A 103,130-nucleotide genomic window follows, 5' to 3' on the forward strand; every position below is an offset into this window, starting at 1 on the left:
CATTGCTAGCTGCCCCAGATAGAGAAAACAATGAGCCCTGAGCCAGCACAAGAAATGGCTCTATCAAGCACTATTCTGTAGATTGCTTTTGTGCCAACATTGGACTAGTGTCCTCGGTCCTGGCCTGGCATTGATGGAAAAGGAAGTTACAATCACACCCATCACCACTCTATTTCACTATTACAGCTCGGGGACATCTTGCTTTTTAAAATCAGGGCAGACACCCGATTGTCTCTGAGCTTCTCATCCCTAAATCCACTGAACCTCTGCTCTCCATTCAGTGGCGTAACCAGATATGGGTGCATGGGACCCCAGTCCTGGGCACTGATTTAGAGGGAGCACCAGAAGGGTGCGAGGAAGGAAGAACTTAGCACCCCCTCTCCCCCTAGAGCCCCCCAAATTCCTAGACATGCTTCTGCCTCCGTTTCACAACCATACCGATTCACAACCTCAGGCTTTCAAGACTCAGGAATCAGGCCCCAAAAATCAGCATACTGTATTCAAAATTAAATCATGAGATTTTAATATGCGTTGGCTTTCTTTTCTTTGCTATCTGAGCTGTTACAGTTGTCATGCTTGTCCTTGGCACCACAACAGTGACTTTTTGCACGAGGAAGCAGATTCCCACGATTCCAGGAGTTGGGGATTCAAGACCAACACCAAATATCCCCCAAACAATAAAAATCAAGACAGCGGGCAACACCGTTACCTTCTCACCTCTTTGCAGTTCCAGGTGACAGCTACAGCAATGGTTTGCAGGGAGAAATAAGTCAGGGATTCATTTCATGCATGTTTAGCCTCCGTTGACATAATTTAGCAGCTGTAAACACAGGGAAGGGGGTTGAAACATGTGAGCAGCTCTCCACACTCCCAAAGTAGCAGGGACTGCAGTCTGAGAACCATTCTTCCTGAAAAATACCTGGCCTGATTCTTTTATTCCAGCCCTGAAGAGAGCATTGAACACTCCTTTTTCTCCAAATAGGTTCACAGAGGAAGGCTAGATGGAAAAAAAAATGTGCAAAAAACCCAACAAATGGGGACAGAAAAGGTAAATTTATTTAACAAACTAGTATGGCGCACACTTCGATATTCTGCCCTTCAAAAAACAGTGTATTATAATAGTAAAGATACTACAGTGTTCCCTGTTATAAAAATATAATACACTATAGCATGTCCTTCTGTTAAATAAACAGTGTTTCACATTGCAATGTTCCTCTCTTATTTAAATAAAAATCCTTCTGAATCAGACATTATGCCACTCTTATTAAAACAGGCTATGTGGAATGGCTTTGTGGCCCTGAATGTTTTAAGCGACTGTAACGTTGCTAGATGGCTGTGCTGGCACCTTTTCTCATGAGGGACCATGGGCCATAGTCTGTCTCCTGTCACATATGGACTCTTCAGTCATTTGGAAAATCCCACTGGATGCCTCTCTGCAATCCAGCAGTTTGAATGCCTCCAAAGTGCTGGTCCTTTGCTCAGAAAAGACCCCCATTGGTTTCATGATCTGAGTGATGGATAGTGAAACCAATGTGCCTCTGAACAAGGATCATTTAGATTACAGCTGTGGCCCTGCTAAACTTGAACGGCCCCTGTATGCGTTACCCCGATGATACGCTCATGAACAGTCTGAAACCCACACGCGGCATACGCTGGGAACGGTGGCCCCGAGTCCCAGGAGAGGCCACAAGCCCCATTACAAACAGAACACAATCAGCATGTGAGTCACTGAGCAGAAACTTTTCACATCGCTGCTTCTTGTCATGTCCACGCGGCTGTCAACAAAACCTTAATTTAATTGTGCAGACAAGCAAGGGGTGGAAAACAACAGTTTCAGCAAATCAACGTAATTTGCAGGGAAATTGGTGAGTTACTGGCAGGAAATGTAATGAGGAAGGAAGCGTCTTGGTGCGAGTTTAACTTCTTGCTTCTGCGGCTGCTCCGTCTCTTGGGTCAGAGGGGCATGGCTCCGGGAATGCAGATGGTGGCAGCGGCATTGGCGGGCACAGAGGCTTGACACCCCTTGCCATGCCTCCCTTTCCTGTGGAGGGAGCTTCCTCCCAGCAGCGCCCGCTTCTCAGGAGATACTTCCCACTAAAGATTCGTCTCAAAGTTGCGAGGCCTCATGTATCCCACATGCCCACTTTGGGAAGCCCTCCCAGCACTGCCGGTGCCATGGGATGTCCATTCCTCATCCAGCACCAGCTGCTGGGACTCCTCCTGCCCCTTCTGGCTTGGTCATGCCTCTTGTCCTGACTGCAGGATGCTGGGTCTTTCATGCCTCTCCAGCAATGCCAGCTCCACGCTCTGCACTCACAGCAGCGCCCCACGGGAACACCCCAGCCCTTCGGCAGTGGCGAACCTGACAGCTGTGCCTGGGAACTCCTATTGCTGCAGTGGCGTCTAGCTGGAGGATGAGACTTTCTGGTGCTGACGCTGACGTCTTCATCTGGTTGGGGAAGAGAAAAAAGAAGAAAAAAAACCTACACGCAAGCATTTTATACAGTTTCTGTGCAGTTAAAGCGAGAAGCTGTGTCCCCAGAGGCCAAAGCAGAGGGCTGAAACAGATTAGTTCCTTCCGAGAGATTTTTTTTTTGTTTTTTGGTGGTGTCTCAGTTGACGTTCCACCTCATTAGCAGGCATTGCATCGCAGTGCCTTCTGCCATCCGCTTCCTGCGCGGGGAAGGCATGCGTCTTCCCCCCGCCCCCCTTCTCTCTTCTGCCCCTCCCCAGCTCAGCGCCTGGCCCTTCGTGCAGAAGTTTTGCCACAGTGCAGCGTGGGCAGGCAGAGACCCAACTCCTCTCTCAACAGACATCCTGCCCCTTTCAACTCAGCAAAAGCAATTCAAATGTAAAGAAGTACTGCAGCAAGGGGGGCAGATAAAGGAGACTCAGGCATTGGCACCTCGACGTGCTTCCTCCAAGCCACATTCCCGTCCCGTGGCTCTAAGCAGATTTCCCACCGCATTTGCCCTTGGATGGCAGTGGCATGGGCTGCTGTTGCTCAGTGTAGGAAGGACTGTACCAGGCTGAAGGCACAGAAAAGCCCTGCTTTCGGTCCCAAACACACATAGTTGTTCTACTAACCGCCCCCTTCGGTATCCTTAAAAAGCAGCCACGGAGGATTCTCAACCTCCGCACGCAGAGCAGCATTGGGCATGCTCCTCACCTCCCCTCGCTACCACCAAGGGACCTCTCCAATGGACGTGTGGCAGGTCAGGTGTGAAGTGCATCAAGCCAGCTCTGTTTATTCCTAGCTGGTAGCCAGGGGATGTCAGGAGTTGAGCACTGGTGCATTAACTGTGTGCGTTGAGGGCAGCATGTGTTTGAAGAGTTGGGGCTATGCATGGATATGAATTAATGTTTCCACAGATGCATTAACATGAACATTTCTGGGTCCTCGGATCTCAGCCCTTCTGCTTTGTATGAGGTTCGTTTCAGTTTCTGCACGAATGTTTCTTTGCTTTTTAATACAGTATATAGAAAGGGATATTCCTGGAATGATTACGGGCAAGATGAGCTGATCCAAGAGGCCCTGTGCCAACACTGTGACCTGAGAGCAAAAGCGGACATACAACCCCAGCGTTGCTAATCCTAGTCTCACCCCTTGCCCTTGTTTAAAAATACAGGCTCTTTTTCTTTTGATGACTGATTGGTGAGTCCTTACAGGGCGCTCGTTTCATATTTTTCTATCTAGAAACTCACTCATAATGAATGCAGAAATTCTCCTCTAGTGACCTGACTCCAGGATCAGAGGCTTTATAGAAAACACCAGCTAGCTCAAGACTGCTCATAAACATCCCAACAGCTGGCCAACCTGCCAGCTGGATGGGCTCCTCTCCCAAGTGACAATTGGGATGGTATCCCTTTCCAAATATTTGTTGAAAGTCACTTAGACTAGATGGGCACCTTAGGGGTAAAGGTCACATTTAGAGGTGGCCTAAAACTCTACTAAACCTCAGGGGATCCAGGTGACATCAGGGGGTTCATTTCAGCACATTACAGAGATAAGGAACAGCTGAGCAGTTTGTTTCTGAGTTTCCCACAGTTCATAGACATTAGGGCTAGAAGGGACCTCGCGAGATCATTGAGTCCAGCCCCCCGTTGAAGGGGTAGGAAGTCAGCTGGGGTCAAAGGATCCCAGCAAGGTAAATGTCCAAATGTTTCTTGAAAGTGTCCAGAGTAGATGCTTGCACCCCTCTGCGGGGAGTCTGTCCAGGCCATGGGGGCTCGGACAGTAAAGAAGTTCTTCCTTATGTCCAGCCTGAAACGGTTTTGGAGGAGTTTGTGACCGTTTGACTTTGTCATCCCTTGGGGCGCTCTGGTGAGCAGGCATTCCCCCAGATCCTGATGCACCCCTTATATACTTACAGGTAGCCACCAGGTCCCCCCTGAGCCTGCGCTTCTCCAGGCTGAAGAGTCCCCTGGCTCTCTGCCTCTCTTCACAAGGCCTGTTCTCCTGCCCTCTGAGCGTGCACATGGCTCTCTCAAGCTTCTCCACGTCCTTCTTGAATTGTGGAGCCCGGATCCGAGGAGAAGAGGGTCACCCCGGAACAGATCTAAAATCCAGAGCTGAATTGAGGATCTTCCCATCTTTGGGTTTGACTCTCTCTTGTGGGAAAGAATGGTCCAAAAACACTCATTTCTCTTGGGACTCCTCTGCTAATGAACTGAAAGGACAAAGCAGCACAGGCTAGAGCAAGTCACTGGAAACCTTTAAATGTTAAGGGAAGAACACAAACAAAAAAATAATCCCAGAAGGTCAGGGCATTAACCCCCCACAGCAAGCAGATCGGAAAGGCTTGCAGCCCGCACTGGAAACAGCATGCCAATGGGAAGGGGAGGAGGGGGTGGTAGCTGCCAGAGCCACGATGCCACAACTGGGTTTTATTTATTTATTAAGGAGATTTCTTTTCTTCTATAAGCAGGTCAGCCCAATTAAACCTGACAGCTTGTTTACAGCAGGCTCCTACCCGATGGCAGCTTCTGGAGAGGCTGCATTCAACAAGACAGCGCGTGAGAGGGACTAGGGCAGCCAGAGTGACCTGGAAGAGGTAGCAGCACGTGATTGAAGAGAGGGTTCAGACAGTGCTCCCACTGCCAACCTGGACCTCTCCTCCAGGGCAAGGAGGGGAGCTCAGGAACAGGCACGATCCTGGTGCCAAACCCGACAGAAGCAGTGTTGCATGGGTCCACTGAGTCCAGCAGCCAGCACCGTGTGCTGCAACGCAACACCAGCTTGATGTGAAGTGGTCAGCTCATGAGAGACCGGAGAAGCAAGTGTATCTTATATGGTGTGAGAAGGCCAGATGCTTCCCCATGGCAAGCTCAAAGGGCCTGTGCTTTGGGCCCGTCCCCAGAAAACAAGCTCAAGGTATCTGGGCTTCCCCCTAAACAGCCATCAACAAACGCCTCCCTCCGTCTAACCAATTCCTCCAAACCACTCTGATGCGCTGCATGTTGAGTTGCTCTGAGAGTGCCTTCGCTCCCATCCCACGCGACCACCCGCTCTAGCCACGGTGGAGCTTGAAAGCAGGAGGCTGCCTGAGAGCAGATTACTTCCAAAGGACAAAGGTGCGGAGGCAGAAGAGAGATCAGCCATTTGCCAGTGCCAGCAATTTTCTGATGGAATCTCAAAAAACCCCTTTGGCCTCTTCCTAATCCCCACCCCCCCATCTCTTCTACAGGCGAAGCAAGTATTCACAAGATGAGGTGCAAAATTCCTCTTCGACTTCAAACACATGTCTCCTGGCCAGTTACCCCCCGATTCCTGGCATATCCCACTGGAAAGCTCTTAAAACAACCAGCTGGCAAGAGGCAGTACAAAGCTCTGGTTTCCCCTGCATTCACGCCTCCAGATTACAACATCTCTCGTTGGCAGAGGAAACAAGGGGGGAAAAGCAGCCTGTTTTCCAAAGGGAGCCTGACAATATCAGAGAGACTTTGAAAGCACTGTGCTTGCCTGTTTGCAAACAGAAAGGGGGAAGGAGGGCGAGAATAAAGTTCACATTCCTCCAAAGGGATCTCATGTCATTACAGACATCATCCCGTCTCTGCCTGGATGGAAGAGATTATTAAAAATGTCTCCCTCAGATCTATGTGCAGTAAATAATGTGAGCAGTTTTTAATGAACTCTGAATCCAGAGCTGCCATAATGCTGGTGTTGGTCTCATAAAAACTCCTGCTGAGATGATTTCATAGACATTTGGGCTGGAAGGGACCTCAGAAGACCATCGAGTCCAGCCCCCTGCCCCAGGGGCAGGAAGACAGCAGGGGTCAAAGGATCCCAGCAAGATAAGCATCCAAACATTTCTTAAAGGAGTCCAGAGTAGGTGCTTGCACCACCTCTGGCGACAGTCCGTTCCAGGCCTTGGGGGCTCGGACAGTAAAGAAGTTCTTCCTTATGTCCAGTCTGAAACGGTCTTGGAGGAGTTTGTAACCATTTGATCTTGTCGTCCCTTGGGGTGCTCTGGTGAACAGGCGTTCCCCCAGATCCTGGTGAGCACCCCTTATATACTTATAGGTGGCCACTAGGTCACCCCTGAGCCTGTGCTTCTTCAGGCTGAAGAGTCCCATGGCTCTCCGCCTCTCATCCTAAGGCCTGTTTTCCTGACCTCTGAGCATGTGCGTGGCTCTCCTCTGCACTCTATCAAGCTTCTCCACATCTTTTTTAAATTGTGGAGCCGACTTGGATGCAGTACTCCAGCTGCGGCCTCACCAAGGCCGAGTACAGTGGGAGGATGACATCCTGGGATTTGCTTGAGAAGCATCTATGGATGCAAGCCAGAGTTTTGCTCACTTTACCTGTTGCGACGTCGCATTGGTAGCTCATATTCATCTTGTGATCAACCATGACCCCCAAGCCCCTTTCGGCTGCGGTGCTAGCAAGCGTAGCACTGCCAAGCCTATAAGCATGCAGTGGGTTTTTCTTCCCAAGGTGGAGTACCTTGCATTTTTCGGAGTTGAATGCCATCAAGTTTTCGTCCGCCCATGTTCTGAGCCTGTCAAGGTCAGCCTGGATCACCAACTTGTCCTCAGGTATGGACACTTTACCCTGAAGTTTGGTGTCATCGGCAAACTTGGCCAGTCCGCTTCTGATACCAATATCCACATCATTAATGAAGATGTTAAAGAGTACAGGCCCAAGGACAGAGCCTTGGGGGACCCCACTGGTCGCAGCACACCACAATGATTGACTTCCATCAACTACCACTCTCTGGGTCCGACCTGGGTCTGAGCCAACTCCCCAGCCAGTGAACTGTGACATAGCCGAGTTGCACTGTGTCCCCTTTGGGATAGTTTGATCACGCAGAGACTCAGGCACTGAGCTGTGGCTGCACTGCCAGCTTCACTGCCAGCTTCCTCTGCTTCATCCTGCCCCCTCTGAGGTCTGTGGCACATTGGGTGTCAGATCAGCTTCATCTCTTATTATTTTCAGTTGAAACAGCTGACCAGTGGTGAAAATTTGGGGTTTCTGCTTCATATTCTCCTTCACAAGACAGGTCTGTTTTCCATGTAAAATAACTTTCCATTGGAACACCTAAGATCCAAAATCTGAAGAAAATTTAATCTGAAAATGCCACCGAGGAGCATCACAGGGATGGAAGGCCCAGTGCCTTGTGCTGCCATTCTCCTCTAGGATGGCCACTCTCAACCAGAGTGCCACACCACCCTAGGGTGCCTTGAGATCCTTTCAAGAGTGCCACGGGGTACCATACAGTGTTAGCATGGATAGTGGTGCAAATATGATGCATAGGAGAAACCCAGAGATTTCAAATAGGAATCTATAGTGTTAAAAGCATTCTCACCTGCTGGGATCTGAGTTCTCTGCAACAGAAAAATTGCTCTATTATTTTGTCTCAGTCAAAAAACAAGAGCTGGCATTTTCCAAGGGGGACCTTGAGTCTACCGAGGCTGAGAACCACTGCTCTAGGAGCTGGCTCCCCAGCTGAACAACATCCTCCATGAAGCACTGCAGCAGCTCAGCAAGATGCCAGGTGGCTTGCAGCAGACGTAGTGCGCTCAGGAAGCCCAGCTCAGAGTGAAACCAGAGGGCAGAAAATCCCTGAACCCTGCTTCCCATGAAGCGGCATACCTATGTTTCTGAATGTAAGCTCTTCAGCAGTCTGCAATGCTCCATCAAAAGTGCTTCGTTTTCAGCATTGCAAACATTTCCTAAGCGAAGCACTAGGACCCGACTTCATTACCGCCCCCAGAGCACTGGCAATCAAGAAGCAAAAGCTCTCTGAAATGACTGCATTGCTTGGACCATGGCATAGAGCCTGGCAAACTAAAACACCAAGGGACAACCTCCATGTCACCTCCCCTGTGCCGCCCTGTTCCAAGTGACTCGAACAGAAACAGAACTGATTAGCCCTGCTGGAGTGCAGCAAGGCCCCCAGCTCAGGGTATGGTCCAGCTTACCTAACACAGCTGCTTTGTGTTGCCATAATGATTTATTGCACCAAATTCCTGCTTCATTTCCCACTCCCAATATAACCCTAGACTGTAGCGTCTCTGCATCATCTCTTGCATACACCACGTACCTGCATGACTATACATGTAGCCTTAGCACCTGCTTAAAAAGGCTAAATAAGAGACAGGAGGTTTCCAACCAGGATGCAGTAAGGTTCAAAGTCAAGGTTAGTTTTTGGTTCCAGGGTCTGTCAGAGCCAGGAGGGTGAAACCAGTCCCATCCCAATTATAATAGAGCAAATTAGATCAGGCATACCTCTTCTTAACAAGAGTTGGGAACCATCTAGTAGAGCAGTGAGCAACTAGATAAGCTGCAGCCTGGTGCTTAAGTCACATGGGACTGCTTCGGCCAATCAGAAAGGAAAATAAATCAGCAAATGTCATGCACACTCATCTGTCACTCTGCAAAGAGCCAAAATCTGTCTGGTGATGGCACACAGGAGGCAGCAAGAGTATGTCTGTGTACATGCACACTCAAGGAAAAGAGTTAGCAAACCCCAAGTTCTACTGCAGGGTCAAAGGTCCTCCCAGGGGCAGATAGGGCTAGGTTGGTTCAGGCCACCTTTGACTCCCCTGCCCAAATTACCAGCCCCCAATTAGAGCTGGGACATGGTGGGGGTGGAGGCAACCTTTGGCACCCATCTACATCATCCACATTCATACCTTGCAAAGCTACCACAGCACTAGTATTTACCTGGATGCAAACGCTCCAGGTTCTCATTGCATTCATGCTTCAGCAGCTATGTCCCATCAGCCATGTCCAATCAGCAACCTTGCCTGCACTGCATATTAAGTCATGTATTTTACAAGCAATCCAGTCATGGAAAAATACCACATCAGAATGGGTAGCTGTGCTGAAGGGTAACATTTTCAAACTGGCTTAGCTCCTAAGTCACTCGGGGGCTTTTCAGAAATGTTACCTGGTGTTGCTATAGGAACCCAAATAGTTTACTTGTCTGACTTCTTCGCAACCTGAAGTGAACATTAACGCTGGGATCTGCCCTTGATTTGTTGCTTTCTGAAGCGAGAGAAGAGGGAAAAGAGAGAAAAATAGCTGGGTAAGCAGAGGTAGAGATGCACAAATGGATTTTGAATGTAGCTTCCTACACCTGAATTTCCACTGCTTTCTAGGCATGCAAAAATCCCCCCCGGGGCAGGAAGGAGATGGGACGCAGGGGCCACGAGACAACTGCTAAGGTGACACGCTTCAAAAGCACCAACCTATGCAGGTTTGAAAACTAATGTGCAATTGCTCCTATAGCTTTGCTTTATCCCTCTGGACCTCCCTGAGTTCCATCTGCACAGGACATCAGCCACTTCTCAATCAGGCATAACGTTACTGGGGTTGGTGATCTCACACCTTTGGCTGATGACAATGCAGCCAAATACAGGCCAGTTCCCTAGATCAATGATTCTCAACTGGGTGCCTTGAGATCCTTTCAAGGGTTATGCAGGATGCCCCACGGGCCAGGTACAGACATTACACTTTTAAGTGATCAGAAACCAGTCTATACCCGTAACAGAAGTTCAGCACACAGTCAGGTTTAAAAAATAGCAAAATCCCATCTTAGATTTTCCCCCCGCACCAAAGGGCAAATGCGTGTTCTGTTCATTACCGACCTAAACTACGCCACTTACAGAAAACCGCTTAACTTAGATCACTTCCACCTCGTGCTTTGTGAATGTCTGTATCTAGCCCCAATGGTAGCACTGTTAGGTGTGCAAACACGACTGTGAGATAAACCCAGAGATTTCAAATAGGAATCTTTATATGAAAAACTATCTGACCTGCTGTAGTCTTCCTGAGTTTCTGCAACAGAAGAATTGCTCTATTATTTTTCTGTAGTCAAAAAACAAGTGAAAACTAAAAGCTGGCATTTGCCAAGAGGTGTCTTGAGTCTGAAACAGCGTGGAACCACTGCCCTAGATTCATTTACCCGTTTTGAAGGGCCCTGTGTTCCTGCCCTGATGCTTCTCCTGTCCTTAAATTGGGTCTCCGAGTACGTTGTCAGCCACAGCCCCATGAAGCTTGGTGTTCAGCTGATTTGAAGAACCTGTTCCTACAGTCCCTGTCTACGTAAAACACCAGTCGTCTCTCGTGGGCGACTGACAGTCACAATCAAAGGGAAACCCCATGTTCTGGGCAGGCTGCTTTGCACAGCCCTGGGCCTGGCGCCTCCACGTGGTGCCCTGTCAGCACGTGGGCAGATGCCCGTGACTTGAAACGTGCATCCCCCCCTCACCACTACACCCTATATGCCCCATGCTTTCCTGCTTCAGATCCCCTTCCCCAATACTCCTGATGCTGCCCTGTGCACCTCAGACCCCCCACCCACCACTGCTGCCCTCCATGCCTGTCTCATACCCACCCACCCCCCATTGCCCCAGCTACCCCACCAACCAGGCTACAGCACGATCCTTCCCGGCAGCCCCGTGATCCCGCCCAACACCCTTGCTTCCCATCGCGTGCCATCAGTAAACCTTTCCTCCCTTCTCCTGGTTTACAGAACAGCATCACTGAGGGGTAGTTGCTGTTTGAAGCTGGCATGCTGGGTTTTAATGAGCTGCCCAACATCCTGGGAGGGGAAGGAGGAGGGGTTGTGACCAATTACCTGATTCTTGACCAAACAGTAACAAAACCAGGGTGGAAGAGCAGTACAAATGCCAGCGGGTGGTAGCCCCAGTAGAAATACTTTGCAGGACTCCCTTCCTTTTACCCAAGGATGCTGGAGCACTTTGCAGCAGGAGTTAATTAGGGCTCCTGGCCCCTGCAAGGCAGCAGCTTTGTCAGCACTCCTCTGGAAACAAACACCAGGTAACATCTTACCCTGCTTTGCTGCTGGGAAAACTGGGGTAGGGAGGGCCTGGCTTTCACAGGTGCTGAGGATAGCACAACTGAAGGCAGTGGCTGCTTCAGGGGCTTAGTACCTCTGTAAAGTGCTCTCCAAAGCCTAAACTCTGCAGAGGATTTAAGCAAGAAAATGAGACCACAGACTAACAAAAGAAGTGCTGGGTAGAGCCGGGGAAGTCATAAATAAGCTATTGCGGTGCTTAGTCACTAGAGGGTGCCCCCTGAGCTCCTTAGAGCAGAGGTTCCCAGACTCTTTCTTATTGCATACCCCCTTCCAGATTAACCAACTGCCCGGGTGCCCCCACCAGCACGTTTTATATATTTTAACCCCTTAAATGTCAATTATAATGAAAATTAAATCTGCCATTACACAATTTCTCCCATGTACCCTCATTGAGATGTCTTGTGTCCCCCCAGGGGTACATATACCATGGTTTGGAAACCTTTGCCTTAGAGCCTTATTCTACAAAGCTTCATGCCTCACACTCCCTCATCTGCTGTCCCATCTTGATGCAACCAGTCCAAGAGCTGGAGCCTCCACCCCTGATCGTATGGTTAATTACCCACAGCATAACGATTTGCAGTTGAAGCTTGTCTCGCTTCCACCTCTTGGATCACACTCTATCTCTGCCTGCTGGATGACATAGCCCTCCCCTATCATCAGGCACAGTTTTGCCACCTCAGCACTGCCTAGCAGCTCTTTCAGGCTTCCTGGTGGCTTTGAAGCTTCCTGTCTGCTAGAGATTCCTCCAGCTGGCCCCTATCTAGCTGCATCCTTCCATGGTAGCCCTCCTCCCACAGCAGGGAGGCCAGATAACACACCAAGACCAACAGCTGGGCTTACCAGATGCAGGTAGCTCAACTTCTGCTGCAGTCTTCATCCATCACTGTCCCAGCAGTCACTGCCTCCACTCACCAGCACCACCCCCTCCCCAGTCCCACAGGCCTGGCTGCCTCCTTGTAGCCAGGCTTGCCTCTGGTGAGCTAACTGGGACTCTGAGACTGGCACTATCATGCCAAGAGACAGCAAGGCTCACAGAGCCAGGGTCTCAGACCACTGAAGCTGTATCAAATCCAGGCTGCTTTATAGCGGGCCTGATTCTGCTGTCCTAAGGGTAGGTCTGCACTGCTCCGGTGGTGTCAGAGCGCCACACCAAGACATGCCAGGCCCACTCTACAAACCTGCATCCTGCAGTGGAAGTGGCATTGCCACCCTAGTGTGGCGCTGCGTGTCCTCAGCTGCGCAGCCGAGAGGCCTCACGGGGCCTTGCTCATGGCACAGGCTCAGCATGGCATTCCTGGCACCATACCAGAGCAGTACAGATATACCCTCAGAGACCAGCAGACACAGGGTTTAACCAGGGGCAGAAACCACAGCCTTGAACCACAGCCAGATGCATGGTCTGTCCTGCACTGGTAGCAAGAGGGACCTTGAGCTCTCTGCCCCCGTGCGTGCCCAGAGCAGCAGCAGGTCACCTTATGGACTCTGAAAAACTGATGCACACAATTAAACTCTGCACCACACAGGGCCTGTAGCCCACTGGAGTTGGACGCTGATGACACCCTCCACCTCCTCTCATAGTGATGGGTGGATCAGGGCAGCACTTCTCAGCCCTGAGACAAAGGCAAAATCTTTTACCTTTAATCTCATAGGAGGACAGAAACGTCTGTCAGTGCTAAGCCTCTGTGACGGAGTCGCCTGTATGTTTCAAGAGGGTGACAGAACACTTGACCTTGGAGACGTGGGAGAAGGGCGCAAGAGATTTCCCTTGCTTCAGTGTATGTCTTCCATGCCACGCAATGCCCATCCTTGCCTTTCACGACCTCCCATAGGGAGCTGAACCCCAACGGCTGGGGAAGGGAGTGGAGAGTCAGGACTCTTGGGTTGTCATCCTGCCCCCTGCAGTGAAGTCCTGGGGAGGTGACACGCTCTGTGCCTCAGCTTTCCTGTGTGTAATTTGGGGGCAATATCCCAAATTTGGGGGAAGGTTGCAAAACAGCAGCAGATAAAAGGAGCTGCCGTATTATACCTTATTGCTGGATTCCACGGCACATGGACTCTTCAAGCCTGACTCTACGGTAGATATGAGAACGGACTCCCCAGGCCATGGCCACGGGGACATCATCAGACCTCACTGGACAGGGCTCTTGGGGCAATCGTGGCATGGACGGATGAGGGCTAGAATCAACTCAGAAGACAGGGTGGGGAGAGAAGAGCAGGGGCTGGTTGTGACTGCGTCAGCGGTGCTGAGAACAATCCAGGAGGTGGCTTGTGTACATGAGGCCTTTATTGCAGGCTCCTCTGTCCTGTCCAGGTACAGATACCATGACCGTCTACATAGTCTTTCCTATTTTCTTCCATGTTTGCCAGGGTGCAGAGGAGGCTGAGGGGGGAGGGAGGGTGACATCTTACAGCAGCAGCAGCTTGCGCAGCTCCTGGGTGGAGGTGACAGGCAGAGAGCAGGCAAAGTTTTCACAGAGATATGCAGTGGCTTTTCCATCTTTCTTTTCCAGAGAGGAGAGGAAGGGCAAATGGCAGTACAGGAACCCGGTGCTGTCTCCGTCCGCCAGCATCAGCGCCTGGGATACAGAGGGAGAGAGGGGGAGAAGGTCAGAGAAGCAGAGGCACGGAGAAAGCAGGGGCAGCTTTCAGAGCCTGCCTCATTGAGAACAGCCCTTTGGATGCATCTCCCTCCTCTCTCCTGCAGCTACCGCAGAGACGCCAGGTGCTCTAGGCCACCCACTGCTGCTGGAAGGACACAGCTCACTGGGGGCCCTTCCTCTCCTTTTCCTGCATCCTCTACCCCTGGCATCTCCTTCCCAACATGGCTTCCTCCCTCTTCATCCTCTTTTCCTCCAGCCCTCCCAATGGGCACTTCTACCATAAGGCCCAGACACCCTGGATTGCCCCTCTTAGCAGTGAAAAGGGCTGTAGCCCTCCTGACCACAGCAAGTGCAGGTCATACAGCCTTCACTGGTCCCAGTCCCCTGCTCACAAATGTTGTCATTGTGGGTTCCATCCTGGAAAGCACTGGGCCCCACATCACACTCAGACCAGGATCAAACTCTTGCTGTGGTGGAGCCCCGCAGGACAGAAATCCAGCGACAGGCTCCCCGTCAGACAGGCTTCTTTGCACAGGAGGTCGCACAAGCCTGTCCTATTCCTTTTGTATCGGAAGCAGACACCCGGGCAGCCCTGACCATCATGATACCTGGTTACCCAGCAGTTGCGCTGCAATTCTCAGCCCTGCTGGCAACATCCCAGCAGCCTGCTACCTTACTTCTCTTAAGGGCGCTCAGGCTGCATTCCTCACCTGCACACCAGGCCAGCTTCCTGAACACGAGTTAAGAGCTGAGGACCCAACCAACCCAGGAGACCCCTCTGCCCCGCTCAGTCAGACAGCTGCAAAATTCTGAAAGGGGCCATTTCCTGACCACAGCTCAGGCCAAGAAACCAATGTCCTGAAAACAGCTGGAGTACCAGCTCCGTCTCTACAGACAGGGAGATCCTCCAGCCAACCAGACACAGGGACAAAGCAAGAGTGGACAAGGCAACACCGAGACTGTTAAGCAGCCTATCCACTTGCCACTGGTGGGTCGTGGTTCACACGGCACCTGGCGACTCTCCAAGCCCCAATGCTGACCAAGCGCATCCCCTCCTGCATGCTCCCCTGGAGCTTGTGTGCAGCCAGAAGCCCTGTGCTCTGGATGGGGTATGATGACAGGGGAGTCAAATGGGGCTCACTTTCCCAAGCCAGACTCCAGCAACACCAGTATGCTCTGCCCAGCCAGCACCCAGCTCCCAGCCTGGTCAGTATTACAGGCAGCGGTGTTGTCTGCTCCCTGCCTGGAGCTGTAACTCCACCTGCTGTCCATGTGCTTTACCGAGCTCCCTGCCAGGTCTGCTCAGCCATTCCTCTTCTCAGCCTCCTGCCCGCAGCCGAATCTCACTGCCCACACATCCCCCCAGCCCCAAGGTCAGTCCAACAACTCCACCTCATCCTAAAGCCTCCCTCACATCCCCTCTTGTGCCCTTCTGACCCCACAGTGGCTTTGTGCTGCATCTCTCTGAGCACTCCTTCCACCACCCCATCCCCTGCCCTGCTGCTCCCACCCTCCCCTGGCTAGCCCCAGCCCATCCTGCCCATCCAGACAGGTGTCCGATCCTCCGATCGCCACCCTCATGTAAATGCAGTTAAACCTGAAAGACCATTTCCGTGATGGGAGGGAGCAACAAAGGCTCAGAGCTTCAACTGCAAAGTGCCTGAGTTGCCCCCTGTTAGAAACACTTAGCAGGGGAGAGCAACAAAGAAATGTGGTGCTAATTAATTTTTTAATCAACAGACTGGTTGTTATTAGCTTCTCCAGGGCCAGGGCATTAATGATGAAAGCACTGGGTGGAGCACAGCAGCGAAAACCCGGATCCATTCAGCTTTTGTTTGGATCAGGAAGCAGAATCTCAATGGCCTTAGTTTGAAGGGCGAGATGCAAGAAGACAAGTGAAATGTATGGGGTCGTGCCAGGGATGTTCGGCTGGCTGGAGCGGTCCTGTCATCACTGATCGCACGGGAAGAGGAGAGGGAAACAGGAGGGAAGGAGCAGGGGAAGGAGAGAGGAGCTGAAGTTGATGAGTGTCGCCTTGTCCGTCAAAAAGGATGACAAGGGAGCAAGTGCGAAGCGTGCGTAGTCGGGGAGGTAACAGAGCAGGGAGGAAGCCAGCATGTCCCCCACACAGTGACAGGCCAGAGCTCCCCATCAGCCATCTGGGGATGAGCTGGCAGCCAGAGCCCATTCCCAAGGTCTTCATGTCAGCTCAAGTAGGAAGGATAAAGGGCAGTCTGGGAAACACCGCTGCCCTCCCCAAGCCAGCATCAGCAGAGGATGCTCAGCACCCCTCCCCAGCACGCAGCATGCCCTTGCTTCCCAGTCCACAGCTTACACATGCAAGCAGGAGCAAGAGACATGCTGCAGCCAGGGGCTGAGGCCATTTCTCCATCCCTGCTCCACGCGCACATGCACGGCCTCACTCAGCACTGACACACTGCACAGATCGCACCACTGCCCCTGAGTGCGCACACATGCACACTGTATGGATTGCACCAATGCCTGAATGCACACACACAGGCTGCACAGATCACACCACCTGAATGCGAACACACACACATACACACACAGAACCCAAATCACACCAATACCCCTGAATGCACACACAGGCGCACACATTGCACAGATCACACGAACACCCCTAAGCGCGCGCACACACACACTTGCCAACACTGCACATCTCCCACCCAAACACAGCGACCACCACACACGGACACCAAGTGTGTGCACACCCAGCACATCCTGCCCCACAGCCACCACAGCACAGCCCCCTGCCCTCTTCCCCAAGCATGTACAGACTCAGCAGCACCGCACACTTCTTGTCCTGCAACAACGCTGCTGCACAAGTCACCCCACAAGCTGCATTTACACTTGATGCACATCAGCTCCCAGCCTCTCCCACCACCCAACATACATCCCCTCGCACCCCAGAGCCAGGTGCAAAACCCACCTGCTGAGACACATGATGCAGCCCAGCTGCACCGTGTCCCTGTCATTGCACCTGCCTCCAGGCCCAGGTGATGCCTCCCAAATGCCACGGCCTGCCAGTACCCCTCACTGAGAGGCCTCAGCCTCCTCATCTGGACCCAGCTAGCTCTCCTACTACTGCCTGCTCTCTGACACAGCTACCAAGCCCCATGCGCCTTCCTTCGGCCTCTCCCAACACCACCCCCAGCCAGTGCACAGCCCCAGCCCCTCGTTTTTGGGGGAGGCTTCCTCTTCACACAGCAGCCACTGCTGCCCTTTCACAACCCCTCCCTAACCCAGGCCTCTCTCCCATTGCTCTGCTCCCATCTAGGCCATAGGGGTGGGGAGCCTCCCTCAGACCCAGCTGGAAGCCACCTGCACCCTCCCCTGGCTGCCCGGGTCACCTCCCATGCCTCTGCTCCCTCCTCTGCCACCCCCTCTCTCACCGGCTTTGTCTGGAATTAATTCTAGGAGTGATTAATTACCAATTCACAGCCAGTCTGAAATTCATTATTCATTTTCTTGCAGCCTCCCAAAGGTGCTCTTGCTGGGGCCAGGATAAAGAAGAGCCGGCACACTAGCTCTGTGGCTGAGGAGATAATGGAGCCCTTCCTAATTACCCTAAAGACCATTAGCAGGCCAGGGAAGTAACCCTGGAGCAGGCTCAGGCCCATGCCGCGTTCAGAGTGACACAGGTGCCGCGGTCAGGCCTGCCTCCCTCTGCCCCTGGCACCAGGTCCCCAGTCCACCACCCCCTCGCTGGCACCGAATAGCAGGGAGCTCAGGATGTGTTAACACCTCCTCATTCTCAGAGGACCAGTGGGATGCGGAGGGCAAGCCCTCATTTTGGCACTCAGCAAGAGCTGCCAAGCCCTGCCCACTGTGACAGCCAGAGATCTCAAGGTCTGCCTTCAACAGCACCACCAAAAACCCCATGTCCATGCCCTCCTTCCCTGCTGCGTGGAGGGGAGAGCCAGGGCAATAGCAGCAGTGATGCAGATGCTCTATCTGAGCATGTCAAAGCATGCTACAGCAGTGGGTAACAGGTAACTGAGGTCTGGGGGTCAGTGATGGAGGCAGAGAGAGGGGAAGGGACTTGCCCACAGTCACAACGCAATCAGCAGTAAGGTCAAGAGGTCTCCAACCATCAGAGAGACCACCACTAGGCTTCATTTTACAACTCCCCAGTGCTGCAGCTGATTTGGCAGAGACATGGAGGCAATGCTGGACCCCAGCAGCACAGCACCAGGGAGCACCCTGCTACCCAGTTTTTATGCAGCAGTGCCACCCTTCAGATGAGGCAGATGGGTGGGCTTGGCCCTCCCGGTGCTTACAAACCCCGCCACACTTCACCAGTGACTGCACACACTCATGGAATTTAAGCAACCGTTACAATCACGTGGACGAGAGAAGTTACCCTGCATCAAACCCAACAAGCTCAAGGCAGAAAGAGCTGGTTGCAGAAAGAGTCCCCACTGCCAAGACTCTGCATTCAACCACATCCTTTGGCAAACTGCTATACTGGCTAACTATCCTCACCCCAGCTTTGCAGTTCAAGCAACGAGGAGTTGGCTTTCCTGCCTCTGTGAAAATTCCAACACAGGTCACTGATTCATAGAAAACGAGGGTTGGAAGGGACCTCAGGAGGTCACATCTAGTCCAACCCCCTGCTCAAAGCAGGACTGTCCCCAACTAGATCATCACAGTCAGGGTTTTGTTAAGCCGGGTCTTAAAAATCTCCAAGGATGGAGATTGCACCACCTCTCTAGGTCAACGGTTCCCAACCTTTTAAGACCGTGGACAAGCAAACCACAGACCAGAAGTGACCGCGGACCAGCGTACTGCAGACCAGCAGCCAACCCTTTTTTATAAGGAGTACTCAGTATAAAAAAAAGGGTTTGCTGCCGGTCCGCAGTACGCCGGTCACTTCCAGACTTCCAGTCTGGTAGCCAACCCTCCTGTGGAACAGCAGCCAACCCTTCGCGGCCCGAGGGTTGGGAACCTCTGCTCTAGGTCACCTGTTCCAATGCTTCACCACCCTCCTAGTATCCAACTTAAACCTCCCTTGCTGCAACTTGAGCTCGTTGCTCCTTGTTCTGTCATCTGCCACCACTGCGAACGGTCCAGCTCCACAGACCAGGTATAGCTCACCTCTGTCCCTAGTGGTGATCTCCATTTTCTTGTTCCAAACTGCTGGTGAGAGCAGCTGTGCAACGGATGCTGCGTTGCACCCTTTGAAGGGGGAGGCATGACTCTTCAATATATGGCTGTTCCATCACTTAGCAAAGTGGAAGTTAATGTTTTGAGCCAAAAGACTGTAGATAAAGGGAGGATGCTATCACTATTAACGCAAAGCTGATTAGCAGGCACATAGCCTGAAATACTGTCATATAACACGATCGGCCTGAGTTCCCAGGACCCTTGCTATCACAGCCCTCTGCAATGAAGGGTTTAAATGGGTATCATCCACAGAGGCTCCTAATGACTCCGTTCTTCCATTTTCATGGATCAGCAGCCACCCCTTGCCATGGGTTCCCCTGATGCTGGCACAGGACAAATTCGCCGGCTCCCTTGACCTCGATGCTTCTCATTACAGAAAGAATTTTACTGCAATGTTTGTGAGGGATTAATTACCGGAACGACTCAGTTCATCGTGCCCCAGCAGATGGGCCTAGCCCCCAGCTTCTCGCCAGCTGTGGGTGGGTGAGGTGTTGGGAGATGTGCTGACGTTTCTCCAGCTCCGCCGCTGCATTCCAGCACGAGGGACTCGGGGCTGCTCTGCCTCTGGCTTTTTCGTGGGATTAAGAGAAACAATAAACAAGAGGGTTGAGAGGAAGACACTGCGATGACCCACCATTTATTCCTTCCGGCAGTGGCTCTGAGGTGCAATTGTGGTGGAGACGCAGATGGGGCTTATGCTGCCATCAGACTCCTGGGCAGGGACCAGGCCATGTGGGGGTCATGGCACCTGCTCCCATTCTTGACACTGAGCAGCATAGCTGGAAGGCATTTGAGTTCATCCCTCCTCCCTCGTGCATGAAGAAACCTCTCAAAACAGGAAGAAGAGAAAAGAGCCAATTAATCACTAGCGACAAGGCTAATCAGGAAAAAATATACATCTTAGCCAGGCTTGAGAGAAAGAATTGCTGCCGTATGTAGTCAGGGAGTCCTGAAAGGGTGGGGGCACCAGAGCCAGCCGTGCTATCAACCCCAGTCACACTGGGTCCTCGTGAGCTAGACGTGGCCTGGAGGAAGCTACCTTGCAACTTAGTACTCAGCCCTCCAGCCTGCTCGCTGCGGGAGCCTAGACGTCCCACGCTGGCTCCGGACACACTAGCTTGCAGGCCAGAAGCAGAGTAGCCACCGTGGCCAAGGGACTGCAATCTGGCTAATAAGGGTGCTGAGAAGCTGCCCTCTGCCAGACAGCAAGTCCTTCTGCAAATGAGCTCTCTCCTCCCTGGAGGAACACGAATAGAGCCCGCTTCTCCCTGCTTTACCCCTCAGACACATGTACAAAGCAGAGGTGCCTTGGTAGTGTTTGCACAGGGCAAAGGCAGAGAAACACCAAGTCCACTAGTGGCCGCAGCCTGAGTTTCCTTGACAGCTTGTGGCCAGCTTCATACTCCAATTACCCACTCCACTCCAGAAGCCTTTCACTGTCAAGCCACCCAGTGAACCCAGTCCAGACTGGTCATGAGTGTAAATTGTGGGAAACAAATTGATGGTCTCAATCCAGGCCTTTGGGCCATGGAGACTGAATGACTGGTACAGCTCATCCTTCGAGGTGGGTGTCTCCAGGTCAGAGCAGAGGCATTGTGCAGGACTGCACGGGGAGCTTGTACATCTGCTGCTGAGCCATTTCAGGGGATGACTAGAGGACACTGGTCTGTAGGGTGGTGATGCTGGCTCCACCAGCAGCAAGAGTGATGTGGAGCAGGGGTCCTTATGGGTCTCGACTTCCCTGTCTTGGCCCTACCATCTCCGTCGCAGCAGGCAAAGTGCTGCCTCTCTCCGCCTGTGCTGGGAATTGCTGCACACAGCTCAGCTGCTCTCAACACCATTTTGCAGCGATGTGACAAAAGAGTATGGCATCAGGTAACCCTTGGCACAACAATCCTGGCAGTGCCTGTGCTCAGTAGCTCCGTCTGGGCTCCATCTCCTTGTTGGCCTCAATTATGACAGATGGGTGCAGAAGAGACAGGATCTCTCACCCCAAGCTTTGTCGACAACAGAGAAAAGCAGCTGCCACCATGTTGGATGAGGGTCTCCGTCACCTAGTCCGCTGTAGATAGGCTAAGCAGTGCACAGTACCACTGATTACAGATGCCGGCACAGGGAGAGTCCCCAGTGGACCCAAACCTGTGACACTCGAGGACATGTTTAGAGCCAACTTACTCAAAGAGAATGGGAGCTGGAAAGAGGGGGCACTGACCCTCTCAGAACCATTATTCCTTGAGCCACTGTCCACATGGATCCCACCGTAGGTAAACACTGGGTACCGGTGTCTGTCAGGGCCAAACAGCCAACTTTCACACTCCCAAATCAGTGCAATTCCCTCATAGTTCAAAGGCCAGGTCTGCTTAGGACTCCACAAAATGAGGATGGAAAGCAGGTCATGGGATCTACCTGGATACAACATCTACAACCACCACAGTTAATGTAGGGTCGATAACAATCTGGCAAGCAAGCCCTCTAGATTGCGGGAGGGGTATCAGCTGCATAGAGGCTGAAGCACCCTGACAGCTGCCCAAAGCAGGGCTCCCAGAGCATTAGCAGGGTGATGCTGAGGTCTCCAGCTGCAGCAGGTTCTCTGAGCAGGGGTAGGCATGCATCACCCCTGTCAGAGGGGAGAAGACTGACAGCAACTACACTGGTGGAGAATGATACTGCTGTCAGGTATCCTAGCCCAACTAAAGGATAGCCCAGAACTGCAGCACTGAGCCAAGAGTCTTCAGGAACAGACCAGCATTGGAGACAGGCTGTGATGGGCCACCCGTATTGAGAGCCTTCCCCATCTGGAGGAGTAATGTTCGCTCATGGGGACCTTCCTGCTTGGTACAAGCACTCGTGTTTCCAGGACTGGTAAGGAGCAGCCCTTGTCCGTGGGCCTCCAATCAGCCCCCAGCCATGCCATCAAGCCCAGCAACTGCTGACCCAGATGCATTGCTTGACCTTGATCTTGCACTAACAAATCTGGGATGATCAGTACCTTCATGGACATTTAGGACAGGTCTATCAACCAGAATGGCCTCAGCTGGTACACAGAATGGCCCGGTCCCACCCAGCTTTGGCAATCACCATGGGCACTCGCAGGGTGACATATGGGCTTTCATTCCACGGAAGAAGGAAAGCAGCTGGCTGTGACGCTGAGGGAAAGCAGCTGGCTGTGACAGACTAAGGGGATGGGATGATGGCATATGAGAGAGCAATGAAATCTGGTAAGTTTAGGAAGCACCATGATGGCAAGGAGGTGTGAAGCATCCCACCCCACTGTACAGGGTATTGTGTAGGGGGTGTTCCCAACATGGATTTTTTTTAAATGCTGTGTTTCAACAAGAAAAGGTTGGATGACGGCCATTCTTCAAGGAAACCAGTTAATACCAGGTGTGAAGGCTCAAGAATGAGTAGCCAGTTGGACACTGGCCAGGTCTGACATGCTACCGTTCCACAGTAATGAGAGAAGCGTGGCGCTGGTGACTGATGTGTAATGACTAGAGATGGCATATCATTTCTTCCTGAACTAAAAGTTCTGGCCAACAACCACCAGGTGAAAGATGTTCAACTTTTCTCCAACAAAAAAACAGCTGTAACTGCCCTCCACAATTGCTGTCTCACCACAGTCACAACCTACAATCCTCCTTGCAAAGACGCCAAAACAGGGCTTCTTCTGGTGGCTTCCAAGGAGCTCACCTTTCCGTATTCCACCAACGCCAGCACATCCTTCCAGGCTCGGATATGAGACTCATCCAGTGAAACCGGCCCTCTTCTTCCCTGCTCAGTACCCTGAGCAAGGCAAAACCAAGGTGGAACAACAGTTCCCTCACCTGCAGCACTGGAGCGAACGTCTTTAGCATTTGGGCTTTCTGCTTCCAAAGCTCCTTGTTGCACTTGGGAAGAAATTGAATTAAACAGTGAAAAGGAATTTAATTTCCATGCTGTTTGATTTGCTTGCACTCCCGGTCGGCCTGCCGCCTGCGTCCTCTCCCAGGACCTGCTCAGGTGGGGAAGAACAAAGACTGCCACAGCTGCTGGAAAGGGAGTCATTTATTAGCAGTGGCACTGGAAGACTCGGCTCCCTGCTGCCAACGCAGTACGTTCCACTCCTGAAACTGGGTCACTGGCTTTCATTCAAAGGGAAGGAGCAAGGAACGAAGCTGGAAGAGAAACGGGCCCTGCACATGGAACGGAGACCAGCGCAAGGCCACATCAGGGCTAAGGTGCCAAGGAGACGGTGCCGGAGCTGAACCAGAGACAGCAGGATCTGACGCACCAAGAGCCAGGTTCATTTAATCACCCTTCCCTGTGCCACCTGCTCTTCCTGAGTCCAAAGGGGCTGCAGCCCCAAGGAAGGCAGGAGCTTGGGTTGCCTCCACACCCCCCATGGGTGGCAGCCCAGCTTGCCACCGAATCCATGCACTCCCCAGCCATGCTGAGCTGTGCCCTATTCCCAAACAGCCCTGCTGAGCTGCACTGGACCCCATGAGCACCCAGCCTGCTGTTGCTTCCCCCTCCCACCCTAGAGGCCTCTTCCCTGCTGCAGACTCAAGCACAATCCAGGGCAAACTTCCCCTGGGAAAGCATCTGAGCTGCCAAGGTTAGAGACAGGGCTCTGAAAGTACCAGGTTACAGGGTGGGGGATGGGACCACTGCACAGACAGACAGAGGCTGTTATATGCTGCAAAAAGGGCACAAGACATGATCAGGCTGCTACAGACAGAGCCCAGGGCTTCGGCTGCAGGGGAGAGTGACTGGGCAGCAAAGCCAATAATATGGGTAAGGCTGGAGGGAGAAGGGGGAGATCACAGGCAAGGATGGACACTACCAAACCTATCACAGAGAGAGGGGGCTGCTGAGTGCCTTGCCAAGCACAGAACCCACACAGGCACGGAGATTCTCCATTTGCTTTCAGAGGGCTGGGACGTGGGCAGTGTCTGGTCTCACTGAAGAAGAACTGGGCTCTCACCAGCTTGCAGAAGACCAAGGCTCTTATGGAGAAAAGGAGCATCTTGTAATGGGCCATAAGTGCCCTGAAAGCTCCCTGGCATTAGCAGACAGGTGTGCACAATTCCCTGGCACTAGCAGGCAGGTGTGCACCATTCCCTGGCACTAGCAGGCAGTTGTGCACAGCTCATGACCCACTGTGTAGCTGGGCATATGTCTCCATGGCACTAACACCCCGGTGTGCCACTCACAGGCCACTGTGCAATGAAGCATGTGAATCCTGGCACAGGGACTCTGCTGCTGTCAGAGATGAGTCTGCTCCACATGTTCCCAGCCATGGGACTCTTCCTTTTCTCCTCCCCACCTCCCACCCAGCCTCCTTCTCCCTGATGCATTCCCACATCAGCAGGCTGTCAATCTGCAGGGCAGGGCCACTGCCTGTTGAATGTGACAGGCATCTCAGGCACCAGCTGTCGTGCTGCTCACAGGGATTTCTGCCTCTTCCGCAGCACAGTGACAGCTCCTTCCCCCACCGCAGCACGGCGGCCCCAGCCTGGGTCCTTCCCCATGCTGGTGCTCAGCGCTCCTTCCCAGCCAGGGCCAGGCCGGGCAACACGGCACTAATCATGAGTGATGAGCAGAGAGGGAGGGGAGCCGTGGAGACAGAAAAATCTGTTCTCACCCCCCCTGAAGGAGCGACTGCCAACACGATCGCACCCAACTGAAAGGAACAGCCATGCTCCGGGGACTGGCTTAACATTTGCAGGGACTGCAGCAAGCAGCCTTGTGAGTGACAAACCGTCCTGACTGAGGGGACCATGCTGCAGGCAGGTGACTGCTCCAGGCCCCAAAACACAGAAGGTATGGGGTTGGGGGGCAGGGAGGCACCATCGGGAACATGGGGCCAGCACTGGGCTTGTGGAAACTTAGGAACTGGTGAGCAGGTTCATGGGACTTGGTTCTGGGAGGGTCTGGAGCACTAGAGCAAAGCTGCGGGTGTCTGAGGCTCTGGATCAGACCCTGGCTCCTCCTTTCCCCTGGAGAGGGACTAAGAGGAGTCAACATACAACTCCTGGGTGAGCGCTGAAGCTCTCGCCTGGAGGATGTGTGGGTGGGTGCTAAGAAGATGCTACATTTCCAGGCAGAAGCTGAGTCGATCGTGGTAACCTAGATACATGTGCAATTTGGTGCCGCCAGCCGGGCCGGGGACGTTCCGCCTGGAATAAGCGTTTCTCTTGAGGCTGCGGCGCTGGGAGCAACAGGCCCAGCCTGGGAGCCCTTGGTAAACGCACATGCTCTGCGCTCATGGCTGCTGCACCAATTAGCTTCCGGGGGATGGGCTGACAGAACGAGCCTCCGTGCCATTTCTTTGCATCAGGGAGACGCCCTGGGAGAAGGCTATGCAACTCCTCCTCACTAGTAGGGGAACAAGGCCCAGCAGCTGGAAGGAGCATTGGGGAAGCAGGACACATTGAACAGTGAGGCTGGGCTGGGAGACAAGGAGTAAGGGGGATGTGTCTGGGCACCATGGGTGGGGGGCAGCAAGGTCTGCAGGAGGATCATGTTGACCCTACCTTGTTTGGAGAGAAGATGGAGTGGATGCAGCGCAGCAGCTCTTTAGTGTCGTCTCCTTCTGGGTCCCCGCAGATAACGACCTGCCCGGAGAGAACCAGTTGCAGAGGGGGACATAAAAATTGAGTCTGCATGTACATTAGGCCAACCCCCTGCTAGGGTAAATAAAGCGTAACCCCACCAGCTCCTATTTACTCCCATTTATTTGCTCAAAGAACTGCAACTTGCTGCACAGGGACCAACACAAACCACTGGGGACTCGCTGCCTCCCACCCTGTGGGTATGCAGCCACCTCTGGGGTGAAACACAGCGGCTGTTCAATCAGCATTGGCCAGTCTATGGACACATTTAGGGCTAGAGGTGGATCAGCAGGGGGACTTGGATCCCTGAACAGGACTCAGAGCTGGAATCTCACCAGGAGACAAGGGCTAATGCGCTGAGCGCACTGGGCCTTCCTAGGCACAGAAGGTAGAGCCAGGGTTTCAGGTCAGACATCCTCTTTGCTCTCGGAGAGAAGAGCACCACCTCCTGCAGGACGGCACCTCATGCTGGGTGCAGGCCTAGTCCTGCTCAAGGCAAGGCAGGGTCTCCTCTCCAGAAGTCTTCATCTGTCTGAATTAAAGGTGAGTGCCTCAGGGGCGGAGGATAGTGAAAGATGGTTGGTGGCCAGAGGCAAAGCCCGGTCCCTGCCCCACTGTGTCCCACAGAAGTGCCCCCAGCATCGAGACTAACCCCCAAGGCTGGGAGATGGACTGAATTCCTGCTGCAGCAAAGACACAAAGCAAGCATGTGCACGGCAGTAACTGCAGGACAGAGGGGGGCTCTGCTTCTCCAACCCAACAGCAACAGGGTTGAGGAGTGAGAGGCAGGAACAGGCAATCTATATAAACGGAGAGCAGAAGGGAGGCAGAGCCCTAGCCTGACATCTCCTGGGAGAGCAGCTCTGTCCCCTTCTCCCCTCTCCTGTGTGCTGCTGTCATGCGTCAGCCTAGGAAGTACCATGCTGTACCCAGGACGACGCACATCAGAAAAGCGATGGCTTCTGCTGCCCCTGCTCCCAGAGGGGAGGACACTCACTGACCTGTGAGTCTGCAGCCCCAGGTTATTATTCTAAGCAGTCAGAGGAGGCTGAGCAGGGACACAGGGGACGCAGACAGAAGGGGAGTGGGTCACCACCCAGTGACCTCCCACACGCATTTAAGAGCACATTAGCTCTGTGTGTGGCTTGCTTGACACTGAGGGGCTTCCTGCAAGCCGGGCCTGCGGCACGACATGAGTGTGTCAGTGCTCAGCACCTGGCTCCGCCATCTGGATCATCACAGAGAGCCATACCCAGCCCTCTGCAGCCCTAAGGGCCTTCTCGGTGCTCCCCGACTAACCTGTCTGCACTGCAGCTCGTCAGGGGAGAACTGGAGAGGCAGACAGCAGGGAGCACAAGAGAGACCATGGTAGAGAGAGGCAGACCTAGGGCATCAGAGCCCAGCTCCACCCCCCGCCCCAAGAGGAGAGAGGAGGTCTGCATGGAGGGTGCTGTCGATTAGCAACCTTTGCCACTATTACACATTTCTGGTCATCTCCAACAGACACAGCTGGACAGACTACGAGTCAACCAGACATGGCCCATCCAGTCCACTCTCCTGTCCTGAGCTGTGGCCAGATCCGGCTGTTTCAGAGGACGGTGTCAGGAGGTAGTTCTGAGCCAGCCTGCCCCAGGGACAGCAGCCTCCTCTCCCTCTGTCAGAGGGTGGCACAGGCCATGAGGCTGGAGAGAGGGGAGGATGCCCACATGGCATACACCTTCATGGGACTGTGAGGAACTGCAGAGTGAAGAGAAGCTCCGGGGATGGCAATCTGCCTCTCAACACTGCACGCAGCTGGCTCAGGGCACAAGGGGCTCTCCCTTCCCTCAGACGTCAGCCAGCCAGCGGTGGGCTAGAGACAGGACAGACAGGGATGTCCACATGGCCCTCTCTGTCAGGGTGACAGGAAGGGCTCATTCCTCAATGATGCAAAGTGGAAGAGAGGACGTGCATTTTGTGCCCGGCGTACGCTCCCGCGTAGCAGGACTGCCAAGTTTGATTCCTACCTCCCTCACTAATCTGTTGTGACCCAACCGCTCCATGCCTCAGCATCCCCTGCTGCAAAGAGGGCTGACAGGCCCTCCCCAGGGAGCTGCAGGGTTTAAATGTCTGGCTGTGTTGAGCTCTGCAGGGCATGGATGGAAGGCACAAAGTACTAACAGTGACTGTAGCTCTGGGGACACTTTGCAGTTATCCGTCCTCCCAAGCCCGCACTGTGTGGCCAGGCCCTGGAACAGCCTGTGATGGGGCAGTTGCTCTGGTTCTGCTGTGCACCCCTCCCATGTCCACAACAAGGCAGTGCTCAGTCCCTCTGCCCTGAGCTGTCACCACCCATCATGACAGAGCTCTGTGGTCAAAGCTGTGATGTCTTAGTCCCTGCCACGTTATATATATTACAAAACTGACTGGTAAATTGTGCAATGTAGTCCAGCCGCACATGCAAAGTAATTATCACCGTATAAAAAATGCAAAATCATCTATAAAAAGAACCAACCAGCTACAGAGTTAGGGGTTGAAGACATGTAATAACTTTATAACTGGTTTCTATCCAGCTTTAATTTCAATGTGCGGCAGGGCCCAGAGAGACCACTGGGAAAACAGGAGGCAGGACCGCCTCACTTGGAGCTGCTGTGACCTGGATTTGATCCCGAAGCCAGATCAGGACAACGGTGACAGGCACAGAGTCACCACCCCCCCGGTCCCTACACCAGCTCCCGAGAACCAGGTCTGCCCCAGCTTCTTCCTTCCCAGATATGTATGCCAATGCTAACACATGCATACAGAGCAGCCCACGTGCCTGCCCCCACGCAAACACACGCAGCACGCTGGCCTGAGCCCTACCTGTTTCAGGGTGCGGTGAAAGGCTGCAGTGGCTCGAGCCATCTCTGGCAGAGCCACAGGGATCTTCAGCAGCCTCTCTGAAAAGGCTGCCAGGATCTGTCCAGCTTTCTCCACCCAGTCCATATGGCCGGAGTAACAGGCTGCCCTGAGCAGGTTAGTGACAGCGACGGAGTTGGCATTGGGCTCTGCCCCATCTTGGTCTGTGGGGAAATGACAGCCCATCAGCCATCCCGCCCAGTACCACAGGGGCAGCACTGACCCAGGGGCTCAGCAGCATGTCACCCATGCAGCCTGTCCATGTGTGACACCAAGGCCTGGCTTCACTAATACCGTGACCCACCCAGAGACTACTACCGAAGCTGCAGCCCCAAGGCCTGTCTAACTGGCATGAGGCTGCCCCAGCAGCTGTCGAGTTAGCATCCCATTGTGCCATGCTGGAGACCAAGGCTGACATTTCAAGATGTGGCTCTTGCTCTCTAGGCTGGGTAGAGGATGACCATAACAGCCAAGGTGTTGTACTGGGGTACATACCACATCCCAGCTACCTTGGGTCAGTCAGGCCAGTCACCTCCCAGGGCAGCTGGGTGGGCACTGCTGCGAACACAGCACCCCCATCTTTGCTTAAAGCACAGAACAACTGAGCCCGGGACAATCGAGGCCCAGGTTCTCATCGGCGCTACACACAAGCAGAGCTTAGGGGGGCACTGAGAGAGACTTTTGGGGCCAATACCGATATCCAATTTTTAAGCCCTGGCTCCAGCCCACAGCTGCAGCCCGCCTGGGGGGCACACACCCTCCCCGTGCCCTCCTGGGGTGCGTACAGATGCGGGAGCCGCCCCCCCCTCCTGACAAACCGTGGGTCCGTCCTGCGCCCTGCCCCACCCTGACAGCGCCTACCTCTGCCCCCTCCCTTGCCACAGGGCAGGGTGGGTTGATCTGCCCGGCACCTCCCCCCCACGCCTCTTCCTCCCCCCTCCCCTTTCACCACAATGGACTAACAAGCTGGAGGCAGCTCTCCACGCTGCCAGCTGTGCTCCTCACTGCCTGAGTGCTGTGCTGCAGCTGCACGCATGCAAGGGCATTTGTTGGCAAAATTATCAGCCCCATTGGGCCAATTTCCGATACAGCCAATTTTCTTTATACCTGTACTGATCTGACATCAGACCGACGTATTGGTGCATTTCTAGTAGAGCTGGGCCTGACATCACATTAAAGACTCCATTAAAGGCTCTTGGGAGCCCATCCCATCTCTGCAGCACACTTACCATCCTTCAAGCGGAGGAGCAGTGAGGAGTCTCCAGCCTCACTGGAGAAATAGGCAAAGCCTTTGTTGTCCCAGAAGAGCTCATCCTGCTTGTGCTGGAGCTGCACGGCCCATTCCAGCCAGCTCGGGTTCAGCGAGGCCTCATACAGGTCAAAGAGGGCCTGGATCACAAAGACATAATCCTCCAGGAAGCCCTGGATGGGCACGGTGCTACAGAGATAACAGGGAAGGACCGTGGAGCTGCCATGCTGGAAAAAACCAGCAGCTCAGGGAGCCAGCCAGACCCACTCCCATGGGGGGCCTAGTTGGCAAACACTCAGCCTCTTCTCCCTCCACTGCTTTATGCCTGAAGGGCAATGGGCCCAGGCCTCAGCTGATGTCAGGGACTGCACTGGAGCTCGGTCAGCTTAAACCTGGTGAGAACCCAGTAATGGGGGGTTCTAACCTGACACCGAGTCTCTCCTCAGACATGCAGCTCCCAACTAAAGTACCCCCCAAGGGGCTTGTAAAGTAACAGACTAAAGTAGGTACAGAAGGCTTGATCCTGCTTTCTAGGCACCCACACCTCCCACTGAGTCAGAGACAAAGGAGGAAGCCCCACATCTTTTTGAGTCAGATCATGAGTCTCCAAAGTGCTAAGAAGGGCGAACGGCATCAGAGCGGCCATCCAGCATCCTATGCCCACCCATGTACCTGTGCCTGGCACAAACAGCTGGCAACAACCTTGCTAGCAGCATTCCCTTATTGGAAGGAAGCAATACCCGCCCTCCCTGGCCCTGCCTGATAGCAGCTGGGCTCCACCAGGCACATAATAGGACATCCAAGCTGTGGTAAGTGGCTCACCAGGCAAATAGCCCTGTGGAAATTGCCTTAATCCCTGTTGACACAAGCCTAATTTATGTTTGCCCAAGGGAGAAGAGTGGCTAGGAAGGAGCAGGGCAGAGAGGAAGCACCAGAGCCTGGGGCTGCTGGCTCCTGTTGTCACAGCCTTGACTGTGTTTACTCCAAAGGCTGAAGAGACTCCCGTTGCCAGGGTGCGGCACGGCACAGGGCTGTACAGCTAGTTCCCTGGGTGCCTGCAGGGAGGACAAGTGCCCTCTGTCCCTGCATTTGTGTACGCTCAGCTGATACGTGCATGCTTCATGAGTGTGCACACGGCCTGTGCTTGTGTGCGTGTGTGTTCAGCCATTCACAGTGGGGCACTGATCTGGGCACTCCAAGCCCTGGCTGCTCACAGAGACATCAAAGGTGCTAGCCAAGATCAAAGACAGCCCCGCAGTAAAGCAAAGGCCTGAGTTTCCCTGCTGGAAAGCTTTTCATCAGGAGGGGGAAGCTGCAGTGGGGGTCAGCTGTCTGTGCCACCCCTAGATCTCAGGACTGTCAGCTCCATTTGGCAGACTGGGAACTTGTGGCTCAGGCTGGGAAGCATCATGGGGCCCAAAACACAGGCTGTATCCACTGGTGCATGCTGCCAGTGCTTTCCCCATGCCTGCTTGTGCTAAGGGTGTGCTCAGAAGCTGCTTGGAGCCAGCGCGCTGGGGCTTCCCTATGGGCAGCAACTGGAGCACGGCTGCGACAGAAAGTGCTTTGGTAACGATCCTGGCCAGGCACACCAATGCCCCCACCACAGGCACGAGCAGCAGATCCTGCACTGGGTCCCTGGCATCACTTAGCAGCAGGCAGGAGTAGGAAGCACCTCAGGAGGATTTGTCCTCAATTCCCCCAAGCTCTGGCAGAGCCCTTCCCCCCTGAGCTGAACTAATCTATCCCCAGCCACATGCACAAGAGACAGGCCTGCATGTACAGAAGCTGCCGCTACCTCCAGCCCCAAGGAGCAGGGGAATTTATAGTCTCCCACCAGCCAGGCCAACTCCCTCCATTTACTACCCAGGCCAGGGTATCAGTGGAGAAGGGGCCCCTGTGGCTTGGGGTCTGCTCCTCCCCAAACTGACACAGCAGCAGCGTCCTACTTCAGTGCCAGCCTCCCGTTCTGGCAGTGGTAGAGGCAGCCAGAGGGGTGCTGGGCACAGACCACAAAAAGCAGTGTCTTTGGCTTGTTGGTGGGTACGTGACAGACTCAAAAAGGAATCCCCATACAGTGCGCTCAGCTCAGCAGGAAGGCTGAGGGCAGCAGGCAGGGAGAGGGTGTTGAATGGAGTCAGGATGGTGAGAAGCCAGCAAGACACATTTCCACTCACTGCAAGCACCTCAGCAGTCCCGCCTGACTGAGGGCACCCCCAGCTGCTCATCTTAGCACAGACTGAGGAACCTAATCCTGAGAATTATCTAGGTTCTGGTGCCACAGAGACAGAGGCCTCCAAAATACAGCAGGACACATCATACAGACTGAGCAGGCAGATGGAGAACTGCCTTAGCTCTGGGGACAAGCAGCAGCTCTGTCATTGCCCAAACGAACCTAAGTATCTGCTCCAAGCCCTGCCTGTCAGGCCCTGAACTGAGAGGGTGCCAGGGCAGATCCCCTCCTTGCCCCATCCATTCCTTATCCCCCCTGCCCTCCAGAGGCCTGCTGGGATGCAGATACCACCGCCTCTTGAGCCAGGGTGTCCCCTACCCTGGCTGCACACCCACCTCTGCTCTATTATGTTGTCTTTGCCCCGGTAGCAGCTGCGAAGGAGGCGCCCAGTGCTGGCATCAAACAAGTGGCTTCGCAGGAAGTCAGCAGCACGCATGGCCCGGCTGACGTACTCCTCCTTGCCAAGGATGGCCCCGCTCTGAGCAAAGCCCGAGATCATCAGCCCTGTGTAGTGAAGAGACACAGAAGCAGAGACTTGCTCAGGCCTAGGGTCAGGGGCCATTCTCTGATCAGAAAGCTTGGTTCACTCTCTACCTACTTCACATGACAGTTATCATCCACAACCTTCCTGCCAGGCTGATGGTGGGACGGGGTCTCATTTACTGTCTCCTGCAATCAGCTTAAGCTACACTATAAGCTGCTTCTCCTTGCAGCGACAGGGGCTGGAAAAAGGCTCCAAAATGCTGGTTATACCCAGAGGGAGAACGGGCTCTCTGCAAAGGCTCTCCCACAGCTACAGCGCACCACAACTGCCCCTCAGACTCAGCTCCCGGACAGTCTTGGCCAGGAGACCCTGTTTTACGTGGAGGGAACTGCAGCTGAGACACTGAGGTTATCAGCTTGTATGGGATGCCTGGACACATACTAGAGGCAGCCCTTAAGCTCCGCCACCCTATGCCACCCTACTGCATCAGTGCTGGCCACTGGCTGATCCTAGCCTGGGACTTGAACCCACGACCTTGCGGTGCTGCTCTGCATGGATGCTTGCTTTTACGGTTCCCGTGCAGTAAGGAGCCTCTAAGGATGTGGCACTGAAAACACGGGTAAGGTTCTGCTGCCCCCTGCCGGACGAGGGAGGGGACAGGCCCAGGGTGGTCCAACCAGCCTGGCTTTGCTCAGCAAAGACCCTGCTCTTCTCCCAGCCGCACCATGGGCAGGGGGAGAGTCGCACTGGGAATGAAGAGGACCCCTGGGCCTGACCTGCAGGGGAACGGTCTGCCAGGTGCCTTCCCAGGAGGGAAGACTCCCCTCAGCCATGCTCCCTGGGGGCCCCCCGCCAGACCCAGGGACCTGGAAAAGAGAGGTCGGAGCCCTCATGGCACCAGCAGCCCACCCAACCAGGAGCAGAAGGGGTTGGGGGTAGACCCTGGGCAGCAGGAGGAAGGTGCAATGGAAACCAGGGGCTGTGCTAAGGGAAAGGCAGAAAATGAGTCTGGGGTTACCTCCTGCTTGCTGTGGGGCTGCCCCGAAGGGGAATCCCATGTGCCAAACCCCCCCAGTAGGGCAAAGGAACAAGCAGCCACCCTCCCTGTCCAGAGTCCCCCATCTCGGTATGCCCAGGGGGCTGCCAGCTGCCCTCCAACACCCTCTGCAGCCTCCTATGACAGGTACGGAGGAGCCAGCAGGCAGCCCCATGCAGAGAATCAAAAGCACTGGAATTAGACTGCACTGCTCCCTGCTGGCGATGAACCCAGGCCCTCTGTACCTCCCCTCTGGCCCATTTTTCACTACCTAGTGGCTGGGGCAATTAATAACAGCAGCCTTCCAATTACCAGTCTCTCCACAGACCTCAGTGCTTCCTAGGATGGGCTGCCCCCTCCCAGGCACACACTGCAGCAGAGCTAGATTAAAGTAGGGGCAGGCAGGTCCCAGGACAGGGACCCTGCTCTTGGAATCATGTGATAAAAGGCTGAATCCCAACTCCCACTTAAGACTTCTGTATATTCTCAGGCCTCACCCTGGCAGAGGAAAGCTTGACAAGGCCACTCAAGTGTAACAGATGCTGCCTGAGTCTGCAGAAAGCCTGCAACAGTTGGAGGTGGAAGATCCCAGCCCATGTCCAGCAGGGGGTAGAACCACAGCACAGGTCACTGCAGGGCAATGGAAGCCCTGTGTCATGGTGGCAAAAGTCACTGAGCCACAGGGAGGATGAAGAGGCCCTGTCTCACCGTTCCAGGATGCCAGCATCTTGGAGTCCAGATGGGGCCGTGGTCGCTGGGTGCGGACCTCTGACAGCCGCTCCCGGCTCTTGGCCAGCATGGCCTTCAGATGGTCCAGCTCCAGACCGAACCTGGCTGCTGTCAGCTCCAGGGAATATTGCACAATCAGGATGTTCTTGCCTTTCAGCTCATTGTATGGGTCCTGCAATGAGAGCCCAGCTACATCATGGCAGTGCCGGGGACATGTGCGCTGGTGCATCCAGACACCTAACTTGCTCACTGAAGCCTCGGGGACCCCTGAGAGCCACAACCTGACCCCACCTGCCTTGCCTAAGCTGGGGCATCCTCTGAGGATCTCTAGCTATGCAGTTCCCTCCTGGGACCTACTCAGTCCCACCTCACTCCCTCCCATAACCCCGCTGCAGCACTCCCCTCCAGGCTGCTGTATGTCTGACTACCAAAATCCCCCCCGTGGCACCTCCTAGCACCTGGGACAACTGGCTTTTGAATCTTCCCCTCCACTACATCCACTAGTGAGGTCCAGAGTCCAGTGTCCCCCGCAACCCTTCCTTTCCCGAAGCCTCAGGCCAGCGCCCCCAACTCACCTTCATGGGGCTTACATTCCCGCCCTCCTTCACCCCATAGTGATGCATGAAGATGTCTGCCAGCGTCTTCCTGTCTGAGTCCCCCTCCAAAGGGTCCGGAAGGAGGGCCCGGATTTCCTCTGCCGTCCACACGCAGAAAGCCCCTTCCTGCTTCACTTTGGACTTGGCTGTGGGATAGGAATCCGCGTCCTCTGCACTGTAGAACCCTCCGGCCTGAAACGCCACAGCAGCCCCATGAACAGAGCCCACACAGGGCAGAAATGGCAACGCTCCCCACCCCCAGATGCTCTGTGCTCACTAATAATGAATCAGCTAGCCAGCAAGAGGTGCTGCCAGGATAAAAAAGAGGGACATATGCAGGAGCTACAGAAAAACCTCCACTCCAGGCACTGCAGGAGAGACAAGGCCTGGGGAAATCTGTCCAGCCACCAGGGGTAGTGTGGGGATGAGACAGAAGGACAGCACAGGCTAAATCACTGATCCATCCAAGCCAGTAGAGGCAGAGGATACCCAGCACCTGGGTTTGAGCCCAAAGCAGTCTGCTTCAGGGAGGGCAGAGGATCTGACCATCCTTGGGGCAGTAAGCATTACCCCTGGCAAGCCAGAGTGCCAGCAGCATGAGACTGGGAGGAGAGAGACAAAGACCCCTGAGCTTAGGTGCTGACTTACCCTGTCACTCAAATCCCGGGAAACATAGAGCAGGATGTCGGCGGCAACATCTGCAAAGAATTCATCGCCAGAAATCTGCATGAGACAAGGAGCATTTTATTTCCAGATCACAAGAAAGGGGTCAGGGTAAGGGGCTCTGCCATGCTAACTCAGAGCTGAGGAGCAGAGGAGCCAGGAAAGAGGGCTCCAGGACATCAAACCCACAATGGGATTGGAGGGACCTAGTGTTGGGGGAATCTGCTGGCTTCCATGAGTTAGTCAAGTTTTATGCCAAGGTCCCCGAGAGCAGAGTACAGTCCACAGAACTCATCTCCTTTGAAAGCATTGCTCTTCCTTGCATTTGAAACCTCAAAGTAGCAGCAACTGCTCCCCAGGGCCCTTCCTGCCTCCCAGAGGAGTATCTCAAAGAGACTCAGGCTGGCATACAGAGGAGCCTGACTGTTACTTTTACTTATGCTCTCGTGTAACTAGGAGTTAGACAACGTCCCCTCATTGCTGTGACAATGAAGTCCCATCCTCATTGCTGCAAACTCTGTCCTCTATGAGCATTTCACCAGTAAGAAGTCAGCTTTTGCCTCCCCACACCTCCGCCCAAGAGTTTCTGCATGAGACATGGACCTGAAATCAGGCTCCACATGAAAGCGGCGTCTGTCGCAGCGTCTGCCTCAGTGGCAGACGACAGCTGGCAAGCCTCCCAAAGAGCTTGCTCAGGCTTGTCCCCTCACCTCAGAAAACACACACGCTGCAGACTCGACTGTCAGGAAAGAGGCCCTGCTCACCAAGATCAGGCTTCTGCTCATCGGCCAGTTCTTTGGAACCCTGTCTCAAAGCCCTATATAATTGCTCGGGGAAAGAGCTACGTTGGCCATACCTGAAATGCCTTGGCATATGCTGCTGCCAGCTGCCCCTGGTCGTACAGCATCTTCTCAAAGTGAGGAACGTGCCACCTCTGGTCAGTGGAGTAGCGGTGGAATCCCTGCAGAGAAAGAAAGGAAACACGAGTCTCCAATTCAGCCCTGGGTCACTGAGCTGTCCTAGTGATTTTGTCTTTGGAGCTAGCTTGTCAAAGGAGAGTGCTTCAAGACACCTAAGCATGGTCCTCCCAAGAAACTGCATCGCTGAGGACCATCTGACACCCCATGCCTCTTACCTGGGCAATGTGATCATGAATCCCACCATAGGCCATCATCTTGAGGGTGTGCAGAGCCATCTGCAAGGCCCGTGCACCATCAGGAGAGGTCCGGTGCAGGGCCCAGTATGTGAAGAGGAAGTTCAAATTGACTGGAATACAACAAAGGCAAGTACTTGGGGTCAGGTCTGTGCCCAGTGATGATCCCTGCTCTTGGGACGTCTCTGTTAGAAGGTATCGGGCTGACCTGGTGTGGGGAACTTGGGAAACTCTGAAAAGCCGCCATATTCCTCGTCGTACGACTCGGACAGCTGCTGGAAGCATCGGGTCATCACCTCAGATGAAGGTGGGGGCGACTCCTTGCCCCTGATGCCAACCTCAGCCCTTGTGAGCAGTGCATCTGTGATCCTCTGGCTGCTCTCCAAAAGGGCCTCTTGGTTTCGCTTCCACTAGGCGGAAGAGCAGGGAAGAGGTCAGTCCTGCCCCACCTACTGCTCTTGGCCTCCCTGTGCTCTTCATGACCCTGGATCTACCAAAGGCCTCCTTCCCCATACAAATTCTCTTCTGTCCTTCAGACCTTCCAGAGCTCTGAGCCTATTCCTTTATGCTGGCCCCACAGCAGGTGAACTCTCTCACTACCCGGCCTCAACATCCTGCATTTAACTCACTTGCCCCCTCAACCCAGCCCAAATGTCCCCATTTCCCGAGTCCCCAAATCCGCCTCTGCCCAGTAGCCCTCCCAACCCAACAGCCGGTGTTAATACCGACAGCCCATCTGACTTCCCTGCCCTGGATCTCTGCTCTGTTTCCAATGAGAACCCCAAAACCTACCATTGAAGCTCAAACAGAAAACTACACACCTGATCAACAATTCGCAGCAGCACAGTCTTAAAGCCGACTCGGTAAATTCCATCTTCAGGGGGAAAATACGTCCCGCCTACAAAGGGTTTGAGATCGGGAGTCAGCCACACGCTCATCGGCCAGCCCCCTCCACTGCTGGTTGCCTGAAAGAGAAGTCAGAGATGAGCTATCATCTCTACCGCCCCAGGAGACCCTGTGTGTCCACCTGTGCCTGGAAGAGTGGTTCTCCACAGCTTCTTATCCACCGCACCCCCCTTTTCTCATCATCACCCTCCTTACCTGCACGAAGGTCATGTAGACTTTATCCACATCGGGCCGCTCCTCCCGATCCACTTTTATGCAGACAAAGTTCTCATTGAGAATCCGGCCAATCTCCTTGTTCTTGAAGGACTCCTCCTCCATCACGTGGCACCAGTGGCAGGTGGAATAGCCGACTGAAAATACATACTGCCAATTAAAGAAAAGCTCCCGGCTGAACTGAAGCACAAACGATGAGAGCTGTTAGACTGTGGAATATTGTCCCAAGGGGACTGATGGGGTCTCCACCAGGCTGGCCATCTGCAGAGCAGACAGTAGGAAACAAGCCTACATCAGAGAATTGAGGCCAACTTGTTATTTGAATTGCTAACTCCTGTCTCAACGACTCTGGTAACCAAGACAGAGCCCAACTTTGACTGGAGTCCATTCAAAACTGCCTGATCACAGAGTCTTCAGGCACAAGGTCCTCAAGGCAATCTTCTCCCAGAAGTCAGACTGCCCTTCAGGTACCAGCCTCAGACAAGGCAGCAGGGCTTACGGCATGATTTACACATGTATGCACAGGAAAGCAAAGTGCATTTGCCTCTCATTACCTGACAGAAAGATCAGTTTGTTTTCTTTTTTGGCTTTATCAAAGGCCTCCTGGCCCCACGGGTACCTAGGGAGAAAAGAAAGGGGGGGGGAAAAAAAAGCTTAGGCCATTAGGGCATCACATGGGGTCAGGGCATGGTCTAGGACAAGCAGTCGAGCAGCTGTCACTAATCAAGATCTATTTAGTAGGGCCTTGCAAAATTTCGCCAAGTGTTTCATTTCAAAGCTGTTTTGACGCGTTTCGAGCTCGAAACAGCAAAATCAAAATGAAACAAAAAGCTTCGAAACAAAACGGAGGCACTCGAAACGTTTCAAAAGTTTCAAAATGTTTCGAGTTTTGAAGTATCCTGGTGGCAAGAGGCTGGGGAGAGCCCGGGCTGCGCTCTGAGCAGCTCCACAGCCCCACAGAGCTCAGCCCGGCGCCGGGAGGCACAGCGCAGCCTTGACTCTCCCCATCTCCCGCTGCCAGGCTGAGCTCCATGGGGCTGCGGAGCTCCTCGGAGCACAGTCCCAGCTCTCCCCTGCCTCTTGCCACCCGGCCAGATGACAGGAGGCTGCCACTGCTGCCTGGGGCCAGCGGAAGCATCAGTCTTCCCTGGAGCACTGGTCCCAGGTGGCAGCGGCAGCCTTGTGTCATCCGGCACAGATCTGGGGGCCTGCACTCCCGGGAGGAGTCCAGTACAGCCCCACAGCCCTCCTGGGGGTGCGGACCCCAGATGTGTGCACCACGTGACAAGAGGCTGCCACTGCTGCCTGCAACCAGTGGCAGCATCAGTCTTCCCCGGTACTGGACGCGTGCTGTGCCCAGCGCCAGTCCCAGGTGGCAACAGCAGCCTCCTGTCATCCGCCGCAGATCCAGGGGCCTGCACCCCCGGAAGGAGTCCGGCACAGCCCCGCAGCTCTCCCGGGGGTGCGGGCCCCAGATCTGCGCCGGACGACAGGAGGCTGCCACTGCCGGCAAGCGTCACAAGTTTTGCGTTTTGACATTTAAGATGCAGTTTCTGAGAAACCTCTGCACCCATCTCCTTGAAACTTGGCAGGTTTCATGCCCTCAGGTTTCATCCAAATCAGGCAAAAATGACAAAGTTTTAGGCATTTTCATGATTATAGCCTATGGGCGAAACGTCAAAATGCGCTGAAACCGTTTCGACGAAACGGAACAGGACAGTGCTTTGAAATGAAACAAAACAAAACACTGTCCCCTTCAAAATGGCAAAACGGACACCAAAACAAAACGAGGTTTCGCACAGCCCTACTATTTAGAGGTCTGGGTGGCTGGCAGCGCATGGTCACCACCTGAAGCCTCTGGTCAATAAGCACAGCAGACAAAAAGACATGGGAAATCTCTGTCCCGAGAGAGGCAGAAACAGGGCAGGGTGGCCACTTGTAGACTAACTTGTTCAGAAATGCATGAGCTTTCCTGGGCAAACCTACTTCTTCAGATGCAATGAAAGGACTTGCAGAGCCCAGCGCTACCAGACAGAAAGCGTGAGACATTTAGCCTCTAACAGTTTTTCAGCTGTCACTGCTCAACACCCCACCCTCAACCATCCTACCCAGCTCCGCTGCAGGTAAAGCAAAAGGGACCGTTGTCTCTCACCAATCCACGGGGTTGTGGGCATGCTGAAGGAGGTAGGGAGACTTTTCGTTAATCAGACGGTTGGTATAACGAGGACTGCTGAGCCGGCGACCCTTCCCTCCACTGGCCATGGCTACGCCCCCTCTCAGGAACACAGTCCTGCAAGGAGAAACGCAGGTTAATTGATATCAATTCGCTTCATAGGTCCCAGGAGCAGAGTAAGGGGGCTGCAGACACCTGGAGTGGCGATGCACACGCTAGTACTCCATCAAGGCCCCGCTCTGGGCTGGGGGCCCAGATGTGCCTGTTTCTGTAATGCCCCTGGCTCCTCTCGCTGCAAGACCCAAGCTCCGGTCGCCAACAGAGAAGCTGAGCTCTAGGTTACCACGGGGGCCTTGGTGTGACTTATCGCTGCCTGCAGGTCTTGGGCATGAGACTCCTTGAAGAAAGGGCCACAATGGGCCACATTGTGATGCGGGAGCCGTGTCACAGCTCAGCTGGGGGCAGTCAACAGCCTGGCAACAGGGCAGGATGGGCAGTGCCCTTCCCACCGGTCCACCCCGCAAAATATGTCTTGCTCAATGGACGTAGGCCCCTGCCCCTCATAGCCCACAGCCCCCTGAGCCCACGCCACAACCTCCCCTGAAACGCACCATCATTTGGGGCTCTTTTCCCACCCACCTGCCCCCAGGCCCGCATGCCCAGCGCTACCCATCTCTACAGCCGCAGCAGCAGGGCTTTAACACGCTCGTCCTCACAACAGACCCCGGGGGCTGTTGGAGGAACCGGCTCCCCTGTCACACACCTACCCCCGTCACATGGTGGGGAAACTAAGGCAGGGCTGAGCTAAGGGACTGCACTGATGCCAGGCCGGACTCTCACCCTTGCTGACCCCGACATCCCCAACCAGCCAGGCAGCATTTGCACTCTTGACACCACCTTCCCGCAGCGGGGTCGTATCCCACTGCCTCTAGGCCAAACTTTTCTCACCAGGACCCCGTGTCCTCAGCCCAACCCCTCGCTCCCAAGCCACAGCCCCCCACGCGCGACCCCATCCGCTGATGCCGTGACCATGTCGGGGGTCGCGCCCCACGGTTTGGGAACGGCAGCGCTAGGCCAACAGCTCTCAACTTGCTCAGCCGCGCCTGCACAAGGCCAGCGCTGAGCTTCCCTCGGCTCTGCTGTCACCACAGACCCCCGGGAAGTTTTCTAGCCAGAGAGACCCGGCGCCGGCCGGCCTCCAGCCCAGGAGGAGGAGAAGGAGACAGGGAAGCGGGGGGGGCAGGAGGGAGCCGGGCCCCCCGGTCTGGGGACCAGAGCAGGAGGAGGCCCGTCGCCGAGGGGCGGCCCAGCGCTGCCGGCTCCGGATCGCGGCCTGGCCTTGGCCGTACCTGCGGGGCGCGGGGCGCGGCGCTGCCGGGGCCGGGGCCGGGGCCGGGCCAGGCAGGCGGCGGCAGCGGCGGAGCAGCCTGAGCGGCGCAGCCAGCATGGCCGCGGGAGCGCCCGGGGCGGGGCGGGGCGGGGCCAGGCACTGCTGGGGCGGGCTCGGGGCGGAGTCACTCCGGATCGGGGCGGCCATCGTTCTAAACCCGGAGTCACTCCGGATCGGGGTCGCCGGGTCGGGTGATGTAGCTCTAGCCTTAGGATGACTCTAGATTGGGATGAGAGTCCCCCGATTGGCGTGGCTGTGGCTCTGGTTCTGGTGTGACTCCGGATCGAGGTCCCCAGGCTGGGCTGCCTATGGCTCTAACCCTGGGGTGACTCCGGATCAGGACCGGAGTCCCCCGATTGGCGTGGCTGTGGCTCTGGTCTCCGCATGACTCCGGATCGGGGTCCCCAGGCTGGGCTGTCACTGGCTCTAACCCCGGGGTGACTCCGGATCAGGATTGGAGTCCCCCGATTGGCGTGGCTGTGGCTCTGGTCCCCGCATGAGTCTGGATTGGGGTCCGCAGGCCGGGCTGGCCATGGTTTGACTCCGGATCAGATCAGAATCAGGGTCCCAGATTGGCGTGGCTGTGGCCCAGGAGTGACTCCGGATCAGGCCCCCTAGGCTGGCACTTCCTAAGTAGCTGGTTGCTCGCCGGCCCCTTAAGACCTTCATGCGATCCCCTCTGGCCGGGCGCCAGGCCCAGGCGGCCCCTGCCAGGGAAGGGAGAAGCAAAGCTGGGGGCCGGGGCGATCTGTGGGTGCTGTTTGCGTGGGTGAAAAAGGTGTTGCCTGGAGGATCCTGCTGGGGTAAGGCCAGCGCCTGGGCAGGCAAACGCAGCCCCTGTCCCCAAGGAGCCACTCTGCCTCCTCCCGGGAGCCGTCCCATTGCCATCCAGGGGCACCCGCTCCTGTGAGCAAGGCATTGCAGCCCCAGGCGCTCCCTCAGGCAAGTGCATCAGCCAGCCTTTAGCCTCCAGGCCTTCTCCGTTCCCAGTGTCGTGCCTTTGGCAATACAGGCAGCCTGGGCTCCTGAGAAACTCCCCCTCGGTGTCTGTTGGCATCTTCAGGCACTCCGGTCCCTTTGAAAAGCTGCTTTTCACTCCCTGGGATGTAGTTGTTAAATGGGGATCATGCTGCTGATTCCCCCCTGCCCTAAACTGCTTTGAAATCGTGGCACGAACAGCACTACATCGCAAGCAGAGAGTATTATCTCTTCGTCCTCGGGGGCCTGCGGAGCAGGAGACCGTCTCTGCGGGTAGTTAGCTACCGAGAGCAGGACCGCGAGGAACCAGCAGTGAACTTTGTGCCTGTGTTTGTCACAGCCTCCGCCATCCGAGGGATGCGTTTGCCCCTGGATGTTTATAATGGATGGCAACATGAATTATGCACGGGCATCCAGAGAGCAGACTCAGGCGTCTGCATGTCTTCCCTGGCTGCAGTAACTTGGTGTTTCAGCCACGGCAACAGACTATATTTTATTAATGAAAGCATCTAGTGCATGGGAGATGATGACAACACCCAGAGCACAGCCATGGCACAGAGCCCCCAGCAACCCACGTCGGGTCACACACCAGCTCTGCCCACCTAGTGCGTGCAGGGTCAGGGGGCTCGCTTGTCAGAGCTCCTAGTACAACGGGACTCAATGCTCTTGTGCCTTTTCTTTTCCTTGGGCCTTGGTCTTTTCCAGGCTCGTTTCACAGTCACCTTAATATGCAGTTAACTTCCCAGCATTGACCGGGTTGTAGGTATCCTTCACATCCAGCCCTTGGAGCACACCAAAGAAGAGAAGGACTCTACCGCATTAACCTCTACCTGCGTCTTGTTAGCTCTTGATCATCGATTTCCTATTTATGCAGCTGAAAGAAGACAAAGACACCTGATCAAGCAAAACGCTGTCCTTTTACCGGCATTTATTAATGGAACAGTGGGAGGCAAAGCACATTTTTGCTGAGGGGGTTGATTCCTTGCTGCAGTGGGCTGGTTTTGATTTTGTGGTTGGTGTTTTTTTTTCCCTTTGCTTGCTGTCTACGCATTTGTTTGCTGCAGGGCATGAGGACAGTCTTAAATATTTGTTGTCAGGACAGGAGATGAGCACTGCTGCTTGGTGCTTGCCAGGTGAATTATCCTCTCCTGCACCCCTGAGTCAGCACCTTAGCGAGCTAATTTAATTCCCAAATATTTGGAGGCTGAAGATCACGAGGTGCCTGCTGGGCCCAGGGTGCAGGGAGCCTGACTAAAGCTCTTCTGCTGAATCCAGGAGAAGGGTATCTATTGTGTTCCCACTTGCCTCTAATAGGTGTATTTTTGAGGGGGTGGAGGGTGGAGAGCACTTGCAGGATGCACTTGTGCAGGAGGAAACATTCATTTAATGCTGGGGTTTGCAACCTCTGGCCGGTGGGCCAGATCCAGCTTGTGAAGCCAGTTTATCCAACCCGCAGAGTCGGTGGACTTTGATGTTTCAGTGGCAGGGGGCTTCAGCAATGTTCCAGCAGTGGCGGAGCATGGCCCACTTTGCACCCGAGCTGTGTTGTCTCAGCTTCAGTTTGTTATATGGGTATCAACCACTGACCTCATGAAAGCGGATTTCAGGTCTGCAGAGGGAGCCTATGGGGAACTAGCCTCACTTCATTTTGGGGCTTAGCAGAATGATTACTGAAAGTTGGACTCTAAACCCGCGTCCCGCGGATGTCTCCATTCAAGACAGCTTCCCTCTTGCTCCTCCGTCCGACTCGGGCCTGAGAGGAGAATCCTGGCTTCCCGCACTGCTTGCCGGGCTCTCACCACCCCCTCTTTTCCATCCCGGAGCGGGAAGCAGGGCTGACCTGGAGGAACCTGCTCTGTTCTCTTCCACGACGCAGCACCGTCCCAGCCCGCATGGGTTAGCCTGGAAGCTAGTCGCAAAATGGCATCAAGAGGGGATGCCCTCTTCTCGCCATGTTAGCAATGCAGGAGCTGGCAAGGGAGCCTGGCTTCCTTCTGAAGCCTTCAGCATCAGGCACTATTAGAGATGAGGCAATGGCCTGGGTGGCACATTAGTTTGCCCCACATTTATTCTTCTCCCACCATTAGGTCAGATGAGAGACAGGGGAATTTGCAGTGCAGTGCGTGGTGGCTGAGATGGAAGAAAGATCCTGAGAAGATGATGGAGGTTCCTCTCTCCACTTCTGAAGATCCTTGACAGCCATCTGTGCTCCTGAGAGACAGCACTGAAGGTATGGCTCACAGGGGAACAGGGCAAGGGTGTACAATCCCCAGTTGCACAGTCCATTCCAGGTTATATGCCTGTGTAGGTAGTATCTACACCCAGTGGGGGCTGCTCCAACTGAGAGCAGCTCCATGTGCACTGTCCTGGAGCCCAGGATCACTGTAGAAGAGGCTTCTGCTGGCCACCACCCCTGGCTATAAGGGAGGCCGGGTAGAGTCACTAAGAATTGGCCCTGCAGTGTCCCAGCTGTTGCAACAGCCCTACAGCCTCTCCGTATGGCTAGAGCAATGCGCAAGGTTTGGAGTAACAACCAGAATCAGCCCCTTTCTGTTACTCCTGTTTGATTTAATACATTTAGTGAAACTCAGCTCCTGGAGGACTGGGAAAATTCATGTTATGGGGAGGAGGACCACATGGGATCTCATGTTTTCCATCTAGCTGGCATTAACCAGCAGCTCATGACACTGAGTCTCGTGTGCCCCTCCAGCAAGCTGCCCAGAGAGGCCTTTCATGGCCAGTTTCCACAAGTACTTCCCAGCTGAATGCAGAGATGCCTGGGGAAGGGAATCTAGGTAGACCATCAGCAAGCCAAAGGCATCAGTTTTGTTTCTTATTCCATAGGAACAACTGAGCTGACGGGCCCATATCCCCCACACAGACAAACCACAAACTATCTCCAAGAGATGCAATGGGAATGGAGCCAGACGAGTACAAATGGCATCAATTCACCCCGAGAGAAGCCGGGACTGACGTCTCCACTGCCTGATCCATGTGAAGAGGAACTGCAGGCCAGCAGCCAGAGGGATGCGCCTGGCCATGGGTGTGCAAGAGTCCTGCTCCATCAGAAACAATCCCCATCTGCCAGAGCTCGAGGCAGGGAGGCAGCAAGTTCCCAGCTCCTGCCTTTAAAGAAATAGGCCCCATTTCTTCCAGAAGCAGCAGCTTAGCCTGGCTGTTAAACTGGAAAGGGCTCAAATTCCTTCTCTGCTGTGTTACCCAAATGGCCTTCCAGCAGCCCTGGACATGAAAGGAAACTCCCAGAGCCTGGAGGGCACTTACTCCTGTGCAACACCACTGCCAAAGCAAAGCAGTGGCTTCTTAAGCTCACTTCCCTCTGGTGGAAAAGGTGACCCAAGATGCAAGGCAAGGCTGGAGACACGGTAGCTATATGGCTTGGTAGAGAGGTGGGGTCCAGAGCCCACCACTGCTGGGAAGAGGCTGAGGGGCAGAAGACAGTGAAGGACATTGATATGGAAGCAAGGCCCCCTTACAAGTTAGGGTGGAATGAAAGGTTAAGCCTAGAGCGATGTCCTTGGAAGGAAGAAGGTCCCACACCAAGAGCTGCTAGAATATTTTATTGTTTACAGTCAGTTCATGTTTTCCTACGGTCTGGGAGAGCCACCGCTCTCGGGGGCAGTGGAGCTGGGGCTGCTGCTGCTGCTTTAGAGAAGTGTTTGAACATATGCACTAAAGTGATGCCAACTGTACAGCACAACTCCCTTCACCCCGCTCCCTCCCCTGCCATGTGACATCTCCCAAGCTACCACCTCCCTGATAGGCACTGGCATGGAGGCTATATAGTCAGCACAGCTGGCACTTGGAGCTTAACCCAAGCAATCTCCTAGATTTGGGGGCTTCCGTGGGTTAATGACTGCCTGCAAATGCAGGGAAGGGGACTTCATGGCCCAGAAAGCCCTATCCAGTCCTGTATTCATCTCCCAGGCACATAATCCCAGCCCTCTGCATGCATAGCCCACACAGTACAGCAGTCCTGGCAGGAGAGCATCAAGTGGTCGAAACTGGGATCCAGCAGCTGGAGAAGCCATACAGGCCTGTCAGGGCTGTGCAAGCAGGGAGTTTCAAGGGAGAGGGTCAGGCTGAAAGGATATGCACCAAGGCTAGGGTATGTATAGTGTATAGGGAGCATCTGCAAAAGGTCAGGAGTGGAGGTCAGTCCCCAGGAGAATAGCACAGGAGACAGCAGCAGAGGAGAGTGGTTCCCAGAACCAGCACCCAAGCCGAGTAACAGTTAGGGGACAGCAGGCTTCCCAAGATTGGCACCCAAATACGGGGGTGGGGAGGCAGAGGAAGAGGGTCTCAAACCTTAGCATTCAAGTGGAAGCACATGTGGGTGGCCGCGGCCAGGGAAGAGAATTTCTGGGTGCAGTAACCAGAGAAGCACCCGGTGACTCTGGCAAAGGCAAGGGGCTCAGAGGATTTCTCTCCATCCCTGGGAACATCCCAAACTGCGGTCACCCAGCCCCTACTCCATGCAAGCTTTGTGGCTGCAAGCCTCAACAGGGGATTGCACCTTCTGTGCGATTACACAAGGATTCCTCCTTGCCACTGGAGGACCCCAGGATGATCTCTAAGAGACCTGTGGAGACTGGGCATCTGTGAAAAGGCTTCACACTGGGCTGTGGACTCACAGAAAGCACTGGAGCACAGAGGGCCCTGGATAATTGCAGCCCTTTCTTTGGGCCCTGCCATCAACTTGGTGCCCACCACAGCAAGGCCAGCTGATGACGAGCATCCTTGTTGCCGTCAGAGGCAGATCTAGTCATCTGTTGCCCACCATGCTGGAACGGGCTCATCTCTAGCACTTCAAGCAAGGATATTCATGCTAACTGTCTGTCTGTGACCCAGGCAGGTGCTGGAATAGGAGTTGCAGATGAGAGGTTTCTTCCATCACAGCTAATGAGCCAGTGCCCTGAAGGCCTTTGCATGAGGAAACGCTGGGATTTCTGTATAAACAGCTGGGGAAGGGGCGAGAGAGACTACACGTAACACGGATCCAGAGGCTTCAGAGGAAAGGGTTCCTCCCTCCCTGTGAGGTGGGGAGAGAGGTAGAGCCAGTCAGTGGCAATAAAGGCTGGGGCAAGTTACTGGGTAGCTCTGGAAAAGGCCCTGCTCCGGCCTGCGGGAAGGCACTCATGGAGGCGGGGAGGGTCACTGCTGATGGGATGCTGCTGAGCGGAAGAGGAAGCGAAGCACTGTATGTCATGGAGTTCATGGTCATTCCCATGGCCACGCCTGGCACCGGGGAGCTGGTCCGCATCTGATTGAGGGTCGGCTTGGCCTGGTCACCGACGCTGAATGGGTTCGTGGGAGAAGGCGCACTGAGACCTGTCGGGAGAAAAAGCACAACATTGTCAGGGATGCAGCCTACTGGACAGGGGGATGGGAGTGAGGGCCAAGGTCAACATTGGCCTCTGGCCTCTCAGAACAGGTCTGTTGAATTCAGCTGCTAAGCCTATAGTTCCCTAACATTCAAGGTTGCATTTCCTCCCAGGGACTCTGACAGAAGGCTGCAACATTTAGCTTTAGGCATAACACGAGAGATGAAGCCAAACCCTGGGAAAAGTTTCAGACTGACCTTCAAGCTCCCTGGCCAGGGTCAGGTCTTGAATTTGGGTTTGTCTTTCCCTATGGAGCTAAGATCAAGGGAAATGCAGGGGCTTGAGTGCCTGTGGGTGTCACCCGTTCTCAGCACGTCATGGGAAGAACGCCTTCAAGGGCCTGCACACCACTCTTCTGCATCACCTCCTCAGGGTGGACCTCCCACCTTTCTCCATACGCCGCCCACCACAACCCTCAGGACCTGTAGACCATCTCTCTCAGCAGTTTCCAGCATGGCTCTCCCTCCCCCGTCCTCCCCGCCCTCCCACTCCAAAGCCTACCTGACAAAAATGGGTTACGGGTCTTGGAGGTCTGGGGGGCCGTGACCAATGAGTCCAAATTGACCAGGGAGGAGGCGGCAGGGTCAAGGAAGGACTCGGGCGTTTTACAGTCTTTCCTGGAGTCGGCAAGGGAGTCTGCAAGGCTGGTGAGATCAAAACTCTTGGCTCCGTCCTGCTTGGTCATCAGAACTGGGTCACCAAAGGGGTCCAAGTCTAGAACAAGCACGTGAGACTTAATGGCATGATAGAGAAGGGACAGTGTGTTTCTAAGGAACTGCAGGCTGGAGCCCGGCCTGCTGTATGGCAGAGGGGCAGAGTTACACAGAACAATGCAAACCCAGGAAGGGGAATAGGCCAGGGTCCGAGAAGCATTGCCCCCTCTGCGGATGTCTGCATGGAAAAATCACAGTGCAAGCACCAATGCTTCCCTTCTGTCTGCAACAACCTTTGACACACGGTGCCAGAAGCCAGGGGCAGAAGCAATGGTCATGGCAGCATCAGTAGAGAGAGGAGCTGCCTTCTCTCTCTACCAGAGTCAGAACCGTGGCTTTCCCCATCTCACCCCAGACAGCTGTAGCTAATAGAAAGCTGCAGCTGGCTGAGACTGCCTTAGCCCACGTGCAAACCCTCCAGCTACATGTCGAACACAGGGCAGGGGGTTACACTGCCATTGGCAAGTGTGACTGGAGTGCGTGTGTGGACACCAAGCTAGCTTTGATCTCACCAGCCAGGTTCCAGCCACGATGAAGATGGGACAACATGGACTTGGCTGCAGGGTAGCTACTTGAAATCCTGGGGGATGGGGGTGGCCTAGAGTGAAGCCTGGGCCACCATGTCTTCAGTCAGTACCTGAGCTGGCTAAATAAAAGCTAGCCCCACTGCTGAGTGTAGATGGGCTGGCAGAGAGGTGAACTGCCAACTGCTGCCACAGCAGCACACTGTGCAGTCTGTAGGCAAACACCATGGCAGCCAAGCAAAAAATACAACATGATGCAAAACCTCTGGCTTATCATAGGCTGTCCCTCTCTTGCAGAGGGTGGCAGATGAATTTCCCTGCTGTCCCATGCAGCCCTAAGCATACCTCTGCTCCAGCCCTCCATCTGCTGCCCTCTCTTACCCACAGGGCTGGTGGATCTGCGAGATGATGGGGCCTGTGAATTCTCTTGCTCTGGCTGCTCTGTTGGCTCCATTGGGTTTGCAAACAAGTCAAAAGCATCACCACCTGAAGCTGAGAGGAAGAAGGAAGACACGGGGGCTCAACAAGGGGAGTGAGAGGAAGGCAGGAGGCGGAGAAGGTACGGAGATCAGAGAAGGGGGGGGGCATCAGTTGGAAAAAGGGACAAAGAAAGAAGCGAGACGGGTTGAGAGGGGGAGTTGGGGATAAGGAGAACGCAGAACAGCAGAAGGAGAGAGAGAAAGAGAAATGAAATCAGTCGGCGAGACCTGACGATAACAGGACCTTCAGGGCTAAAGCAGACAGTGAATCAATGAGCCGTCACTGGAGGACATCAATGGCCAACACACCAGTGAGCAAGGCAGGGAGGCTCTGTACACCAGGACAGCACATGCCCTGCTCCCTCACCTACCTGCTGCATCCCCCTGACTCTTAGTGCCTCAGGGGTGACAAGAAGGGGTGTTCAGACCCATTCCAGCTCTGTAGGGAGAAGCACACCCACACACTGCCGGAAACCACATAAGACCAGCAAAGTCCTCCATGCAGCCTGAACTACCACCCTGTTACCCAAATCCCTCTAGGAAGAAAAGAATCACTTTTGCTATTACTTCAGTTGTAAGCCCTTTGGAAGAGAAACCATCCTTTTGCTCTGTGTTTGTACAGCCTCTCCCACAGCAGGGTCCTGGTCCTCGCCTGAGGCTCACGGACAGGAAAGACATACAAATCATAAACAACCACAGTGTTTCCTAGTGCTCAGACCCTGATCTCCTTCATACTGCCCCACGTCCAGCATAACTCCGCTGGGAGTTCAGGCCAGCAGACTCCACTCGATCCAGCCCTTTGCAAGCAGCTGATTTTATTTCAATGGCTGCAAATGTAGACAGCAGTAATTAAGAGAAACCTGGATCCCAAAGAGAGACAAGAGTTGCCGAGAGTTTTTAGGATGCCAGGAGGAGGCTTTGAACAAAACCGGCTTCTCTTACCGGCCTTGGGAGGGGTCTCAACAGCACTTCTCCAGGGGTCGGCAGCAGAGGGTGGGGGCGGGGATGCTTTCACCCAGGGGTCTGCAGAAGAGAAACTTGAAGACAGGGGCGTCTTCCCCCAAGGATCGGAGGAGGAGACAACAGGGGGCAGGTCCCAAGGCGCTGCCAAGGCTTGGTTGGTAGATGCTGTCTGGCTTAGGGGGTCGCTGGAAGCCACAGGGATGGGAGCCCAGGGGTCAGCAGAAGGGGCCCAAGAGGTTGATGCTGACTCCACATTTGACTTCAGATCTGAAAGACACATGGGAAGATGTAGGACTCTGGAACTGGCAGAGAGGAGGGAAAAGACTGACCCACAGTGGGAGGCACAAAGGGGAAAGGATGAAGATGGGGGTGAAGGAAGAAGCCACAGGAATGGGAAACTGGAGAAGAAAAGCACCAGGCAGACTGAAGGCACCAGGCAGGAAGAACATGAAAACAAGCAGGGGTTTATTTAACACTTGCCACCCTTCTGCCTTCAGTTCCTCTTTCCGCTTATAAGCTGCCGTGAGGATGGAGGGAGGGGAGGATAAAGGGCACGGGCAGGTGGGGAGAGAAAGCGAGCAATGTTCTTACTGTTAGGATCCCAAGAGCTGGACAAGGACAGTGCTGGAGGAGGAGAGAAAGTGCCACCATTGTCCCAAGCATTAGCAGACTGAGAGTTGTCCCCACCTGGAATATCCCACGGGTCAGCAGAAGCACGGGTTGAAGTGGCCGGCGCTGGGCCAAAAATGTCTGCCAGCTCCAAAATAGAGGACTAGAAATGCAAGGAGGAGAAAGGAAGGGGTTACAATGTGGGGAATCCAAAGAAGCTAGACACGATACCAGCCACAGAGCTCCTGGGGCTACAGAAGCTGGCCTGCTCTCACCACACTACCCCACGGTGCATCGGGCTCAGATGGACCTTTGTCATTTCTCAGCTAACCCCGGGCCTCACCCTGCACTTCCCACAGAGAAGCAGCTCAAGCTGCATCGTTAGCAGGGAATGCCCTGCTCTAGCTCTTCTCTCAAGAGAGACGTCCTTTCAAAGAGAGTCCAGCTCTGGGTTGGGTGAATGCAGCGCTCATTAGAGAGGCGGAGTGACCTCGAGAAAAACTGCAGTCCTCTGCTTACGCCTGGAACAAATGCAGAAGAGCCCACGACAGTGCAGCCAGGCCTGACGGGCTGTTCAAGGAGCCAAAAGCTCCTTCTCTTTCCTTGTCCAGGCTGTCATGGAGATGCACAGCCATCTAGATCACTTCTGATCACAACCGGTCTAGGCTCCATTTGAGCCCATGCCCAAGAGAGGAAACGATCTGCAGCCCATTATAGATTCCCCCAACCCCCGGCCCCTCGCTACCACTTTTTACCTGACTGGTTTTCAGCTTATCCTCTTCTTCCTCCTCCTCTACACCCGGCTGGGTCTCTTCCAGGGTCTTCTGTAGCAGCGAGTTCTCTCCTTGCCAGGCCCTCACTTCCTGCAGTCAAAATGGACAATGCATTATTCAGTATGTCTGGGATGTAATGAGTAAAGACGAGAGAGAATCAGATACGCGCTGCCTAGCTGTAGAGAGACCGAGGGTAGGGGCCACCGTGTGCCAAAGTGTTAGCCAGCAGCTTTGTTTTCCACTGTGTTTGAGCATTTCAGGATAGATCCGCCATTAGGAATATTGATTGAGCAGGCTTAAGAGCTGTGAAGGTAAAGTCTACAGCCAGGCAGGTAGCAGAAGCAGAAGCGCTGGAATACAACACGTCCCCACAAAGACACCAAGCGAGGCAGAAAGTAGCGTGGTTGTTTCAATGCTCCAAAGCCCCAGGTCAAACCTCATGAAGTGGAAATTCAAGAAGAGGTAAGTGCCCTTTGGGCAGCCAGGCGCAGGTACCTTCTCGTGCTCCACCTTGCTCAGGGTGAGCGCTATCTGCAACTGCATTTCTTCCTCTGTGGCGGAGGCTGGAGGAACTGGCTTCTGCCAATGAAGGAAATCTAAGTGAAATTCCTGCTCTGATCCCAGGTCTCTGTACCCGTTGACAAATGAACCCCTTCCTTGCAACCAGCTTTCCTTCACAATCACCTGTCAGTTCAGACAGCAAGTCGTCTTTTTATCTAAACATTTTTCCTCCTCTGTTGCTATCCATTCTTCCATCTAGCTAGTCATCCATCTTTCTTACTGCCTTATTCTTTCCTCCATCTATCATCCGTGTGCTAATACCTTTCAAGCTTTTCACCGATCTTCCTTCAGGAGCCTACCAATGTTTTTCTTCCTTCAATCCCTCCACCCACCAGCCAGCCATCCTCTCCTTTGCTCATCTGCTCAGCTGTCTCTCTAGCAATGTGCCCACTTTGCCACAGCTGAAACTTCTTGTCTGAAGAACAGACACCTTGAAATTACCCATCTGAGTCCTGGCATGGCTGGCTTAGCTCTTCCCTTTTCTAAGACACGAATGTGCAGCTTATGAAGCAGTCTCTGGGTTGAGGCTCTAACCAACACCCTTTTGCATTGCTTGAATATTCAAGGTTCATGCTCATCTTATTGCCCTAGGTCAAAAGATTTTTCTCCTTCCACCCTTATAACCAGGGGCTTGTAATTAAATAGGTTGCTGCAGTCCACCTGGGAGGTGGCTTCCCTTCAATGACGGGGCATAGAGACCCCTCAAACTGAAAGTTGCTATTGCTTGAGGAAGATGTCGAGCATTCGTTATGACTGACATGTATGCACCTTGCCTCTGCAGGTGCATTTGGGGCTTACATCCCCTTTTGTGTTGTGCAGATGGTGGATGGTTTTTGTTTAGACATTTTACTGCCTGGCTTTGATGAGTTTATCAAGAGCATCCCTCCCCAAGGCTAAACGCTCTGCTTTTAACGTCAGCAGATGTCCCTGCTCCTTTATTCCAACGAGGTTATCTCAAAGCAGGTTTTCCTATCCGTGCTGAAGGACAAAGCACAACAGATCCCTGCACTTTCTATCTGAGAGTCTCAGAGAGCTTTATAGGCATTACACAGTTAATCCTCATAATACCCTTGCGGTGATGGTATTATCCCCATTCTTCAAATGGTTGAACTGATAGATGAAGCACAGATCTCTTGATACATAAGTGGCAGAGCAAGGAAGAGAACCCCAATCTCCTTATTTCCCATCATCGATTTTGCAAGGCCACCCACATTTTTCTCTCAAGTGCTGCTGAAAAATAAGACGATTGCGCTTTGTGACCAACTCCATCCATCCTTCCATCTCTTCACTAAATGCTAAAACACCAGAGACTCCACGTTTGTCCAACAGGCCACAGAGATAACCCCAGTGAAATGCTGCTACGCCTTCCATTTGACAAGGCTGAGATCTTGTCTTTGATACCAAATTGGGATGCTCTCTATTATGGGTCAGCAGAGACAGAACCAGATTGTAGTTTAACCACATCCCCGTGTGCTGATGGCTTGGCCTGGTCTAGGACACAGTTTGGTCCCTTCTGTACTAGTACTAGTTAGGACTACGGTTGCCAGGGATAGAGATGGTCATGCTGAGACCCCAATGGCATCTTTTCCCAAGACCTGATGGCAGTGAAAGGTGACTATTTCTGTGAAGGCTTGGAGCCCAGATAGCTTCAAGTGGGGTTCTTGCTTGTTCCTCCAGCACTAGTCAGAGGATCTTCTCCGGCAAGGTTGAGAAGCTATAAATGGCTATATTCCCAGGACAAAATTGGAATGCGCTTTTTATAGGTTCTCATATAGCTTTTGGGAAGGGAAGGGTGGGAAACAGAAGCTATTCTGATTGCTCCTTAAACTGTAGCCATAATAGCAGACTCTGCAACTGCATGCCTTCCTACCAGTGAGACAAGTCTGGTGGCTCAAAGCCAACATGGCCCCAAGGACAATCTTGGGTCTGAAGGGGGTGGCTAGAAGGTGGAGTTTGAGAGACATTTCACTCAAACTTTGGGTTAAATCCAGAAGCCTCTGGGATAGAAATGCCCCACCTCTGAAAGTGTCACCCAAGGGGCACTTGGCTTTGTTCTCTACTTGTGTCACCAGTGTCCTTAGAGGTAGGAGTGCCAGTTGGAGCTAATCTCAAATTGCATGCGTTGAAACATACCATCTCCATTTGGAAAGGGAGAAGCAGATCGCCTGATAGGAGACTTGCAGAGGGGCGGGGGTGGGGAGGGAATGTACATAAATGACGCACTGTGGGCAGGGACTCTGGGACTGACCAACACAATCAATACAACAGAAAGATGGAGAAGACAAATTAGGTCATTTGGTGCCCCCACCCTCCCCTCTGCTTGCCCTGGCCAAAGCAGAATTGCTTTCTGCAGTGTTTTCCAGAGCTTTGCATAGCATAGTTTTAAATAATCCACAGGGATTTGAACACAGTCAAGTAAAATAAAGACGGGGATCACATGCACACACCAGCACAACAGTAACCCAAGCGCAGTTGGTGTCGCAAAGGCACAGACAAGTTCTCTAGGACAGGAGCCATCCCTGTGCAGAGAACCCACTTTCCCCCGGGGCACAGCTTGTCCAGGGTATCTGCCAGAGAAACAGCAGAAACTTTCTGGGTACAGCCGCTCCAAACCTTAACACGTAAAGCAATCACAGCAGAGGAACTTGCTCGGGAAAGATAACAGGCAGCTCTGAAATCCTTGGCAAGACCACCCTTTAGGTTTAATCAAGTCAGATTTCACCCAGTGGATTTGAAGCGGAGGGATTACATAGGACCTGTTGGAGCCTGTTGTAAGTCCTGAACCTGTATCCTCTTACTTTCTTTGAAAGCACCTGATGACTTGGGGAAAACAACTATTTCAGGGCACCCACAGAGCAGAAAGGCTTTAGAGGGATGGCTTCTGTCTTGCCAAAAGCGTTTACTACTGATTTAAGAGGCACAGAATAGTGCATGCCACGGCACAAGGAGGTGGGCTCACTTGAGCGCACCGTGTACAAACGGTGCATCGGCAGCACCATACATCCTCATCACTCCAAGACTTGCTGACTCACAGCATCTGCGGGGAGCAGCCAGGAAGAAAATGCTCCTGCACATGTTAATGCGGTGACTGATAGAGGTCAGGAATCTTTTGTGGGCCTGACCCACCCAACCCCAAAGGAGAGAGACAGCAAACACTACCTTTTCAGCTTCCTCTCGACTCATAGCCAGTGCAAGCTGTAACTGCAGCTCCTCCTCTCCAGTGGTCTGGGGTCTTGCCTGCTCCAGGTCGGAGGTGAATTGAGGGGATGAGGAAGAGGCTGAGATACCAAAGAGGAAGAGTTCAGATGGAAGAACCAGGAGGAAAGCCTGAGTCCCCGGAGTTGGGATATTTCTAGGTGTGAATCAGCAATGACCAGCCCTCCTCCCCCTCCGCAGTGGACTTCTCCCTCTCCCAACGTTACCACCACCCAGCTCAGGCTAAAGGCTATTGAGGCTGAGAAACTGCTTGGGAAGCTGCTGGTCTCATCGGTGATGTTGTAAAGGACACAGAGAAGGAGTCTGCCTTTAAAGAGTGGGCGCTTGAGGCCTGTCCATCTGAGGAGAAGGGCATGGGGTCTGGGCTCAGGATACAGGTGGGATAATTATTACTCGGTTCATCAGGTGCAGACCGTGCATTGCGACAAGACACCAAACATCATGGTAAAGGCCTTCAAGTAGTGGCAATGAGGCAGGCAGCTATGCCTACGAGGCAGGTGGGAGCGAGGCAGGGCTGTACTGGGGGCTAACGTCCCCAGAAAGGTGGAAAAGCATCCTCTATATAAAGATATATAAGGCAGGTCATTGGAGGTGACCTCTGATGATCCCTGGAAACACAGTGGCTTTCACAGAGGTCACAGGGCAAAATTGAAGCAGGGTGGAGTCACAGCCTTAGTTGTTATCCTCAAAGTGCCACCTACATTACACCAGCTCCACGTGATAATGGCACTGAGGGCAAACCCTACCTGATGGCATTAAAACAGACAGGAAACCATATTCAATTCATCATCAGATCAATGGAAATGTGGCTAAGAGGGAACCATAACATATGTGAGCCACTGGCCTAAGACAGCTATGTTCTGGGCCAAGACTGGGTCTCAAGAGATACAAAGGTGACCCCCAGTATTTCTTTTGAACCTCAGACCCCAAAGCCCTGTGGTCAGAAGCACCCATGCCCTCCATACCAGAAGAAGAAATGCCCGCTTATGCTCCGCACCACTGCAGTACTTACAGTTAAAGGATGATGGAGACCCCCTGGACCTCCCATAGTCCTCTCCGTACTGGGATGTCCGCCGGCCATAGGAGAGCTGGTGGCTGCTGCTGCTGCTGATGCCCATGCCTTCGACAGACATGCGCTCTTTGGTTTTCAGGGCATGAGCCCGTTCCTGCTTCAGCCTCTCCTCGTCCTTCAGTAGAGCCATGACCTGTTTGACTTTCTCCCGGACATTTATGCCCTGGTCTTTGCCGTCCCGGTCTATGTACTGGAAGTCTTTTAGAGTCTGAATGGTAAAGAGGTTCTCCCGGCATTGATGGGCCACCTTCTCCGATCCGGTTTTGATGAGGTAGTCCAGAAGGGTCAACGCTTTGTACACATGGCGCCAGTTCTTGCCGCTATCATTCAGCCGTCTCCAGATCATGCCCATGACCTCGGCGAAAGCCACGGTGTTGAAGGTCAGGTCGGCAATCTCAGACATCAGGGAGCTGGGTGGACCCCAGGGATCATTGGAGGTCGCCTCACGCACCTTGATTTCTGCCTCCGAATAATTGTGCACAATGTTTTTGACCTGCCGACGCAAGGCGGAGGTAGTCATGGCTGAATCCTGGGGAAAGTCCACAGCTCACAGTAAGAAAGGAAAGACTGGGGAATACACAGCTGGGCTCCCAACCAGAGTCACAATGCCAGCTTCACCAGCGGAGGGGCTCTTGTTCCATAGGTTTTACATTGATCTGGAAGAAAGCGGTAGACACCAAATGTTACATGCAACCTGCAATGATCAAAAGATGCCCAAGTGCCGCTTCCAAACCACGCCTGTTGTTCTCTGACTGCATCTTTAAGACGTATGTATCATCAAGACCCATTAAACGCAATTTGAAAGGTGACACTCCCCTGTTACTCTGCTCCTTCCCAAACCTGAAAGGAAAAATATTATAGAAAAATTCAAGCTCAAACTTCCCCTTCTCTCTGGTTTGAAGTTGGAACCAGATCCCAGGAAGAGCCTGAAATACCACAAGGGAGTCAATCCTCATGGTATTTCCTGCCAGCAACAAAGATTGCCACATTTCTAACTCTGTTCCACAAGCATGGAAAAGCATCCCAACCCCCTGGAGGGCTTGACCCCCTTTTTTGGGAGGGTGGGAGGGCGGGAAAGCCTCATGAGAGAGAATGTAGGATATGCCAAGCCATCTTCCCCTCAAGCTCATGCATTTCATAGCCCCCTTATCCTTTACAGCAGAGGTTCCCAAACTTTTTCTTATTGTGTACCCCCTTCCAGATTTACCAGCTTGCCCGCATACCCCTACCAGCATACCTTTTATATTTTAACCCCTTAAATGCCAGTTATTATAATGAACATTGAATTTGCCATTACACAATTTCACCTGTGTACCCCCTAGAGATGTCTTGCATACCCCCAGGGGTGCACGTACCAACGTTTGGGAACCCCTGCTCTACAGCATAGAAGGATCTGGCACTCACATGTGGCTGTGAAATAGGTTTGGTGCCTTTAGCCCAGGTATGGACTAGGCCCTGGCCACTGAGTACCTCTCCATCTCCCCAGGGGCAGCAGAGGTGGGGGCTTTCTGGTACGGGCTGCCTGAGCCTCTCCTACTTACCCTGTGGCCGTAATACCCAGCACATTACATTGCCAAAGCCCTTTACAAACATTAACTAAATTAATCCACAGCAAGCCCCTGCAAGGCAGGGAAGCATTGTTAGGCGCATGTTACAGGACGGAGAACCGAGACGCAGGGGTGAAGTGACGCACGGAGAGCTGGCACTGCAGAGCCAAGACTCGCACGCGCTTGCTTCTGCTGCCTGGGCTCCATCCAACCGACCATATAGTCTCACGCTGTCACTGGGACTATCTGGTAGGTAACCAGAAGGGCCCGGTTTCTTGAGCTGTCAGCCCAGCACCTTTCAAAGGCACTCAGCTCACTAAAGAAACATGCAATGCCTCTGTTATATTGCTGCCAGTATCCCTACTGGGGTCAGGGGCAGGTGGGGGGGGAATTCATTTGATACAAAGCAGAGGTAAGTACGTTTAAAACCAACAAAAGAAAGTTCTTTTTCACACCGCATGTGGAACCCACTGCCAGGTTAACCAGATTCAAAAAGGGATTGGACACATTCTTGGAGGAAAAGGGCATCAGTAGCTATAAAATATAAAATAAAAGGAAGTTGGGGGAACAGCCTGCAAACTTCCTAGACCTGGGGTCAGCAATGTTTTTGGGCAGAGTGACAAAAACACCCACAACCTTGACTTGTAAGATGCTGGTGTGCCAGGGGCAGGTGGCAGGGGAGCTGCGAGGGGCCCGATCCTTATTGTGGCAGCACAGCCCCTGCCCCTTCCCTGCCATCTGCCCTGAGGTGCGTGTGCCAAGCAAAATGCCTTTGCATGCCATGCTCTGGCCCCCATGCCAGGGGTTGCCTGTATCTGTCCTAGACTTTAAATGCTGGAGGCTACAAGTGAGAGATGAACAGGGGGAAAACCCTGGTCATATCCTGTTCGTTCTCCTTTTCAGCATCTGCTCTCTGTCCCCGTGTGATGCAGGAGACTGGGCAAGATGGATCTATGGGCTGACCCAGTAAATGGCAGTCCTTCCGTTCTTATGAGGCAGGGTGGGGTGCCGAAAGTTAAGAACGTCTTGCTTCAAAACTTCTTGCACAAGGATAAACTATCACATACACACACCATCCGTGGCGGGCAGAGTGCAGCTAAATTGTCCTGCAGGATCCCACAGATACGGCTTGCCAAAGTAGAGAGAAACCTTCAACCCTGTCACAGGGGCAGTAAAATCCCTACGGCGAACCAGATCACGCTGTGACAAGCCACCATGTGGCAAAGGCTCCCCCTGCCCCATACTCACGGACGTTGCAAACAAAAGACCCGGCGTGCTAGAAACCAGCTTCCAAATCTGCACTGGTGATAGGAAGAGCGGTGTCCAAAATTCAATCCCAAGGTTACTCCAGGGTCCTCTTGTGCCCACACCAGGCCTCTCTTCCTAAACTCCCCCCTTTTCATGTCTACTTCCTTTGCTTCCCCATCCAGCCGCTGTACTCTGGGAAATCACCATGTTTGAGATACTGACCCAAGGGGGAAATCCAGACCCAACTTGCGAGGATGGAGACCCAGAGCCACACTGAAGGCAAAGGGGTGGTGAGTTTGCACTCCACACCCCACAGATGGCACGATGGTTTCAGCTTCCGGGCTTTGCATCCTTAAAAGTAACTGCAGGGAGGTGGCCCTCCCTATGCTCTGCTTGCTACATCAGGTTTCATCCCTCACCTCCCAAAGTGACTCAGAAACAACCTCCGCTTACAAACCTCATTTTCTTCATGACTGAATCGGGGCTGAACGCACACTTGCATGAACACGCCCATGAAACACGTGTGGCTCCCGTCACACACCATCCAAACCAGCAAAACCAGTCGTGTGCCGTCATTGCTTGGACACACCTCCAGTGTGCACAGGCCCTTCGCTTGTCAGGACGTGGCTTTGGCCCTTCTTGTGGCCTTGGCCATTCTCCATGGCTCTTGCTGAAGGAAAGGCCACATCACTCCCCAACCACTGTGGGAAGTCAGAGGGGGAGAAGTCTGGAAAGACGGTACTCTCAAGGCCAAAGAAGTTTCTTTAAAGAAGCTTCCTTGTATTGATTTCCTTTCGTGATGCAGCCCATTTACTGGCTTTAGATCTGAGTGGAACTACATGCCAGTAAAATGACTGCAATCAGGGATAGCAGTGCTGGGGGGCGGGGAGGGTTTTGGCGGGGGGTTAGAGCATTTATTCCTCGCTGCTTAAAAGCAAGGACTTTGCTTTATCAATACCCTTCAGGGCTCAGATCAGCAGTCTCCTCTCCGAGAGCTACAAGGTCATTGATAAAGTTCCACCTTCGAAAAGGTGCCACCGTCCCTGCTGCAAACAGCAGCCTGGCGTGGATTAACTTCTCCCTCTGCTCAGGACATTGTTTTCTAGCTCTCAGCGGGTTCCCTCGGGGAAGAAAGCCCCCCGCCTGCACGCTCCCCCAATGCCAAGGACCAGCAGGCAGCATGTGACAGGGCCAATTGTCCCCAGCCAGCGCGGGCGGACACAGAGCTGTGGCTGGATTTCACCTGCTTTCGAAACTTCCTGGAAAGTTTTTGGTGTTTTATAAAGTACAGAGCAAAGGGAAGGAAAAAGAAACGCCAAACAGGGGGTGGTGGTGTGGGGGAGGAAGGCAGCGCGCGTGTGCCTGGAAGGCTGCCAGCGGTGTTAAAAGCAGCGAGTTTGATTGAACACAATATCTCCAGGAATATAAAGGGAGTGAAACAGAAACCACACAGTAGATAAGGCAGCAGCACCAGGCAGCCTCATATGGAATTACTGCAGTGACCTTGAGCAAAAAGCTGTCAGGTGGGGAGAAGGACACGCGGAGACTCAGCATCGAGCAGAAGGGCATGGTGGCCACCACCTAGGGCACCTCGATGATCTCCACGCAGGGGGCCAGAAGGGGACTGGGAAAGCAAAAGAAAAGGGGCTGGAGCAACGGAGAGATGAGGACAGACAAAAAATGATAGGGGAAGAGATAGGAAAGAGCAGGGAAGGGAGGCTGAGAAAGAGAAGTGGAAAGAGGGAGAGGTAGGAAAAGGAAGAGGCCGCCACAGTGAGGGTGGGAGAGACAAGTGGAAAAGGGATATGGAGAAAGACTCGTTTAAACTTCAGTCGGACACAGGGCCCTCCCCACAAGGGAGAGCATTGCATGAGCCGAAAGAGGAGGCAGTAAAATTCATGCAGCGACCCGGACCATGCTGCGAGAAGCCAGCACTTGGCAAAGGCTCTCGCTGCCCGTATCCACGGACCTCGCAAACAAACGCACAGTGGGGTCCTGGAAGGCCCTGCCACTGCCTGCCCGCTTTCCCGTCTCTTCCCCTGTGTGCCGGGGGCCAGGACAGGCCCCAGAGACTGGGAAGGGCTTGGGCTCCCTTCAGATTTGACAAAGATCAAAAGAGATGAAAAGGTGAGGAGGGAGAGAGAGAGAAAGTGGGGTGGGAGGTTCAGTGCGGGGCTTGGCTGTGAGACCCCCTGCCCCCCCATGACATTTCCCGAGAGCCCAGACAACCCCAGAGGTTCTTAGCAAAAGCCTTCCCTGTGTCAAAATCAATTATACTGTTCACGAAACGACACGCGGGCACGTGCAAAGCACACACTTACCCCCTCGGCTGCCCACGCCGCCATTCAGACCTGCCGTGGCAGTGGGCGTTACATAATCCACTTCGATTTTCTTCCCTGCCCGCGCCCCTGACAGGATGCCCGGCTGTTCTTCTGCCCTGGACGGGGCATGGCCGGAGGGGCAAACACAGGGTGACCCAGGGCAGGCGCCCCGAGATGAAGCCACATCACCCGGGGACTCTGCGCTGAATGGCAATGCCAGCACCGCTCCCATGACCACAGGGACACCAGGGAGGGTGCCAACACAGTGAAGGCTTGGGTCTAAAGAGCTGGGAGCACCCTTGGCACCTATCCCTTGGGGCACAGGCACCCTGCACCCCCACCTGCCTGTGCGGGGGAGCAGGGCAGGGGGTCCCCCACCTCTGCCATCCCCAAGGAAGCTCCAGGCCGTGCACTGCAGGCAGGCCAGGGCCCGGGAAACGAATCCTACGGCTCTGCCAAACTAGTGCCGGGAATCAGAGCGCGCTTCACTGCAGCCTGAGATGCTCCAGCCTCCAGAACTTTCCTCCCCACCCGCCTCGCCCCCTCCTCTACCTCCACCGGCATCACAGAGCGGCTCCTGTACCAGGCAGCTGTCACCAGGCATCCCAGCGCAGCAGTGCAGGGTGAGGACAGAGATTCCTACCTCTGGTGCTGGCTCCCTCCCTGCGTGGCTGTGCGAGCAGCTCCCCCTCTGCAGCGCGAGAGGCAGATGGTGTTCAGCAGTCAGTCCGCCCTTGCACGGGAGACAGCTCTGTTCCCCGCAGAGGACTGTCCGGGTGTAGGTGCTGCAGGTTCAAGCCCAGAGCTCCTAAATCCATCCAATGCAAGCAGGGCTCTAGCCCCGGCGGGCTGCTCCCTGCAGGGTCCAGGGGAAGGGGCTGGAAGCAGACTGGAGAGCGATTCCTTGAGCCAGGCAGAAATCTTCCAGCTCTGGGTGTGAAAGTTGTTCAGCTGGCTGGGCAGGTCTGTCTCAGCACGAACAGGACACGACACGGGAGGAATTGGCTGCTCTCGTTAACTCCTTCAGGCCCATGGCTTTTTACAAAGCCTCACGCTCCCCTTCATCCCAGCAATGGCAACCCCTCCAAAGCCCAGGAGGGGACCAGCGGCAGGCTCAGCTGCTCCCTTTAACCCTCTCGTCTCTGCCTGCCATTGGGAAAGGACAGAGAGATCCCTCGGAAGGGACGAAGATGTTGCAGACGGTGCGGGCTCAGCCACTGTCTCCTGTGGTTTCCAACCACTTGCAGTTTTATTTTTAACTTGCACTCCAGCATCATCCGGGGCTGCAGGCTTCTCTGCCCCATTGAAACGCAGCCTCAGTGACACCAAGCTGCTTTTCAATTGTGTGCGTTAAGATTTGACGGGATCTAAATTTGGATGATGGATACTCCCCCCTTCCCCGGAGAGCTACAGCGTCTGGCTCTGGGGGTGAGGATTCAGATGACATTAGCAAATAAGTCAGGTCTCTTGCTGTCATCATTGCCACCTCCTCTCTCCTGGCCTCTGCCTTTTATTTTAATCAGTGATAGGCTTTCCTTTCTCTCCTCCCCTCCCAATATCCCTGACGTTTTTCTTAACAGATGTACCCTGTGTGCAGAGATGATCTTATGGGTCGGGGTGGGCAAAATGCGGCCCGGGGGCCAGATGTGGCCCGCCAAGCCATTCTATCCAGCCCGTGGGGCCCCTAAAAAATTTAGAAAATTAATATTTATCTGCCCCTGACTGCCCGTCATGCAGCCCTCAATGGCTTGCCAAAACTCAGTAAGCGGCCCTCTGCCTGAAATAATTGCTCGCCCCTGTTATGGGTAATCATCACCACAACTATATGAAACACAGAGGGTGGAAGCTTTGACAGCAGACTCAGAGCTAGTAACAGGCACATGACACTGGGCCATCCCAATCTGACCTGACCCATGGATCCACAGGTCCTATCTCAGGGTAAAATGGATAAAAGCAATCCAGTAAGCTACCCCAGGGCTGCTGGACCCAATCTGAGTCTGGTACCATGTTAATAGGTCTGAATGCCAGAAGAGGAATTTAGTCAAACACAACAAACATCTCAGATAGTAAGGGGTGTTATTGTAGGTGCGTACATACAACATAGCAGCCACTTTTTGCATTTACAGAGTATATTCCATCCAGGAAACTCAAAGTGCATTGAAAATGTAAATTAATATCTATATTGATGTAGTTTCTTGATAGTGCCAAGCCTGTCTGCTGCAGAGTCCAGCTGCTCCAGCAGGAAAAATGCACTTTGCTGAAATGAGGTGCCAAGTTAAGTCAGATACTGCATCTCCGCTCTTTCCATTTTTGAAAACTTGCCTTGAGGCAATACCAAATGCTGGAAGCGTGGTGTTAAGAACTGATAAGTTTCCACCAAAGGATGCTGTCCCGAGAGACATCAGGACATTCAGACAGAGGAGGCCACGGTACATATGCAAGGAGCAAGCCAACATGCAGGAAGAAAGGCTGATAGAGACAGAAGAGAAACTAAAGTCTCATGGATCATTTCCACTTGTTTCGACAGCAACGTGGCTAGTCCTGAGCGTAAATCAAACAAGACTTAGCTCAGAGAGAAACACTAATACACTAACACGGCCCGAGAGGTATGTATACTAAGATCAACATGGAAAGGGAAACACAGACAAGCAAAGGGAAAAAAGAGGACATGACAAGGACCTAATGAGAAACAAAAGTTGGTGACATGCTTTTATTGAAAGGCTCTTTTAAATTCCCTTCCCTAGGTAGAAACACATCATTTTCCTTTAGTTTCAACTATCTGAGACCACAGTACACCTCAGTGCACTGACCTCTCCTTAATCAATGATCTTTCACGGAAAAAATAGGTAATCTGTGAACAGTCTCCCTGAAGTCTCCAGTGGCAGGATGTCAGAAGAAAGGAATCCAAGTCGAGGTTTTTAATCCTTTCTCATTTTGGAAAGAAAAGGAAGATACACTAGGTCAGTATAAACATGGACATTTATTCCTTTAAAGAGAACATCAGTAATGTTTTTTTAGAAAGAAAATGTGTCAATCTCCTGCTTCCAGGCATCCTTTTTTTGGTAGCTCCTCCATTAGAGAAGCCATGGTGCTCACCATTGAACCTAGTAGGCTGTACACCTAAAAAAGAAAACAAAGACAACAACCTTTGCAATGAAACTCTGCAAAGAAATCTTGTCCATCTGGCCAAATGCTCATTTCTCTATTTAGCTTCATTTGAAGCTTATAAGCAGAGGGGATGGGCCAAAATGAAAGCAACTAGGGAGACATGACCAAAAAAGGGGATGGAAAGAGAAAGAGAATAGGTAAGGGGCTGGCCAAACTCACTCCAACATAAAGCTTTTCATGGTATTTCTCAAGTACGGTGGGGTCCACTTGTTCCTGGCGAGGTAGTGCGTGCTCTGAATCAACAGTGTCCACTGGTAAGATCAGTTCTTTCACCTCCCGTACAAAACTGGAAGTTTTTAATCTTTTATCCCCTTTTAATTTCCTGCTGTTTGGCCTCTCCTGCTCACAGAAAGAAAAGTCAAAGGAGGAATCACAGACCTCTAAAGGGCAAAGCAAGCTGCATATGAAAAATGGCAGCTCTTTCATAGAGAGAAGGAATCAGGTCTTCGCCTGAACATGGTGGTACACAACCTCAAAGTGCACATCCTTGTGATGGCTTGTGTAGTCTTCCAGGACCTAGTTCTTCAATTTCCATGGTGCACCCTACTACATACCTCTTTATCTTTTCCTGTTAACTTGGCTGTTCCTTTTTTCTCCTCTTTTTCCTTCCCACCAGCTGTCTTCTTCTCGTCTTTCAAATAGATTTTCCGCTCCTCCTTTCCTCCTTTTACAATTTGCTTTGAGTCCACTGCAAAGCAAACAATTCCAATAATGCTAGGGCAGTGCTTCCATACCCTGTACAAAGTCACATATCCAGGGCATCTCGGCAGTCTAAATGCAATGCACCACAATGTACCTTCCCTTTCCAGCTCCCTGAGGCTTAAGGACAGAACAAGTGATAGATATGTCACATAAAATCAATAATGTCATAGCACTGTAAAACTGCAGAGTTGGAAGGGGCCTCGTGGATCATGCAGCCCAACCCTCTGCACAAATGCAGGATGCATTATTCCTAAATCGGGGGTGCTGAAACCTTGGCCTGTGGGCTAGATCCAGCCCCCAGAGCCACGTCACCCGGGCCATAGGGCACCCCATGGAGAACCCCACAGGTTGTGACTCTGTGGGCTAGGCTGGTGCAGGATCCAATCCCAGTGTGCCCAGTGCACAGGGGTGGCATGGAGCTCCATCCCTGCATGTGGGGGTGGCGCAGGGCCCGGGGCCCTATCCTAGTGCATGGGGGCCACCAAGACACAGGGCCCAATCCAGGCATGTAGGCCTGATCCTGGTGCATGGGGTCCAATTCAGCCCGAAGACCAGGCCCTTGGGGCCAAAAGGCTGAGCACCACTGTCCTAAACATTCCCTGTCAAATGCTATTCCAGCCTCTAAGGTAATGTGACATTATTAGCATTAATAATGCCAAAACCCTACGAGGATTGTCATCCCACTAAGCCAACAGGTGCTATCCCTTTCTGACACCAGAACAGCATCAGTAATTTTTCTCACACATTCTATCACAATGGGCTCAAAAGGGAAATTGCTCAAAAAGACACATCAGGTAAAGTTCAGTAAAGCTTCCTGATGCTAAATGGTACTGAAATCCATTTATGATCTTCCAAGGCACAGGAGCTCTTGTTGCAAGGCCTTCTAGGCTGCTGTGCTAAGATGCTAAGGTACCTGTTTCCTCTGGAACGATTTCTACATAAGGGTCCTTCTCGGGCATGCCCAGCAGCGATCTCAGCATCAGAGAGTGGCTCACCAGACCATCAATTGCTTCGCGCCACAGCTGAAGACTGAGACAAAGGTATCAGGATTAGCCCTGGACAGAAGATGTGAGGGACAGCAATTGTATGCACCTTGGCATAGACGGACAAGGGTAACGAGGGGTTTCGTTTCCCCTCCTGTGTTGTTCTGCCCCAAAACGATGAATGTGAGCGCTTTGCTACTAAACAAGAGCTATTGCAGGTTATTAAAACACAAGGCCTGACAACATAAAGTTTTACTGTGAAATTAGATCCCTTCTTCTTCCAGACACATCCACTTTGGTGAATCAGTGTAGATCAGACTCATACATATCTGGAAGCTGCTGCCTTCTTTTGTCAGGAATGTTTCTACTTGTTGCCCAGACAAGTCTCAGCTGGCACCGATATCCGGGATGGAGACTTTAGGCAGGCCTCAGGAGGTCCTCATAAATGTAAACCAGGACTTTGGCAGCAAACTGTCCTGGAGAACAGGGATCTCTGGCATTCCCCAATGTGCAAGAGATCAGTGCTCTGATTTCTACCAAGAGTAAAATGGCATCTAGCACTTGGACAGCTGCTCTACCTCAACTTAAAAAAAAAAAAAAAGACTGCTGGAGATAGTTATCTGATCCCTAGATGGAATAAATATGAAATCTCTTTTTGGAGTTGGCCAGAGCAACTGCTTAAATGAGGGTGTCTGTAAGGCTTTTCTCTGTGATGGTAACCTACCACATTTGGTAGAGGAGATCTGACTGAGCTGGCTTCTGTTCCATACAAAGCTCCAATGCTGCCTTATTGAGTTGTGCCAGGGCCGCTTCTCGCTGGTCCTCTGTAGGGATTGACTGGATAGCCTGGTGGGATAAAAAGCAAAGCAAGCAACTCCTCAGCTCAAGACACAAGCAGTCCTAGAGGCCTAGAAGGAGTTTTCTGGTGATCTAAAACGGGGATCAAAAGTATGAAAGCATGTATCCAGTGCACCTATATTGACAGAACCCAAGCTGATGAATCTGCCTATTTAATATACACTCTAGTAATTCGCTGTTGGAAAGCTAGACCTAGGCTGATAACATAGACAAATGCAGGGTGCTGCACCTTGGGAGAAGGAATCCACAGCGTGCATACAGGCTGGGGAGTTCCCTTCTTGAAAGCATAGATCAGAGTCATTATTGACTCCAAGATGAACATGAGCCGCCAATGCCGAACCGCAGCCAGCAAGGCCAGCCATACCTTGTCGTGCATCCAAAGGTGCATCTCAAGCCAGTCCAGAGAAGTGATACTCCCCCTCTATGTGACTTTGGTCAGGCCGCAGTTGGAGTACTACATCCAGTTCTGGATGCCGCACTTCAAAAGGGATGTGGCCAGCCTGGAGAGGGTTCAGAGGAGGGCCACCCGCTTGGTGAGAGGGCAGCAGGACAGGCCCTGCGAGGAGAGACTGAAGGACCTGAACCTGTTCAGCCTCAGCAAGAGGAGGCTGAGGGGGGACCTGGTGGCTGCCTACAAGCTCATCATGGGAGATCAACAGCGAATAGGCAGAGCCCTTTTCTCCCCAGCACCACCTGGGGTGACAAGGAGCAATGGTAATAAGCTGTTGGAGAATAGGTTTAGGGTAGAGATCAGGAGGCAATATTTTACCGTTAGGGTGGCCAAAATCTGGAACCAACTTCCCAGGGAAGTGGTCCTCGCCCCTATCTTGGGCAAATTCAAGAGAAGGTTGGACGATCACCTGTCTGGGGTCTTGTGAACCCAGCATTCATTCTTGCCTGCGGCAGGGGGTCAGGGTAGATGATCTGTTCAGGTCCCTCCTGACCCTGGCTACTATGAAACTATGAAGCTGGGCCTGCTAGAGACCAGGCTGGCACTGCAGCAGCAGTGTGGATTTTGGCCATGCTCTGTTGTGATGTCTAGACCCCCCTAATCCTGCACTGGAAAAAGAGAAGTCTCTGAGCAGAAGGAGCCACGAAGAAGCCATAAGGGCTTTATCACACTTCTACCCTACATCTACTCATCCCAGGATTTGGAATAAGGGCTTTTCCTTCCCACTAAAAGATTTAGCTTTCCAGCAGCAAATTACTAGAGTGAATATTAAATAGGCAGATTTGTTTTTAAACGATGACGCCATGCCCACAAAAGTCTCCCTTGGAAACATCTTGGGAGCGGCCAGTCGAGCTGAAGGATGATCCATTCCGAGCTCGGTTCTCTACGACACGCAATGAGTCACCCCTTACTCACAGCCATGATGTCACAATCAAACCCGGCAACAGCAACGCTGCCTCATCACAACAGGATCAGAGCCCAGGGAGGTCAGCACCTGCTTAAAATCCTTGAAGGAAAAGTTCCAGTTGGACTGGGTCGGTTCCTCATCTGCCACGGGAGCTGGCTGATGGGTGAGCTCCTCAATAACACTCTTCCGGCGAGTAACCTTCAGGGTGCTCTGACAACCCGAGATTTCCTTCTGGCTGGACAGCTCCTGCATGGCGCTCTTCTGCTGAGAGATTTCGTCCTCCTCCGACGGTGGGGGAACACTTGTGGATTGACTCCACAGCGCTTGGAGGTCCTTCACCACTTGGTGTTGATAGTGCAGCTTTGAGAGCAGGAGAGGAAAACGGAGGGAGGTGTCAAGACTCTTTTTGCAAATTAGGATTTGGTGATTAAAACCAACACATTATCTCCTTCCAACCTCTGACTTAGAAGCCTTGAGATGCATCAACCCTCTCATAGACCCTGGAAATTGAATTCCCCAGGACATCAGCCAAGATACCCTATAGCCGATCTCACCCCTGGATTCTTCCTGTGGAACAAATCTTCTTCGGTGAGGTAAGTGTTCACTGGAGATGGGATTTGCTCTGGCGTCCGAATTCGATCAAGCAGCTCTTTCAGGTTCTCCTCCACGATAAGGGCCATTTCTCGCTTGGCCAGATCAGCCTGGAGCGTCAAGGCAAACACAAGAGAGAGTTGAGTCCCTGATTCACACACACACGCATAGCTAAATTCACAGACACGCTACTTTAAAAGCACAGCCGCAGCCAGAGACATACAAGTACACACATTTGCGCTGTTATTTATGACGGCCATTAAAATGATCATAAAAATATCCGGATTTTAAAAATAATGGTGTAATTTTCAAACTCTTCTGCAATTGATTGATGTGCTATAGATAACTATGCTTCAGCCACACCAATAAAGAATGAATGTCAAAAAGGAAAAAAAAAAGAGAAAGCATTTTTTTTAAAGAAAAAATGGGGAGCAAGGAAAGTTATATAAGGCAGACACGATCAGATTTTATACAGGTGGCCTGAAAATGGATTTTGGTGCCATGTGGAATCCCTCCTGCACCTGGATTTAGAAACCCTGTGTAACCAGGTGTATTATATGCAAAAATAATCACCTCACCTGCAGCCCTCATCTCCTGAAAATAAAAAGAGGGCAGCCCCCAGGCCATCCTGTACTCTGTGCTTACACACTTCATTCAAGGTTCACATTCACACACCACACTGTTACCTTCACTTCCTCCCTTAGGCCAGCCAGTTTGTCCTGGTACACAGCAATACCCCACAGGGATACCTTCAGCAGAGCCCCTCCTAATAATTCAGGGCACGTGCCAAACTCCCAAGACTCACTGAAGACCCCTGCTTTCTCTGACTTGAAGAAGAAGGAAAAGTGTCTAGTTTCCCCAGGCAGAATCACACCTAAAACAACAAAGCAAACCCATCAGGCACTTGTCGACAAGAGTGCCCTTGGCCAGATGCATCCCTGTCCTGACACTTCACAGATCTGCTCATTTCCTGGTCTTTGCTAGCTTTCAGCTGGAGATCATACTTCCTCTCAACTTACTTCCAGATTAATTCCTCCCTGTTAGGCTGCTGAATGGAGTTTTATCTCCATACTGAAAGCTGTAATTTTACCTGGAGCCCAGTACTCATCTCAGGGTCTAGCTGCCATTTATCTATCAGGAAATGACAGGGGCCAGACATGCTGCACATCCACCGTCTGAGGACTCGCAGACTTTTCTTGGAGTCCCCTTGAATGGGAGCTGTCCCCATAGTGTCTGATCTGGAGGCCCGAGGCAGCCTTCTAAGGCAAATTACAAATACGCTTGCTCCAACCTTGGTCTGGATTCACATCCTCATGAAACCCTTGAACAGAGTCCACCTCGCATGACTGCGCTGGCATTGTTGAGTTTTAAGAGACATGCATCTCACCTACCCGGTCTGGTGTTGAAGTAGAAACGTGGTATCCCTTTCATCTTGGTTTCTTCGAAGATGACCTTCTGGGGCAGTCTCCGCCAATCATACCAGATGGCAGCTGTGCCATCATTGCTCATGGTCAGGTAGGATTCAACCTTCTCTCCTGCCAGAACTTCAAAGGTGAGCCGGGCAGCAATGCCAACTTCATCCTATGGGGACAAGGAAGAGCCAAAGATGACAGTCTCTTCATACTGATTAGCATTGCCTTGTCTTAGTGATACCTAGAGAGGAACTTAAACTACTGGAGGGATCCTAACAGAACATGCTGCGAGGCAGGCACCAAGTTTCATAGAGAAGCATGGCTGGAAGGGACCTCAAAGTCACAGTATAAGGAGGAGGGCTGGGAGATTCAGCTGATAAACCTGAAGAGAGCTCTTCTGGCTTTGTTCGCAACCCCTCCAGGCAAGCACAGTTTTAGCAGCCACTCGGTACCCTTCAGAATAACTCCCGAGCCACGTGGGAGAGGAGCTGCACTCACTGTGCAGCTGTGACTTGGGAAGCAAAGCAAGTTCAGCCTCACCATACTACAAAGCAAGTGCCAGTTTACTTTGTGAGAGGTGCTGCCGCTGATCCAGCGAGCGGGCTGTCCACAGAAATTCAAAGACGGACCGAACACGGGTTCTGGAACCACATCTGGATAATCTTCTAAGGGGTCTCTGCTGAACAGAGAAACAGTTCATGTCTGCTTGGGTTTGTGCAAGCCAGGTCCAAGGCATTCAGGAACAGAAGGGTGGTTCTCAAGGGACACATTAACAAAGAAATAATGATCTAATTCACTCTTTTCTGGGTTCACTCCCGATTAACCAGTTCATCTGTGGGGTTCTCAGGGGCCAACAGACTGAAAATGAATCAGAGTCCCTCTCACTACAGACAGTGCCTTTGGACTGCTGTTTCCAGGAATGAGGCTGCCATGATCTCTACTAAGAAGCAGCAGGATAGCATTCCTGACGACGACAAGCAATCAGGACTCATGGTAGAGGTGATATCTTTTAGTAGACCAACTAGATTTTGAAGAGGACAAGGTCCTGCCTCAGTCCTGAGGACACAGGATGGAACGGAGGCAAAATCCACCAAAGACTGGAGCAAAGGTAAGGCCCATGGATGGACTGGGAAACAGGGTATGACCAAAGAGCCAAAATCTATTGTCACTATCGAACGGTACTTACGGACTCTCCGGCTTTTCAGAGGCAACCTCTTTATCTTTCTCACTGGGTGGGAAAGGCTGTGCTGAGACAGAAGTGAAAGGCTCCCCTTTACCAATCACTTCCAGTCCATCTAGGTCCTTGGCAAAAATGCAATTGGCAGAAAGAGAGGGGAAAGGTCGGTTAATTTTTCTTCTTACATAAAAATCAGATCCAAGATGTAGGTGCAAGCAAGGTGAAATGCAGGCACCTGCACCCGAACTACAGTCTAAACCACTCTCAGGTGCTGCCTAACCCCAGCTGTGCCTTAACTCCACAAGTGCCTCAGTCTTTGGCTTGAAAGTTTTCCTAGGTGCACACAGTTGTGCACACGCAAAGCTCCCAGTCATAGCAGGGCTGAAGAGCCCAGCACATGAAAGAAACCAGGCGTTTCTTTGCCTCAGGCCCCTGATCCTTGATCCACTCTGCAGTTTCAGAGCACACCTAACACATCAGGTGACAGGATCAAACTCCCCAAAAAACACAGGTGTGACACCTGCTTTCTTCCAACATGCAGTGGAAAGGGAAGGTGCTGGTGTCCCCTACTTATCCAAGCCTAGTGGCTGGAATGATTACCTATGAAGTGGGAGACCCAAGCTCAATTCACTTCTTCCTCTGCCTGAAGTGATTCAAGCCCACATCTCCCACCTCCTGGACAACACCCCAATCACCAGGCTGCAGGCTATTGTGGGACAGGGTCATTCTCCACCCCCACCCCTGCTGAAGTTAGGAAGAAAAGATTTCAACATCCACAGGACCAGAAGGAAAGAGCCAGGAGGAACACACCTGTAGGCTTTGTGGGGCCTAATTTTCAGGCACCCAAGTTTTTTCTCAGAGACCCCAAGTTCCAGGTCAAGTTATGCTAGACTGTTACAGCCTTCAGCATGGAAGAGGCAATGCGCAATGCGCTGCCTTAGCAGTGGTGGTAACAGTGCACAGTACACTGCCACAGTGCTGAGGACAGGGCCCTTTGTCTTACCGGCTGATTAAAATCCAGCTCTTCCAGGAGAGATTTGAGCTCCTGTCTTCGATGCTTCAGGAAAAGACTTTTGTCCCAGGTGAGACGGAACGGGGGCTCCTTTGGTGGCTGGGAACCTATGGCATCACCCAGACAGGGGCTCAATAGTTGAGTTAACTCACTCCCTGAGCTTTGATCATGCAATGCTCCGAATATCCCTGGACAACATCTCTGAGGAACACACGGCCTCATCAGTGTGACCATTGTCATAGCAGTGTCCAGCCCATGTTAACGAGGACTACAGCAGTGTAGCCTTTTATACACAGTACATCCTTCTATGTGACGACTGGATGTCCAAAAGAGTGTAACCAGCTTCGCCAGGCAAGGCCCTGCCACTAGCAGTGTGAGCCTCTTCCCAGCAGCTTAAACCAGTGGAAGGTTATTTAATCTCTGCTGCTCTGCACCCCTTTCCCTCTACGCTTTGGCTCTGCTGGGGGGACGTTCCCTCACCTGTCTCCATCCAGATAGTCCGAGGTTTCCCGATGTGAGTAACTGGCTCTGGGTAGCCACGTTCCTTCTGGGTCAACGTCAGGGTCAGGCCAGTGAGCTCATCTCCGATATACGTGGACTGGTTCCAGAACTCACTTCCTACGCGGTAGCCCTAGGGAGGAAAACAAAGGTCACAATGACGGATACTTTCAGGCAAGAAAAACTCATCTGTCGATCTCACAGGCATGGGGAGCTAAACATTAGGCAACTTCTCCTATGGCTCAGAAGAATACTTAGGAAGCTTTTCATAGGCAAGCAGAACAAGCAGCGTTTCTAGGTGGTTACCATCAAAGACAAAAAAATCTCTTACTTTTCACTGTGTTACCTGTGATGACCCCTCCTCAACCCAAATGACATAACAACTAATTGAAGGATCAAGTGATACTAATGTGAAAAATTTGCATCAGTGTGGATATACTGTTAGTCCCATACATGTCTGGTAGATGCTACGAGGCCAACATTTTAAACCCAAATTATGCTTCTTTTTAAAATAACAGAGAGCTCCACAATTCATCGAGGACCTGCAGTGGATCAGTAAGCGTCTTCAACACTAGGTCCAATTCTTCATGGTACTAACACCTTAGCCCAACTGACCCCCTTTCTCAAGAAGCAAATAGTCTGGACTCTGCAGAAGTGAGATGCTCACCTTCCCAGGATGGAGAGCAGGGAGGCAGCGGTCAATGAGGGAACGCTCTTCCTGGACTCTTCTGAAATCGTCTGAGAGATTCATCAGCAGCTCATCCGCTGGTTTCTGAAGCAGCACTTAAATACAAACGCAATGGAGTCATCTCCGCTCCTAACCACAGTCCCAAAACATCAGCCTCACTTCTTCCAGCTACATCCATTCCCAACACTCATTTTTACTGTAACCTCCTTCCAGACGGCACCACTCCTCTGCCTCACTCCTGCCACCACCCACGACTATATAACCCACCAAGTCAGCATCCCCAGAGCGAGAATGCCCCGACCCACCTTAAATAGGTGAAGCTCTGAAAATGTGTATGTAATTTCATAGCACAGAATTACACAAATTAGCTAGGCCTTAATCTTCCAGGGACAATAATAACTTACTGCAATGGTGTCTGTATCTCCCATGCCCACATGAGGTTCACACAACAAGCCTGCCCCAGCGTTACTCACTACACAGAGATTTCTGCTGCTTCTTCCTGAGGGCCATATTGCGATGCCAGTTCTGGAGAGCCTTATGCTGTGACGGTGGAGTCCAGTCAAACTTTTTCCTCTTCCCTCCCCCTTGTTTCTCTCTGTACTTCTCTAAAGCTGCCATTGTAACATCTAGGTGGGAATCATCAATCAGTTCAGCTACCTGGACAGAAAATAAAAGGCTATAAACAGCACCTCCAGCCGTGAACAGCCATCACAATAGTAAATGGGGCAAAGAAAAAGAGTGCATTGGATTGCCACTGTATTTATTCCACCGTATCTGGATGGAAGAGAGGCCTGGCCTGCACAACACCATACGCAAGCAACTGTATAACTGGGCATCAGTAATGGTGCCGTTGCATCACCAGCTTCTCCCAGTGGCTACTCGGCCTGGATGCTCTCGATAGAAGTGCATATGCAACTGGGGTCTGAAACTGCAATGGCTTTTTCTGTGGTGCTCTCCTCCCTACGGGACTTGCTAGACCTGCTGCAGCAGTACCTATAAAGGCAAATAGTTTGCAATGCAGCTGGGCAAACCATGTCCTAGGCCCAACAGGTACCTGAAGCACACCAATTTAAATCAAAAGTGGCTGCACTCGCCATGCTGTCTGGAACAGCATTAGTGTACAGCAGCACATTCATCATTTTACAAACCCACCTGAACATCTCCCCTAGCCAAGGCTTCTTTCTTGAACTCCTGAAGACTTCCTAAGATGCTGTGCGGAAGAATCTGTTCACAGCTACCAGCAAACTGTCCTCCTGGCCCTGCAGCAATGGGAGACAGATTAGAGCCATTAGAACTGGGTGCGAGACCACAAGACACCTCTCACCTCTTTGTAATGGGTAGAAACAATAGCCGAGACTACACAGTTGTAAGATTTATTTCTGAACTGCAAGCAGTTTTAGGAAGACCGGGTGTGAAAGGTAAGAGGTGAAGTTTAACCTTACCAGAATAAGTCAGTGGTTTCTTGGACTCTTCAGCATCAGCAGGATAAGCTACAAGGAGATGGGTTTTCTTCCCAACTTCTTCAGGCCGATGTCTTCGAATGAGGAATGTTTTAGTAATAGGAGTCTTCTCCTCTGCTTGGGGATGCTGGGGAGTGTGGAGCTATAGAAATAGGACAGAGACCCCCACTGAGACTAAGTGGGGTGCTTGACCCATCTCCACCCTTCTAATTCTGCTGGGAATTGGATATGGGAGAGAGGACTTCCTCACGATCCAATAAAGTCCTGACTCCGCATTTTAGCTCCTCCTTGTAAAGGCATGGACCAAAGCACTAAAGACATCAGATTAGGTGAAGTCTGACCTACCCTGACTGCAGTCCTGATGGGGCTGGGAAGGACCTCAGGGGGAGGAATTCCCAGCTCAGCAGCAGGTGCGACCTCTTGTAGGGTCTGGCTTGGGTTTTAGGAGGGGAAAATAGTATTTTTTCAAATATGTGGAATTCTTAAATATTAGGAGTGTGATCCCAAACAGGCCAGATGGTTCATTCTGACATCTGGAAGAGGTTATTCTGTAATCCTCTGCTTTTGGGATTTGGTCTTGATGAGTTGACACCAGAAGTAGGACAGGGCCACAGGGAACAAATGCAGGGCTCCTGTAGCTTGTTTCTACCCAAATAAATGGTACAGGACCCCCTGTCTATCCAGAGTAAAAGGGAAGCTTCACTGAAGACAGCTGCTCCCACCAACAGAGGACATCAAGCTTTGCACTCACCTTCTCCAGGTCTTCCACCTTAATTGCCAGAGCCTGGATTTCATCTCCTTGCAGGACAGAGATGACAGGCTCAGGCTCCTCTTGGATCGGTGGGGAAGGCTGATCAAATGTTCTGGCCTTCTTCTTATCTGAAACACAAATACCAGGAAGGACAGTGACTTCTGCTCCTGGCCCAACAAGAATGTCCTGAAGTCAGAAGTGGTCTTCAAAATACATGGAAAACTAAAATTCAGCATCTCCTGTGCTGAGCATATCTTAACTGTCTGAGAACCCAGGGAAAAGGAGAGGTTAATCACCTTGTCTCCTTTCAGCTGGTTTAGGCATAAGGAGGGAAATTTTTAGGAAGCCTCTTTTCAGCACTTACCAAAATGGAATGAAAAAAAAAAAAGAAACTCACTGCAAAATGAAAAGGGAAAAAAGGAAACATTCATGTGGAAACTCAAACATTGCATTAGGGCTCCTCAGAGCGCAGCTGGGTGTACAAAACAGCAAGGCTTCTAAAATATTTATGAAGGTGACTTTTTGCCACTCACAAATGTACATTATTCATCACAACCTTGCTCACGAAAACAGACGGCCTTCCACTTCTGCCCCGAGCTAGGGGCTCCCTCGCTGCCATCTGTGCGCTCCCCAGTGTTGTGTCTATTCGGTCCCTCTGCTCCTTCTAAAGCAGTGATTCTCAGCAAGGGTGCCACAGCACCCCAGGGTGCCTTGAGATCATTTCAAGGGCGCTTCAGGATGCTGCGCAATGTTAGTACTGTTAGGTGTACAAACATGATTATAAGGTAAACCCAAAGATTTCAAACAGGGCAATAAAAACGCTCTGAGCTGCTACGAGCTGTCGGAGTTCTCCACAACAGAAGAACCGCTCTAGTCTTTTTCTGTCGTCAAAACCCTAAAGGGTTGGGGGCGCAGGTGGTGTTCTCATCAATCCTCCCAGTCTTGGGCTATGGGGTGAGGAGGGAGAGGAGGATCCAGGTAGTCAACCAAAGACTGCGGCACTGGCGTCGTTGGGAAGGCTTCGGCTTCCATGATCACAGTCCACTCTTTGGTGAGAGAGGCAGCGAGCTGCTGGGAAGGGACGGCCTCCACCTCTCTCCACTGGGGAGGAGGCTCTTCTCAGCCAAACTGGCTGACCTGCTCCACCGGGCTTTAAACTAAGCCTGCCGGGGGATGGAGGGACTACTGCCACTGCTGGCCCGCTGAGCAACCCTTGCAAAGCCAGCAGGTCAAGTCATTTAAGGGTGCCCACCCCTGCCCCAGCCTTGCAACAAACTGTAGACAGGGCAAGGGTCCCCAAGGGGACACTTGTGTGCCTATACACACATGCTGGGAGCCTGGGGAATAAACAGGAGGAACTTGTCCTCTTGCTAAAGGCAAATAAATACGATGTCATAGGGATAACGGAGACCTGGTGGGACTCCACCCATGAGTGGACCATGGGTATAGACACCTATACCCTGTACAGGAGGGATCGAGTGGACAAAAGGGGCGGGGGCGTAGCTCTCTATGTCAAGGAAAGCTGTGCATCCCTGCAAGCCAATGTTGGCACCCACGGTGGATGACTTGAGACCCTCTGGGTTAAAATCCATGGGGAACACATCACAAGGGATACTATAGTGGGGGTCTACTACAGACCCCCTTCCCAGGGTCAAGACCTTGTCCAGGAATTTGCCAGGGAATTGGCTGAGGCCACGCACTTCCGATGTGTGGTTGTCATGGGAGACTTTAACTACCCAGACATCTCGTGGGAGGAGCGCTCAGCCAAATCCAAGCGGTCACAAAGCTTCCTATCATGCGTGGATGACCTCTACCTGATGCAGGAAGTCTACGGGCCAACGAGAGGTAAAGCGCTGCTCGACCTGGTACTAGCAACCAGGGACGACCTAATCAGTGACCTAACGATCGAAGGGACGCTGGGTAACAGTGATCACCAGCTGATCACCTTCACCATCTGACATAAAGCTGGCAAGTCACTCAGTAATACAGAAGTCCTCGACTTCAGGAAAGCTGACTTCGACAAGCTAAGGAGGCTTGTCAGGGAGGCCCTCAAGGGTCACAACCCAAGTGGGAGGGGAGTCCAGGACAAGTGGTTGCTCCTAAAGGGAGCAATCCTGGATGCACAAGCAAAGTCCATCCCATCTCGGAGGAAAGGCAGCAAAAGGGCACAGCAGCCCCCTTGGCCCTCCAGGGAACTAGCGGACCTCCCGAGTCTTAAAAGGAAGACCTACAAAGGATGGAGGACTGGAACCACCACCAAGGAGGAATGCTCTGCTCTGGTCCGGACCTGCAGGGAGCAAACCAGGAAAGCCAAGGCTGTGACTGAACTCCAGCTAGCTACAAATATCAAGGACAATAAAAAGTCCTTTTTTTAGATATGTGGGGAGCAGAAGCAAGGGCAACATTGGACCCCTGCTAAACCAAAAGGGAGAACTGACAACTGATGCCCAGGAAAAAGCCAACTTGCTAAACGGGTACTTTGCGTCAGTCTTTCACAAGTCCCATGGGATGCCCCTGCCCACTGTGGGTCAGGGAGGCCTGAGTGAGGGAGACTCCTTGCCCTCCATCGAAGCTGACCTTGTGAATGAACAAGTCAGCTGGCCCTGATGGTTTACACCCACGGGTACTCAAGGAGCTGGCAAGCATCGTAGCTTAGCCCCTGGCACGGATCTCCGAGAGCGCCCTGGTGCTCTGGTGTAGCGCCCGAAGACTGGAAGAAGGCCAATGTGGTGCCTATCTTCAAGAAAGGGAGGAAAGTGGACCCGGCAAACTACAGGCCCATCAGTCTGACCTCTATCCCAGGGAAGGTCTTGGAAAAGCTTATCAAAGAGGCCATTCTTAACAGACTGGCTGACAGCAACATCCTGAGGGATAGCCAGCACAGGTTTGTTGCAGGTAGGTCTAGCTTAACCAATCTCATTTCCTTTTATGACCAGGTGACCTATCACCTGGACAAGGGGGAAGAGATTGATGTCATATATCTTGACTTCAAAAAGGCCTTCGATCTGGTATCCCATGATCACCTCTTGGCAAAACTGGCAAACTGTGGCCTCAGCCTCACCACAATCCGCTGGCTGGGGAACTGGCTCCGTGGTTGGACCCAGAGGGTGGTGGTTGATGAAAGGCAATCGTCATGGTGCCCTGTGACCAGTGGGGTCCCTCAAGGCTCTGTCCTAGGGGCTATTTTGTTCAACCTCTTCATTAATGATATGGACATTGGTGTCAGAAGAGGACTGGCCAAGTTTGCTGACAACACCAAACTTTGGGGTAAAACATCCACACCTGAGGACAGGAGGGTGATCCAGGCTGACCTTGACAGGCTCAGGAAATGGGTGGATGAGAACCTGATGGTGTTTAACACTGAAAAATGCAAGGTTCTCCACCTTGGGAGGAAAAACCTGCAGCATGTTTATAGGCTCGGCAGTGCTACGCTGGCTAGTAGTATGGATGAAAGGGACTTGGGGGTCAGGATTGACCACAAGATGAACATGAGCCTGCAATGCGATGTTGCAGCTAGTAAAGCGAGCAAAACACTGGCTTGCATCCATAGATAGTTCTCAAGCAAATCCCAGGACGTCATTCTCCCGTTGTACTCGGCCTTGATGAGGCCGCAGCTAGAGTATTGCATCCAGTTTTGGGCTCCACAATTCAAAAAGGATGTGGAGAAGCTTGAGAGAGTGCAGAGGAGAGCCACATGCATGATCAGAGGTCAGGAAAACAGACCTTATGACGAGAGGCTGAAAGCCATGAGACTCTTCAGCCTGGAAAAGTGCAGGCTCAGGGGTGATCTGGTGGCCACCTATAAGTCTATCAGGAGTGCTCACCAGGAACGTTTGCTCACCAGAGCGCCCTAAGGGATGACAAGGTCAAACGGTCGCAAACTCCTCCATGACCGTTTCAGGCTGGACATAAGGAAGAACTTCTTTACTGTCTAAGCCCCCAAGGTCTAGAATAGACTGCCACCGGAGGCGGTTCAAGCACCTACTTTGAATGCCTTTAAGAGATATTTGGATGTTTATCTTGCTGGGATCCTATGATCCCTGCTGCCTTCCTGCCCCTGGGGCAGGGGCTGGACTCGATGATCCTCTGGGGTCCCTTCCAGCCCTAATGTCTATGAATCTATGAATCAAAAAATGAGTCAAAACTAAGAGCTGGCACTTTCTGAGGGGTGCCTTGAGACTCATGAGGGCACCCCAAGTCTGAAAAGGTTGAGAACCGCTGCTCTCAGTTGTCATGGCAGGGACCCTCTTGTTCTCAGGCGTCTGCATAGACCTACTGCAGCAATGCCTTGACCTCTAACTGGGACCCCTATGTGCCATTCAAATAACAAACGTTCATTATAAAATGATCTCCTCTTCACTGTATTCAAAGAAACGGACTTCTTTCTGACCAGGACAACGAGTAGGAGAGCCAGACTGTGCTTCCTCATTCTGACACAGTCAATTAGCAGTTTTCTCCTGGTCCCTTAAAAAAAAAAATGTCAAAAAATTCTGACTTTGTGCCCCAGCACCCTTATGAGAGCCCCTGATAATTGCATTTAATATGTGTTTTAAAACCATGAGGGAGCACTGCGTTTCACAGAAGCAACTTTGGCCAGCCTCAAAGGCTGTCATTGGCATTTGGGACTCATTTGCTTCAAGGGTCTACTATTTTTCCGGAAAAATGGATCACGTGACGCTTTGATCCACGTGCCGAGTGATGGCAGGGCCAGCCAATGTGCCCAGCTGTTTTTGCAGGCTCACTTAGCCCCGTGCTCCTTAGCTGTTAAGTTGCCCATTGAAAACGTTCAAGCGCGCTGAACCACACGCCCCATCAACTGCGCAGGGGCAGGTGCTGCATCAGAAACATCCTGCTTCCCCGTTTGAAGAAACCACCTGGTCATTGTGGACCACGCAGAGGGTGGGGTGGGGTAATCTTTTCTTGGAGCCTCAAAAGGCAGGAGATCAGCTGGAACCACTGGCTGTCACAGCCATATGGGGTTGTTGGTTGTAGCCGTGGTGGCCTAAGGACATAAGCAGAAAAAGTTCTTTGTGTAGATGGGATGTCTTTTATTCGACCAACTAAATAGTTGGAAAAATTGTTCTTTGCAAGCTTTCGGGCACAAACGTCCTTCTTCAGGCATAGGGAGTCTGTTATATCATTATGAAATTCAGATGCCCCCACTTTTTCTTCCCGAAGAGTCCCACATGAACAAGTCTCACGTGTTCCTACACCTGGACACACGCCAGCAATGTGAAATCCATGTGCACACCTTGAATACTATGCCCAGTTCTGGATCTCACTCCTAGAAAAAAAGAGGAGAACTAGAGAGGGGACAGAGAAGGGCAATAAGGATGATTAGAGGTATGGAGGGGTTTCCATATGAGGAGAGACTAAGGAAGCTAGGCTTGTTCAGCTGAGAAAAGAGATGCTCAAGGGGGGGCATGATAAGGCTTTACAAAATACTAAATGACAAAGAGATAGTAAATTGGGATTTACTATTGACTCTCTCTCACCATACAAGAACTAGGGGTCACTAGGAGGCTGTACATTTAAAACTCACAAAAATAACTTCTTTTTCATCCACTGAGTCATGAAAGTGTGCAAGAGGCAAGGATTTCTCGGGGTGATCTCTGTCATTAGACCCATCACGGCTACAATGTCACTCTTACACTACCATAATTAAAGTGTGGAGCTCATTGCCAAAAGAGACAGAGGAAACTGAGAGTTCAGCCAGATTCACTGCTTGGAGGAAAGGGACAGCGGTGGCTGATGAGCACAGCAGCGAGGGGCTCCGTCTCTGCACCAGGACTTCCAATACCTGAAACTGCTGGAGGCTGCAAGGGGGAGAGGGGCAGTGGGGGAAAAAACCCTCGTCAGAGCCAGTTCGCTCTCGCTTTCAGCATCCGCTCTCTGCCCCGATGCGACGCAGGAGACTGGGCAAGGTGGACCGATGGCCTGACCCACCCAACAGCAGTTCTCGTGAGGCTCCACTGGAAGCCAGTGCAGCGCTGCTTGCAACGGGAGGCTCCCTGCCTATGTCGTGGCAGCGATGATGCCAATGCCCCAGGCTGTATCCCGCTGCAGCTGGACCCCCCAGCCCTGCCGGGACCCTCTGCCCCCCCTTAGCAGAGCCCCACAGCAGGGCTCGAGCCCCCTCCCTACCCGGAGGGGTTTTGGTGCGCGGGTCCTTCTTGCTCCCCTTGCTGATGGTGTCAGACACAGAGATGATGGACGGGACCTTGCGGGCAAGTCGAGCCTCCTTCTTCAGGGCCTGCAGCGACGGTTGCATCCTGCCCAGCGCAGGCAAGCAGGCAGGCTGGCGCTACCCGTCTCCATGGAAACCCCTCCGTCTCTAGCAACACAGCCTCTGGGCGCCGGGAGAGGCGAGTTCCAGGACTGCTGCACGTCCCTGTCCCTGTCCCTGTCCCGGGGAGGTGGCTCACCGCCAGCCCCAGGCAGCTGAGACGCAACCGGGGCACCAAGAGGCACCGTGCCCTCCAGCCCTTCTGTGCCAGGGGCTGCTGACCCCCTCCCCAAAAGCCTGGCCCTGCGCCAACAGGCCTGCTCAGCTCGCAATGCAGCACTGGGTCCTGGGAGAGGCCCTCTCCTTGCTCTGCTCGCCCTTTGCTCTCAAGCAGATCTTGGGCCAAGAGGGACCGCTGCTTGCAGAGACTTGTCATCTCTCCCAGATGAGCCTCACCGCCCTCGTCAGAAAGATCTGCTCGGGTCATGCCGAAGTGTGGCATAAGGGGACCACGGCCTGGCAGGGCCGCACCCCGCATTAGGGAGACCAGCTAGGAGTCCCGAGAGCTGATCAGCCTTGCTTCCCTTTTTAGAGCAGTCCTTGATGGTACAAAAGAGCGCAGCCCCCTCATGCTCACGTAGATCCCTTCCTAGCCCCCTATCTCCCTCTGCACAACCCACAGAAGTAGAGGATGGCCACTGCTCCACGCTGAGGGACTAAGGAGATATCAAGTGTTGTGCAAGCAAAATGATGTGCCAGCCATTTCATTAATTCCTAGTATCCTCCTCTGCTATTTGTCTTGTCCTTCCGATTTCCTCCCTCGCTGCCTTTTTGAAACACCGTATCACAAGTTTGCTGGATGAGAGCTTTGTATGATGCCTGGTTTTCTTTCAGCACCGTTAGCCGCCGAAATGACAAGTGCTTTCATTTGCTGCTCTTGTCACAGTGGTTGTGTCTTGCAGCTCTAGAGATGCGAAGCGGAGGCAAGGAAGCAATCTGATCGCAGTGATCTTGGCAGGTGCTGATCATGTGTCGCGGAGGGTCCTGCGCTAATTAGCTTGATTGCAGTGCTCCTAGGAGCAGGCATCACGTCTGTCAGGCTGGAGTCCAGCATCTTCCACATGAAGTTAGTAACTGAAAAATGCTCAGAAACCCACGTGATGGAGCTTAGCTCAATAAAATAATACCCCAACACTAACGACTTCCCTGCTCCAAACCTGGCCTCAGCCCGGCAAGGCCTGATGCTGTCAGACTGAGTTAACTGCATTTGAAAAGAGCAAGTGCTACAGAGGCGCTCCGAGATGGAAACGCCTTCAGGGTATCGGGAGCTTCTACAATGCCAGCGCCACGTGGATACAGGAACATTTCCTGTCCACCTGGATGATGCTGATGAGGCATGAACACAGAAGCAGCCACAGTACAGAAAACCAGCTACAACCCCCCATTTCATCCAAGAGTAGATGTGGACGGTGGCTGGAGACCACCTACTTCCAAGTGCCCACATGCAACGGGCTGCATGAAAGAAGTGCTGGGGTGGTTACTCCTTTTCCACCATGGGAGGAATGCTGCCAGGGGGCCAGGCCGGATGCCCCTGCAACCACTTGTATTAGCAAAGACAGGACAGGTCGAGGCCAAGGCAAGTCCTAGCAAGAAGCTTGCGGCTCACACCACAGACATCTGCGTTTCATGCTATGCACCCATCAGCCTGGAGAAGAGCTGCTTTGGCAGCTTGCTTGAAACCCAAAGCCCACGGCTATTTTGAATGAAGTGGACGGCATCCACTTCCGGTTTTAGCTCAGTGGTGCAGGCCAGGGTGAGTGTGTTCCCAACATGCAGCAGGTGCGTTTGCAGACACGGGGGGTTTCCTCTCACCTGCACCAGCCAGCGTTGATAAATATGACAAGAGACTGGCACCAACAATCATTTTTCTTCCAATTCTGATCCCTTCATCACTCAGGAGCCCCAAGTGACACCACGACTGCCTTCAAGAGACCCCCAACTTTCTTACTGCCATTGACTCAACGCATCTAGGTGAAGAGGAGGCCTTTTCAATCTGGCATCTCCCTATGCATAAAGCTTCCCATTGCCACGGACACAGACCACTGAGGCTACTTCTCTACAACACGCCGAGGACATTCCACACCCCTGTCCTAAACCCCCAAAAGAGCAGATTCGGGGTTTTCCTGGATTCTGCTAAAAAGGGAAAGGGGAGATTTTTGGTGGCAGAACTGAGAGGAATTCCCAGATATTCACCTAAAAAATGTCTCACGGGCTCAGGTTGGCAACCTGACACACCAAGGCACATGGGTGTATGCAGGGCTGGAAGCGGGTGGCTAAGCTCAGGCAGTCTCATCTTAACCCGTTAGACACCAATTTAGGAAACCTCACCCTGACATGAGCTCTCCTCTTCCCAGCACAACCCTATTACATGCAGGGGACCCTTTCTGAATGACCCTCAGCTATTCCCAGAATGGCACACAGCCACTACCAAAGGACATGGGGGACTCTTCTTATCAAGGTTGACTACAATATCCCTGCCTCCAGCTGGGACCAAGGAGGAAGAGAACATGAGTCATGGTTTCCTCAGCCCTGGGGAAATTTAATCACGCGTTTCACCTGGATGGCAGGTAAACATGCCAGTCCTTCAGGAAGTAGAAATGGGGGCCCTTCCTAATTAGTGGGGATGGGCCGGTGTTGATGTTTTAACTCACGTGAAATTACTAGTTATTAGCCTGTAATTCTTGATACAATCAGGATATGGCAATGAGGGAAAATTGAGCTTCACTGCATTCCATTCAGCTGTCTTATTTCCCCCCCCCCTCCCCTGTCCTTGTGAGACTGTGCTCACCCTATGTGCTTTTTTTCCTAGGCCTCTCTGAACTGCATGAGTATTATTACCTGCAAATGATATATAGATATGGAGAGAATGAGGTATGGTGAGGCTGTGTGTACAAAAGGACCTCTCAGCTTGCGGTTTTCTCTACCCAACAGGCAACACTGCCTTGTGCAATAACTGCAATGAACTGGAACGTACCTGGTTGACAGCGAATATTATTAAAAGCCCTTAATAGCCCTAAAGGTGCTTTCCATATGCCATCGATTTGGAGTTATGCCTGGTTGACACTGGGTAAGTGAAAGGAAAGACCCAAGCTCCCAGGACATTTCAGTCTCTGAGCATCTCCTACAAAGGACTCTCTTGTCCTCTTCAAACCTTCCTTATAGCTCATTGCCATCCATGTGAACCCTTCTATTGATCTGGATGGACTCTGGCCCGGGCCCTGGATAGGAATTCAGACTAGTCAGACATTAATAGGCATTTCCTGCAGCCAGACATAGGGTAGATGTGAATGTCATCTTATTGAAAGTAACTCTGATGCTTTTACAGCAGACATTAATCATCCAGCGAGCCAAACACCGTGCTTGGTTCAAAGGGATACAACGCAAATGTTTAAGTAGCCTGCATTGACTGTAGATTTCCTTTGTACTTGTTTCTTCTTGAAGGCTCCAGAAGAAAGGTCTTCCCTCTTCTCCAGCTTTTCCCCACTAATTTTGGCCCATGGTCTACTCTGACTGGTGCCCAAAGCCAGTGGGGCGATGTAAGCATCACCGAAGGCACAATTTGGCCATTGGCATAGTGCGCTGGTTCTCAACCTTTTCAGACTCAAGGCACTCCTCCTAACTTAAGCCCCCTCCATAACTATTGTGAATTAAGCAGTACCCGGTTTTAAAAACCTCACTCAGTTATTGCAGCATTTACCTCCTTGGAAAGGCCCAAACTATGGTGGTGCAAAAGCATCCAGGCAGGGAGAGCCTGGACCTGTGCTTATCTGTTCACTTCCTCACACCTCTCTTATCTCCTCCAAGTTTACTATACCCTTCAAAGGATCTCAAGACACCTTGGTTAAGAAATCACTCTCCTTTCCTCACGTAGCCAAACGGAGCTGCATTTGGAAAATTTTGTTCTTGCTTTCCCCAGTCATAATGAAGATGAAGGGAACTTACCTGATTTTGCTAATGTTTTGGTTTATTCTCCTATAGCCCTAGAGATCCCACCAGACCTTCTTGGCCTCTTCAGAACCCAGCAAGATAAAGCCACCTTTTGGTGTTGGGCCTGAATGAGTCAAAGGCCAAGAGGCAAGACCAGCAAGCCATGACGTTTGCTTATGAGGAAATTTGATTTTGCCTAACTCTACACCAATGAGTAACAAGCAGCTGTTGACCACTGATTACACATTTCCTTTTGCCCACCCTTGTTCCATCATGTCTCCTAATACTGTAAAAGCTTCTCAAGGCATGCTATGTGTATATACAGCCCCTATTACAATGGGCCCTGAACTGGGAGGTGCAGGTGCCAGGCATCAGTGTAATATAAATTAAGAAGTGTTTGGGGCTTTATTTTGGTCCAATCAGTCAGAAATAGACTTTTAGTCACTCCAAGTAGGGAATAGTAGCCCTGGCATTGCAGCTGAAGCTGGAAAAAAAAGAAGTGCAAAGGTTACTGAAATGCAGATCTGTATTTAGCAATGCAAAATATTTACAAGTGTCCTGGCCCACGGTTTACTCATACACTGACATAGGACAGGACCTCAGCTCACATGGATGCACTTGCAAGCAGAGATCATTACTCATTGGCCATAACAATGAGGGTGTCAGACGCATGTTGAAGTCCTCAAGTGTCTCTCATATCACTAATTAAAATTCTAACTGCAGCTTGTGCAATGCAATTTGTAGGCCAATCTCATGTTGACACCACTCAGTACACCAGGCAACCTCTTGCTGTTGCACTGCAGGACTCCCGTCTTTGGGTCTCATGGTCCAAACTCCCCACCCCTGCTGTCGGTAACTCACCTTCTCCTCCCCAAGGCTGATGCCATCCTACCCTGCAACATGAAGGGGAGGTACATGTAAGCTGTGGAAGCTTTTGATGCGACGCTACAACTACTGCTCCTTCTGTCCATCTCTGCTAGGACACAGAGATGGAGCTAATGTGAGAACCCCAGCTTCCCAAATCTCTCCATCCAAAGCAGATGCTAAGACCCTGGACCAGGCAATGGCTACTTCTCACTGCTGAATGGCTGATGCCTTCACTCACAGCTGCTCCCCTCCCACTATGAAATCATGCAGAGAGCCCTCACGTGTGAAAGACTCTGCAACATCCAGAACCTGCTCTGCACTGCACTGCCCTGTGCTTTCTGCTGCCCTCTTCACATTCAGGGAGCTCATAACAAAAAAACCTGTTCAGCAAAACAATTCAGGTGAAGATTTTAAGTGATTATTGTCTGATTGAACAACTGTCACCAGGGCTTGAAAGCCGTTATCTACACTGGACTCCAAATATTGATTTTAGAGCTAAACTGTAATTACTGTTTCAGATGCAAACGCAGCCTGAGCTCTCAGACTCACAGAAGTACACTTTTGTGCTTAAGAAGCTTGCCTAAAAATCTCTCTGAAGCATGCAGTTAGTCCAATAAAAGATAGCACACCCCAAAATATCCTTGCCTCCAGCATAATTCCATAGACTATCACAGCTACCCCACCACTCCATCGCTACCACAACCAGATTAATATCAAGAACAACTAGCTGGTTAAAGTGTCAAGATAACTTTGGACTCATTAAATTTCACAATCCAAATGACTGGTTACAGCTGCACATAACAAGGGGCTGCACGAGCAAGTCACTCCATGTTGGATGCACACCTGAAGAAGCTCCCAACAGCTGTTCCTTCATAAAGCGTGGAAGGGAAGCCCAGCTCCTGCGTAGTAATATCAGCCCTTGCTTCGGTTTCAAAGGGAAGTGATCTCGCAGAAGTCAGGCAGAAGCTATGTGATCCAGTAGATATTGCACTGAGCTGGTCTCTGCTGGACTCAGCCAATGTTGGGCCTATCTACCCCTTCACCCAGGCATGGCATGTTGGCAAACTGGGGTACCCTGCCCCTGCCCAAGCTCTACAGATATATTCTATGGATTATATAAAAGTAGATGGCAAGCGTTCTGTCGGTAAAAGTGGACAGAGCCCCCTCCGGACATGGTCAGTGCAGCAGTGCATCCCCTGGGAAGGTGACCAATATCCATATGCAATCTGCATGGTAGAGGATGGGGGCTTCACGGTGTGCACTCCTTGGAGGTAGGATCTGCCTCTTCCCAGCTCGCCGGGGTAGTGGGAGATGGGTCTCTGCAATTCCTGCCACCTACCTGCGGCTCTAGCACTCACGGCAGCAAGAACAATAAAAGGAGATGAGGTAGACACTAAGCCCTGCTTCTGAACTGGGCTGGAAGTATCAACACTGGAGTCCCAAGGCCAAGCATATTGAAAGTTGTGCCAGCAAACCCTTCGCACACTCTGGTATAACAGAGCAAAGGGAAAGTCTGATCCAAACAAAAACCCAGCAGCCACAAAGCTAACCCCAGGCAGGGAGCGAGACATCCCCTTTTGGGGGGTGATCCCCTTCTGGGGAGCTGTGGGTGCAAAGTCTCTCTAAGGAGTTTTGCTAGGGCAGGATTTGTGCTGCCCCTTACTGCCCTCTGCTGGAGTGAGGCTGCCTGCACAGTGCAGGACCTCCCTCCCTCATGTTTTTGTAACTGCAGAAGCCATGCTTGAGTTTTCTTTGCATTCGTTCTAAAGTTAAAATGTACTTCACCCGTTTTATTCTCCATAGCACTTAGCACACAGGGTGCTTAGAAAGCAAAGAACTGGTGTCTTCTCTGCTCTGCATAGATGCAACATCTCCCAGAGGGGCCCTTACCCTGGGATCCAGTACGGTAACAGCCAAGATCTCTCCAGATGCTTAGGGATTAAGTGCTCCCTCTGAAATGCCTTTCAGATTGGAGGCAAGATCTATCCATGTTCCAGTTCCCCAGGTGGACAGAATCCATGAGCGGCTTGTCTGCATGTGCCAAGACAAGCCCCTGCCTCCTGGCAGGGAGCTATCAGGTAGGAGATACCCTGTCTGCCCAGGTCTGCTGGAGCTGGTTGAGAAGAGTTGGTAGCAGAGAATCCAGCACAGCCAAACCTGTCCAAGAGCATCTTAGTCCCCTGAGAAGAAAGCAGGACAGGGATCAGTCTCACCCACCAGCAAACAAAGCCCCTCTGTGCACACCCGCGCTCTCCAGGCTGTGCCTCACCTGTGGTCCAAAAGCAGGAAGCCCTGGTCCTCCAGCTCCTTCACTTCTTCCGAGGCTCCAAATGCATCCCACAGGCTCAGGCTGGGAGCAAACTGCAGCCAGTGCTGGGGGGCAGCACATAGAGAAGCCCACTAAATACGGGGTAAGTTTCGTTGGAGGGTAGGAAGAAAGCCTCCCTCAGAGGCCTGGGTCCTCCCTGAGCTGGTTCCCCTTCTGCAGAGTCAGGCACAGCCTGGAGATGGGTGCAGCAGAGCTGGACACAGGCATGGGCAAACCAGGCAGCTGTCCAGACAGAAAGGGGGCCTGACACTGGTCATTTTTTTCCCCTGTTGTCTGATTATCATCATCTCTGGTGAAGCGGGGCCGATACTAAAAGTTTACCTAGAATCCTGGCAGCCCCGGGTGCAGGACTGGCAGGCAGGCTCAGGATGCAGAGAGAGCAACCAGCTACATACGTAGCTACTCATTCAGTAGTTGACCTGTTTGCACCTCCGGCAGCTGGCTCCAGAAGAGCAGCACGGGGTTTATGGGACTGAGCTGTGCCCATTAAAGAAAGAAGGCTGGATAAAAGCCCCTCAGGCTTCCACAGCCTGCAGTCCTGAGAAGTGTCTGCATGGCCCAGTGAGTAACACACCTACCCCAATGGACCAGGACTGAACAGTCAGTGGAGTCTGAACTCCCCTACTCCTCTCCCAGCCCCTAAAGTCAAGTTGGCACCAAGGCTGGATGGCACCAGACAAGGTCCCTACATACCAGGACTCTGGTGTATTGCCCAGGCAGACCCTGTCATGCCAGGCAGCAGGGTTGTATTACTGAGTACACTCTTATTTCAGGAAGCTACTAAACCAAGATGCCCTCTGCCCCCTCAAGACCTTAGGATACCTCATGACAACGCTTAGAGGAAGGGATGGCTCAGGAATCCCGACCAGCAAACAATGTCTAACAAGAGCCCCAATAAAACTGGCTGCTCCATGCCGAATCATTCTCTGTGCAGTGATTAACCACAGCTCTACCGGGAAGCCACTCCTCTGCCATGAGCTCCACACTCACAAACCTTGCTCCCCTGCCCCAGCCTCTGAACAGGCTGCTGCAGCGGAGACCTGTCTCTCACCTGGTGTGTGATCCCAACATCTGTGCGGAGCCCCAGAGCCAAGATCTCCTCCAGCCTACAACAGAGGGAGATGCTGGGTGACTATGCAGCTTCTAGAGCTCCAGAGAGGGCTCCTGCACGCAAGGCTGAAGGTGCAGCAAGGCCTAGAAGTACCAGAGCGCAACAGGGGAAGCTTCACGAGCCCGAGCTGGCAGAAGCATCTTAGCATCAAGCTCTGCAGCTGTAGCTCAGCCATGGTCTCTTGCCCTGGAACGTCCCCCCCATAGAGGAGTCAGATGCCGCCCTGGTAAGGGGCCACTTTATCCTGCCCAATACTCACACATCCAGTGGGTTCTGTGCAACCCGCTTCCTGGTCCCATGTCCCCAGGCCAGCACCTCCCTCATCCAGTTGTCTGGCTCCAGGGTCTGTATCCGGGCCTCCCGAAGGCTCGTACCGCTTCCTCGGGGCACAAACCTCCCGTGGGCTCCTGGCAGAGAGACAGGCCTTCCTGCAGCATAGCTCCCTCCCTCCCAGAGCTCGTCAGACTCATGCTCCTCCTGGCCACGCTCCTGTCTCGTGTGTCAGATCCATGGGGCTGAGAAGGAGTGGGAGATGAAGCCCTGGCAGAGTAGATCACCACCCATGGCACCCAGACAGTCAATACTGGGAGGGAACTCAGCTAGGGGGAAAGAGGTAGGGACAGACTCCCTCATGGCAGCTCCTGGCAGAAGCAAATGGGGATCCCATTAGCCAGGCTGCCTCCCAGCCCTGTGCATCCCCACCGTGGTAATACCCCAGGCCCTCCTGACTTCCCTACCAGGTGAACTCACCTGGACCGATCCCGATGTACTGGCTGCCCTGCCAATAGGACAGGTTGTGGGTGCTGAGTGCGCCCTGCAGGAGAAGATGGTACAGGGTAAGCCACAGAACGCGATGGCATCTCTTTGGACCACAGCCCAGGAGGAGCTCACACCCCCCCAGCAGTCACAAAAGCCCCCAGCTTGGCCACCCCAAGTCTCCTCCCCCCCAGGCAGAGCACCCAGCCGGGTCTGCCAAGGGCCAGGACTCACGTTCCTGGCAAAGTTGGAGACCTCGTACTGCCGGAAGCCTGCATCCTGCAGAATCCGCCGCGCCACTTCGTACATCTCGGCCACCACGTCGTGCTCAGGCATAGGCAGGGCACCCTGCTGCACCTGCTTGAAGAGGGAGGTGCCCCGCTCCAGCGTGAGCTGGTACAGGGACACGTGGTCATCGCACAGCTGAAGCAGGCGCTCCAACCCCCTGGCCCACGAGGCAACGCTCTGGCCCGGGAGGCCGAAGATGAGGTCAATGGACGTGCGTCCTGGAAACAGTTTCTTGGCCTCTTCCAGGGTTCTCAAAGCCTCATCCGCCGTGTGGTCCCGCCCGAGGAGCTGGAGCTCTGAGTTGTCCACTGACTGCAGGGAACAGAGAGGCCTGGTGAGACCACACCGGCCACCCAGGAGCAAGGGGGCTCTGGGCAGGGGTGAGAAGGGCACAAGAGCAAGGGCAGACAGCGAGGATGGAGGGAGATCGGGTGAGGGAGGCAGGCAGATGTGTCCTCTCACCTGGATGCCAATAGAGAGGCGATTGACACCTGCCGCCTGGAAGCCCGCCAGCCGCGAGGCTCCGGCCGAGGTGGGGTTGGCTTCCAGAGTGACCTCCGCGTCTGCCGCCAAGCGAGAGCACTGTAAAACGGTCTCCAGCACCGCAGCGATGGTAAGTGGGCTGGCCAGGCTCGGCGTCCCCCCGCCGAAGAACACCGAGCTGATCCTGTTGGGAAGAGAGGCCCCAAGCCCCGCAGTGCGCACGTTGCTGCCAGAGCGTCTCGTGCCCGACACCCCAGGGACCCGGGCTGCCCAGGACAAAGCACACAAGCATGTCCCTCTCCCATATACTGTCCTCACCCTCTGGGGACTGCACCCACCTCTGCACTCGGCTCAGCTGGATCAGGGTCTGGGCTTCCCGGGCGAGACAGCTCCGCACCGCCGCTTCGTCGAGGCCCCGGGGGATGTACTTGTTGAAGTTGCAGTAGCTGCAGCGTTTGAGGCAGTAGGGCCACTACGGGACATGGAAAGAAGAGAGCCCTCTTGGCAGGGAGCACATGGCAGCGCAGTCCTCGGAGTGGGGGAAAAGCAAATCAGGTGCATGCACCCAGGAAGCAGGATCCCCACTGGAAACGGAGAAGCGCAGCTGTCGGAGCGGAAATTGGGCTCCGATACTGTGTGTGCGCGTGTGGGGGGGGGGGGGGGGAAAGAGGTCAGGGGTCTCTCCCAGCTGTGCCACCAACACCAGGGTGACCTTGGGCAAGCCGCCGGCCCTCTGTGCCTCGGTTTCCCTGCCCACCTCAGCATTGCCAACTCCCACGATTTTCAGTGCTGTTCTTAAAAGCCTAGACTTCACGAACAGGACAAGCGTAGCTCTTTCTTTCACATCCGTTTATAGTTATAGGTCCAGATAAAAGAAACCGCGAGGATTTTCCGCATTCCCCAAGCACGGATTTCATGGATTTCAGAGACATTAGGGGCTGGAAGGGACCTCGGAAGATCATCCCCGGGGGCAGGAAGTCAGCTGGGGGCAAAGGAAGCGTCCAAACGTTTTGTGAAAGCCTTGAACCAAGGCAAAAATCATGAGAGCGGGCAATCCTGCCATCTAAGCAAATGCCAGGCCACGACCCAGGAACGCACTCCTGAGCACGGCGCCCAGGTGCCCCTTGCCAGGGGGCAGCGCTCCCCGTACGGCCCCGGGGTGCACGCGTGGGGGCAAGTGTGCGCGGGGCGGGCGTGCAAGCACTCACGTGGGCGTACAGCGCCGCGGCCCCGGGGTCCCGCTCCTGCCCCGCAGCCGCCGAGCCGCAGCCCCGCAGCGCCGCAGCCAGCCCGCGCCGCGCCGCCATGCCGGGGAGGAGCGCGGGGCGGGGCGGGGCGGGGCGGGAGGCGGCCCCTTGGCGCGGAGCGTCCGCCCATTCCGCAGACGGGCAAGCGGAGGCGCAGCCGCGCCTTCAACCCGCAGCGCAGCGCCGAGCACCCGCTCTCGCAGCCGCGCGTGCGCATTGCAACGGCTGCAAACAGGCCGTAGCCTTGTCACACAGCGCCAAGCCCTGGCTCTGGCGCCCCTCGGGTCCTTTGATCATTGTGTATGGCCTGATAATGACCTGGCAGTGTGGAGGCGGACCAGCGAATTGCATGACAATTAGGCATGGACCTGTTAATTGCGTGATAATTACTTTGCACGTGCGGCCAGACTAAACGTATGGCATGATGAACCAGCTACTCGCAAGAGGCAGGGCCCTGGCCCGGTTTGCAGCCCCTGGCAGCGGGGGATGATTGGTGGTGGTGGTCTGTGGGGGGATGTTCAACATAAAACGGCATAGCAACCAGCTATAAAGCTGTTACACGTCTTCAAGCACTAACACTGTAGCCAGCTAGCTTTTTTTAGAGCGGGATGGACTTTTTATGGAGAGCTGGTTACTTTGCATGTACGGCTGGTCCAAAATGATTGCACCATGAACCAGCTAATGTTGTAATATAGAGGCTCTGCTCCATGTTCAAATTAGAGCTGGATAGCAACCAGCTATAAAGCTGTTACGCATCTACAAGCACTAACTCCATAGCCAGCTGGCTCTTTTTAGAGCAGGATGGACTTTTTATGGAGTGATCATTACTTTGCATGTGTGGCTGGTCCATATTTATTGCACCATGAACCAGCTAATGCTGTAATATTCAAATTAAAGCTGGATACTATAGCAACCAGCTATAAAGCTGTTACAAGGCTTCAAGCACTAATTCTGCTGCCGCTCAGCTCTTTGTATAGCTGGATGGAGGTTTTTAGCTCCTGAGAATTACCATGCACATGTGGCCAGTCACATGCAGAGTAATTATCATGCCACGAAAAAGCTCATCCAGCTCTAAAAAGAACCAGCCAGCTACAATGCTAGTGCTTGAAAATGTGTCACAACTCTCCAGCTGGTTTCCACCCAGCTTTAATGTGAATGTGTGGCAGGGCCCTTATTAATCGTAAAGCAGTAGGGCTAGAAGGGACCTCCACAGCTCATCTAGTCCAACCCCCTGCCTGAGGCAGGGTCATCCCTATCCCAACAAAACAACATGCACACCCCCCTTGCACACGCACACCCCCTTGAATTCCCTAGACTTGCCCAAGGTCCCACAGTGAGTCAGTGGCAGAGCTGGAAGGAGTACCCAGGTCTCAGTGTACAGGGCTGAGGCTTGTCTGTTAGCCCAGACACTGGGAAATGGAGTCAAACACGAAGCAGGGCATGGGGCAAACTGGTGGACCAGATGAAAATTTAGACCTAAAATTGGTGTGTGGACAATCCTCCCAGCCCCGAGGCTTCAAGATGGAAAAGAGAAGCACACAACAGCGGTGAGTGCAGACTAGAGGACAGCAGTGTCCTCTACATGGGTTGCCCTTTGACAGCCCCCAGGATACTTCACACAGCACGGCAAACCCTGGACAGCTCGATGCTCCTGATCTCCATGGGCCCCACTCGCTTCCGGTTGGCATTCGGCTGTGAGTCAAGTGGATGGTGGCAACCTGCACATAGCTCTCTCCAGCTTGGCTCCCCTTTGGCCCTGCTGCCGTGATGCTTGGGGTCACTTGTGTTGCTTTTCCTGATGGTCCTTAGATTTGGCCTCTGAGCAAGAGGCACCTGGACTGTTACAGGAGCAGGTCATGGAGCCTGGGTCCAGGGGTATAACAAACCACTGAGGGTAACTCTGTGGTTGGCATTACAGCAGGGCTCCAGGGAGGAGTATTCAGTGCAGCACACACAAGGTCTTACTGGGGACAGGCTTTTATCAGACACTAGTATAATAATAATTTCACAGGGCAATCCTGCTGGGCCTGCCAGTCATTCTCAGACCTGGCAGCAGGTGGCATCTCTATCTCAGCTGTGACTAGAATGACAACCAGGCCATACATACCATGCTGCCGCTGAAAAGTCAGGCTGGCACCACACCAATGAACTTATCTCCTTTAGCTTCGCCACAGCTCTTTTGGGGTCAGTCATCTCCTGCCTGGCCATGGGCCAGAGGCAAGGTTAGATGATGCATTTGCAATCACCAAGGAACTTTTTTGGTATGAGAATGACCTGCCTTGCAAGGACCTTGCATCCATACGGGCAAGGGGCTGCTGTTCTTATCAGCAGCAGGCACTGCAGATGCTACTTCAGCTGTTTGAATCCTTCAGCGGGGCTGGGAGTCCTGGTACCACGTGGGAGTGACAGGGACAGAGTCTGGATATTGTTTGCCACTGGAATCTATTTTTCCCTCCCCCTTCTGGTGGGAGCTGCATTGAGCAGTGGCTCTCCTCCAGGCCGTCTGCATGAATAACTTATGTTCGTGCCGTGCCTTTCATCTCGACGGATCCCAAGGTGCTTTCCTAATGCATGAGCCATTTCATCCACAGCTGAAAAGCAGCTGTCCCTGGGGTGGAACGCCACAGCTATTTAAGAGAGCACATTGCCGTTAGGTAACCACCCTGGGCAGGAAGTGAGCAACGCCTTTGCCAGCTGGTGCTGAGAAGGGAATTTAATTGGGCGGAAGGTAATTTCTTAAATTAGAACTGGCCGGGACACCGGTGCTAATTCCCCATCTCTTGCGTAAAGTGCCACGTGGCCTTTAAGAACCTCAGTTAATTTGCATCAGTGCAGCAGCGAGTGTTTTTCTTATTTAACATAGTGAAAGGACGGTGCCTGCAGCAGCACAGCGTCCCATACCACGCTGGGGAACTGAGTTAGGATCGACTGAGAGAAGAATATGCCATGATCTGACCTGCACCCCACGGTTTCCACTGCCCCTGGCTCTCTCCCATCTCTCCCCTCTAAGCACCAACCAGAACCCAACAGACTTGGCTGATGAGATTTAATGAAAGCAGGGCCGGACATCATATGACTGTGGCTGGGAAGTCACCTTTCCACTGACTAGGTGCATAATAGCACTGGCAGTGCCAGTGCTGGCTTTGCCACGATGCTCCATTGGCGTTCCCACACCTGTTCTGGGAGAGGCTTACCCGCTCTCGTGGCCTGTTGGACTTTGGCCTCTGCTGGTGCCAAATGTAAAAGTGACATGAGCAATAGGGACACCTCTCCCCAACAAGGGCCACCAGCTCCTAGTGAGAGAGAAGTGCAGTCTCATAGCTTGGTTGTTGCTGATCGTGGTCACGCTCAGAGAAACCCATCACCATCAAGCTGCTATTTCAGAGAAGAGTCATGTGTTGGGACAGTTATACGTGAGACATTGTTGAAACCACTTATTCCTGAATCGTGAGGGCATTTTCCAAACTTGGTGGGCTTTTCCCAATCCTTCACAACTTGATCTCTGGCTGCAGCAGCATCTCTTCTAAGTAGAACGGGCAGTTAAGTCCCTGGACCAGTTGCAAACCCAGGGGCTATGGGATTTTTTGTTGAGCTGTGCGGGGTAAGGGGAGAATGCGAGAAACAGTTGTGAGAATGTCCCTAAGAGTCAGCAGAGGGATGGAGCTCTTGGGACTCGCTGGAGAGGCAAACTTGGGACCTGTGAGAAGGGACAATTATTTCTGCTGTGTTTGAGGGAGCAGGGCTTGGTTTTGAGCTAAACAACACTGTGTGAAAGAAAGCATTGTCTCATATAATCAATTCCTCCTCCTAAAGGAAACAACCGAACACAGTCCCAAATTAGCTAAGTGCTTAGGGCAGCAGGATTGCAGGAAGTTCTTTTTTGCTGAAGACGGGTAGGAAGTGCAGATACTCAACAGCCTTCCGAGTCATCTCATTGCAAGCTCCATCCAAAATACACAGAAAAATCCCCCTCCCAGGTTCGACACATGCACTCACTTCCTGCAGGCCATCAAATCCAACTCCAAATCCGTGGGTGCAATCAAGAAATGTAAGCACAAATGTCATCTCGGTCAACTGTGCAAGTCACTCTATGTAGATAGCTTCTTGTGTTTGGCAAGAGCTCACTTCCTCACTGTCACATTAATTGGGGCATATAAAAAACAATCATAAAAATCATACAGAAGTCAGACTGGAAGGGACTTCCATAGGTGCAACCCGTTGCCCGAGGCAGAATCAGCCCTATTCAAACCATCCTATACAAATCCATCATCTAACCTCTCAGTAAAACTACCATCATCTCTGACACAGCACAAGACATGACACCCCCTAACCTGCCCAGGTAAAGCAGGGGGACCATGGCAGCCAGTGCCCTGCTTCTGTAAAAAGTTGCTAATATATGCTCAGGAGATTCCAGATAAAGGGCCAGGCCACCTGCTGCAAAGGAAGGCAAAATCCCACCCAGTCCTTACCAGTCTGACCATGGGGCAAAATTCCTTCCTGACTCCAAACATGGTGATCAGTCTGACTGTCATCTCTTCCTGCCTCTATCCCTCCTGTTCCCACCATGTAGTAGTCTATCTTCTCCCACAGACAATGGAGAATCTCACTGGTACCCAACCGGGGGCACTGCTCTTCTTTTCCTCCACCACCATCCCACACCATCCGATGGTACTAAATCCCATTACTAGTCACTGAGCAGCTCTGCTTCTAGCGTCCTGCATTTAGGGCATAACCATTGCATGCACAAATGCACTGGGGAAGGACTGCCTGGGCTTCAGGAGAGGACCAGGGGGGTCACAGGAGACCGTAAGCTGACTATGAGCTAACAGTGTGCTCTTGGAACAAAAGCTATTGCAAACTGGGCTGTATTCATAGAAGTGCCACTTGCTAATCAAGGGAAGTGATTTCTCCTGCTTTATTTGGCACCGACAAGGCCACACTCAGAGTACAGCGTCCACTTTTGGGCCCCTCACATCAAGAAAGATGTGAACAAATTAGGAAAAATCCAGAGGAGACAACAAAAATTATTTGAGGCCTGGGAAAGATGACTTGGGCAGAAAGACTGAAGAAGACTTATTATGACTTAGTAGGGCTAACGGAAACCTGGTGGGATTCGTCCCACGACTGGGCGGTACATATTGAGGGCTATAGATTGTACAGAAAGGACAGGGTGGGGAAGAAAGGGGGAGGGGTTGCGCTCTGTCAACGAGCAATATACATCAACCCTCATCAAGACGGAATCGAAGGATGAGGAAGTAGAAGGATTGTGGGTTAGGTTATATGGGGGGCAAGGAGAAAGGGATTTGGTGGTAGGGGTCTGCTACAGACCCCCACACCAAGGGGAAGAAATAGATGCGGGGCTCCTGAGGCAGCTCTCGGAGACCATAAAAGCTAAAGAGGCGGTAGTCATGGGGGACCTAAACTACCCGGACATCTGCTGGGAGACGCAGATGGCAAAGTCCCACCGTTCACGCAGGTTTCTAACCTGTGTACAGGACCTCCACCTGACACAGGAGGTACACGGTCCCACTAGGGGGAATGCCATACTGGATCTGGTATTGGCAACGGGGGATGACATGGTAGGGGACCTCCAGATCGGTAGCCATCTGGGAGACAGTGATCACCTAATAATCGAATTCTTTATAAAAAGTCGAGTGGGTAAGGTAACTAGTAGGGTGAAAGTGCTAGACTTTAGGAAAGCTGATTTCAATGAACTCAGATGATTAGTCAAGGACGCACTGCAGAGTAGGAGTTTTGAAGTGATGGGAGCCCAAGAAGGGTGGCTGTGCCTTAAGGAAACGATCCTTCAGGCACAAAGCAAGATGATCCCGACGCGAGGAAAAAGAGGGAAAGGGGCCAGGAGGCTTCCTTGGCTGACCAGAGAAATCCAGGGCAGCTTAAGGGCCAAAAGGGGAGCACATAAAGTGGAAACAGGGAGAGATCACCGAAGAGGAATATACCTCCTCTGCTCGCGCTTGTAGGGAGGCAGTTAGACGGGCCAAAGCTACCATGGAGCTGAGGATGGCATCCCAAGTAAAAGACAACAAGAAATTGTTTTTTAGATATATAGGGAGTAAAAGGAAGGCCCAGGGAGGAATAGGACCCCTGCTAAATGGGCAGAAGCAATTGGTGACAGACAGGGGGGACAAGGCTGAACTCCTCAACGAGTTCCTTGCCTCAGTGTTCCTAAGCGAGGGACACGACAAGTCTCTCACTGGGATGGTAGAGAGGCAGCAGCAAGGCGCCAGACTTCCATACGCAGACCCTGAGGTGGTGCAGAGTCACTTGGAGGAACTGGATGCCTTTAAGTCAGCAGGCCCGGATGAGCTCCATCCGAGGGTGCTGAAGGCACTGGCCGACATCATTGCAGAGCCACTGGCGGGAATACTTGAACGCTCGTGGCACACAGACCAAGTCCTGGAGGACTGGAAAAGGGCCAATGTGGTCCCCATTTTCAAGAAGGGGGGAAGGAGGACCCAGGCAACTATAGGCCAGTCAGTCTCACCTCCATCCTTGGCAAAGTCTTTGAAAAAATTATCAAGGCTCACATTTGTGAGAGCCCAGCAGGACAAATTATGCTGAGGGAAAACCAGCACGGGTTCGTAGCAGGCAGATCGTGCCTGACCAATCTAGTCTCTTTTTATGACCAGGTTACAAAACGCCTGGACACAGGAGGAGGGGTGGATGTCGTATACTTAGACTTCAGGAAGGCCTTCGATACGGTATCCCACCCCATACTGGTGAACAAGTTAAGAGGCTGTGACTTGGATGACTGCACAGTCCGGTGGGTGGCGAATTGGCTAGAGGGTCGCACCCAGAGTCATGGTGGATGGGTCGGTCTCGACCTGGAAGGGTGTGGGCAGTGGGGTCCCGCAGGGCTCGGTCCTTGGACCGATACTCTTTAATGTCTTCATCAGCGACTTGGACAAGGGAGTGAAGTGTACTCTGTCCAAGTTTGCAGATGACACAAAGCTATGGGGAGAAGTGGACACACCGGAGGGCAGGGAACAGCTGCAGGCAGACCTGGATAGGTTGGACAAGTGGGCAGAAAACAACAGGATGCAGTTCAACAAGGAGAAATGCAAAGTGCTGCACCTAGGGAGGAAAAATGTCCAGCATACTTAGTGCCTAGGGAATGACCTGCTGGGTGGCATGGAAGTGGAAAGGGATCTTGGAGATCTAGTGGACTCCAAGATGAACATGAGCCGGCAGTGTGACGAAGCCATCAGAAAAGCCAATGGCACTTTATCGTGCATCAGCAGATGCATGACGAATAGGTCCAAGGAGGTGATACTTCCCCTCTATCGGGCGCTGGTCAGACCGCAGTTGGAGTACTGCGTGCAATTCTGGGCGCCACACTTCAAGAGGGATGCGGATAACCTGGAGAGGGTCCAGAGAAGGGCCACTCATATGGTTAAGGGCCTGCAGACCAAGCCCTACGAGGAGAGACTAGAGAAACTGGACCTTTTCAGCCTCAGCAAGAGAAGGTTGAGAGACGACCTTGTGGCTGCCTATAAGTTCATCACAGGGGCACAGAAGGGAATTGGTGAGGTTTTATTCACCAAGGCGCCCCCGGGGGTTACAAGAAACAATGGCCACAAGCTAGCAGAGAGCAGATTTAGACTGGACATTAGGAAGAACTTCTTCACAGTTCGAGTGGCCAAGGTCTGGAACAGGTTGCCAAGGTGGGTGGTACTCTCCCCTACCCTGGGGGTCTTCAAGAGGAGGTTGAATAGGCATCTAGCTGGGGTCATCTAGACCCAGCACTCTTTCCTGCCTATGCAGGGGGTCGGACTCGATGATCTATTGAGGTCCCTTCCGACCCTAACATCTATGAATCTATGAATCTATAAGAGTCTGGAGATTGAAGGGGGATTTGATAATGGTTTTCAAATAAAAAATAAATAATTTATAAAAAACATTTTTCTGAACATCTCCCCCACTGGGATCCCAGACGGACCCAGGGGAGGTGCAACTAGACCCAGGGTCAGTGAGGACAGTCAGGGAACTTCTGGAGGGACTGGACATGTTCAAATCAGCAGGTCCAGATGATCTCCACCCCAGGGTGCTGAGGGAATTGGCAGAGGTCATTGCGGGACCCCTGGCACGGCTTTACGAGCACTCATGGTGCTCATAAAGGCAAGGTGCCAGAGGACTGGAAAAGGGCCAATGTGGTCCTCATTTTCAAAAAACGGAGGAAGGAGGACCCAGGGAACTATAGGCCTGTTAATCTTACCTCGGTCCTGGGGAAGCTCTTTGAGAGAATTATCCTGGCGCATGTCCGCGAGGGACCAGCAGGGGAGGTTATGCTCAGGGGCAACCAACATGGGTTCATTCGAGGCAGGTCCTGTCTGACCAGCTTGGTGGTTTTCTATGACCAGGTCACAAAATCCTTGGATGCAGGTGTCATGGAGGACGTAGTCTTTCCGGACTTTAGGAAGGCCTTTGACACTGTCTCTCACCCCATTCTCATTAAGAAATTAGGCGATTGTGGTGTCAACACCTACACAGTCAGATGGGTCACTAACTGGCTGGAGGGATGCACCCAGAGGGTGGTGGTGGATGGGTCATTTTCGACATGGAGGGATGTGGGCAGTGGGGTCCCCCAGGGCTCGGTCCTCAGGCCTGCGCTGTTCAACTTCTTCATCAGCGACTTGGACGAGGGGGTGAAAAGCACCTTGTTCAAGTTCACAAATGACACTAAGATGTGGGGAGAAGTGGGCACGCTAGAAGAGAGGGACAGGCTGCAACTAGATCTGGACAGGTTACAGAGGTGGGCAGATGAGAACAGGATGGGTTTCAACACTGACAAGTGCAAAGTGCTGCACCTGGGGAAGAAGAACCAGCAGCAGACCTACAGGCTGGGAAACTCCCTTCTCGTCAGCACAGAGGCAGAAAAGGATCTTGGAGCCACTGTTGACTCCAAGATGAACATAGGCCGCCAAAGTGGGGACACGGTCAGTAAGGGTAACCGCGCCTTGTCATGCATCCACAGATGCATCACGAGCAGGTCCAAGGAGGTGATCCTCCCCCTCTGTGCAGCACTGGTCAGGCCGCAGTTGGAGTACTGCGTCCAGTTCTGGGTGCCGCACTTCAGGAGGGATGTGGACAGCATCGAGAGGGTCCAGAGAAGGGCCACCTGCATGACCCAGGGGCAGCAGGACAGGCCCTATGAGGAGAGGCTATGGGACCTGAACTTGTTCAGCTTACACAAGAGAAGGCAGAGAGGGGATCTGGTGGCCACCTACAAACTGGCCAAGGGGGACCAGCAGGCAATGGGAGAGTCCCTGTTCCCCCAAGCACTACTGGGAGTTACAAGGAATAATGACCATAAGCTGACTGAGAGTAGGTTCAGGAGGT

The 103,130-nt window shown here is 52.7% G+C and overlaps 4 protein-coding genes and 1 long non-coding RNA gene across 15 annotated transcripts; 1 reads left to right on the forward strand and 4 right to left on the reverse strand.

Annotated features, from left to right (window-relative positions):
* Positions 1–499: 499 nt before the first annotated feature.
* Positions 500–41,472, reverse strand: SPATA20 (spermatogenesis associated 20). Of its 6 annotated transcripts, none has more exons than XR_009463824.1 (19): positions 41,372–41,472; positions 40,002–40,139; positions 38,404–38,468; positions 37,832–37,986; positions 37,552–37,695; positions 36,939–37,140; positions 36,713–36,843; positions 36,434–36,538; positions 35,563–35,637; positions 34,894–35,106; positions 34,298–34,490; positions 32,405–32,573; positions 29,817–30,025; positions 28,552–28,751; positions 25,633–25,713; positions 13,740–13,906; positions 9,396–9,493; positions 4,372–4,670; positions 500–2,449 (listed from the first exon to the last, which is right to left on the reverse strand). XR_009463824.1 is itself a non-coding variant. In XM_019494365.2 (17 exons), the coding sequence occupies exons 1-17, from the start codon at positions 41,467–41,469 to the stop codon at positions 2,446–2,448; spliced, it is 2,349 nt and encodes a 782-aa protein (XP_019349910.2). In that variant the 5' UTR covers positions 41,470–41,472; the 3' UTR covers positions 500–2,445. The 6 variants fall into 6 exon arrangements, 1 of the variants encoding a protein (XP_019349910.2); XR_009463823.1 differs by having other exon boundaries at positions 4,372–9,257; XR_002092424.2 differs by lacking the exon at positions 4,372–4,670.
* A 79-nt stretch (positions 41,473–41,551) lies between these two features.
* On the forward strand, positions 41,552–46,396 carry LOC132252087 (uncharacterized). Its single transcript, XR_009463825.1, has 2 exons — positions 41,552–44,620; positions 45,235–46,396. It is a non-coding gene; the product is annotated as an uncharacterized LOC132252087 (long non-coding RNA).
* On the reverse strand, positions 45,954–62,876 carry EPN3 (epsin 3). Of its 4 annotated transcripts, none has more exons than XM_006258635.4 (10): positions 62,462–62,874; positions 56,643–57,358; positions 55,574–55,692; positions 52,349–52,432; positions 51,836–51,943; positions 51,159–51,243; positions 50,451–50,738; positions 49,411–49,521; positions 48,294–48,506; positions 45,954–47,739 (listed from the first exon to the last, which is right to left on the reverse strand). In XM_006258635.4, exons 2-10 carry the CDS (start codon positions 57,220–57,222, stop codon positions 47,417–47,419), a joined length of 1,911 nt encoding a protein of 636 aa, XP_006258697.1. In that variant the 5' UTR covers positions 57,223–57,358; positions 62,462–62,874; the 3' UTR covers positions 45,954–47,416. The 4 variants fall into 4 exon arrangements, with proteins under 4 accessions (XP_006258697.1, XP_019349984.1, XP_019349985.1 ...); XM_019494439.2 differs by lacking the exon at positions 62,462–62,874 and adding an exon at positions 62,371–62,453; XM_019494440.2 differs by lacking the exon at positions 62,462–62,874 and adding an exon at positions 61,819–62,068.
* Positions 62,877–64,779: 1,903 nt separating this feature from the next.
* On the reverse strand, positions 64,780–89,536 carry MYCBPAP (MYCBP associated protein). 3 transcript variants are annotated; one of them, XM_019494334.2, is made up of 21 exons: positions 89,447–89,536; positions 87,551–87,582; positions 82,621–87,173; positions 76,477–76,604; positions 75,708–75,867; positions 75,418–75,524; positions 74,739–74,922; positions 74,245–74,360; positions 73,560–73,710; positions 73,071–73,186; positions 72,077–72,192; positions 71,458–71,569; positions 70,870–71,059; positions 70,165–70,352; positions 69,442–69,588; positions 68,975–69,247; positions 67,396–67,517; positions 66,602–66,717; positions 65,541–65,674; positions 65,146–65,325; positions 64,780–64,938 (listed from the first exon to the last, which is right to left on the reverse strand). In XM_019494334.2, exons 3-21 carry the CDS (start codon positions 82,745–82,747, stop codon positions 64,849–64,851), a joined length of 2,757 nt encoding a protein of 918 aa, XP_019349879.2. In that variant the 5' UTR covers positions 82,748–87,173; positions 87,551–87,582; positions 89,447–89,536; the 3' UTR covers positions 64,780–64,848. The 3 variants fall into 3 exon arrangements, with proteins under 3 accessions (XP_019349879.2, XP_019349880.2, XP_006258706.3); XM_019494335.2 differs by lacking the exon at positions 87,551–87,582; XM_006258644.4 differs by lacking the exon at positions 89,447–89,536 and having other exon boundaries at positions 71,458–71,566; positions 87,551–87,639.
* Positions 87,198–93,830, reverse strand: RSAD1 (radical S-adenosyl methionine domain containing 1). Its single transcript, XM_014601778.3, has 9 exons — positions 93,732–93,830; positions 92,862–92,995; positions 92,503–92,707; positions 91,987–92,352; positions 91,747–91,810; positions 91,256–91,403; positions 90,937–90,991; positions 89,826–89,929; positions 87,198–89,736 (listed from the first exon to the last, which is right to left on the reverse strand). Exons 1-9 carry the CDS (start codon positions 93,828–93,830, stop codon positions 89,631–89,633), a joined length of 1,281 nt encoding a protein of 426 aa, XP_014457264.2. The 3' UTR covers positions 87,198–89,630.
* Positions 93,831–103,130: the final 9,300 nt, after the last annotated feature.

This window comes from Alligator mississippiensis, chromosome 8 (assembly GCF_030867095.1).
Source record: "Alligator mississippiensis isolate rAllMis1 chromosome 8, rAllMis1, whole genome shotgun sequence".
In the NCBI taxonomy this organism is placed as follows: Eukaryota; Metazoa; Chordata; order Crocodylia; family Alligatoridae; genus Alligator; species Alligator mississippiensis.

What these genes read in the sequence shown, in the direction of transcription:
- SPATA20 (XM_019494365.2), bottom strand. Translation starts at nt 41,469, where the DNA reads ATGCTGGCTGCGCCGCTCAGGCTGCTCCGCCGCTGCCGCCGCCTGCCT. An exon ending in TCCCAAGTTCCCCACACCAG is followed by an intron (nt 36,844 to 36,938) that starts GTCAGCCCGATA and finishes GTTGTATTCCAG; the next exon opens with TCAATTTGAACTTCCTCTTC. An exon ending in CCATCTTCTCTCCAAACAAG is followed by an intron (nt 13,907 to 25,632) that starts GTAGGGTCAACA and finishes TCTGTATCCCAG; the next exon opens with GCGCTGATGCTGGCGGACGG.
- EPN3 (XM_006258635.4), bottom strand. Translation starts at nt 57,222, where the DNA reads ATGACTACCTCCGCCTTGCGTCGGCAGGTCAAAAACATTGTGCACAAT. An exon ending in GTCTCCATCATCCTTTAACT is followed by an intron (nt 55,693 to 56,642) that starts GTAAGTACTGCA and finishes TTGGTATCTCAG; the next exon opens with CCTCTTCCTCATCCCCTCAA. An exon ending in CAGATCCACCAGCCCTGTGG is followed by an intron (nt 48,507 to 49,410) that starts GTAAGAGAGGGC and finishes TGCTTGTTCTAG; the next exon opens with ACTTGGACCCCTTTGGTGAC.
- MYCBPAP (XM_019494335.2), bottom strand. Translation starts at nt 82,747, where the DNA reads ATGCAACCGTCGCTGCAGGCCCTGAAGAAGGAGGCTCGACTTGCCCGC. An exon ending in GCGCACCAAAACCCCTCCGG is followed by an intron (nt 76,605 to 82,620) that starts GTAGGGAGGGGG and finishes TTTGTGTTTCAG; the next exon opens with ATAAGAAGAAGGCCAGAACA. An exon ending in AATCGTTCCAGAGGAAACAG is followed by an intron (nt 65,675 to 66,601) that starts GTACCTTAGCAT and finishes TTTGCTTTGCAG; the next exon opens with TGGACTCAAAGCAAATTGTA.
- RSAD1 (XM_014601778.3), bottom strand. Translation starts at nt 93,830, where the DNA reads ATGGCGGCGCGGCGCGGGCTGGCTGCGGCGCTGCGGGGCTGCGGCTCG. An exon ending in GCCTCTCTATTGGCATCCAG is followed by an intron (nt 92,353 to 92,502) that starts GTGAGAGGACAC and finishes TGTTCCCTGCAG; the next exon opens with TCAGTGGACAACTCAGAGCT. An exon ending in TTCCTGCTTTTGGACCACAG is followed by an intron (nt 89,737 to 89,825) that starts GTGAGGCACAGC and finishes CTTTCTTCTCAG; the next exon opens with GGGACTAAGATGCTCTTGGA.